This window comes from Vigna radiata, chromosome 5, assembly GCF_000741045.1.
Source record: "Vigna radiata var. radiata cultivar VC1973A chromosome 5, Vradiata_ver6, whole genome shotgun sequence".
Classification (NCBI taxonomy): domain Eukaryota; kingdom Viridiplantae; phylum Streptophyta; class Magnoliopsida; order Fabales; family Fabaceae; genus Vigna; species Vigna radiata.
The window spans coordinates 26,782,507-26,896,173 of record NC_028355.1 but is presented as its reverse complement, the minus strand read 5'-3'; the positions used below and the strand labels follow the sequence as shown (position 1 = coordinate 26,896,173).

Here is a 113,667-nt window from a genome sequence, read left to right as displayed (position 1 = left end):
AACAAAATATATAATAAAATTAGTGGTTCCAATAATAACTATTATGATAAAATTTAATTTAATCCTAAAACTTGATAATGAAATTTGTTTGATTATAAAATGTAAATAAATAATTAAACATTAAAATTTTATCGAAAAGAATATATAATAACTTACAGAGTATAAAGCATTTGAATAATANAGTATAAACCATTAGAATAATATAGATAAATAATATATAATAACCCACGAGATATAGTATAAATTCTCAACTTAGCAGTTGGCGCAATATGCATAACAATGTTCTGCATGTTTGCCACGTTACTTGGTGGAACTTGCTGGCTCTTTTTACTGTGGCCAACAAGTTATATATAATTTATTGGTGATGCAACGAGCTCCTCCATAAAAGAGAGGGAAAAACGAAGATATATATACATGAATCCGTGAGAAAAAGAAGAAGTATATTATATCATAATGGCTATAGTGATGGAGAGGGATTCATTGATGACTGAAGCTGAAAATGCACCGGTTACTACACAAAGAAGGGTCAGAAATTATTTAGAAAATTCTCTGCCAAAGCCATTTAAGTATTAGTCCAAAACTGAAGTAAAGTTGTGGGATCATACGCCTGTAACCGAATACGGTGTATTGTAACCGAATACGTGTGTTGGAACCGAATACGGTTCACTTCGTCTTCTCCAACATCTTCTCCACCTTCGCAGCTCCTGTTCTTCATCAACCACTTCGTTCTTCTGCTCTTCAACCTCATCTTCTTTATCTACCACGAACCTGCAACCTAAAAAAACGAAGATTTTGTAATAAAATCGAATATATTAAGCTATGGTTGCAGTGTAATTTAATATTTATCCAGCGGCACACGACACTTTTTGGTTGGGATCCCTCCAAATCTCCTCTCTTCAGCTAGTGATTAAAAAAGTGCCAATCCCGCAATTCATCACAAATCCTTCCGTGCAAATCACTGCAACTGAACGCGTGATTCGTGATTCGTTTCAATTCATCGCGCTTCTGAATATGCGTGAATATTAGTTCACCCTGAAGTGAACATGGAAGCAGCGTGTAATATATGGAAAATAAATAAATAAACGTGACAGCATTTGCAAAGAAAAAAAAAAGCAAAAACAAGCTTTTTCATTTAACCATAGTCCAAGAAAATCCACATGTTTTCAACAGGAAAACGCTGCAGCCTCAAAAAAATAAAATTCCAAAGTGTGTGTCCCTGCTAGCCAAATTGCCGAGAGGAATATATCCCCTCTGAAAATCCTATTTCAGCCAAGCATCCTCTAAGTGAGTGACGGCTAATTCCTTCCTCTTCCCTTCCCAGGATCAAGTGCCTCCAAAATTAGGGTGGGTCCACCTAACCCTAGGATGCCATGTGTCTATTTTTACTATTGGGCTCAACCACAAATACCAAAAATTGGCCCACAATGTCAAAGTTTGTTTAAAAATTCTAAATTACTAAATTAAAATACAACTAATTCTAAAACGCTTATGGAAGAGTCTTGATTTATTTTGTCTTCATCCTAATGCTCCAAAATATGTCTCCAATATTTTCCCTGCAATTAATAATGCAAATAATTAGCTCAGAAAATTCAAATTAATTAAAATTAGAATTTTCGGTCAAATTAAGCATATTTAGAAAAAACGAAAAAATACCGGAAAATTAAGAACAATTCCCTGATTAATTCTAGCACAATAAACTAAGTAAAGTCAAGAAAATATTGACTCATCAAGACACCTTAATCAACCTATCTTACATTCTTACATAGGCAATCAAGCATGACAATCATAACAACTTCTCCGTCAACGCAAGCTAATCAAAAGTAATAACAACCATGCAGCTGCCTTACCTTGGGCTCGGACAACCACAAAAGAAATGAAAAAAAAAAACTAGCGTATACCATTAACAAGTTAGATTTCAATAAGTAGAAGGCAGCCAACTCGAGCAATTAACAAAATATATTATTGCAGCAATGCTACTAACAAACCATATAAAAAACAATACCTAAAGTCCTCACAACAAATTGAACCGGGTGCAATAATTTTGCTGCCATAACACACCAAACAACACCTAATACTCTCATAACAGGTTGGAATTCAATAACACAAGGACAGGTAATTTGAAGCACTTAAAAAAGTATCCTATTGTATCCACCATTGCTACCAAACACACTAAGCAGCGCATACAATTTTATCATCAGTTTAGATTCAGTCTATTTAAGACAACGAACATTCACAAAGTCAGAAAACCATCAGCCATCGGAGACACATACTAAAACGGACCTAAACTGAACATTTTGGACCCCAAGTTATCTCCTTAATCTGGATAGAATATATATTACAGTAGAGGCCTAAAACATTAACATATTGAATCATTTTCTTTTGAGTAAAACTGGACATTTAACAATGCAAAAACAACAAGGAAGAACTACAAGATTTTCGACTCCATTTTCATTCCTTAGCTTGAGTCTCGATTAAACAATTTACAAGTTCACCGACAAGTAACTTGTAAACCAATTTGCTCGCTTCAGGCCCACCAAAACCTTTAAACGACAAAAAGTAAGCACATGAACAAGTATTACATTTCGCATGATTGACCTCATCCAGAAGTTATTTAAAAGTACAAAACCACAGTACATTGCTCATTTAAGTCAAGAAAAATATATCACAAAGGCAAACCAAATTGATACCTAGAATATTCACAGAGATCTGATATAAGGGTAGATGATTACAAACTTAAAGCTCTTACATGATCATCCTAGTTGCAGGTGTGCACTCTTACAAGCATTGCCTCAAATTAAAAGAACCAGCAGATGCATTCAATTTTCAGTTTAAGCATGACAGGTGAATGATTTGCGGTTCCCTTCAGTAACTACTCGAGTCTGGGCCACAGTTGCTGAAGCTGGTAAGAGTAAGTTTCCTGCCACCAAAATGCTTCCACTTCATGTCCGCCCCAATAAAATTTGAGTTTCCAGATTCCTTCTATCTATGAAGAATTTGAGCTTTCCCCCCTTTTAAATGATTCTACGTTTCCTGAAATTTCCATTTCCAACAAATATGTATGAGTTCTAAACTTTCATAAAATAAACAACCATAAAACATTGGATTAGAAGAAACTCATTAGGTAAACTAAGAAACAATCAGAACATAAAAACTAAGCAATAGTGGAGAAATTCTTCGGGTAAGCTAGTTGGCAAAAAGTACACGACAAGTGCATTTTATACATACCGTTCTAATTGATCCAAATACCAAACAAATTAGCAAGACAGATTCTTCATAGACTTACACAGTCAAGCAGCCGCCACAAAAAGCAATTAACAAAAAGAAAAAACAAAAACTGAAGTCAAACAAACCGTAAAGAACCCTTGACTTCGCAACTTCAAGAGAAAACTAAACAAGAAAATTGGCCGAGGGTTCCAAAAACGAGGCGGAGGAGGTTTCTAAAAGGGTCGCGGGACTTGTCGGAGGCGGTGGAAGAGGAGGAAGAGTCGTTGTCGGAGATGACGCGGTCGACGCGGACGATGACGTTTTCGACCTGAGGTACGAGGGAGTGGAAGCGGCGAGAAATGACGCAGCAGCGGCCTAGGGCTTTGACGTCGCCGATCTTGTTGAAGACGAGGTGGAGGAGGGAGTTCGAGAGACTATCGAAGTGGTCGATTTGGGATGGGAGGAAGGGTTGGCGTTCTCTCTTTTGCAGCTTCGGTTCTCTTTCCTTCCATCAGATTCAAATTCTGAAAAATGCGAATTAACCTCCAAAAATTGAAACCCTTTTCAATTTTTTTTCCACATCATTTTTATTTTTTAAAATTATTTTCCATGTGGACCACTCACATTTAGACACGTGTTCCGTGTCTAAATGTTGTCTGAATTTGTTGTTCATATATCATTGGTTAAATATGTCTTTTGGTCCTCATATTTGTACTCAATTCTCAAATAGGTCCTCATGTTTTTTTTTGTCCCAATTCAGTCCAAATATTTGTTAAATTGAAACAATTAGACCCTCCCCGTTAATTTTGAACTAACACCGTTTGCAAATGATTACGTGGATATAAACATTAATAAATTATTTATATTCATTCAATTACGTGGCAATTAAACCTTCTTCTTCCTTTCCTTCGTTAATCCGTTAAGGCCTTGAGTACAATAAAACCATGAACACTCTTTCTGCTTTTAATCCACTCCAAAAACCTTTCCCTCTTTCCCTCTGCTTTCAAGCTGCTCACCAGAGAAACATAACAGAAAAAGGAAAACACCAGAACCACCCCATTACAACCTCCACCCCAACTCACGCATCACACCATCATCATCTTCAACTTGCTCTGNACAAAGCCACAGAAACAAAATCCAATCACAAAGAAGAAANACCAATTTCCAGCACCCAACACACACTTATCATTCCCAATCTCAATCCACAAAACATCAAACAATAGAAGAAACTAGTCAATAAGTCAATAAGTGGCATTCAAAAATGAGAAGAGGGGAAAACGGGTTTAGTTTCCCGACACAACATAGTCATCGTTTTCCAATTCCAGAGCTGCATTTAAAAAAAAATGAGGAGAAGAGGACCCAATGCAAGTCGTGATCGAGGAAGAAGATAACCCCTCTGGTGGCCGACTTTGTTAACGGTGGAGGACATCGATGCGATGTCCAGCGACGAACCTCGTCGCGACCCGTGGCGCTGGTGGTGCCCTGGTTCGAGGCAGCCAAGTGAAAGGGAGCACGCGTTCCAGTGAGTTCGTCTTCCTCTCGCGCGAACAGAGAGAGAGGGCGAGGACACCACAGCCGGCGGTGGTTCCGGTGGAATGCGGTGTCGTCGGCGACACTGAGGCTGAAGAAGGTGTGGCGCGACGGTTGGATGCGAGGGAGTGGCGACGGCGAGCAGTTCCGTCGTGGTGGCTTCAGGGGATGACCAGCGATCTGAGAGTGACGCCGGTGACGCTAGGGCTGGTCGGACGGTCATGGTGGCTGGCTGGATCGGAGTGGCGGCGTGCGTGCAGTGGAGGTCAGCCCTCCTCTAGGTTTTGTCGAGGGAGAGTCTCTCTTGGGGCTGAGAGAAATGGTAGAAGGAAAAGGATGGGGGGACTAGGCAGAACCCCTGATTTCTGAAATTGGGTGGGATGCTTGGGCTGCCAGACCTGAGCTAGGGATTTAGGTAGTATACGTGTCACTTAAATCATTTTTTTTAAAATAAAAATTCCACATAAAGAAATCACTTAAAATAAATAATTAATATTCATTACACATCAGCATAATCCTAACGGCGTTACTGTTAAATTAACGGAAATGACTTTTTTACTTCAAATTAACAAATATTAGGATGTAATTGAGACAAAAAAAAAACATGAGGACCTATTTGAGAATTGAGTACAAATATGAGGATCAAAAGACATATTTAACTTATATAATTTTCCTATTTAAAACGTCCCGCATGGCATCTGAAATTTTGCCATGCGTATATATAATGTTATTTATTTATTTTTATACTCTAACGGCTGTCTCTCTAATATTTTCCTTTGTTGAGAAGGCATATTGCTGCATCATGCAGCAGCATCGGGAAATGGAGAGAAATAATCATGCACTACAATGGAGATACAATGGAGATGAAACCCTATAATCCTTTGGAACTGAGTACTGATATGTTCACACGTCTAGATGACATACACATTCAAATGACACAGTATTTTTCAATTTTTTCTTTCTAAAATTAACCTTTTTAATATATATATATATATATATATATATATATATATATATTTAATTTTATTTATTCAACAATAATCATTAATTAATTAAGTATATATTTTTTTAAAATTCAAGTTATTAAAATAAAATTATTAGTAAAAGAAACATTAATTATGAAAAAATTTGTTTAAAATTTGATTTTAAATATTTTTACTTAGACTTATGAATATGAAATTCTTTTATAAGGATTAACTTTTTAAAATTAATATTTTGATCCGATTCATTTAAATTTGTTTTTTAAGAAAATCAAATTTACTTACATTATAATATTTTATTGAATAATTTAATTTGAATTACACTTACAAATTTTATCTAAATTTATATTTTGAAGATTTATTTTTAATTATTTTTATTTAAAATTTAAAAAATAAAGTATAAAAGTCTTATAAATATCCAATACATATAAAAAATATGTAATCGAAACACAACTACTTCTTCTTCTTTTTTTAACAAAACACATAATAAGTATAAACTATAAAAATCCTAACTCAAATCAATGTTATCCAACTTTAATACTACAAAGTTTTTATCCATAGTGTATTCTTGTAATTTTACCATGTGTATATAATTATTATAATATGTTAAATATATTAAATACACGTTTAACAACTCATCTCACTACTAATGCATCCACTCATGTGGTGACATATGTCGCCATTTCTCTTTTTCTCTCCCACCAAGGGAGTCTTTCTTTTCCCATATTTTAACAACTTTTTTTAACAACTTTTTGACAATAGGACACGTATCATCATTTTATTAGTTGATTTGAATTTATTCTAAAAAAATATTTAAAATGAACCAATCACAAACTGCCACGTATGTGTTGTCAAAAAATTGTCAATAAAAAATTGTTAAAGAAACCTTTTTTCCTCTACTAAATAATAGCAGAACCCATAATTTGTTTTTACATCAAAATGACATAGATTCAAAACTTCACAAAGATTTCTTTCTCGACACAACGGGGCCATTTTGATCTGGATGGATAGAACAATTATTAGGGTAAACTTAAATGTGGAAATATTTATCAAAGATTTTATTAATAGTGATATGGTTTATAAGTGGTAAAATGGGTAAACTTAAATGTGAGAATATTTAATATTTTTTTTATTAATAGCAATAAACTCATATCAATAAAGATTATTATTGTTTGCTTATACATTTATGAAATTATTTTTATTGGGAACGATGTTGCCATGTTTAATAAGTTCAAAGACTCTAAGATGATTGAATTTGATATAATTGATCTTATCATGCTTCATTATATTTCGGGAGAAAGGTTGATAGCATTATCTACAAGCAAATGGTGGAAAGTTTGATTTATTTGACTACCACAAGACCAAATATTATGCATTGTTAGTTATGGTATGCTATAAAGAGGGTGGAAAAACAAATTTATTTGACTTTATCGACAATGATTGTGCTGGTGATCCAGATGATAGAAAGAATACTTCAAAATATGCATTTGTGTTGGGCTCAAGGTTGTTTCATGGTCATAAAAAAACAACCAATTGAAACAAAGTTTATCTTTGCAACAACATGTGCTTATAAGTTGTTTGGTTGTAGAAAATAACTGAATAATAACTACACATGTTACAACAAGGGCCAACAACAATTTAGTATGACAATAATTCAACTATGAAATTTCCAAAAATTATGTGCTACACGAACAAAGCAAACATATAAATGTAAAATATCATTATTTGAGAGACGTCACAAATCATGAAGTTATTGATTTGATTTACTATAAAAGTGAAGACCAAATTGCTCATATTTTTAATAAATATCTAAAGATAATGTTTTTTCAAAAATTAAGAAGGTTGTTTGGTGTGCCTACATCTTTTGGAAGATCCATTTATTTAAAACTATCATCTTTTAAACAGAATATTTACAAATATTTTGGTTTAAGGGAGAATTTGTTAAGGCTTTGCATATGTGTGTAAAGAGTTACGGAAGTTAAAAGTCCAATTTCTAACAAATATTTTGTTATTACTCTTATAATTTTATTTTCTGTTGGTAGTAGCACTAGTGTAAAAACGTTGTTTAACGTCACCTCTTAGACGTTGGTTAAGGATAAGCGCGACATATATTAATGACCAATGACATTTCCATAAATAAGTTGGCAATATAGGCGTCTGTTAGGTCGATGCTCGACGTCTATAGAATTTTAGACGTCGCCCACTCCAAGCCGACATTTATATTTCTGACTGTTAGATGAAAAGTCATTTCCTTCAGCCTTTAAGACGTCGGTTAGTTTGGGGCCCCTACGTCTATATGGTAGAATTAATGTTGTTCACCTACCTAACAAACATATAGACGTCTGGCTTCTGCTAACTGATGCCTATATGTCTGTCAAGCATAAAAATAGTCACTCTTTTCAGCCTTATAGACGTCGGATCCCGCCATATTAACGGGGCCCGACGTCTATATGGCGAAAATTAATGCTATTCACCAACCTGTAAGACATATAGACGTCGAGCTCAATCCAACTGACGCCTATATGTTTGCCAGGTAGGTGAATAGTCACTCAATTAAGCCCTATAGACGTCGGATCCCGCCACGTCGATGTCTATATACAATTCTAGACATCGGTTGCCTCAGGTGTCGACGTCTATAATCCTACCAGGTGTGTGAAAAGTCATTCGTTTCCGCCCATGAGACGTCTCTTCCCGCCAAGACGACGTCTATATACAACATAAATATTAATTTTTAAATCGAATGGACGTCACATTAGTCAGGCGTCTGACGTATTTGCTATTTTAGACGTCGGTTCTGTGCACAACAGACGTCTAACTTCTTGTTAAATAACACTACGAACCAGCGATTTTCGAACCAACACTTTGATCGTCTTTGCCTTTTCTCTCTGGTGCTCTGCATATCCAAGTAAGTTTTCCTCTCCTTTTAACTATTTAAAGTTGTTTTTACTCTGATTAAAATAATCTTTGATGTATTATCTCTCATTTGAACCGATTAAAATGAGTTTTCGTTGTGTTTTGGTGTGGTTTTTTTGTTGTGTCTTTGTGTAGCGTAGTGCACCTTCTCCCTTTGCCGGTTTCCTCGTAAGGAAAACTTGCGTTTTTTGGATTTCTCACGGCATTTCAATCCAAGGACGAACTTGGATTGTTGCCTATGTCCATTTCGACCGCCAACGAGAAAGTATACGGTGATAATGGTGTATTCTCACCGTATTATTTTCCATTCAACGACCCAAGTTCGTCTTAGGGTTGAAATGTCATGAGAAGTCCAAAAGACGCAACTTTTTCTTACGAAGAAACTAGCAAAGGAAGGAGGTGTTACTACGCTACCCCAAGACACGACAAAAACCGCACCAAAACACAACGATCACTTCATAGACATCGGTTAGCTCAATGACTGATGTTTATGTAGACATCGTTCTTTGAACGGAACTAACGTCTATATAGATGTCGCACCTGCGAAAACCGACGTCCTATTAACGTCACCCGTATAGACGTCAGTTTTGGTGGTGATGTTAAAAACACAAAATAACCGACGTTAAACAGCATTTTTCCACTAGTATAGATTCCTAATTTCTAACATTTAATATAATTTGTATTTATTTATTTATTTAGAGGACTTCATTAAGTAAGTGAATAATATCGATGTAGCTATTCAATATACCTCTAAGTTATTTCCTTATTTCTAACATTTATTATTGTTTGTAACAATTCTTCCATTTATTTGTATGTACAGTTTTATATGCTTTCTTGTTATTCTCCATGTCTTTCTATAAAATGAGTGGTAAAAAAAGTAGGAACGTACAAATAATCTACTAATGGTATATATTATTATTATTATTAATGAAAAACGAAAGGTGGTATATTTATATTGTAAGAAATGAACAGAAATCAATGAGAAAGCAAAAGGTTGGCAGATTTTTCTAAAGACTCTTTCTTTTTTTTCTACATTATTTCAAATAAGTTTGCCTCTTCACGTGAAGATAAATCAAAAGTTTTGTCTTTTCAAAAGATAAATGATGATGTCTATAGGTCTGTCACATAATCATTAATGCTATGTAAGAATACCAAGCGACAAAAAATAAAGTTTCTAATTTAAGTTTTATAACACTCTTTTCTGTTTTAGCATGGACAGTTGAGAAGATGAATAACATGGTTATTTAAGAAAGTATATTGATGTGGAATGCACATCTGATATAAGGCATAAACTATATTGGATTCAGTTATCTCTTACAAGATGGTAATTTTTAGTTTAATTCAACCCTTTAAAGTCTGTTTATTAGTAAGATTTGAATCTACTCGTAACTATAAGTTTATTTCATTTGGAATTTAGTAAACACGATGTGTATAGGATATTGCGGAAAAGGTACGAGTTCTTTTCTGTTACGTGAAGAATCTTATAAAAGAAAGAATTATTAAAAATTAGACTTTAAACATACTAAAATTATTAGCTTTATTTTTATTGATGGCTTTCCAATACACCTGCAGATAATTTCTTTTGAATAAAATAGGCGTATGAAACATCAAGTTTTAGGCAGATTGGTGCATGCTCTCCTTGGCAAATTCACGTAGTCAATAAGTACTTAGAATTGATCAGTATTCAATGAATTGCAGGCAATGTGAATTTTTTGCAGATTTGGATGTTTAGTGTTCGTCCTTTTGATCTTAGCTATACAATGAAATCCAGCACTCTGCAATTAGAGGTATATTATTCAAGACCTGAAATTTTACTAGAGGCAATTCTAACTAAGTTTATAAATAGGTTAGAGGAATTTATTCATTATATTATAAATTTAATCTGTCTAAACTCTATTGTTTGTAAACTATATTTAACAGCTTTTTGTTCAAAAGTGAATCCAAAAAGGTCAGAAGTTCGAATAAGCAACTGATATTTCTGAATAAGTGATGTTGCTCCAGTACCTGAAACAAAGAGAAGCTACAGAACAAGCAATAGAAAATAAAAAAACAGTAGATGAAACGTAGAAGCATGCAGAGGTGAAAGATGAAGCGAAAACCCCAGAAAAACTCTGGTACATGACACTAGCCATGGCGCACGGTGACATTGTACTCCATCACAAAATGCTCAGGGGAAGAAATGTCATACATACTGTTGGCTATAGCATAGCCAGTGGCGAACCTGAACACGCCGGTGCCACCGACGATGGGCATCTCTCTGTTCTGCTCCGCTACGGGGTTCCGGCCGACCATGCTCAGGGAGCTTCCGGCGTAGTCCCCTTCCGTGAAAGCGAAATTGATGAGCATGTACATGCCCAGGTCGTTGAGAGAGGCGAGGCCAAAAAGGCCTTGGGCCCTCCCAACGGGCTTGGAGCTGAGATCCGGGCCTTCCGTCATGGGATCGTCCATGACGAAAGTGGAGCCGAAGCGGTTGGGGACGTTCTTGGGGGTGTCCACGATCTTCACGATGGTGGAGGGGTTGTTGGCGATTCGAAGATCATGGTAGAAGAAGTGAAGGTGGGTCTGTTTCTGCGAAGAACGGTGAGTTTCTGATGGAAGATCGATGTGGGATTGCTGAGAAAACGATGCCTGAAGATGGGTTGGGAGTGTAGAGAACAGAGTGAGAAAGAGAAGGAATAAGAATCTAAGAGGAACACCCATTGTCGATAGCTCTTCCACTGCATTCCACTGCATGGTTGTGCTTATATAAGGGGTAACGATACATTCTCATCACAAATTCTTTTACACGTGAAGAGAGAGAGAAGGAACAAGAATCTAAGAGGAACACCCATTGTCGTTAGCTCTTCCACTCCATGGTTGTGCTTATATAATGGGTAACATACATTCTCACCACAAATTTTTTTACACAGAGTGAGAGAGAGAAGGAACAAGAATCTAAAAGGAACACCCATTGTCGGTAGCTCTTCCACTGCATGGTTGTCACAAATGTTTTTACACCACCCCGTGTTAAATTCTGAGTGGTCCACTCGTTTAATAAAAAAAAAAAAGTTGAATGACGTGGATTATGAACTGGGAGGGATACGAAGAGTGCTTTTCATTTTCCGAAAACCTTAAAGAGAGAAGCTCCCCACCCTCGTCATGAACCGTCGTTTTCACCGTCAGTTGCTCCAAAAGTGCATCGTTTAATGGTTATCAGAGGACATTATGTCATTGTGCCACCAATTGGAACTCGAGTGAAGTAATCCCTAGAGCTCGCGTGTCTTCATAGCGTTTAGCAGAAGCACGCTGTCGTTTGTCGATCAACGGACCACGTACCGACGTAGGTCCACCGTTTGAAACTGTCCAGGCACCATTTGGAAAACTGCTATTCCATCGTTTTTTTATTTTTATTTTGTTGACAAATTCACATTTTAGTATTGCAAACTTTTCTTCCTTAATGCCTCTTAGATTGTGGTTTTGACTAAATTTTGTCTTTGCTAATATGTTTACAAATAGTATTTTGATGTGAAAAGCTAAACAATTTTCATTTTCTGGGGGAGATATAGATGTGGGCATGTTGTTTTTTCATCACTGTCATAAAATTGCAGATTTATTTTATAAAGGGTAATGATACTTTGACATCTAAATTTGACAAATTTGTGACACCAGACACGTGTCATATGCTAATTGGTTTATGTGTTTTATGTTTTAAAAAATTAAAAATGAGGTGGATAATGAACGTTGCAGTGGTTTTGAAAGGTGGGATTTATTTGGACTCATTTCAAAAAAGAGAACCTTATTTGTGCCAAAGCCTTCTTGAGAACACGTTCTCTTTCCCATCCACTGATAAGCTTCCATCTCCCCACAAGGGTCACCAGTGTTGACGGTTTTTTAAGGTTGTCGAAGTGTCGTTGTTAACCGAAACTGCATATACACGTCTCCGTTCCGCCGTTTGAAGCCAACTTATCCTGAAACCGTCATTGGAGGTGTTTTTTAAAGCTTTTTTCCGTTTGTTTCGGTAAAGCATTGTTTTCGTTCGGTGGGTTTTAGTTTTTTTAAAACAATTTGGGCATTTAGGGTTTGTTTAATTCTTTGGTTGTTTCTCGTGGTATGGTTAATTGTGTTTTGAATTTTTGTTGAACATTTTCATACTTATGTTGTTTTTGGGTGCAAAGTTTGAATTTTTTTTTTTTTGTTAATGATTATAGTTGGGTTATTTTGACTTAGGTTTTCTATTATGTTTCATTTGACATAGGAAAAAATACACATTTATTTTCACCAAGGATGCTTTACCATGCACAAAACATACATCCTTAGTCAAAGAATGAACTTCAAAAACAAGAAATGCAGGTTCAGTACAACACTGATATCATAGTTCAAATAAGTGGGGAGTTTAGTTATGACTTCTGCACATAAAGGTAGACTTTGTTCTGAATACATGTTTCCTATAAAAAAAAATGGGTTAAATATGTTTTTGGTCCTTAAACTTTCAATGAAAATTAGAATTAGTACCTCTTCAAAACTTTGGCCTAATTTAGTCCTCCAACTTTATAAATGTATGAATTTAGTCCTTTTAACTAAATTTTGTTAGGTTTATTTGATGTTTCAAGCATGTTTCATGATAACATTTGGGTTGTTCACACTGTATGACACATTTTTGCTTCAATGTTAACTGGAAAACGCATTTGAAACACCAAATATAGTTAACAAATTTTGGTTAAAAGGACTAAATTCATACATTTCTAAAGTTCGGGAACTAAATTAGGCCAAAGTTTTGAAGAGTGACTAATTCCGATTTTCATTGAAAGTTAAGGGACCAAAAACATATTTAACCCATTTTGCTAAAGCTGATCTGCGAGAACGGCGCTGATATGCGAGTTTTTCTTCCTGCAACTTTGCTAAAGTTGCAGCCTCATTAAATGAAATGAGTTGCAATGCTTGCACCTCTCAACGGATGTCGGGTGTCAGGCTAGAAATAAAGCAGCTTAAGAGGAAGGACGAAGCCAAACTGACAATACGATTGGCTAAACGCTCAAACTCAGTCAGATAGTCATTGACCGTACTGGACTGTGTGAGTTTGAAAAGGACGCCTCAAGGGTCATCGTAGTACGTTGGGGCAAAGCGCGTTTCCAACGCTTATAACAGATCTGACCAGGATGTAACCATTCCGTTGAGGTGCATCCACTAGTACCAACAAAGGGCGGGACCGTCCATATAAAAGGATGCAATCTGGGTGCGGTCGGCATCTAGAGTATCGTAGTAGTCAAAGAACTGAGAGATTTTGAAAATTCACCCTAAAATGTCCGTACCATCGAAACATGGAACATCGAGCTTTACGGGAGGGCTATGTGTGTGATAAGGTCGAGGGGAGGTGCGATTTGGGGAAGTACAGGAAGAAGATTCTAGGGTTGACATTTGAGATATTAGGTGGTCAAGTTGGGTTTTGAGGGCATCATGGTTGGCCATAAGAACTGACTGGTTTATGGTAAGTTTAAGAATGGCTTCCTCCATTTTATCAGAGGAGGTCTTAGAACGAGTGCTCATTTCAGACATTGAAAGGATCAATGAAAGCACCAAATTGATAAGGAAAACAACTACCTTTATTCAAGGACAAGACAACCTATTATAGAGATAAGGGGAGAGAAATAATTTTTTCCAACTACTTTTCTCATTCATTTAACTGAAATAAATACAAATAAATACGAAATAGAAACTAACAAAGGAATATTTCTCTAACAGAACCTATAATCAAGTGACACCTCATAAAAATATCTTTATAATATGATTTTGTCAAATGCATTTCTTAAAGGTAATAATCCAAAAAATATTGTGATTTTTTACTCTCCTTTTAGTCCGAATGGTGCCACTTATATGAATATCGACCATATTGCTAAGTTGCAAGGCTGGATTGCTTTTGCTAACATGACACCACTTGTTTTTTAATATTTTTCATTTCTTTATTACCCATGTATCTTGCGAGGCAACACAAAAGCTAAAAGGAGACAATTTGTTTTCTTTTAAAATATTAATAATCAAATTATATTTTTCATTGATATCTTATTAAAAATATAATGGTATTTATTATCATAATGGAAATTTAATATGAGAGACACTTTTCATGACTAAAACGTTTGAGATGACACGTGACTTAAACTTGTATTTTAATCTTGAAAACTGTGTATATAAATTACAGTATTGTCGTTGATTTAACTTTGATATATGTTATCATATATTAATTAATTTGTATGGAAGGAATAAATTATATTTTAAAGTATAAAGAGATACATAGATTTATTTTGAAAAATATAAAACTATTTATTAGCGTATAGAGAATTGATTGCTTTTTCTTATATTTTAAACGTGCACCGCGCTCTGCCTCCGCCCCGCCAGCGTGGCGTCTGTAATTTTGCAGTACTCGTTTGCCATGCGTATATATAATATAATATAATATATATATATATATATATATATATATATATATATATATATATATATATATATTTATTTATTTATTTATTTTTACACTCTCACGACTATCTCCTCCCAGGTTATAAACGCACTGCATTAAAATTCAAAGTGAATTAAATCTGTGTTAAAATATAATACAATTAAATATATGAGTAGTATAAACATTTATAAGAAATCATATCAAACATTTATGGACATTTTTCAAAAATTAATATTAAATTCGGATATAATAAATTTTACTAAAATTAATAACTTTTTTCTTACCTTCTTTCTAGATGGAAAACAAAATAAATATGAAGAATTTGTGAAAATAAATATAAATTTATAGGTTAAGTATATTTTTGTCATTAAATTATCATGTAATTTTATTTTTCATTTCAATTTCGAAACTTTGGTTCATTTTTATTCTTCTTAATTTTTAAAAAGTCTTAGATATAATAATACCTTGCGATCAATGATATTAGTCTTTTTTTAACGTGGTTAATACTGTGTCATATAACTTCAGAAAAATAATAACACGTGGCTGTCACATATTTTAATTTTAATTTTTGAATTAAAATTAACTTATGAGGTGAGGAGAAGAATGGTCACGTTTGTAACATTCTATTTTAGAATGTCACGAGTAAATTTTATTTTTTTTAACATATGACTTAAAAGATTCATATAAATTTTAGACTAAGGAATGAAATAATAGTCCATTAAAATTTAAATAAGACTTTTATTACAAGTGGTAATTTCTAATTCAACTTTCAAAAACAAATAATCCGAGTTAACTGAAAATGTTCAAAAATAAAATAAAAAATCTCTTTTCCAGTTTCTCTCCAATTTCTTGCCGCTTTAATCATCAACTGGAATATTTGTATTAACGTCTGCTCTCGTATAACAATAAGGGTAAACTATCATATTCAATGTCAAATAAAACACCAACTCATCAATTGTTAGTCACAAAGTAATATTGTTAACATGCACATTCAATCAAGTATACCACAACCGAATAAATCCAAGAAGACACATGTTGTCCCTTTGTATTCTACCATATGAAACCTGCTCACCAAAATAGGACACTTGTTTACCAAAACAGGATAGTTCGAGTCATCTTCCATCGCAACTTTAGATCTATCTCTCCTGCTCCTCAAGACTTATGAGTAAGAAAGTATGCTACTTTCGCAACGGCACTATACTCAGCTCGACTAGAAACCTACGGCGAGACATCTCATCCTTTCTACCCCTTGAAAGAGGAAAGAGTGATACTTGAACCTTGTCTCTTCTACCGTCTCTTATAGAGAAAGAGACCTACCTTTCTACCCTCTCGCAAGAGGAAAGGTACTACATCGTTTTCTTTTTTTTTTTTTACACCGATACGATGAATGTACATATTTCAAATATATCAATACTTGTGATACTGCTCAAATATTAATATCACACATTTTTAATCACCCTAAACATGCATTTGTGCCAAACCCATAGTATTTTATCATAGCCAAAAACATATAAAAAAATAAACAATATTTGCTGTACTGAACTAAAAACCCATACCATGCAACTCGGTCATGTGAAAAATTCATGCAAGTATACATACATCAGCCCGCAAATTTATCGATTTAGCCAACCCACACTTTATTTGACCATTAGTATTAAAGAATTAAAATAATGAGTAAAGAAGAGACTACTACGTTAATGTGCCCTCCACCACTTCACAAAATACCATTTATATATCCTTATAATATAATATCTAATATTATGAGCTAATATAATATTATTCATATAACCCATATAACATGTAAATTATAAAACTAACCTACTAATGTGTGATGTTATAAATTAACCTAATATTATATAATGTCAATCACACAACGTCAAATCATAAACTAATATAATGAGCCATCATTCAATAAATTAACTTAATAAAACATTATCTATAAATCCATCCAATATAACATCATTTCAAAGACTCACTTTCACATGCATTAATTCACTGGTGGCTCTCAAATAACTCACCCAGAAAAAAATGCTACTACACCTAAAATCTATCATGCATTGTCTTTCAAGAATTTCGTTATAGCCTCACCTTATACACTCAAAAATGATAAATATTGGCTTTCAAGATTTACTTGCAAACCTACCTTGATTGTATGTTATTTCATGTTAGTCAGTTAAAAACACGTTCTCTAATTTAATCACTAAGAGAAGAATACATTGTTTCACGAAATCATTCTTCATAGTATACATTGCATCTTGATAAAAAAAAGCAAGTAACATTGACATAATTCATACAAAGAGTCACACTAAGAATATCAATAACCAAACACAAAATAATGTTAAGTTTCCCTTACCTTTTAAACCATTGAATCTTACCTTTTAAACCATTGGATAGTTTGAGTTTTCGTGCTTATACAAAGCAATCCAAGTTTTTTCCTCTTCTTTCTCACTAATGTAGGTTCTTTTTCCGGTGCCAAAACGGAACTCCCTGGTTACCTTTTTCCGGTGCCACAATGAGGTTTTACCAATTGGGTTTCACAACAACTTGTAAAAACAAGCTTTCTAATAAAAAGAATATTTAACAAGATCAACATCATTCTCTTATTACATTTGAATTTCTCGGATCTTACAACGTTGTTGTTTTTCTTGTTTACTTAGGATTAGGGTTTTTATGTTTGCAAAGGAGAGTGATTAGGAATGGTTTAACGTCGACAACGGTGACTGATAATATTTAATAAGTTCAATTAGTCTATGATAATTTTGAATTTGACATGAGTGATCTTGACATACTTTGTTATTTTGCAATCTATTATTGGAATTTTTATTTCTCATAAGAAATATGTGCAAGATATTTTAGACAAGTTTCAAATGAAGAATTACAACTCTGTTTGTACACCTATTGAAGTAGGAATGAAACTTATTAAAGGAAGAAAGGTTGATAGCATTATCTACAAGCAAATGGTGGGAAGTTTGATGTATTTGACTGCAAAAGACCTAATATTATGCATGTATTAAGTTAAGGAAATTCATTTTTTTAGCTGCAAAAAGAATACTTCGGTATTTGAAAGGTAATTGCTATAAAAAAGGGTGGAAAAACAAATTTATTTGATTTTACTGACAATGATTATGTTGGTGATCCAGATGATAGAAGGAATACTTTAGGATATGCATTTATGTTGGTCATAAAAAAACAAACAGTTGTCACTTTATCTACAATTGAAAGAGAGTTTATGTTTGCAACATGTGCCTCTCAAGCTGTTTGGTTGAAGAAAATAGTTGAAAAACTACACATATTATAGTAAGGAGCAACAACAATTTACTCTGACAATAATTCAGTTATTGATTTGATTTACTATAGAAGTGAAGATCAAGTTGCTCATATTTTCGCTATGTAGCTAAAGATACTTGTTTTTCAAAAGTTAAGAAGGTTGTTTGGTATCAATTCATCAATTTAAGACTATATATAGGAACACTAAATACATTTCTGAAGTGATAATATATGTATTCGCATTTTTGGAAAGAGATTCTCTTTGTTCTTAAATTAGAATTTTGATTGACATCCCTATATCTGTCTGATCTATTCTTTTTTGGATATCATCTTGATTTTTACATTTTCTTTTACTTCACCCTTAAATCCATTAAGTTATCATCTTTCTCTATTGTATTATTCGTCTTTCATCACAGAGAAACGAATTATAATATATAAAATGTCATACATTATATATTAAAATATATCAAGGAGTATTTAACAAAGAAAATGCAATTTACTCTTATGAAATGCATGGGAAAATTTACATATTAATTTTTATAAAATTCCATTACTCCTAGAGCAGTAAAGGCACGAGAAACAACTCTGAAAGAAGAAAATGCAGAAATTTGGCATAAATTCATAAACTCTTTCTCTGTTCTTTCACTTCCTCCATCAAGAAACATCAGGTTATCAAAGCTAGCAACCATCTTATCTGCTTCAGAAGAACCAATTGCTTCAGGCATTATGAAATCTACAACAACCACTTTTCCATTTTCTGGCAAAGCTTTGTAGCAATTATTTAGAACTTTCAAACAATTTTCATCCGACCAATTGTGCAATATGCCCTAAAATCATAACCAACCACACAATAATGATTATTAAGATAATTTGATTAACTTAATCACAGGTTTATGCTAATATCTAGACTAACCTTCAATAGTATGGCATCACCTTTTGGAACACTTTCAAACATGTCTCCTTCAACATGTTCAATTCCTTCATGAAAATGAAAATTTTCACTCGTTATAATTTCTTAAATATGAGTAGTTAATTAGGGTGAGAGATGAAAATCAAGATCAAAATACCTGGATAAGGTGGAGCTTGTTTTATTACTTGTGGAAGATCAAAATTGACACCCTTTATGGAAGGATACTTAGAGATTATGATATTCAAACTTTGCCCTACTCCTCCTCCCACATCAATAAGCAGTGATATTCCTTCAAATCCACTGTATATTTCAAGTATCTTTGTCATCTCTATTCTGCATATATTGGCCATTGCTTCATTGAAGATATGATTCCATGTTGGATCAGATTGTATGCCTTCAAAAATAGGCATTCCATGAACTTTCATGTATAGGCCCTTATCACAGTCAAGAACTATCTCCTTGAAATTAAGGCTAATTCACATCAAATACACCAACTTAGAATCTGATTCCAATTATCTGTCAAAAACTGAATTAACTGCATGTAGGAACATTACTTACAATGCCTGAACAAGCTTTGGATGATTCATAAACGTTGTGAACAAGGCCAAAGAAGCAGTGGCTTCTGCATTGGTGAAGTACTTTCCGGAAGGTGAAAGCTGAAAGAGTCTTTGGACCTTACCATCTTGATTTGTGAGTGTAGAGCAGGTGAGAAGAGAGTGACTTGCAAGAACAGACAGCATGCGATCAAGCCTTTGGGGCAGTTTTTTGTGCTGAATTGGAAGCTGAGAAGCAATCTCAGAAGCTGAAACGCCAAGTGGGGTTGTTGTTTTTGTTGCTTTAGCAATGATCTCGAACAAGTTGAGCTCAATGGAAGCATTCAACACAGCAGTGTAAACCATTGGGCTGAAGCTTAGAAGCAAAGCAGATAGGCATGGATCATTTTCTTCACCATCAATCTCTTCACAGTTAGAACCCATCTGGTGTATGGTTTTTTCTCAATGAGAAAGAAGGTGCAGATTAAGATGAAAAGATGTAAAGAAGAATGTTGAAAAATTTACAACAATATCAGCTTTAGGTGATCATTGCATAAAGATGAAATTTTTGTCTCACATGTTTAGCTGCGTATGTCTTTTGAGGTTGTGGCATGGACTGATAAATATTGATTAATAATTTTGTATGCATATATTAGTGTTTATAATTAGAAAAACACTGTATTCTGCAGGCGTAATGCTGCTACCTGGTATAAAATTATTCATATAGAAAGTCTATGCATGCTTCTGTATTTGGCCTGGTGTGTCTTATTTGGGGGTTTATATACGAGGATCATATCAATATTATTCCATAAACAAAGTCACATTGTTCGAGGCCTGCCATTTGTTCCAACTGTGTCACTCTCGTCTCTTTTAACACTAATATTTATTTAGACAATTTTTTCACAATAAAACATGTGTAATTATTTTATTAGTCTATTTAAATTTATATTAAAAAAAAATTAAAAAAAATTAATCATAAATTATCACGTATATCATTATTAAAATGTTGTAAAAAAATTATTAAAAAAACTTTTTGCATAGGTCTGCTCATTGATTGTTTTTAGTGGAAAAACCTTTTTCTCATAATCATGCCACAATTAGACCTTGTTAGGATGTTTCATGAAGTCAAAACATTTTATTCATTCCATCTTAGGAAGACTATGACGTTGTAAAATACTATAAGCAAGTTAATTTTTTTATTTTATTTTATTTTCTTTGGATACAATTTTAGTTGTTTTATTGGAAAGTTTAAATCATGGGACAGTTCGGATTAAGAGCTATTTATCTTGATTATCATTGAAATATGACAGTACATAAGCACAATAAAACTAAAGTTTAATTAATATATTTTATTTAAGTATGATGGTTTTAAGAAAATATCTTTTGTGTCATATTTAGTAGAGTATTATTCCTTCTATTTCAAACATATTTTGTGGTCCAAAGTTTTGTTTGATAAGTGTACACATTATTTATCTAGGCTAGCCAAAGATGTCTTATCACTCTATCTTATGATGCGTTTGAATGGTTCTGCCATGTGGTTTATGTTGAAGATTAATTTTTATTTTTATTCTTTTTTACCAAGGCTAGTTCATTCATGATCCAAATAAAATTAGTATTCTTCTTAAAATTTTAAATCTATGATAATTGGTTTATAAAATATAGGAAAGATGTTTGCTAATGATTTAACTTGACTGAGGTGTGCATTCTCATAATGTGAGTAATTATGCCTTCATTTGAAATAAAGCTACATATCATACAAATAGAAATGTTAGCTCATTCCTGTTTATTTGTGTTTTGTATGTCTGTATGTGTTTGTGTGATGACTGTATCATGTATTTTATACAGAAGTTCAGATAAAAATATATATAATTATTGGAGCAGCATATGGAAGAGAGAAGGGAGAAGTGAAGAGAAATTTTATTTTAATGTTCTAAAAATTATTGGAGAAATGTATAAATTGTAATAAACATTTATTTATTTAATTGAGATTTGGTCAATTATGTTCGAAGATATATTAAAGTAAATTTCGTTAAAATTCTCAAATTTCGTCGTTGGTAGGTGACCAATCCATCTTTGAAAATTCTTTTGTATTTGATACGTTTCATTTAAAATGTAATAAGATTTCTTTTGATAAAATTTTCAATTTATTCTCGATTCTTTTTAGTACAAATTTTGTCACACTTTTAAGATATCAAAATTACGGGTGTTACACTTATATACTCTTTTGGTCCCTATTTTTGTTAATTTTGTTCAATGTGTGACTCATTTTTTTTAGATGTTTAATGTGATCTCAATTTTGGTAATTTATGTTCAATTTGGTCTCTTTTCATGGCGTTGTCTAAATTGTTAACGACATATTATACACATTCGTAATGTTTTTGATTTTTTTCTTACGTGGTCGTCCTACACACAATAAGAGTTGGATTTTAACAAAACTCGTTGGGTAAAACCCTTGAACGAAATAGTTATTTCCAATTGGATGTGAATTCACTTCTCCTAAAGACCAATTGTCATATCACTTTTGTTTTTGGAATGAGAATATAGTTTGATCTCACCACCATAAAATATAATCACATTCATAGAATTTATTACCAAAAAAGGAAGAATGAAAGTCAAAAAACACCCAAATGCGGATTGTGTTTATCAGAAGATGAAAGTTATTAAAAAAAATGTTGATAGGAGTAAAATTACACATTTATTAAAAACCGAAATAACAAAGTGATAAGTGTTTGATATTAGTAAATTTCAATGCTTAATTAGCACTTATCTTTTTTCATTATGTATAAAAACTGTGATAATTATCCTAATTTTACTTGTTTCGCAAAAACACATGAATTCAAGGAGTTAAATATGCATTTTGATGGAAAAAAGAAGATTTGCATCTATTTTGTAAGAATCTGCCTTGTCACAACTTGAGCAACACATAAGGGCTTGAGCTACAGAAGAAACCCACCAAGGAAGGTTTCCTTAAGCCATAACTAAGGCTTGAATAATGGGAGAGTGCTTCATTATTAAGCAACCTCACGTAGCTCGAGCCTATATCTTCGTAGCTTGAGCCACAGAGGAAATCCACCATGTGAGGAAACCTCATTGTTGGAGTCATGAGCCACTGCTTGAGTCGTGCAGCGAAAAGTCTATAAATAGAAGCACCTTGGACAGATTTTGGGAAGGGGAGAGAGAAAAGCTGAAGAGATCTAGAAGGGAACTAGACTTTGGTCTTAGCCCTTTTAGGGTGATTTTAGAGAGAGACTTTAGTTAGTCTCTCAGATAATCCTTGTACTTCAAATATACATCCTTAAAGGATTAGGAGATACTTTCCTCCATGCTAGTAATTCTTTCTATCTTCATAAGGAGCGAAATCTCCATGTGTTGGAGCATGATGTAGCATATTCAAACTCTTTTGTATTTGGTGACACTTTCATTTATACAATTTTCATTTGATTTAAAGTAGTTAATTAATTTTTGCTTGATTTTGGAATGAACTGATCACTTCTTGTTAAAATGGCTTGAGGTAGAAAGGCATCTAGTCTTCAGTCGTGGTTCAATTTTCCTATGTGGTTGTGGATGAAATAGGCCAGAAATGTGCAGTTGGAATAGAGTCTTATTCGTAATGCGGGTGAGTCGTACGCAGTCACTTCCAGGTTGTATACTAGACAGTAGGCAAGATACTAGTCTCCGGGTACCAGGATGGGCTTGGAGTACCATAAAGAGCACTCTCAGGACTTGATCACGTGAAGCTGCAAACTTGAAGGAAGATCCAATGCAAGAGAGGATGGATCTATTAAATTAAACTCCAACACGGTTTTAATACTATAATCACAACTTTGATAGCTTAGATTGCTTTTTAGATTAACGTGACAACACTCCCACTATCCACTCTCACTCCTTTTACATAAAAATTGTCTTATATCAGATCAAACTGATCATAACATTGTTATTTCCACTAATCCTTGTGGATACGACACTTGTTTACTACATCAATCGAGTATACTTACTAGTAGATTCTTGGGCTTGCTCAAACAACGGATGGAACACAAAGTTACCACAATGAATTTCCTGACCAGAACTACTTCCTCTAGCAACCACTAGAAACATGATGAACGAGTTAATACTATATAATTTTATCTCACAGAACAACATAAAAATTTAAATAATAGTTTTATCGATCAGTTTCAGGAAACTTATTATTCAATTTGTGAAGTCGTCTAAACAATCACATGATTCAATAAAAGCTCAACCAGTAAGAAACAACTATAAGAAGACAACAAATGAAAGAAAAGTGTTTAATTAATATGTCCAAAGGTGTACAAAAAATAAGGTCGATAAATCAGGCTGACAAACTAAATCAAAAGCGAACCTTGGCAAAAAGCAATCCATGGAGGTTGAGATTCAAGCCACGATTGTCGATTCAAATTGCAATTCATGCAATTCGAAGACGATACAAGAGAAAAACGATTCTTCATGCAATTAGTATTGTCGCTAGTTAGAATCATATTTGTTTCAGGTTTGAGGGTTGAGGTCAACTGTCTAAGTTGTGTTGTGTCGTCTAAAGTCCAAATGTTGTCTATAAATCCAATTTTTGGGTCAAGCTATTCGTCCAAACCTCTCAAATAGTATCTATAGAAGACACTCTGATGCTAAATTCAACTCACCGTTGGTAGTTAGCAATTAATGCAACAATAAATGCAAGTCACCTACCTCTCTACCTCAAACCTTTATTTATATGTTTTATGATGGACTTTTAATTAACGTTGGCCTTATCATGACCCAATTAGGGATAATCATGTTTTAGCTTTAAGCTGATCAACATTAAGATTAATATGTTGATTCATGACCGACCAATTTGCTTAGTGGTCACTGGAGTGGTGACTCATTAAATGATTCAAACTATTATTGACTATTTTGTGACTAGTGGTACATTTTTATTTAATTTAGAAAAATTAGCTTCCTACCTTCTTTCATAAATATTTTTAAAAAATAACTTATAATATTTTTTATTTTATTTATTTTTATATATTATAATAAATATTGATAAATTTTTTCAAAATTTTAATTTAATTATGATAATTCATTTTATTAATTTTATCTGTTCAAAATTATAAAAATCTATAAATTTATATTTTATATAATTTTTAGTATTATAAAATTACGTTTTAATATTATTTAATAATTTTTTAACTATTTTGCTTATATTAAAGGATGAAAAGGAAAATAGTAAAAGAAGGAGAAAAAAAATAGATAATAAAATTGTTTAGATTAAGAAAAAAATTCCAAATAAGTGAAAAGTGAAATATAGTGAACTATTTTAAATGATTTATTTCTTATCCTACTATTGTTTTATTCAATTTAATCATACCGTTAATGAAAAGTTAAATCAAGTATTTCAATTTTTACAAATTTTTAATATTGCCAATTTTTCAATATTTAGTCATATTATTTATATGAATAAATAACATAATAAAAGTCATATTTAGAGAATCGTGTGATTATTTACAAAAAAAAAAAAAAAAAAAGTCAACAAATTTAATTGATAACTTTGACCATATTAAATTAAATATTTTTTGTTTTATACAATTTGCATATAATAATAATAATAAATTAACAAAATACAGAACACAAGAGGTTCTTTGGAAGCCCTTTCTCTGCCGCGAGGAAGCGATTCAATCCACCGTCGCAGACACGCTTTTTATGTTCCTCGGTTTGTTTCTTTTAGTTTCGTTTCTTCTATCTGCGACTAATACCCTAATTCCTGTTCAATTTCGTATACCATTTTTACTCCTTTCAAATGCATTTGGCCGATACTCTTCTTCGTTTTCACCATCTCTGCTAAACTTCAAGCCTTTTAGGTTTCGTATTTCTCCTTTCTATTAAACTCGTGGATTAGTAGCTTCGCTCCTACTTTTTTCCACCTTTTCAATTTTTTTGCTGGTCTTGCTTTCCTCGAAAACGTACTATGTTTCCTTACTGTTAACTATTATTATGATTATTATTGCTGTGGTTTTAGGTCTCTGAGTATGTGGCATCAATGATCTGTTCGATCTATTTTGGATATATGTTTGAAAGAGCTTGTTTTTGGTTTATTTCATTATGCTTTACGATGTAACTTACAAAAATAAAAGTTTTTATCTCGTTTTTTTTTTCGAATATAAGAAATGAGTGTTTATATTGTTATGGGATTGACAAATGTTATGTTAGTTTTATGTTAGCTTATGTTTTACCTAAGCTATTTATCCAAACAGGCCCTTAAACCAGGGTTTTATATAGTATGTTCTAGTGTAAGTATAGTGCCAATGGCAGCTGTAGCAGACGGATAGTAGCGCTATCTTTTTTATTCTAAAAGAGCCCCTGAATACCACTGTCAGAGCATGTTTTTGGAATTTCAATTTTAAAAAATTATTTTTGCTTATAAAATCAATCGAAAGCTGTCATTTCTCATTGTCTCTCTCAAGCCATCCTTGGTTCATCTCTTGAGCCCGCACAATGGTGACGGGTTTCTCTGCGTTTGGGCACTTTTATCTCTAGCAACTAAGTCTCTTAGAGATCAAATGATGTGGGGATGCTCTTCTAAATTTAAATTACGTTTCATTTATTATGTGTTATAAAACTAATGAAAGAAATTTGACGTGCCTAGCATTTGACTAGAGAATTTGATATGAGAAGCTTGATCAAAGGTTTGTCATTTTAAATACTATTTTTCTCTTGGGTAAACTTTTATGACGACTTTGGTTTACTCGCTTGTTGTTCCCATGAGAGTTCTTGTTTTGCTCCATGGTTATGTTTGAAAAATTCAGGTTGCACATCAATATCAAGCTCTTCAGATGCTTTTTGGTTTTGTAAGTTTGAGATTTTGGCTTCTTGAAGTGGATTTTGGGATCTCTCATGGATGATTATGATTTACCTGTTGGCATTGGTGTTGCTCAGTAATGCCTTAATCTTGTTCTTTAAAATTTGGTTGGTATTGTCTCCTTTTGGCTTCCATCAATGGGATATGGGAAGCTGACATGGTGGGTTGATGTCTCCTTTATAGCAGTGTATTCTGTTTATTTGATGAATTGACCTATAGAACATGAAACCATCTGCTGTTTGTGTCCTGGGAAAGCTAACACGTAGGTTTGTAGGTGAATTCTTTTTGGATTTAAATCTTTTCTTCTGATTGTTTTAATCTCTCTTGGAAACTGGACCCTGACTCTGCATATCATCACTATTAGTAAGCAAGTGATATTTAATCTGTCATGTTAGGGAATGGAGCATATGTAATAATGAGTTTCTTTATTGGAAAGTTAACAAGATTTTATAGCACTTTTTGCGTCCTTTTTCTTCCTCAATTGCAACACAGATATTCTTCAAACAAATGTCATTTTTGTGTGTTTTTTATAATTAATTTAATTCCATATTAGCTCATACTTCTGAAGAGAGTTATATTTATATTATTATGTTTTACATTTTAGAGAAAATATTTGTTTTCGTGCCATATCAAAATGATCAATTAATTTAACTACTGTTGAAAAACTTTGAGCCCTTCTGCTTTGAAGTAACTTGCATTGGTGATGGAATACAAAAGAAACCATTATCTTCATGTGTTTTCTATTGTTTACCCATTTAGTTACCCTAAGTTTGAAATTTGTGTTCTTAGGTTTTATTCACTCGTTGCATGGAATCGTCAGCAGAAGAGTATTCTGCATTTGAACAGAAAGTTAGTAGGACAGTATACTTTGACAACCTGTCACCACAGGTCACTGAATCTGTGATAAGAACTGCTCTTGACCAGTTTGCCACTGTAAAAAATGTCAAGTTTATTCCCAACTACATTGGACCTAGCAATCTTCCGCAATGTGCATTAGTAGAATTAGATTCTGCCAAAAAGGTCAAGGAAATTGTATCAATGGTAGGACAATATTCTTTTATGATGTCTGGGATGCCACGGCCAGTAAGGGCTCAGCCTGCTGTGATGGAAATGTTTGATGATCGGCCAATAAAGCCTAACAGAAAGATTAAGGTACGCTGGTTGAAGCCAGGTGAACCTGATTTTGAGGTGGCGAAGGAACTAAAGAATCTTACACGCAAACATGCTGCAGAAATAGAATTCGTACGCAAAGTAAGTTCATTCCTGGTAATTTTTTTGTAGCTCTTACTACTATTATTATTCCAATTCATGAATTTGCTGAGTATGTCTCCAGGAGTTGATGTGAGGAATCTCTATTTTCAGATGCTTTTTTTATTTGCAATGTTCATGCAAGTTTGTGGTGTCCTGCTAAATGCATGCTTCTGTCAATCTGTCAACATTTTCCTTAACAGAAGTGTAGTTAGCATTAGTGTTAAGCATTTCTATAGTGAGAGTATATAATTACTAGTAACTTTGTGGGAACACAGTGGTGGAATTGGTGCTGTAACAAGTGATCCTTAATTCTTATGCACTGTTAACACAACCTTTGTAAATTGTGAAGATGTAGAGGAATTTATACTGAAATTAAAATAAAAGAAAATATCCAGTACAAAGTTAGACGTTGGAGAAACTTAGGGATGGAAAGATAATCTGTCGTTATTAAACATACCTTAAACTTGTAGAATAAGAGTTTTGTTGTATGTGCTAAACATACCAGAGACTGATTTTTTTTTTCTGATGAGCTGGCATCAGATAAACTGTTTCAAATATTGGTTGATTTGTTGCTAAGTGTGTAGGATTGGCCCTCCTTGTTATGTTTTCCGTCTTAGCTTTAGTTTCAATGTTCCTTCAGTATGTGATTTGAACAATTTATTTGATTTATTTTCAAAGAAAGAAGATATAACCACTCTCTCTAATGTAATGCACACTAATTTTTTTATAACATGTCATTGTTCTCAATTTGGAATTATTACTGAAATGAAAAATCTATGTGTTTAAAATGTGATTGTGGGAGAATGTTGAAAGTTACTGTCTTTGAAGTATGTTTGAATATGCTTGAATTTTAATAAATTAAGATTGAGGGCAAGGATTGTTGCGAGGTAAGATTGCTGTGCACTTCTAGGGTAAGGCTCCAAAGGTCTAACCTTCCAACATTTGGTAGAAGCCTAGGGCAGAAGTCGCTCATATTATAATATTTTCATGTGCTTTAAATCAAAGGGGTTTACCCCCCTTTACTCACGATTTGTAGGCAAGTTCACTTTTTAGAAGAATTATCGTGTCTGAATTTTATGTTGTCTTGAATAAAGAATGCTACGTTAAACAGTAGAGTTATGTGCAAAATTGATATGAAAGCATATCCCTGTTTTATCCTTCTGGTTAAAGAACACACGTTTTACTTATTTATTTACAACGATCGCATACAGGTATGAACCTATGACCTCTTACAAACTATCTAAAAACACAGCACTAGTTCACTCCCTGTAGAATACTCTTTTATTAGTACGGATGGCCATCTTGCTAAATAAACTTCTCTCTCTTCTATCAAAATAGTGCCCGTTATTAATCACAAAAATGTTTGATATGTGTATGTTAAGCGATAGTTACATTATCTTATCCTGAAGTGGGTTCTGGGTGTGTTTGTGTTTGTTCAGCTGCAACTAGACGAAGAAGAGAAGCTTGCAAAGCAGCAGGAAGAAACGCTTAAAGTGCATTACAAAAAGTTCAAGATGATAGATGGTATTATGGCTGATAAAACTGCCCATCGTCTGGCGAGAAAGTATAATCTGCATGTTGCAGATGAATAAAGTCTTCGTTTGGTCTACAATTCTTGTAAATATGTTTTTCTTTTTTCTGGCTAGAATCAAGGCTTGTTGCTTCGTGCTACTAGTACTGGTGAAGCTTCATTTCATACATGGTATATAATCATGCCAAAAGATAATCTTTTGTTTGGTTTTCTTTTGATTCATGGTGGGGTGTTAGTGGCACTTAAAAAAGAAGACCCAAGTTTCGTAAGGATTTTCTAAAAAGAAATTGGTTAAATATATGTTTTAGTCCTTATATTTGTTTTCCATTTTCAATTAGGTCCTCATGTTTTTTTTTGTCCCAATTGCATCCTAATATTTGTAAATTTGAGACAATTAAGCCCTCTCCGTTAACTGGAACTAACGTCGTAGGCCAATTGAGAGGGTTTAATTGTCTTAAATTTATAAATATTAGGATGCAATTGGGACAAAAAAAACGGAGAGGGCTTAATTGTCTCAAATTACAAATATTAGGATGCGATTGAGACAAAAAAAAAACATGAGGACTTAATTGAGAACGAGGAACAAATATGAGGATTAAAACATATATTTAACCAAAGAAGTTTTAATAAGGAACCTTCAAAGTGGTTATCTTTTCAGTTAAAAGAATAGATTATATTAATTTTTTTCAAATATAATAAGGATTAAATTGAGAAAAAAATAAAAGATTACATTGAATTAACATCACAATTATTAGGATTAAAATACTAATTATTATTTTTAAACAAGAATTAATGAATGATGTAAACAATATTATTTTTCTTCGCTTAACGTTTGCAGTATTTTTTTTCTTTCAACATTTCCTATTTGACGATAAACTTAAGAAGAAGAATGATCTTAGAAAAAACCATATACATGTTATATACATGTTAATCTTTATTTTCGTTTAATTTCATTTAAATTGAAATTTTCTTACTTTTACTATATTGATTAGTTTTTTAAAAGTAAAATCATTAAAATAACACGAGTTACCCAATTCGTGATATAGTTATTTAAAGAACAACTTATCACTTATAGATTCCAACAAGCAATAAAATAAGTGTTAATAAAAAATAAAAATGTATGAGTACTAAAATAAAATAAAAAAAACTTTATTGAAGACCAAAACTAATACATAAAAACTTATTAGAGTCTAAAAAATGGAAGAAAAAAAATTACACATGATAGTATGAGGAATGCAGATAGGATTTTTAGTGCGTATTCTTCATTAGAAATAAATTCAGTGTTCATATTTCTTATAGAGAGTATTACAAAAATTTCTGAAATTTGGTAACAGTACTTATTTCAGATACTGATATTCATCTGAGATATTGATATCTTCTAACAAATAGTTCATGAATCAGGACTCAAACCTTTGAGCACATATGCTTAAGAAGATAAAGTTCAAACACGTAAAGATGAAATTAAAAAATTTAGTATTATCATTGACTAGAGTTTTACATTTTGCCCCAAAAATTCATGTGATTAAACAGCTAACTCAAATCTTTATTTCCAATTTGTGACTTGTACAGACAATAATTGGTTCCATGTATCTGTCAACCCTGCCACACACCAATGAGTACAGTCCATGGCTTTGAAGACATTGTAAGAACTAGGATGTGCATCTTTTCTCAACTGTGACAGAGTTGTAATGTTAAGCAGATGAACAGCTTTGGTTATGTTCTTCAATACATCTTCTACTACATACGATGCTTTTGGCAATCCAGCTGAGTAAGTTGATCCATTTATTGGCCTTGTCTCCTTTGAACAGTTTTTCACTCCCGGTTCATTCCACTCTATGCCACTGATTTATACACAAAATACTAATTAAACTTCAAATTTAAATGCATTTATCTGATTCTTTGATCTATCTGAAATGAAAGTTTTGTTGCTTACATGATAAGAAAATGTGGCAAACTTACTTGTAATGTTGAGGAGAAATTCCTTGGAAAAGAACTTTGGTTTTGTTTGTATCAACCTCTGCATCCACCCAGTTAGCCCATGTTGTCAAACCAATTCTGAAAGCTTCCATGCGATCCATGTCTTTCAGTATCTTGTCACCTATCTGAATATAATCCCATCTGCAGAACAAACAAAAGGGTAGAGTTACTGCTTAACTACTATTACAATCACAGCTTCTGCTGCACACAAAAAAAAGTACTTAAGTTCTTCAAAAAGTTGATTTTTAACTTGTATATCAGTTATTTTAAGCTGTTAATGTGTATGCAGAAAGTTGTGATAGCAAAGATGAAAGGATTTTGAAGAGATCTTACGGTTGCTTGGGTCCTGTGCGATACCACCAAAGCCAAGTGTTGAAAACCAGAATGTCCATGTTTTTCCATATGCTTCCACTCTTGATGGAATCGAGCTTCAGAACTCTACCAATTTTTTCCTCTTCAATGTCAACCAAATGTGTTGAATGAAAAACGAACAGTGAAACTTGGTATTCCTGCAGCAGCAATGCAGCTGTGATTGCGTCAAATATTTGGTAGATATTGATAACAAGTGGATTATAAATCTAACTCAATTCTACAAAACGAATAAGTAGACTCTAAGTCTAATTCAATTTCATAAAACGTATCAGTAAGGTAAGATTTACACTCGCTTATATATTTTAAATTGGTCTTATCAAGTTGATACTAGAATTCCACCAAAGTTATCAGAGTTCTCAAAAAGTGGATATGTGACTTACAGGGAATGTGTAGTTATAGAGTTGCTTATCAACCTCAACCTCATCCAATATTTGAGTTTGAGGCACAGAAGAATGAAGCAAGCAAATTAGTGATTGCCATTGGTTGAGACTCACTGAATCTCCTACAAACATGATCTGCTTCCCCTTCAGTTTTGTCAAAAACTCTTTCCCATCAAATCTGCAAAAGGCTATTTTTATCATATTCAGAATTTCGTATCACTTTTCAAATGTTCAAAACGAAAATTACTCAAACTTGTATCAGTGTTTCTAAATTTGGCTCAAAGTTTATGTTTGTCCGGGAGGATTAAATTAAGATGATGTTATTACTAATTCATACAAATATTTTGTGGACACATCACACGAATAAGTTCTTAAAAAGACAAAAACTCCACTCTCACAATATATTGTCCACTTTGGACCAAACCTTCACAGGTTTGTTTTTGGTATCACTCCAAAAGATCTCTTACCAATAAAAGTATCTATGTGAATATAAATCTTGTCTGACTCTTCTTTTATCCGATGTGGGACTTTGTTTGTAGATGACAATTCTCACTGATATCGAGACTATTAGTGATTTAAATTTGAAAAGTGTGTGAAGGTTAAGAGGTTGTTGATTGTGAAGATTGTGTGAACCGAAATCAGATACTTTAAGCTCACGGGTTAACAGATGATACTGCAAAAAGCTATCTACACTCTATTTCTTCATTGACCAAACATGTTGCAACTTTATCACATGTCTCATTTACTAAACCCAGAAACCAAAAACATTTTCTTATCTGTCACATTTAGGTCAACTTCATTCCCAAGAGTTATTGTATTCAATTTTGATTTATATATTTTACGTGTAAACACATTACTTTTAAGACTTCCCTTTTAATTCAATGGAAAAGTCTATCAACACTTACTTAATATTTTATTTAAATATTTCATTTTCTTCAAAAGAAAAATATATTATTTTATTTTTGTAATTTAAATTCTTATTAATTAATATATATATATATATATATATATATATATATATATATTAAGTATTTGATTAAGTTTTATAAATTAAATATGAAATTATTTAATAATAATAAATGCTTATACTGTTAAATTAGACTTCGTAAATTCATTTAGAATTATAAATAAAATAGTAAATGCTTGTATATTAAATTAAGGTTTATCAATGCGTTCAAAATAATTTATGAATAATGAATTCTTATTATTTTAAGTTTCAACAGTGGATTTAAATGTATTTAATACTAATAAATGCATAAAAAGATATAACGTAAATCTCATAAATGCATTACTGAGTTAAAATTAAACGGTTATACATATAAATTAAGTTTCACTAATGAATTTAAAATTAATAATAATTACAACAATAATAAATTCTTATAAATATTAAATTAAATTTCATAAGTAATTCTTTAACAGTCCTAAAAAAACAACCAATATTGAATTAATGAATACAACAGTAATCACAACATTGTGGGAAAAAAAAAATTACTCTTAAAATGAATACACTGAAATATTATTGGTATGAATGATAATATTAGACTTAATTTGAAAGTTTTAAGTTTTCAACGTTGTAAATGGGAAAAACATAATTCAGAATAATATCCTAACAAAAAATGACACTTAAATTCTCCTAAAAATATTAGTCATATGTAAAATAATTCAATACTAATATTAGGAATAACAGTTAAAAAAAAAACACTTAAAAACAAATGATTTTACATTGAAAGAGTGAAAAATAAAAGCAATAATAAGAGAATAAATATATGAGTGATGATACTTTAAGAAGATATTTTTTGACAACATTTTAACATTATTTACGTATCATTTTGTGATTGGTCTATATTTATGATTATTATTAATTTTAGAATAATTTTGGACCAATCATAAGATGACACGTAAATAATATTAAAATATTGTCAAAAAAATATTTTGAAATATCGCTATCCTAAATAAATTGTGTGTGGATGTATATTTGTCCGTGTCCTGCATGAAATGTATATGAGCTGTGTTTTCATTTTTCTCCATGTGAGTTTCAAACATCATTACACCCGTGACTCATCAAAATCAAAAGAGATTCATTCATTCGTTAATCTAATCGCTGTTTAACATAAAACTTCACTGATTATTTAATCATTTTATATTATAATTCTACCCAACATAAATTATACGTAAACTCAATTTTACAAAATTCGTCCATAAAATAATTCTTTTATTTAGTTATGTAGTGGTTTTCGAAAGTTAAACATTAGAATGAGAAATATGACAAAAAGTGAATTTGGTACATAAGAAAAAGTTCACAAACAATTATATAATAATGTAAACTTAATATTACAAAATCAATTTATAAAAATATATAAAAATTAATTTTGATATAAATAAAAATAACTCAATCTCGTAAAACATAATATTTTCGCTTACTTTGAATTGATTTTATCTCTAATTGATATGAAATTTTTAATCGAAAAAAAATTGAAAAGGAGAAGTGAGATTGATGTACCTTGGTAAGTTGCATTTGGAGGGTTGCCATCTGTATTTGAGATAAAAATGATCGGGACGGCCATATTTGGAGCAATCAAACTCAGAACGAAGGTGAGGACAGTTTGCAGAGTCATAAAGAGGATAAGAATCATCCCATACCCACTCTCCTTCGTAAATGTTGCAACTCAACGGATCTTTTTCTCCGTTACTCACCAAACACAGACACAAACACATACACAAACACAGACAAATCCAACATTTGTATAACCTCATTGCAACAATCTTTGATTTTGTTGTCTTTCTGTCTCCTTCAATCTTTCAAAATGCTGTCTCCACCTTTGCTCCTTCTCTCTCTGTCTCTCTTTATATAGAATTTGAGACTCAATTTTATTAAAATATGTTAACTATTTAATATTTCTTTAAGAGATTCTGCATGCCTTTTTCAAATTTTTACATTTTAATGCAGTCAAATATAAATTTAATTAAATTATTGATTTTATATATGCCTAATTTATATTATTGTAGTCTAATTAAATATTAATGAACTTAATTTTTAAAAGATTATTTTGAATAATGTTTCTTATCCTTAAGTCTTATTTTACTTTTAACAATCTCATCATATAATATCATTTTTAACAGATTTTTAACAGTTTCTTGTAAGTTTTGTATTTGTTTATAGTTCTTTTAATTACACTTTGGAATTTTAAATTTAAATAATTAATCTATTACATTTTGCTAAGATTGAAAAAAAAAATCATAAAACAAGGATCCTATTTAAACTTCAAAAGTAAATCTTGAATCAGTTCGATATTGTTTAATTAAATAAACTTCTTCAAGAGTCAATGCGCTGTCATGTTGAAAGTATTAATCATTGTTAACATATGGCAGTGCTCAACTATTTTGAATTTTGTCAGAAAAGTTTGAGAGAACAAAAGTCAAAAACTAATATTGATTTCGTGTATAAATAAGATGTTATTTTTTGGGCTAAATATGTTTTTAGTTCTTATATTTTGGGGTGATTTTGGTTTTAGTTTCTTTCAAATTAAAGTACAATTTAGTTCTTTAACTTTAGAAAACTCTGGTTTTAGTCTTTTTTATCAAATTTTTTTTAACTTTATTTACTTTTTCAAGCATATTTCATTATAACATTTGAATTGTTTACACTGACACATTTTTGTTTCAATGTTAACTGAAAAACGCGTTTGAAACAAGTTTAAAAGAGAGACTAAAAACATATTTAACCCTTATTTTTATTTAAAAGCCTATTTGTAAGATTAAATTAAATGAAAGTGTTTTCTATTTTCTAATTTCACATGTGGTGGTTTATAAAAAAAGAAAATTGACTCAATTTGAGATGCAGCACGAGCAACAGCTCACTCTAACATTATTAACAATTATTGGTACAGGAAAAAGGCTGTTTTATACTGATTAAAAAAATATTTTATACTGTTTATTGAATTAGTATAAAAACAGGAATTATTATTTTATATTTATTCCATAATAAATATGAAAGTCGCTTTTTATATAATTCCAAAATATAGAAGCTTGCTAAATGTTTCTACTGGATTTGCCATGCTCACTTTTTTTCTAGACGAACATTTGTTCTTCTTAGTGATTTGTCTTACTGGTTTGGATGATCCATCGGTTTAAGAGGCTTCATATGCAAAAAATATTCTAATACTCAATTCAGATATATTTTTATGAAGGTTTAAAGTAATTAAATTATGAAAAGTGTCCTATTCTAAAATTAAAGCTCTAGTTGATTTAATATAATCAAACATATTAATTTATCTCTTAATTATTATTAATACTAATATTAATCACTTATCAATAGTAATTATTGTATTGATTACGCTTTAACTCTACTCAACTGCTGAGTTACTCTATTTTTTTCCATACTCCAACTGAACGGTTAGCTTGACTAACCATACAGTAACATTCTATGGTTAACTCCCACCACATAATAACACTAAAAAAAATGTCTAATATAGAATCCAAAATTTTTATTTTAATTGAAAAAAAAAAACAATCAATATAAAAAGCTACACTCCAACAAACTATGTTAATTATGCAAATTTCTTTTTATGTATTGTGGATGGACACAAAGAACAAAGAATAAAGAATAAAGATGGTATGTAAAGAGATTAGGAATTTTGGAGGGAGATGGGAAAGGACATGAGTTCAAACAATTATACTTTTATATTAATATTAACTATTAATTATTTGCATAAGACAAATTAATTCGTTAGGTAAGCATTATACATATAATATATGGATTAACTTTATCTTCATGTGATTATTCTTTACCAAGGAGACTCTTTGACTTTATTATTTTTTTTCTCCAGTTGAAATTCTTATTCTTCTTATCATTTCTTTAAAATAAGATTCCAAATAATATCAAATAGATTTCTTATTCTTATTATTCTTTCCCTAAAAAAATTACAATTATTTTTTACTTAATCATTTTGTATCTTATAAAGGTGTGCGCTTATTATGTTATTATTGGAGAATGAATATACATTTTATAAGAGAATAGATATTTATTTTGGTTAATATTTGTAATTTGTTACCAAAAGTTAATGTTTATTGATCTTGAATCAAAGATCTTTTAAAGGTAGGAAATGAAGTTTGAATAATGAGAAATGGTAAGAAATTTTCAATGGAGAAATTATTCTTGTTTATGCAACTATAGCCTATATTGTGACAATAAAGTTGTTTATGATATTGTACATAGTTTAGTATAATATGATTGAACAAACATATTATATACTACATACAAGTAGGTATCTCACCATTCTATTTGTTTCATTTATGATATATTTTAATAACATTAATTTGGACAAATGCTTTTAAACATTGGTAATTTTAATAATTTTAAAATAAATTGTTTGTTATGATTTTATAAATCATTTTAGAAGTTTCATTACACGCATAGTTATTATAAGTGTTTTGTTGTTGCTCAAATTGTTTGGTTGGAAATTACTTATTGCATTACAGGTATTGGATTGGATCCAAAACAAATAATTTATTAAAAAAATGAGACTTTTTATACGTCAATGAATTCAAGAATTAATTTAGAATGTATTTTTTATACCAAAATTCCATGCTCGTAGTGGAAAGCCATGTGCAACATTGACGACCACCATAGTCATAGTGGCACCATATGAGGATCATTTTGACATCCATACCATTGTAAACATCAACCATTAGTTGGCCAAAAATAAGTATGGTCATGCATACTATCTATTTAGGTAAGAAGATTATCTTACATCAAGTTTCTTTATGTTGTGTTTGGATTAAAAAATTTAGAAGAATAATTTATTTATTTAAAAAATTTAAATTTTTTATATTAAATTAATTTGTTTGGATAAAATAACTTGTAATAAATTTAAATTTAAAGAATTTTGGAAAATATTTCAAATAAATAAAATAGAAGAACTTCAAATACCTTAAAAGTATAAGAAATATGAAATTTCGCTCTATTATCACTCTTTTTCATGAAGGTCAAGTTGAGTCGGTTTAGTCTAAAGGCTCAATTGAGTCAACACAACTTAAATGCTTAGTTGAGTTGGCTCGGGCTGAAGGGTCAATCAAATCGACCTAGGTTTAAAGTTGATTCGATTTGACCTAAGTTGAAATCTGAGGTTAATTGGTTTGAACCGAATTCAGACCGAGTCTGTCCAAGTTAAATGTGGAGTCAGGTAGATGGAAACGTAGGTCAAGCCAAGTTGGTATACGTCGAAAGTTGAGTCGAATTTAGCATAAACCGAAGGTCGAGTCGAGTCGGCTAGACCAAAGATCAAGCTGAGTCGATCAAGCCAAAGGTCAAGTGAAGTTAACCAAGTCAAAGGTTAAGTTAAGTCTATGAGGGATACAGGTCAAGCCAAGACGGTCTAGAGTAAAGATTGAACTGAAACTAAATTGAGGCAGCCTGGAACAAACGTCAAACTAAGTCAGTCCAAACTAGAAGTTAAGTTGAGTTGGTTAAAACTAAAAGTCATGCCGAATTGACATGATTCAATAAGCAAATTGAGTTAGCCTATAATGAAAGTATGTATTAATTACTAGATAAACATGTTTTATAATTTTTATCATTAACAATTTTAATATAGTAGATAATTAAGATATGATTGAAACATTCTAACAAAATTTGAAATTCACTTAAAACAAAACAAAAAATAGAAATCTATTTAAAAAAGTTTAAGTAAAACTTACTAAAGAACTAATTAAGTCTTTTTATTACATCATTTATTTTAAATATTCTATCTATGTTTTTCAATCAATTTATCAATTAGTAAAGAATGTATTTTCTACTTCAATTATAAGTCTTACTAATATTTAACGTCGATTCTAACTTACCACCATTCTATGTTGTTTGAACTACAATTAATGTAAAAGATTATGTTTTTACAAGAAAAATGTCAATTTTTTTAACTTTTCCACTGGAAGAAGAATTATGTTGAGAAACCTAATACAAAACTGTACAAAAATGTTAACGATAATCAAATGTTGAAAACCGTTTAAATCTTAAAAAGAGTACGGAGTTGCCAATAAAAGTGCTACAAATATAAACATGTACAAGATTAAGAGTGAATCATAAGTAATATAGTATGTTGGCTACTTTTAATACACACAAATTTTTTATACTCATTTATATTATTTTTTCTTAAAAGTATAAAAATTTATTTTTTTATAATTATTTTATTTTTGTAATATATGTTAATTGAGTGTAATTGTATATCCGATACTTTTACAATTATTCTAATAATAATCTATGTAATATAAGTACCAACTTACTTACAAAATTACTATTATATTTATTTTTACATAACTTCTCTATAAACTAATGCTATTTTTACGACATAAAATCTTATTTTTACATAATGCTAAAATCTTATTAGGAAAAAAGATTTATATTACAAAAATCTTTAACAAAGTAAAGAGAGAATACATCATTCTTCAATTAAAGTAAATCAACAGTACTAGGAATAGGAATGACGGTCGGGTACGGATAATGTCCATCCGCTATCCGATTCGTCTGATAAAATTGTATCTGTTATCCGATCTATTACCTGCTTAATATCCGTTTAGAAAATATTCGTAGATATTTTAAAATCCTATCTAGAAAAAATAAAAAAAAAAATTGTACATTTTAAAATAAAATTACAAAATATATATATATATATATATATATATATATATATATATATATATAATATATAATATAATATAATATAATATAAATTAAATCAAACATGAATTAAAATTTAATTTAATTAAATTTAAGCTAATAAATATAATTTTATTTTATTTTTAATTAAATTTAATTAAAAAAAATAAATTAATTTTATTAATTATTTTTCGAGTAACATATACTCGCAAATCAACCTATTTAGAAGCAGGTATTAAAATACTCACTACTCATTACCTACGAATAGTAAATATTCACGGCTAGAACTATATACCGCTTATTTTACACGCGGATACCATTCCCGCAAATTATTTTGTCACCCTAAACAACATTTTCCTTTCTATGAAGATATAAAATAATATATTATTATTATAATATTTACATCTAAATACAAACGGCTATGACAGGCCCACTAGCTGCCCAAGTTTGCCGACCAGAACGTTTTGTCTTTGCCGTAATGCCTTATCCCTGCCTCCTAAACCTTAGCTGCCACAAAGATGAAAAGAATAAAACATACAATTTCATAATCAAAAGGATTGCAAAATGATCAGCTACATTACGCAAAAATATTGCGAACTTAGACATTAAAATATTATTTAATTCATAAATATATAAAAAGTAGGAATGACTCTTTCAACTTTAATATTTAATATTAAATTAATCTTTAAAAAAACAATTTAAAATAAAGGTTGAGTCTTAAAATTAGAGTTTGACAACAAAATGCACCCAAATTAAGGGTTCTTATCTTAGAATAAATAAATATTTAATATGGAAGAATTTTAATAAAAATATTAAATTATTCAAGATTACTTGATGTAAGACTACAATATAAGCAAGCATTAATTATACATAGAAAGAAGTCAAATTTTGATTTATAAATGAAGCAAGACTTAAAAAAAGAAGAGTGAAGTATATCATTGTTTAGTGTTTTTCCTTTAAACATTGACATGTAGCATTATCCTGTGTTAAAATAGTCTTAGGTGGCTTATGTGACACTACAAAATTGAGGCATATGGCATAGGAAAAATCAGCTTAATCATCTGAACATGCAAAAGTCCAAAAGAGCTGGCAAGCTAAAACCAAACTCCACCGATTCAGAGTTTCCATGGCTTCTACTTAAACCATTCAAACTCAACAAAACTTTCATCAAAGGATCCTTTTTTGAGTACTACACATTGTTTGGTGTTCATGGCCGAGGAAAAGCAAGAACAAGGGACTAACCCTTCTCAGGAACAACCCAATGTGCCCTTACCAAGTGAGTACTATTCTTCCTCTTTTCAAATATGTTCAAGTCACATTTGGATAAATCTTCATGAATGTGTATGAACAGTATCAAAGTATGTTTGGTGTGCAGGGAATTACAAGCAGGCTTTGGAAACTAACAATCCTACAAAGACAAGTTGGCCTGAACTGGTTGGTGTCACTGCTGAAGAAGCAGAAACAAAGATCAAAGAAGAGATGACTGATGTTCAAATTCAAGTGGTGCCTCATGACTCTTTTGTCACTGCAGATTATAATCCTAAGAGAGTTCGATTGTATGTGGATGAATCTAACAAGGTCACAAGGACTCCAACAATTGGCTAATACATCTGATATCTGCTAATTATGTATCATCATTTCATGGAGATCTTATTTGCTTTTGAATCTGAAGTTTCTTTTTTTGGTTTAGTATGAATAATATGTTTGCTTTCATGATACAATATTTTGAATCCATATAGTACTTTTTGTAATTCGCAATAATGAAAGTGAAAACAGAAAATTACGTAATGATTTGTACAAACTAGCAGTTAAGTTATCAGAATCCAGAGGCATGGATAATCTTCATCAACACAAATATACTAGTGCATCAAATACAAACATATGTANCAAAGTAAACAACACATGATTAAAGTTCATTAAACATTCTGGTAAAGCAAATCCACAAAGCTAAACAGCAACCACAAGTTCCCTTTCTGAAGCTTCACTCTTCGTTTTACTGTCACAAGTCCTTGATGTTTGAAGCTGAGTTTATCCACGTTTCAGAAAGCTGGATATGCCAGCCAAATTTACTTGGCGTAATGGCACATTTCTTCTCAGAGGTTTGGTTATGCTTCCCGTGCAAGAAGATTACACTTTCTCTTGGTTCAACTTTCTTGACAGTAGACTAACCAAAACAGAAAAAGAAGACAGAAACCTTGTATTCAGGGACTGATCTTATGTCCACGCTTGAAAACAACAACTTCATGCATAAAGAAAATCAAATCTATTTATTAATCACATACACGGAAAATCCTGTTTTAATTTTAACTCTTTCAGATATGAAAACAGTTTAGTTATGTTATTATCAAAATAGTTTATATGAATCAAGAAATCAGTAAAAATAGCATAGGTGTCTGCTCATAGTGATATAAAGAATCTTAATGTTCACTAGTTCCAATGTCTTTGATCTTTTGAAAATGCTGAAAGACTGAAATAATTGCAGATGTTAATGAGAAGCTTAGAAAGAATGAAAAAAGGGCTGTGTTCAATTTTTACCTCAGTAACATCCATCAGCTACAAGCTTGAATTCTTCCTGCATGACCAAATGCTGAATTGTTTCTCACACGGTTTTCACATTTGGGTGCTGGCATCACGGTTTCAAAGGCTTCAACTAGCAGTGCCACCTTCTTCTTCCTAGCTGGTGCAAGTTTTGTCACAGCTTGTCTGAGTGCACAATCAAGCATCCATTCCTCTGAATTCTTTCTCTCATCCATCATTTGATGCCTCAGGTCAACCTTTTCTTTTTCTGGCTCAGGAACCAAAGGCAGGAAATTTGGCTCTTTGGGGTTGAACTTTCTCATCTCGTCATCATCTTCAACAACCCTCTTTCTCCTAATTGAACCTTTCCAATTCTTGCTTGTGTTTTCCTCTTCACTATCTATGCAACTTGTTCTTTGGAACCTTCTACCTTTACCTTGGTCTTTTTCCAACAAATCCTGATCTTGATCAGTCATGTTACTTTCCTCAGACACATTCACCAACTCAATTTCCCTCTCCATTTTACTGCTCTCATCATTGTTCTCTAGGCTGCTTGAACATCCATCTTCACCTGTCTCGTCAGTTGTGCTAGTGTCACTCACCATCTCATTCTGAGTGCTGTCATATGTCTGTTCATCAAGTGTCTTTGAGTTGCAACCGGTCTCATCATCCACATGTTTCTCATCTTCTCCACCATTATCTTGTGCATTTGTCATATACTCAAATATTTCCTCTGTAAATGAAGATTGGTCACAACCCGTAGAGGAGTACTCGATTTCTTTGGTTTCAATGCTTCCATTTGTGTCTTCAAGGACGGAACTAATGCCAATAGATTCTTCAAAATGGGTGTTTTCTTCTGAATTGGCCACTTTGTGTGTTTCATCAACCAGAAAGTCCTCATAGTAGCTGCCAAGGATGTCATCTAACCATGTCACTGACACATCATGAGAACTCTCTGATGAGGACTCAACTCTTGAGTCGTTGTCCTCTTCTGTGTAAACGGAAGAATCAGCATCCTCTTCGTGATCGAATCCGCAAAATCTCTCCTCCTTCCACTCCATTTCATAGGTTCTGGAATCAGAATCATCCATGTCAACATCCCCCATGTCTTGTTCCCCATCGCTGCAGTAGCTTCCCATGCTCATTTCTTCATGACACCAGACAGTAGGTTGGTGATCTTCATCTGCATCTTGTGAACTTTGTTCTTGGATAAAGTTGCCGTTGGTATCTACTTCGATTGCAACGTCATCAAAGGGCTTTTTCAAATCCTCCTCAAGATCAAGTTCACGTACAGAGGGAGAAGGAAAACCAATGGTTCTTGCTGCTACGCCATTATCTTCAATTGGTGACTTGTTATCTGCTTGATCCTCAATCTCTTGGAGAAAATCTCTTCTCCCTATTTCTTCTGCTCCGGTTGGTTTTGCATCCTTTTCATTGGCATAGATTTCAATGAAGATATCAATGCCAATTTCATCACAAGCAGGTTTTTCCTCAAAAACGTTCTGCTCAACATCAGAGTCCTTCTTATCTGTCTCAAGGGGAACCTTCAGTCTCCGAGGGCTGAGAGCTTCAAGCTTGGCGCGCTTCTGCGTCTTCAGAAGGCGCCTCCTTGCTGACATGAAGCTCTTCAATGGGGGCAAATCAACATGATGATGACCATTAAGGGAACAATATGTGTAAGGGCAAACCTTCATGGCTGAAGTTCCCTCTGACTCAGTTGCTCCAGGGCTAAGCATGAGGTACGAAGGGAACTTTGAGTCCTTCAAAGTTGAAGAACAAGTGGCTCTCTGTGGTGCAGTCATATCTGCACACATAACAGCCCTGGAGGATTTTCTAGAACAGGCTCTAGAAGCCTTGAAAGTAGTGGTTTTTGTCAATGTTCTCACCAAACTCAAACTAGACGATCTTGCCAAGGCTTTGGCAGGTTTTTTAGCACAGGCAGCTTTGGAATCAGTGGAAAATTTTCTTGGAAGATTCTTAAAATCAGAAGCAGATTGAGCGTTCCTGTGGCTTACCGGGAAAAGTTCCTTTTTTGCATGCGAACTGCTTGTTGGCTTCATGTAATTGGGTGAAACATCTGTTGTTCTGAACAAAGGTTGCTGCTTCTGAGGTGATGCTGATGCTGCAGTGGTTGGAGTATGAAGAGGAGGTGGCTTTCCTGGTTGAGAGAAGCTTCTCTTTGAAGGTGATGATGATGAAGATGATGATTGAAGAGCCTCAAGATCAGAAAGGTTTATTGACCTTGATTTTCTCATTTTCTTCTTCATATCAGCCCCTCTACTTTTGCCATCTTGGTGCTGAGATGAAGATAGCTTCATATTTGCCAACCTCTTGTCTGATTTAACATGTTCAGCTTGGATTCCAAGCTTGCCAGGAACCTTTCTTTGTACCATATTCCAAGGATAAAGCAGAGGTTGAATAAGAAGGAATAAAGAATATATAGTGGTTTGGTATGTTTTCCTTCCTTGATGTGGTTTTGTTTTCCTAATGAGGAAGAAGTTCAGAGAGGAAAGAATGAAAGCTTGAAAGCCAAACAAGCAGAGAGATATTCTCTCCCCTTGGTTTGGTTTGGCATACTTTAGTTTGATGTGGTTTTCTCTTTTTGTTTATTCTCAACTGTGGTTTGGCAGGTGATGTTATTTGAATATGGTTTTGATAAGTATTTGATGTTGACCAGCACTAACAGGTGGTTTTTGGGACCCTTTTATGCTTAGCATTTTCTTACATGAGCCTAAATTTTTTGCTGCTGATTTGATTTCTTAACTCATCATCTTTCACAAAAAATGACCAAATCACCCCTCTTGGTTTTGGATAAGGGAACCCTGTGGTCTAGTTTAGGTGAAGAGATGAGGACAAGCTGCATTAATACAGCAGTTGCTTTTGTTTAAGACACTTTTGAGTAATGTGAATTTGGCTTCATTCAAGAAATTGGTTTGATTCAGGAAACAAGTATCATGGCTTCTGCTGTGATTCTCCTTCAAAACACCAAAAGGAATTGATGGATATTCCTTCTTGTAGCAGTTTCTGGTTGGTGTAGCTGAGAGGAAAGTAGGTGGCAGTTAGTAGATCTGTTAGCTTAATAAAATCAACATTGAGTTGTCAAAAGCTTCAAATGTTCATAAATTGCATCATATATTTTCCTTAACAACCAAGCTTTTTGCTGCAAATTTCAATGAATAGTGTGTCACTCCATTTTCAGTATTTAATGTCATCAACATAACACTAAGACACTATATGTAAAGCACAAGGGTAAAAAAAACATCATATGTACACTTGAATTTTGAGATCACTGTAATTTCAATTAATTACTATTACAAGTATTTTTTACTATTATTGTCATCATTATTGATCTTTTAATTAAATTTCAAAATTTATAAAATAATAATAGTAATAATAAATGAGTTAAATTCATATAAAAAGTTACATCAATTTTTAATAGTCTTTAAAGTAATATGTAATGAATTATTTTCTTATATTACTTAACTTTTTTATATCTGCTATATATAAAATTTATTTTTAAACTTGAATTTTCAATAATTATTCTATTATTATTATTATTATTATCATTATTATTAATCATAGACGTTGCAAAATATCCTTTTAAGTCACCGACAATCTATGCTTAATTTGGTATAGAACAGAGTTTTCAAACACTTTTGAATATCCGCATCGTATTTATACGATTTTTTTTTATTTACATTATTTTTTAAGTAATAAATAAAATACAATATATTTTAAAAAAAAATTTACAAATTAATACAGATTACGATCAATTTCAAGACTTTTTTTACACATTAACATAAAATTAATTACACTTTTAAATAAATAACTTGAAGTGATTAGTCAACATATTTTGATCAAATAAAATCTTAATAGCTAAGACCCTTTTCTTAATCACCGAAAGGAAAAGCTTTACACAAATTACTTATTCTGTAATGTTTCATTTTGAAATTTATTTAAAAAAAAAAAGTTTGCATGAATGTCAAAAGTTAATTTCATACATAAATAAATTATTTCAAATGCTCCTAATTTGGTAACCGATAACGGCTAGGGACGGAATAAGTTTCACAAAAATGTCGAGGATCCAAAATTTCAAAGACTTTAAATAAATATTATTCAAAGTTTTAATCAAAGTTTAAATTTCCGTAAGTTTAAATTAATTTCCGTAAACACATTAATGATCTTCTACGCATTAATTTATATAATTTATATTTAAATTAAAAAACAAAAACTTCTTTAAACGTTTAATCACAATTCTCTCTTTCTCGTGAGCATTAATTAAACACATTCAGTCACTATTTTAACTTCTTAAACATAAGAATCAAACAAGTGAAATATATTTTAACTTCGCCACAAGTTAACATCACTTATACACACCAATCCAAACCAAAGCTACTTATATACAATTAAAAAATAAAATTATTTAAAGAAAATTTTACAGATTAATTTAAATTTGAGTTTCATATCTTTCTCTGCTAAAAAATTCTCATAAAAAATTGTTCGAAACACGTGGAATGTTAAGAGGTTACTCTAACTTCATTCCTTGATTAAATAATGAGTAAAAAAAGGGTAGTAGTGTAAATTAACCAACTAAATATACTGTTTTAAAGTAAAAATATGTTTCTTTTTCTTTTCTTTGTGGATAGTAAGGTTTGGGAGGCAGAAAGAAAAAGCACTGTGGAAAAGACAAAGCCGTGTGGTCGGCAAACTTGGGCTGCTATTGGGCCCTACATGGGCGTGGAGCCCACATTTGCATACGCTCCTCTTCTTCCTCTCATCTAAAGATTCAAACAATTAATAATAAAAGAAATAATAATAATAATAAAGTTAATAGAAAATAGAAAGTGATAAAGTAAAAAAAAGAAAAAATAAAAATAAGTGTCCTAATTAGATATGCCACACGCCACCGCCCCATGCTACCTTAGTGCTCCTAAACCTATTCTTTTTATAATCTTCAAAAAGAATTAGGTCATCAATTCTAGCTCCTTCTTCTTGTTTCAGAACATTTGAAATTCGTTTTGAATTATCAACATGTTTGTAAGCTAAAATGAATTTCAATAAATAATGAAAATTATCAATTCATAGGTAATTGTCAGTGTGACGATACTATGATAATTTTTACATTCATTTAACACAGAGTATAAAAATAAAATAATTATAAAAGTATAAATTTTTATATTTTTAAAGAAAAAAGATATAAATAATATTATATGAATGTAAAAAATTTAAATGTATTAAACTCATATTTTTTATTTCGATAAATAATAAAATTATATTAAAATGTGTTAAACGTTGTATTGTTAGTATTTCTCTTTCATCCAATTGTCAAATCATATTATTAAAATATATATATAATACATTTCAAATCTCTAGTTGAGACTTAGAAAGGAAAAAGAAAAGGAAAGACAATAATACATGTATAATATGTATGTTTTCATACGTAGAAAAAATGTATAATAGTCGAAAAGTAAACAAAATACCGAAAAAGAAAAAGGTAACAAAAGGAAAAAGAAAAAGAAAAAGAAAACCAAAGGAGTGACATAAACGTGATCGATAAAAGTGTCTTTACATAAGTTTTTAAGCTTTTTATCTCTGTATATTACAGTATCACTATGATGAGAATTTGCTAGGAGATGTCAGTTTATTTTTAAGTAAATTTATGCATATTTTATCTTTACTTTTATTCATATAAAATTTATATGGTTGATATATTTTATCATAATATGTATCTATAATATATTACATTATAAAAAATTAAATTTTTAATATTTAATATTAAAGAAAAATTATAGTTGTACAAGTTTTAAAATAAAATAAAAAATAATTACTAAAAACAATAATTATACACAAATAAAGTTTTATAACATTTTCAACAATTATTATTAATATTAAGAAAAAATAATTGAAATATATAAATCAACTTGATAAATATTGATTAAAAAATAATTAAGAGAAAAAAAAATTATATGATAAAAAATATTATTCAAATAAAATAAAGTCTAAGTGAAAAATATATTTTTTTTGTAAATAAAAAGTGTTTTAATAATTTAAAACAAATGTATAAACAAACAAAAACAAGTATATAAACAAAAACGAAATAAATATATAAATATTTATTTTCGTCCCTGGTTTAAAAATTATGTAGTAGTTATGATTGAGTTTATTTGACATTAAGGTTTTTCAGATGCATTACTTGATATGCTTTTATATCTAAATATAAATTTAATACATATTTATATTTAAAATGATTTTTCTTAAAGAAAATACTATTATCTGAATAATGTAAAGTAAATGCTAAGGTTGCATGAGAGAAGGTCCCTCTAATGATGGGTAATAATGCTCTAATTGTCATCTCACTATAAAGTATTGTAGGGTATGCACGTGCATTGTCAGGTGTTATTATTATATATATGGAATATAATATATTCTAGATACAATAAATCTCATTTTATTATACCTAAAGTTGCATTTTATTAGTGCTTCTTAAATATTGCTACCATTAAATTTTTGTTACTTTAATGCTACTTGTTATATTGTAAAAAAGAAAATATTCTTTTCTCCTTTTTATCAAGGACAAGCATAATCCTCTTTTTTTTCTTTTCAATGTTGATATCAAAATTGTTCCCATAAATCCTATTATGACTTTTACGGAAGACAAAGTAATCATTTTAAAAGTTATTGAGTTGAATATGTTTTTAGTTCTTATATTTTGGGGCGATTTTGGTTTTAGTTTCTCTTTTAAATTAAGGTATAATTTAGTCTTTCAATTTTAGAAAACTCTGGTTTTAATCTTTTTTACCAAAATTATTTAATTTTATTTGTTGTTTACACTCTTTGGCATATTTTTGTTTCAATGTTAATTGAGAAACGCGTTTGAAACAACAAATAAAGTTAAAAAAATTTGGTAAAACAAACTAAAACTAGAGTTTTCTAAAATTGAAAAGACTAAATTATATCTTAATTTGAGAGAGAAACTAAAACCAAAATTACTCCAAAATATAGAAACTAAAAACATATCTAACCCAAAATTATTTGATTGCAGTTAGAAATTAAGGGGGTAGAGGAAGAAAACGCTCAGTGACATTCATCTTAACCGAGTCCGGCCCATCCCTTTTTCTTCTTTTTCTTCAGAAAAACTTGCACTCTGTGCATCGCAGAATCTCTTCTCCATGGCGCGCGAACCGAAGAGCGTTGGTGTGAAGATTCTATGGCTTTGGACTTTTGGAACCGCCGCTAGTAACCTCTCTTCCCATCCTTTCTCCTTCAATTCTTTCATCACCATTAATCAGATTCATCTCACTCATTCTGTTTTCTCGCAGTCCTAGTCACCAACGCCATGCGCACCAGAATGAGAGGCATGGAAGCATTCGTCAACGCCGAACAACAACAGCAACACGATTCCGCTACCTCTGATTCGTCTTTGGTGGACACGAATACAGATTGATTTCCACTGTTTCTGACTCGTTCTTGGAGTGTGACTTGCTGATTAAACTCGCCAAGGATAAAATGGCACGCACGTGTTTGTTGAATGTCGTGACTGAACTAAGGCGGAACCGCCAGCGAAATTTGGAACCCAGGCACGATGGTGATTTTTTTTTTTTTTTTTTTATTTACTTTACTATTTGTCATCGATTTTTGTGATTGTGGCATGCGTTTTACACCATATTCCCATAAATTGATCATCTTGTGGGCTTGGCACTCTGACATTGTTGATGTTGTGGGATTCGCGTAAGTTAATATTTTATTTAGATGCTGAAAATGCATGGCATGAAAGTTTGAATATAGTTTTTGAATGTTGATAAAGTAAAAAAGTCATTGAATTTAGCTTTATTTAGTCAGTGAAATGAATATATTCGGTTATTATTAACTTAGTGAGATGAATGATAATGGTATTGAAAACATTAGAGTATAGATGGAAGGTTGTTCAAATGAAATAATAGGAATATAGGAAGAACATCAACACCCTTTAGAAGAAGAAATTGGGATGATAACTAAGAGCTTACAAGTAATTTTATTTCTATCATGATGTTCGTTTATGAATTTATTTTTGTGTTTGGGAATTCAGGAATAAGAACCCTCCTTTTCTTCCATTACCAAATTTGCAAAGCTTAGTTTACAAACCAATAATGCTACTGAAAATCATATTAGAAACTTTTCAATTTTACGTCCCAAACTTGAGTTTTTCAATAAATTATGAAAAAAAGGTTATAGTTGGTCGATCTGTTCTCGATCTCCCTTCACTGTATATTTAAAATTATTTAATGGGATGTTTGTTAAGAGGAAAATTTTCATACCCAGGAACTATGGTGGGTGAGAGTTACATGATTCTTACAGAGGACTAACATGTATTTGATTAATAAAAATTATTATTGGCAAATTTACATAAATTTTCTCGAAATTAAAGAGTAATGTTATTATTTCTATTAAATTTTAATTTAGTGCTACATTAAAGATTTAATAGAGTAATCTGATTTTTTTTTAATAATTGTTTTACACCAAGTAAAAGTTAGATTCTCACCTCTTCTTGATAATGTTTTGTGAAACTTAATTAAAATCTATTTTTGAAACCTGATTCTTTTGACAATATTTCTTAAAGGTAAATTAAACATGAAAAGTAATTCCTTAACATCATATTCCTGGGAATCTAAAAATTTCTCTTCTTTGGAATGCATCGTCGTTTAATAGCGATTGTATAAAAATGTACTATTTTTAAATTTAAATAAAATCTTGTTCTTTAAAAAAAATGTAGTCTTTACTATATTAATATTATAATTAAACATTTTCAATTCAAATTAGTGAGTTTTTTATTTCTCTTTATTAAAAAAAAAATATTTTTCATCTTTATAAAATTTGAAGTCAATTAGTCCTTATAATATGTTTGAGTTATTGTTGTAGTTCATAAAAAATGTTTTTATGCTCCAAAATTTTAAGCACTGTTTTAGTTCTTAATATTATGATGAACCAAAATTAATTAACAAATATTACTTATTGAAGTTATAAAAAGTTGTATAATGAAAATCACATGAAAATAAATATTTTTATTAGTTTTACAGTGTGATAATTATATAATAGAAAAATAAAATTGTAATAAATAACAATAAAAATAGTTATAAAATATTTTTTTGTTAGTTGTTATAATTATATGTTTTAGTTTCAAGGGGGAGAGTTTCAAAATAAAGACACATCACAAAAGGTTAATATGTGAATAAGAATCATTTTATGGATTTTTAAACTTCCTTTAGATAATGCATGCTCATATTATGTCACAATGCTAGCATAAGTTATTTAGAATGGTAATTTTTTTAATACATAAGATATTAAAACCAAAATTCACACTATTTATGAAAATTAAAAACAATTATTTCATATTTTGTAAAAAAAACTAAAATTTACTAATTTTATAAAGCTAAAAATGCTGATTAAAATTCGTTAAATAATAATAATTTGAATTCATATAATTGAATAATTACATGTAGAAGAAATTAAAAAAAGGTGGTTTAAATTTTGCCCTTATTAGCCTCATTATTTCTTATCCATCATTTTATACCCATTTTTTCATTTCCCAGTGGTCCTTTGTGTGGCCTTTATCGTTTCCACCACTTCGCTTCCCATGGCTACAGCTTCAATGGCTATGACTTTCAACCTCGCAACAGCGTTCAAGGGCCTCTCCTTATCTTCTTCTTCTTCCACATCCTTCTTCGCCGGAGCTTCTCTCCGCCCGGGCCCCACCTCTGTGGTCTGCCTCCCACGCCGCCGCCCGCTCATAATTGAGAACGCGCACAAGAAGGGGGCGGGAAGCACCAAGAATGGCCGTGACTCACAGAGCAAGCGCCTCGGCGTCAAGATTTACGGCGACCAGGTCGCCAAGCCCGGTTCCATCATCGTTCGCCAGCGCGGAACCAAGGTGCCTCCCTTACCAATTTCTCTTTCGCTTTACGCTGAATTCCGGTTGCTAAGCTGTTATTCACATTAGTGAAGAGAGTTCTTTTTTTGTTTACTAAGTATGTTTTGAACAACTTCTCCCTAAACACCATGGCTAAAAAAATGGAAAAGAGAGAGAGAGAGAGAGAGCTTGTGTTTAAGTTAATTTGTGTAAACTCTCGTATCGCTTTTCCAAATTTTTATTTTTAGCTTCTGTATAAACTAATGTTATTGAGTGGGGGTAGTGATTTTTTTTTTCACAGTAAAGTCTTTTGGGAGAAACTCGTTCAATGAAATATTCTGAATGAAATAGTTTGTCATATTACGGCTACTGAGATAAGCTCATTTATAGAAGCATAATTGAATTATCCTGTTCAAGTCTTATGCTCGATTGTTAAGTTTGGTGATTTTCTATATGAATTGAGTTGAATAGGGGTGGAAAGAAGGGTTTGGAAGTCAGTTTGAAGAGAAACTAGTTGAAAGGTAAGCTTGCTTGTTCTAAGGTATGTGGTGATAATTTCACTGATTATACGACTATGAATGTCGTTTTTGGACACGACAAAATATATTAAAGCTTGAGTGTTTTTCGTGTTGGAGTTTCACCTTGGTAATGGATGGTAATCTTTAATGCAAGACATTACTGATGGTTTGAAACTTCAGTTCTGATTGGAGAACTTTACCAGAAGCACCAGAGGTATTGTTAAAAGACAAAACTTTGGTGCTGAATCTAATGTGCTTTTTGGTGTATGTCTTGGAAATTTTCGTTGGTAATATGTGCAATAAAGGTGAATGTTAGTTATTAATTAAAATAAGATTATAATTTTGGCTGGAGGATAAGACCATAAGAACACAATGTACTACGCTTAAGATTTGTTTGTGGTTGAAAGAAGTAGGAGTGATGGTCTCAATTGTTGGGTTGCGTACACTCGCGGAGTAACAGTTTGGTGTGGCCTTCTGTTTTAATTTTAAAATGGTTCATGTAGATTGATGGTTTTCGGAAGGTGGTGGATTATTGATAAGCTTTTTTTGCTTTTTGTGATTTGTTGATTCAATGATTTGTTGAAGTTGTTAATAGTTTATTACGGAATTTGGTGCCTGGAATAAAAATTTACATGAATGTGCATTGGCAACCTCAGGATAATCAATGTTTACTGCACTATTCAGTGGCTAGAAAATTAATACAAAAAGAGCAAAGAACTATTCCATAACTGAGTTGCCTTTTGCAATCAACAACAGTAGTTTCTTTTGATGATCTTTTGCTATAGTAGAACTATTCCATAACTTCTATAACATTTTATAGACTGGAAGAACTTCCTAAGTCGGTTTTGTGTTAGTTGTTATAATGGTAGTGGTAGTGATGAAGTAATGGGGATCTCATAGTCACAAATGCAGTCAACAATCAATCTATTTAGTAGCAGAGCTAGAGGACAATTGTATTTTGGAGGAGGTCATGTTAGAGAAGTGAAAAACAATACAAAAACATGTTTTATTAATTCTTAAATCTTTGCAAAAGGTAAGTTAATGCCGCTTTCAACATAACTTGCTACACCCAAAATCTATCATGCCGTTGTTACAAAAGTTTACTGTTCATACTGTCTGATAGAAGCACCATTTTCATTGTTTCAATCATCTAATATTCTCTTCCTTTTTTTTTCTGCAAACCATGAAGTTTCATGCAGGAAAGAATGTGGGGCTTGGCAAAGACTATACCATCTTCTCCTTGATTGATGGAGTGGTTAAATTTGAGAAATATGGACCTGACAGGAAAAAGGTTAAATAATTTTCTTACAACTAGATGATGACATGTGTCCTATAATCCTTGAGAATACAAATTAATGGGCTATGCAACAACATGTATTACTACAGGTGAGTGTTTATCCTCGAGAGGTACAACCTGAGAACCCCAACAGCTATAGAGCAAGGAAGAGAGAGTTCTTCAGGTTGCAGCGAGAACGCAAGAAAGCTAGACAAGAAGGAGCAGTACTTCCACCCCAGCTTGTTCTGGCTTCTGCTGATGATGCATCAATCACTAATCCAATGTGCTGATTCTGATTAGGTTAATTTACTGTGTAAAATACGCATATAAATTTTGTTGCTTTTGTGTATCTCTAAACCTTGTCACATTTTATTGAGTTTTGTTGAAGTATCGATGTATCAAGATGCCTGTCCTTGTTTTCTGGGCAGGAAAATTGAATTCGTGCTCAAAATCCATCATTAGTGTTGTAGATCAATACCCTCTTTTACTTATTCTGTAACTTTTCATTTGATGAATGAGAGGAGTCTTTTGCTTAAAAAGTTAAATTCAAAACATTTAGTCATCTCAATCATAACATTGCTTGATGAATTCTACAGCATGAGAACTTGATTTTGTAGTATTTAGAATACAATTAATATGCCGGTTGCACTCTTTGTTATTATTGTGGCATACCAGTCAGAGTCATGGGTGAATCAGTTCAGTGCATCCTAAAATCCATGCCTCATGTAAGGAACAGTTATATGGAGGCTCTTATTACGTGTTGTATTCTCCCTTCTGAAATGTGAAAATGAATTAGCGTCAGGATAATATACACGTAAGCTTTGATGAGATTCATTGTAATTAACTGGAAAAAGAATCAGTTCCGTCTCAAACAATCACTGAACATGACATGAAACAGTGTTCAGTGCATTATCTACCCTTCTTTCGTGCCAGTTGTACGTTTTGGCAACATAATAGATTAATCTAAGAGAATACCAGAAAGGAATACTAATTATAGCCACTTCAAATAGCATGAAGAGGAGATAATATATGATAAAAGGAACGCAATTGCCCTTTCTTTTCTTTTTCTCAAAGAATATGCTTTTCAAAAAATTTATATTTCTTAATTGAGTGACATTGATATAAATCTTTTTGTGATTAATATAAAATGATATAGTTGTTAATACAGAACCACACTTGAATTTTATTACTTTAACCAAAAATAGTAGTGGAGCATCTTTAGCTATTAGAACGCTTAAAAACAAGAAAGCAAGATGATGGAGCAAGACCAACAATAGTCATGTTATCCCGTTAAAAAAAAAAAAAAAAATTAAATGGCAGGATCTCATTTGAAAGAATTAAAAGTTTAGAATATTACCAAAAAAAAATTAATAGAAACCTAACTAAAAATACTCAAATTTATAAAGAAATTAAAATCTAATTAAGTCAGATCTTTAACACGATTCAAATAATATTTTTGTTATATGAGTGATGTCTTATCCTATCATGTTGTTTTCTTATTTCTGTGTTAAGAGATGTGAGATTTTTGTGATTAATATAAAACAATATTATATTAATTGTAATATTATTTTATATTAACAACAAAATCTAATATTTCTTGATATTTGTAAACTTAATATTTATAGACAAGAATCAAGATGATAACACAAGATAACAATTAATTAAACAGTAGATAATTAATTGAAAATATAAATATTTAAGTATTAATGGATTAAAAAAATTAATAAGAATTTAAATGAAAATATCTAAATTTATAAGAAATTTAAAACGTAATTAAATTAAATTTTTATTTTTATAATGTGAATTTATGGGATGTGAATTTAAAGTCACTAATACTCAACCTAATAATAAGTACCATCTATTCTTTCTCTAATGTTAATGAATTCATCAAGAAAAACGTCATAATACTTATAATCAAATTAAATGGCTTGGATTACAAATAAAAAACTAGTAAAATTAAACCCTACTCTTTAGTAAATGTAAAATCTTCAATCTGAATTATTTATCATTTAGAAAAGTGGATATAAACTATTTTTGTATGATGTCGGAGATAAAGACAAAGAAAAATAATTTTTTTGACGAATCTAAATTATTTATATTTATTTGACATTATTTTTTTATTTTTTATCTTCTTTTTTAAATACAAAAATTTATATTTTTATAACTATTTTATTATTATAATTAATATAAAAATATATTAGAAATAAGATCAATTTATAATATATAAGTGAGGTGTAAACCTCAACTTATAAATCGATTTTGTGAAGTTGAGTTAGGTTTTAAACCCACTTTCTAATATGGTATCAGAGTTAGGTTAGAGTTTATCCTAAAGAGTTTTAAATGGGCATTTTTGTTTCCATCCGCCGTCTATACCTCGACGTGAAGAAAGTATTTTATGAGGTTGAGTTAGACTTTAAAATCCAATTTTTAATAATATCATTACTTAAAAAAACAAATTCGGATATATTTCTCCTATAACATAATCCAAACAAATCCTTTTTCAGATATTTTTCACATTATTTGAGTGTTATTGTGACAGAAATTATGATTGCAATGTCTTAAACTTATTACATTAACATACATACAATGAAACACCAGCAATCATCTAAAAACTTTAAGTGTGTGATTTACACTGGTGAAGCCTCCATCAACCATGAGATTGTCTCCACTTATATATCTGGCATCATCACTTGCAAGGAATAACACAGCATTAGCTACATCATCAGTAGTTAACTCTACACCCTGCAAGTTTGCCACTTTCCCTGTAAAATCACGAAAACCAGCCACAGCATCCTCAGTTCTTTCTTCCTCAGCCAAATGGGCCACAGACAATGCTGTCGCAACACCATAAGGTGACACACAATTCACTCTTATGCCATGTTTTCCTAATTCAGCTGCAACATTCTTTGTCAGCCCCAGAACAGCATGTTTTGAACCTGTTCAGAATACAGTCAAAATCTCATATTAACTAAAACTGATAAAGTTAATCATCATGAAAGTAATTTTTAAGTCTAATTGAAATCCATACTACTAACTTATATAATAAGAATGACATCTGATTTATATATTATAATTTGATTTTATTTCTAGTCGATAGGAGACTTCCATCATTTTACTCTGAAAAATTTGTATGAGAACCTGTGTATGCATGTGGTCCAAGGCCACCAATGACACTTGCTACACTTGCTAATGAAACAATGGAGCCCTTCTTATTTGGGATCATGATTCTGGCAGCATGTTTCATCCCGTGGAACACTCCCTTCACATTCACACTGAATACCTTGTCGAATTCTGATAAGTCTGCCTCCCGTATGTCAGGACTGGGTGATCCAGAAATTCCGGCATTGTTGACTATGATGTCAAGGGTGCCGAATCTATCCACTGTGAAGTCCACTGCATGGGAAACATCTTCTTCCACAGTCACATCACCATGGAAATAAACAACATTTGCTTCATCGTTAAGGGATTCCAACACCTGCTTTCCAAGGTTGTCTTGAACATCAACTATACAGATTTTAGCACCATGCGTGTGGAACAGACGCACAATGCTTTCTCCAATTCCATCTGCCCCTCCTGTAACCAATGCCACTTTGCCTGATAACCTGCTACAAATATATACAATTCTAAAACCCTAACATCCATTAAAAATAAGATATAAAAACATCATATAAATAGATACAAATTTCATTTTAATTGTTACTTGTTAGAGTTAATCAGTAATACAAAGAAATTCTATTACCAATTGTTGTAATTTTTCTAGAGGATAAACGGGGAAAGATCTAACACCGACAGTCATGAATCAACTATATAAGAGATCAGAAAACATCACCTTCAACTTTGATAACCTGTTACTGTATATATTCAGGCTCAAAAATTGAAAAACACACAAGTTATTAATCAGTTGATATGTTATACAAATGAGGAGGCAGAATTTGACTTCTGAGTGTTGTGTATAGTCAATATTATTTTTGAAACTGAGCGTATAAATAGGAAGCTGCCTCACATGCTTGAACCAAATTAGGAAAGAGTAAATAAACATCTGACAGAGAAAATCTAAAAAAATTGGGAAAAATCCAAAATCAATTGGTTGAATAATAAGAGAAAGTAAAGACTAATAAAAAATTCACTGCAGAAAACAAGCCTTTAAAAACATTATCCATTCAACAGATTCATCAGTTTTAAAAACACAAATCTTTTCCTTGTAATGTTATCAAAACAAGAGAGAAAGAAGTAAAACTTGCAGCAGCAGCAACAGGGTATGATACTTCAACTATCTAACTGGTTTGAAAGCTATGTTCCACAAAATCTGACTATAAAAACATTTGACAAGTTGCTTAAACTAGATCCAAAACCAAAAACAGATGTTGCTCGATAGAAATCAGTTCAAAACTGAGAAAGAAAGTTAGCACTAGAAATTGATTGCATATATAAAGGGTGTGTTTGACCTGAGAAATATGTATTACCTTGGAGTTGGAGTTGAAGCCAGAAGAACACTGGTGCTGGACATGGCTGTCTACCTTCTCTGTCCTAAGCTACGAAAACACAGAATAGTAGTTACTAGGATGAGAAAAACGTTGATAAACAGAACATTTCTTTTATATATATATATATATATATATATATATATATATATATATATATATATATATATATATATATATATATATATTTCGAAAATATTATTTTATAACATTTAAACATCATCTATGTGTCATTATGTAATTGGTTCATTGTGGTATTTATGATTATTATTATTAATCGTGTAGTAAATTTAGACCAATCACAAAATGATACGTAAATAATGTTCAAATGTTGTCAAAAAATATTCTAAAAAAATATTGTCTATGTATCATTATCATATATATATATATATTAAAACTGTTGAAAAGAAAGTGACTGAAACTAGTAAAAAAAATTGAAAAAAAAAACACATGGTAGTTGTTTTCTTTAGTTATTTGTATTATCTAACACCTAAGGGAAATCCAATCTTATAATTTTATATTAATAAATTCTCCTTCATCTTTTTAAACCAAACATGTCATGTGAGCGTAACGTGTATTTTATTTTGTTATATGATATGATTTAAATATCATCCATACCTCTATACTTTAAAAATAAGATCAATATATATATATATATATATATATATATATATATATATATATATATATTGTATCTTTTTAATTTTAATAAAATGACACTAATATCTTTTTCTAATTTGTAAGCAAACCAACGTCACTTTGTTTTGTTACGTATTGTGAAAATTTCAAAGGAGAAGTCTTATGTTATTTAATTTTGTTAACTTTTAAAGAGTTTATATATGAAGACTCTCTCCACTTGTATTTAAAGGGTAGGAAAGTAGTGGGCCTTATGTAGATGAAGTTGTGGACCACATTTACATTTAGATTATAATAATCAAATATTCAACTTTTAAAATATAAAACTAAATGATATAGTTTTATATAGAATATTGTATTCATTTTTTCATATAGGATTCTTATATCACAGTCTATAATATTTGAAATGATATTTCTAGACGAGTGAAAATATGTGTAGTATGTGAATCTGTGATGAAATGGACGTGTAAGATTTGACATATGGTATGTTATGTTATAAGCTAAAAAATATTGTCAACGCCGGATAATTTAAGATAAAATTAAAATATAAAATTAAAAAAATTTACCAATAACCGTGGTTTGTGTTTTAATAAATATATATGTATAAAAAAAATTAAAAATATATGTGTATAATAATGTTTTAGCACTCAAATTTCAAAGATATGATCAAAACCAGATTTCGAGTAAAAACTGCATCTAGTCTAGAGGTTAAAAAAATATGTTTGAATATTCAAATGAAAGCCTTGTGAGTCTAATTTTTATGAAAAAAAGTTTCATTATGTTCAGAGTTTTGTGGAAAAAGTTATCAATGAAACATTCAGCAATGGTCGGAGGAAAGGAAAGGCTGAAGCTGTGAGAATGGAAGTGTTGAAGCCAATTTTTTGTGCACCCCCGCACCACAGTTTTCATTGGTTGGACCAAACATTTCGTGCACCTCTGGTTTTTTCTGTTTTCACCTATTATTCTTTGGATTTTATTTTTATTTATTTTTAGTTCATACCCCTACAATTGTTAACCCCACACCCTTATGTTTTAATTTATTTTGTCATGGGTTGATTTTTTTTGTTACATTTTAATTGTTCACATGCACACACATCTTAATTGTTTACATGCATACATATTTTAATTGTTCACATGTACACACATCTTAATTGTTTATAAAGAGAAAAATACTTAAAGTGAGAGTTAAAAGGAGATCACCATGTGTAAGTTTGGTCTCTATGAATGATTTATCATATTATACAGGTTAGATTGAGGTATGACCATGGGATGATGATGAAGGACCTTAGGAAGATAAGGGTAAGCATACCATATGAATGGTATTATAGTCTAATTAATACATTGAGTCCTACGTTCTCTGAAAGTCTTGGTTATAATATGATGACTTTGAAAGAATGTAAAGATGACATGTGAGATTATGTGATAGTTTAAGTTATTACTTTTTAAATAAATTGAAGTATGAATTCAATTATATGATAAATATTTTATTATGGTCATAATATTTAAATCTATTTAAATATATGTATTATCCTTTATTGTCATAATATGTATTTCTATATAAATATATGTGTGAATCATGGTTATCAAACTCGAGATTCAACTCGAAGAATCGTCTAAGTTTAGGTTTCCACAATTATCTACTGAGTTAACTCATTTTTAGAGCTAACTCGTCAAACTCGTCATGAACTTGGCGAACTCACTAATCCAAAAGACAATCGAGTTAGCGAATCCATGTGACTTTTCTTCAAATCCAAAAGACAATAAAGATTATAGTTTCCTCTACAAATTTAGCTAGACGTTCTTCTCCTCAATTACCTCTCGCGGTTAAGGTTCCAAGCTTTCCACACACTGTCACTCTCACGATACATCATAAATTATTGATGTAGTGTAGCTTTGTTGCTTTATATAAAGTGTAGTATATTTAATATAAAATGTTGTAACTAATTAAACTTATTATAAAATAATAATCATATTAGAAAAATATAAAAAATATTTAAAAATATAATATAATAATCTAATATTAATAATAATATTTCATTTAAAAAATTTAAAAGTTATTTATAAAATCATATAACAATAGAATATTATATTATTTATAAATATTTAATTTTTTATATATGGTAAACTTTTATTAGTTTATAATTTGAGTCTATGATCTGAGTTTATCATACTCTTACGAGTTTACATAAATTCTCGAGTTTAACAATCTTATTTTGATTTTTTATTATGGTCGTAATATTGAATTGTTAATAAAATTTTAATATCTTTAACTTACTTTAATTTTTTTGTGTCGGTTATATTCGTTTACGAATGATAGTATGTTAATGAGCAATAAATATAGTATAAATAAGAAACATCAGTCGTGAGCTAGTCATATAAGAGTGTAGATAGGAAAAGCTATTATGTTAGAATCATTTAGTATTATGTTTTTGCAAACTTTCTTATCTAAATTATTGAGGGACAATGATACATGGAACATACCTATCTAGTTTTATTCTTAATACCAATTATGATAATACTTTAATTAGTAAATTAATTCCACTAATCGGGAGTGTTACAGGAAATGTTTGCCGTTTTAAAATATCCAACTTCATAGTTTCTCACTATGAAGATGTCACAAGTTCTTTAACAGCAAGAATATGAAACATGAACAAAAAAATCTGAGTCATGAGATTGAAATTGAAGATTTTGCATATGCAAACAATATCTAACATCATATTGACTCTAATGGATCTTCCGAGAAAATATTTATTAGAAAAATACAATACTAGTAAATTTTGAACATAATCCACGTGACAAACTTACACCAACTCTAATTTAAAACCCTAAAACAATGAGTTTAAAGGGTTTTTTTTCTTATATGTTTTTCAAATTTCTTACTTAACTCACATCTGAATTCCCAACTACCTCAAAAAAGTCCCTAGAAATAACATTGAATAAGCGATGAAAATTAGTAGGGTAAAAAACCCTGAAAAAAATCATCCAATCCAATGCATTGCCTTTTAGAATTTAACAAAGGTGTACTTGATTGGATAAATTTCCAGATCAAGGACTGGACTTTGGGCTTGAGTGTCAAGAATTGAAGAAAAGGATAAACAATATGGTCAATATTTAATTAGATCCTTTTATAACCTCACAGTGCCAGACAAGTCACTGATAAATTTCCTATAGAGCAAGGAGAAGAGTATGGCACTTTGGACCCTTTGTGGGTTGCATGGAGATAAATTTCACATAAATTGAATTTAAGTGTACTGTGATCTTCAAAATACTAAAACTTAAGGATAAACAAGCATACTTTGAACCAGAATAATCATATTATTTGTATGTTTACTGAAAATCCTTGCAGTAAACTTAATGATTGCAATGTCTCAAATGAAACTGCTAACAAACAAACATTGAAAATCATCTATAAAGACGGAGTGAGTGAGTCACACTGGTGAAGCCACCATCAACCATGAGATTGTCTCCACTGATATATCTTGCCTCATCACTTGCAAGGAAGAGAACAGCATTAGCCACATCATGAGCTGTTAACTCCACACCCTGCAAGTTGGCTATTCTCCCAGTAAAATCTCGAAAACCGGCCAAGGCATCCTCATTTCTCTCATCCTCAGGCAAATGGGCCAAAGCCAAACCTGTTGCAACAGCATAAGGTGAAACACAGTTCACTCTTATACCATGATTCCCCAATTCAGCTGCAACACTCTTTGTTAGCCCCACAACAGCATGTTTTGATGCTGTGTATGCATGTATTCCTATTCCACCCAAGGCACTGGCCACACTGCTCAAAGAAACAATTGAGCCTTTCTTTTCTGGGATCATAACTCGAGCAGCATGCTTCATGCCGTGAAACACTCCCTTCAAATTTATGCCAAGCACCTTATCAAATTCTGATAACTCTGTGTCACGGATATCAGGACAAGGTGATCCAGAAATTCCAGCATTGTTGACTATGATGTCAAGGGTGCCAAATTTCTCCACAGTGAAGTCCACTGCACGGGAAACATCATCCTCTATGGTAACATCACAATGGAGAAAGACAACATTTGCTTCACCACCAAGGGATTCACACACTTGCTTTCCAAGGTTGTCTTGAACATCTGCTATGCATACTTTAGCACCTTGGATATGGAATAGGCGCACAATGCTTTCTCCAATTCCAGATGCCCCACCTGTAACCAATGCCACTTTGCCTAATAACCTGATAAAAAGAGACAATGGAAAATTTGGTAGTCACATAAATGAAACTTTAAGAGAACAAGGAGAATGATGTGAACACTCAGATATGACCATTTATGGTATCTGCCTAAGTACAATTCTAATGCATTGTTAGAGTAAACTGGTAGGAGATGAAAAACTCCATTGCCCAAATTAAAAATTGTAAATTGTAGAGCAAGTAATAGAAATATGCATACAACTCATTTATTTCCCATGACATGAACTTGGCATGAAAGAAACGAAGATTGACTAATCTCTTGCATCAAAATTCCAATATCGTCTACCATTCATATACTGCATAGAAAATGCAGAAAATGTTCCAATCACAAGCATGACTGTTTTTATCCCATGGTGAATATAGTGACAATGACATCTACATCCCAAGGAGGACAGGTAACAGTACCATATAAGATTGATATAAAGTATAAACAAAGACACCATCAATTTATTCTACCATTCACTTTTGTAAACCTGTCACAAAGTACTCAGGCTCAGTGGAAGAGTGAGGAAACACATATGTATGCTTCTCTAGAAGGATTTCTGGAAGAAAAAAAGTAGAATTGACTTCTCCATAAGTTAAAATTAGTTTATGCACAAGTTCAAAAAAATAAAAAATTGGAGAATCTTGAAGAAGCTACATTAGAGAGCATCTAAAAATTAGCTCATGCATAACCTAATTTTAACTTATGAAAAAGTCAATTTCATTTTTTTCTTTATATGTTTCTCTTGTAGAATTCCTTATGAATAAGCTGGTCTAAACAGACCCTATATAAGTGAAAGATTATTGAACTGAATCTAGTTCCATATACAAATCATGAGGCTGAAATTGGCTTCTGAGTTGCGTTTTATCAAAATTATGTTGAGAGACTGGCAGTGTGTGAGTGAATATCAAACTGCCTCACTATATACTGAAAACAAGTATGCAACATTAGCCTTGACAATCTGTAATACTGTACAAGGAATGTTTTAGCCTGAGTTGACCAAAAAGGTGTTATCTCCAATTTCAACTTTTTACATAAAAATGGAACTTCATTATATTGATTTTGTTTTTCTGTAAAAAAAAATTAGATTCAACATCATAATTCACAAAATTGAAGGGTTTGTCACAGTTTTCTGAAAAGCAGAGAAAGGAACTATATATGGTTAATCAGTATAAAGATTTTAACCAAAAATATAAAAGCATGTAACAAATAACGATCCAAACTCAATTAGGTGGGCGTTTGAAGATTGACTCATATTAGTGGATCTGGGCTTCAGAGGACCAAAACACTTTTACAAAACAAGGAGAACCAAGAGCTTCATGAAACAAGCCAAAATCCATTTGAACCAAACACATATAGAAATTTGATAGAGATCTCACAGTTAACCAGAAATTGGAACAAATCCCAAACTCAATAAGGTGAATAAAAACAGCAAAACTGCAGAAAATAAGCCCAGTAGGTGAAAACAGGATCAAACAATTTCTCATGGTTTTAAACAATGGTAAAAAACCACAGTTTCAGTGGCAATTGCAGTCGCAATGTAAAAGACTGTGACGAAATTTCGTCTATAACAGCAATATAGAGCCATGCAATTCGTAAACAGACAACTATAAGCATGAATCCAACTACTTGAAAATTTCAAATCCACTGAGCAGGTATCTTATTTGTTTTGTTAATCAAAAGAAGTAAATACAAACTTATGTTAAGCGCTTATTAAACAAGTTTCTCTAGAAAAGTAGAAAATTATTTGCTTTTAAAACAAGCAATTCAGAGAAACAGATAAAAAGACAGAAATCTGATTAAAAATAAACTTAAACAAACTCAGCAAAATCATATGACACAACAAAATAAAATAAAGAGAAATGACAAGCTGCATAGATTAGATCGAAAAGCAAGAACAGAACATGCAGAAGTGAAATGGGTGTTAGAGATGACAGAAAGAATCTATTACCTTGGCGTTAGAGTCGAAGCCAGAACTGTACTGGTAGTGGACATGGTTGTGTCTACCTTCTCTCTGTCCTTTTCGTCCTACACAAAAAGAAAAGATTTTTACAATGCTAAAACACAAAGAAAGAACATTTGCTCACTCTTTTGATTAATATCAGAAAGAAAGAAAGAAAGAAAGAAACAGTACTCTTCGCAGTTTCACAAAACTGAAAGTGATGCTAAAAGTTGATGCAGTGTCACAGAGCAATACAAAGAGTATAAATAAGGACACAAAAACCATAACTGATCAAGCTAAATCATATTCAATCCTTACAAATTAAATGCAATAAATGAATAAAATTAAATAATTATCTGTTAAATGTATTTTTAATTTCTAAATTTAATGTAAAATTGTAATTTGTTTTTATTCCAAAACATTTTAATTTTAAAGTTTGCAAAATAATGAATATAATTTCAGAATTATATTAATTCATTTTGTTAAAAGGTGTTTTGATAAAAAAAAATAATATTTTTGTTAAAAGAATTATGTTTATTTATTTTTAAAATTTGAACAGCGAAATATATAAAAATTTATGCAAATAATAAAAATAAGAAAAATTATTTATGATTTCGATAAAATTATACAAATAATATGAATGTGAAAGTGATTTGGTTACAAAATTTTGATTGCTGTGATTTCATTGAGAAATATTTAAATGTATATATTTGAGTTGTTGAAATTTATTTATTGAAATATTGTTTTAAAATCGAGTTTTGACTTATCAAAACCCATTACTCCATATGCTCTTGTCACTAAAAAACTCAAGTTTTTAATAAATTCATCTATCTTAATTATATTATAAGTGTATGAATTGGACAAAACCTTCAATAAATTCATATTAACACTCAATAACTAATATTTAATATCCACTAATATTGTACTTAATTTTCATTATATGAATAGTTATTTCCTATAGTTGAATACAAAAAAAATATGTGGATTAATTTGGTACTAAATTGTTAATGATTTGCAAATATGATATAAAAGATGAAATACTAACTTAGAAGACTTTATGAAAGGTTGTTCAATACAAATCGTCGTTAAGGAATACATTTTTTACATTCAGTAGATAAAAAAAAAAATCATTATTGAAGAGTCACCACAGTTATAAATAAACTAATAAAACTTTAATCAAATGTAATTGTGACAGGAAGAAGTCATTGATGAATAGGAGAAAAAAACTTTAAAAATTCAAGATTTTCCAATGAAGGCACTTCAAAAAGGAAAAAGAATGACCTTACGGCTTTGAATAGCCTAAGAGGAGACAATAAGTGCAACCACCCATGACGAACCTGAAGAAGGAAAAAGAACGATCTCAACGCTTTAAATCATTGCCTAAGAGGAGACGAAACATGCCTTATGCACGACAAAAAATGGAGCAAATCTACGACTCCAAAAAGCACTAAAAGTGCCTAAGAGCTCCCACGAAGCTGTCGTTGACGGCTTGACGGCACAATGGTCCCCTGATCGAAACAAACAAAATTGTGTGATCGCGGTTGAAACTGGAACTTCGGTAATGACAACGGTAAATGACAACAATAGATGATGGTGTCACTGGCAGCGGCAGTTGGCTCTAAATACTATGTTGAATATAGTTAAAATTATATATATGATTAATCTCCCTTATATTTACATAAGGTCATGTTGAATATAGTTAAAATTATATATATATGATTAATCTCCCTTATATTTACATAAGGTCATTTATTTATAATAGAAGAAATATGAACTAAGTCCAAAATACAAATAAGAAATGATAACAAACTAACGATAAAAACTAAATATAAAATAAAGATAATATATTTAACAATTATTTTAAATTAAAAGATAAAAATTATAAAGAAAACTTAAAAGATTCTTCATTATCATATTACTTTAGGCCTAAAGGGCATATTTTTTTTAGTATTAATATTTCTCTATTAAATTAATTATAAAATTATGTTTAAGAAAAAAAAGGCCTAAACTTTTTTTATACTAATATACTTCTTAAATTAATGTTTAAGATAAAAAGCCTTAAAAAAAACATTTTAAGTACTAATATACCTCTATTAAATTAATTATAACTTTATGCTTAAGAATAAAATTTAGTTAAATTATTATGCGTATTTGTTAATTTTTATTGATATTAAAAATGATATTTAATGGTATAACATTTTTTCAATAAATTATAATTTTATTTAGAAAAAAGAGAATAATTAGTTATCCTTTTTTTTTTTAGTTTTGATAGATTTAATTCCTCAAATCTCATGTTGGCTTTGTATATTAATCTTTTTATCTTTATTTATGGTTAGTTTATTTTTCTTTCTATATGTGTTGTTGTTTTTATTTTAATTGTTGAATTTTATTTTATTTTGGATTATAAATGTGTTTCTTTTGCTCAGTTTTGTTTTTCAGTACTTTTTTATTTATGGGTTTCGAGAGTTTTTATGCACATATTTTGACGAAGGAATTTGAATCTTTACTTGAATTGGTTGAATATCCTTTAATAAATGGATCCATATGTGATTTATGAAGCTATTATATATCTTGGATTTTTTTAATGAAAGTGAATTGGTGTGACTTATTAATTAAAATGAATCTTTTTATCTATATCTTTTTAAAATAAAAATTTATTTTAATAACTTATTCTTGTCTATGTTATTATGTTTAATTTGTGATGATTGTACAATGTATACAAATAAGTATAAATAGGTATAGGTACAAATGCAAGAACATTATTTAAATAAGGATGGAAAATTTTAATTTGACTTGCTTTTTATAAATATTTATATTTATTAATATTTTATGTAAGTCTAGATTGTATTTTGCATTGATATATAAGATTTGTATGAAGGCATACAAGGTAGTAAAAGTTTGAAGGTGTTACAAATAATATTAATTTTTATCTTAAATTTATATGTTTTAAATTAATTTTAATATGATTTTTTTTATTTTTAAAATAAATTTAGTAAGTTTAAATATTTTAATCTCTCTTATTATTAATATATTTATAAATTTAATATGTTTTTAGTCTCTTAATTTTGATGAAAAAATAATTTTTTTATCTGAAATTTTAATCTATTTTGATTCCAAACTTAAAAATATAATTGGATATATTTCTTTTAATCCAATGGTCTTAAATTTTCTTAACGTGTCAAACATTTTTACTAATTGAGATTAAAATGTGTCAAATAAGAAAAACAACTCAAATATTAATAAAAATGTACTAAATAATGTAAAATTTAACCTAATCGGATTAAAAAGATTATATATATTTATTTGTAAATTTTGAACCAAAATATATCAAAAACAAAATTCCAAAAATTTAAAGACTTAAAATATATTTAACCTCATATATTTATTAAGTCTAATTACTCTGTATTTGTTTTTATAAATATAATACGTTTTCTTGATATTTATCTCATCATTAATACATTTAATGTTATTTCCTGTACCAGATTAATGAAATAAATATATGGATAAATTATTTAAACATTAATTAATAAATAATTAATGTGTTCTTAAATTTTGTAATTAATAACTTTCTTTATTTCTTTTTAATTGTTGATTTGTTTTACAAAATTGTGTTTTGTTTTATTTCTTATTTTTAAATTTCAAGATAAAATATTTTAATCATACATTCAATTTAATTAATATGGAGAGAAAAAATAATTATAATAGCCTAGAAATGCAATGACAGATCAATGAACATTAAAATAAGAAAAAGGAAAGAACCTAAGTTTACTTAAAATTACATCAAAAATAGAAAAATTAAAATGTTTTCCTTTTTTATGTGAAAAAAAAATCTTATTCTAAAAGCTTGTATTTGATTAGTTTTGTTTAAACTTTGTTAATAATTAAAATAATTAAATTCTTTTAAAAATTATCACTGTTTTTTATTAAAATGAGAATTTAATATTAATATATAAATAATTTTGAAGTGAGTCTTTTATTCTTTTTTTTTTTCACAAAATTTAAAATCTTTAATTATTTTAATAAAGTACATATTAACTAATTTTTTTAATGAATACACTTAACAATTATTAAATACGAAATATATGCTTAATTACGAAAAAGAATGCATACAAAAATATAAAATTAAATATTTTTAGAAATTATTAAAAAATAGAATATGAATGTTATTTATAATGTGAAAAGTATATTTAACGAATAAATTTAGAATTTACTTTTATTCTTATAAACGTTATTATAGAATTAAATATATCATATAAAGATTTCGACAAACATCTTAACTTTAAGTTTTCAACTTTAGGATATTTTTCTTTCTTAAAAATATTTGTCCTTTTTCAAAATCGAGAGAGGGTTGTGTTGTGTGTTAGGAAAAGACACACTTAAGTCACCTAAGTGCGTTAGAAGGCAATTAATACTGTAATAATAAATGTAATTAATGTACCTCATAAAATACGCTATTTATAGTACTATTCATGGGCCCTTACATGAATGGGTCTGAGCCACGTAACCTAATCGTCGGTTAATCTTAGATTAATTATTTTTTCCTTAGCTTATTTTGGGCTATCTTTACTAATAGTCTAGCTTATATGATCTCGTCCAGGTCGAATAGGTGTGGGTCAAATACATGTTGACTTAGCAGATTAACATGTATTCGACTAGGAGCAGGTCCTATACTATCATGTTTGAGAGGGTACTTTGACGTATACATTACACTAGCCCTTCATGCTTAACATGTCATATGTTAAAGACTTGTAGAAAGCTTTATGATGCTAGGTATATGTAATTGTCCTGGTTGTGAGAATGTCGGTCTTCGACCCTTATTGTTGAGATATGTTTTTGCTCTTCTATTCTATCTTAAGGTTTGTCTATCCTAGTGTTATGGTTTTCTATCAGAGTGTTCTAAATATCGATTTCTTGTCCTAAGAGTTTCCTAGTTAGAGTTAACTTTTCATACATAGAGACTTCTTCGCTTATGTTATTTGGTTAAACGTCAAAACCAAGATCAATGTTTCTTTTAAACGAACTTGTCTTGTAATACCTTGATAGCCTCTCCTGGTTTTCTTCCTGGACGAGCTTGTCTTACCTTGACAAATATGTCTGAAGCTTTTAATAGTGTCATATTAAATGCAAGGGTAAGCCCATTATAACAATGATGGAAGACATTTGTATCTACCTCATGAAGAGATGGGAAAGAAATAGAGACAAGATAACTACATGGGAAGGTTCCCTTTGCCTGAAAATTAAAAAAGAGACTACAAAAGGAATTACGCAACACAAAATATTGGATGCCTATGTATGCTTTTACAACAAGTTTAGTTATTGATGATTGAATATGGGTTGGCCCATTCTCACTTGAATTGTTTATCATTTTGTAGTTGGTTAGGACACAAAACATTTGAGGTGAGACACACATCCACCATTGGTGGCAAGTTTGTGATAGACATAGATAAATTGGAATGTAGTTGCAGAAAATGGACTATAAGGGGAATCTCATGCTTTCATGCACTGACTTCAATGACATTTTTAAACATCAATTGAGAAGACTACATCCCACATTGGTTTACAAGGTTAACCTATGAAGAAATATACATTCTAATGATATACCTTATCAACGCTCCCTATCTATGGAAAATGACTTCAAACCCTGATGTTTCGCCTCCACCTAAAAGGGTTTTGCTTGGTAGACCAAAAAAGAAAAGAAGACTAGAGTCTTAGGAGCTAAAGAAGGACGGGACACAACTAAGACAAGGTGGAACCCATAAGAGATGTGAGATATGTAGACAACTTGGACATAAAAGAACTACTTGCCCACAAGCAGCTCAAACAAAACTCTAGCCAACTAAAACAAACCCAACCTAATCTCTATCAAGTCAGATTACTCAATGTCAACTTCAAGAACCCCAACAAAGTCAGTCAACTACAACACCAATTTAGAAGTCATAAAACGTTATTAATGTCCATATTGGTGCCTATTTTGGAAGCCATATAAATTGGAACTTCAATATGTATTATGCACTTTATTTTGGTTAGGACCTTATTATGTTGACTTGTGTTCTCTATTGAAGAACAATGTTGTCTATTTAATGAATATTGACATGAATATCATATGCATTTAAAGCATAGATTCTAATTTGATTGTATATTGAAATGAAAATGACTTTTATTGGAAGCACACTTTTTTATTTATTCTTAATTTAAATATGATTTAAAGCATAATATCACTTCATCAATATCACTTATATTGTATATTGAAAGTAAAATTTCAGATTTTCACTCATTTAATAACATCACATTACAATATACCCAACTTGGTCATGACAACATGTCACTAATACAACACTTCATGGAATTTTAAACAAAATACAAGGAAGGATGATGTTAATCACCAAATAAATTGATCACAAATGAAAAACTAAAACCACTCAACAAACCTTGTAATTAGGGCAACCCCAAAATTGCTTCCCCTCGTTCTTAATAGTTTTTGCCACTCTCAAGACAACAACTTTCCCACATTGGCATATTTGTGTTCCAACCAATCCACTTGATGAACCACCACGAGAGATCCCCTATGAGGAAGACAAATAATATTGGTTCAATGACATTGCCACTTCCTAAGCCAATGTGCAAGAACACAAGCACACTTTGTAAAGCAACCCCAAACCAAAGAGCACCCAACATTTCTTCAACGAACTCCAAACAAAAGAAGAAAAAGACTTCGTCAACCAACTCACAAAGAGAGACGACTTCGTCAACAAAGGAAGAAGAAGACTTCACTTAGGGTAACCATGTATAAGCTCCCCTTTGTAACCACGGTAGATTTAAACATATATAATCCTTCAAAAAATGGTTTTATCACGTTAGAATACTCTTTTGTCGCATCACTATACAATTAATACTGTTTTTACAAAATTAATAGAATGAACCTGGTTGATGCAAATTATACAAAACGGGAACGAAATTGATACTTTTTTTTTAAAATGGAGAAGAAATTGACACACAACAATAAAACTAGGGTTAAATATGTTTTTAGTCCCTATATTTTGGGGCGATTTTGGTTTTAGTCCCTCTTTCAAACTAAGGTACAATTTAGTTCTTCAACTTTAGAAAACTCTGGTTTTAGTCTTTTTTACCAAATTTTTTTAACTTTATTTGCTATTTCAAACGCGTTTCATTATAGCATCTGGGTTGTTTACACTGTTTGACACATTTTTGCTTCAATGTTAACTGAGAAACGTGCTTGAAACAACAAATAAAGTTAAAAAAATTTGGTAAAAATGACTAAAATAAGAGTTTTCTAAAGTTGAAGGACTAAATTGTACTTTAATTTGAAAGATGGACTAAAACCAAAATCACCCAAATGTATAGGGACTAAAAACATATTTAAATCATAAAACTAGTAACAAAATAAACAATTAAACATGTATTTTATTTTCTAGAAAAAACAATTATTGCTCGTAAATTCACTTTTACAAATTAAATAAACATTCATCTTTTTATTCATCTAAAAGTTGTATCCCTTCCAGATTTCATCAACAATTATCCCCTCACTTTTGCTTAAATAAAATAAAATTGTAATTAGTTTGTCAATCCAGTTTCATTCAAGAGTTAAAAAAAAGTTTATTTTGTTTTTCCAAAGTCATTTCTTTCTTTCTTCTATTCTCTAGAAGACCAAACAGTGTGAAAAGCAAGTTGAACAAGAAAAAGTGAAAATACATTATTTTACCTTGCCACTGTGTCACACGTGTGGTCGTAAAATAAACTGGTGCCGCTAAGGTAGGGTAGGAAGCAGTAAACCCGATTAGTGTAATAGAGTAAGTAAGTATTTCTTTCCCGCTTCAACTCTGGACTTAGAGAAAGAGCTGAAACAAGCTCCCTGCAAAACCCTCTGAACATTACATTGTTATTAGGGTTTTAAGCTATCAATTCTGCACTCTGTTCTTCTTCTTCCTCTTATCAGAATGGCCTCTTGCACTTCCCTTTCTTTTTGTTCTCACACCTTCTGTTACCGCCACTGCCTTACGGTAAGCCTCTTTTTTCCTTTTCCCCGAAACCTTGATTCAATGGATGCGGTTCTTTTCAGTTTTTTCAATTAAGGTTTCACCGTATTGAGTAGGATATTTGGTGTTTCTAATTGAATTCTTGTTCCTCCTCACATCGTTCTATTTTAGCTAGGATTTTTAATCTTTGAAATGAAGCTTTCAAGGCACCACTACCAGATTTGAAAGTGGTTTTGATAACGAATTGGTTTTTTCTTAAATGAGTGACACTGTAGCCATCACTCTGCTGAGTTGACTTAAAACATGTGTTGTGCTGCTTTTAGATAAACTCTTTTATAAATACTTCTTGAAGATGAATATGAGAAAACAGTAAGATAAGTTTTTCTTGTAAGTTTAAATATACGTATAAACTAATTTTTTTTTAATTTATAGGAGTTCGCCTATTACGAAAAATTTATGTAGTTTTTCTTCTTGTTTCTGTCTCTAAAACGGTGCTTATATACTTCTTGTTTTCTTCCTCTAAATAAAATGCTTATATAAATTAGTTTATACAAATAGATATTAAATTATACTTTTGTTTGGTTTCTCTTCCTTCCACTATATAGTGATTATTTGACTTTATGTTCGTTTGTTTTACCTGTAATTTTAATCCTATGCATGGTCATTTATTATTTTCCTGGTTTATACTGCTTGTTTTGTGTAGATACGGATGGACCCAAAGTTCTGCGTAAAAGATCGAGAAGGATAGAAGGTCCAAGAAAAAGCATGGAAGATTCTGTTCAACGCAAGATGGAGGAATTTTATGAAGGACGGGATGGGCCACCCCTTAGAGTTCTTCCCTTTGGTGGGTTGGATGAAATTGGGATGAATTGCATGCTTGATGGCAACTATGATCGCTATATCCTCTTTGATGCTGGTGTCATGTTTCCAGAGCATGTCTTACAACTCCATTCCCATCCTCTTCTCTGCGTAGTTATAGTACACGAAGAGAAGAGGATACTTAGCCCATTAAATTAGTTTGAACTGTTGCATGGCATTTTCGTATGAAAGATTTTAAAATATAAATACTAACTAAAGTTGGCATTGGATCCCACAGTCGAGAACACATAACTTTTCTACACGAACTCATTTGAAATTTCAAAAATCTCTTTAAAGAAATAAACAAAATGCCACTGCATAATTGTTGTTTGCTCTGATGTATTTTTCTTATAGGTGAACTGACCTTGATTTATGCATGGATTGCATATTTCAGCTACGATGAGCTTGGGCTCCAGAAGATTATACCTGATACCATTTTTATAAGAAAATGGAGACACAAAATTGAAGCAGTTATTATAACACATGGTCATGAAGATCATATTAGTGCATTGCCTTGGGTAATGCTTTCTTCTCCTAGGAACCGCCAGTTTGAAAAATACTCTTTTTGTCAGCTAGTTCTCTTTGATAGATTCCAATATATCAGTTTGCATATTTGTAATGAGATATAATGTCCCCTGTTTGATACACTCTACCATAATAAACTGAGGCTGAACTTACAGAAACATCTTTAGTTTAATGAATATCTGATGCCTCTGTGGCCATGCTATGACAATTGAAAGGTAATGCAATGAGCCTCAAGAAGGCATGCCGCCATTCAATAAATTAGTTCTCTAATCAGTGGCTTTGTAGTAGGCTTTAAGGACTGACTAGGGCTTATGGATACATATACTGACTATTTGTAATGTACTCTTTTACAAGCTTTGACATATGTCTAATCACAAATGTACTTTTCGAGTTACTGGGTGCCTATATTCCTTGCTTGTAAGATTGACAGTAATTTAAAGCAGTCATATTTACAAATCTTCTGCGGAGTATGATTGTTTCAGTTCTCCATCCATTTTTTCATTTCTTCTAAATCTAATGAGTTGTTTATTTAATATAAATTATTCTGTTTTTACTTTATGTTTTCTAGTACTCTATTTTTTTCTCTAACATTTAATCTAATTTATTATTCTATTATTTATTTCAAAAGAATCATGACTTACACGTTCTCTTGATTTAACTTTGACTTGGTCCATCAGATCATACCGGCATTAGATTCTCATACGTCAATATTTTGCGTTATCCTTTACAATGAAGGTAAGAATAAGTCTTGTATAGTCTTATTACTCTTTTGGTAACATGCTGCCTTTCATTTGTTTTGTCATATGAATCAACAAAACCTTCCATTATAGGTGATAGGAGGATTTCAGTGTTAACATATTTTGAACTTGAAGTTGACTGACTAATTCTTGAACTCTTAACTTTGAGCCACTGTATTAATATTATTAACAAAAATTGTGACACAGTTTAGTAGTCAAAGTTCTATTCTTTGGATTGCTTATTTTATTCATTATAGTTCAGAGGTGAAACTTTTTTCTTTGTAACAGCTTATAATTGAAGGATCATGGTGTTTTTGTTCCATCCCGACTGGCCATTTGAAATAGAACCTATCACAGTGACTCATTCTATTCCTGATTGCTGTGGCCTAGTGCTCCAATTTTCTGATGGTACCATTTTTCAATGCATTGTCCCTTTCTTCTAACTTGAATCTCCTGTTGCTGAGCTAGTTGATTCAACAGATTGATGAAAAACTGTTAGATGGTAAGGTTTTTGATTGTGAAGCTCTAGAGGAACTCTCTAAAGAAGGAGTCACGTTGGTGAGCCACCTTTATCTTTTAATTATTTTGATGTTTCTCTGTGGCGCATAAATAGTCCTTTCATGGTGAGTATGGCTCTCATGATCTGTATTGTGCTGATAAATGTGTCCAAAAGGGTAACATCTTTCTGCTTTTTTGAAGTTTCCAGTTGTAGTCTTATTAGTAACTTGGATTTTTATTTTTTCAAGGATACTGGTTGAGCCACACCAATGAAAAGTTTAACTTTATTTTTTATTTTTTAATTTAATTCAACTATGTTTGTAAGTGGCTTTTATTTGTTTTTGGGGTTGACCTGATGTTTGAACTGACCTGATAAGGATATCTCATGGAGATATTGTGTTGAAACTGTGGAAGAGGAAGGGTTAGCACTATAATTCTGTGTCTATACTATCAGGTACTTATTGGCATGTCGCTAAGAACATATTAGATGCAGCTTGGAAGGATGGAAAAGCTCCAATTGATCCATCTAGTGTGGTAATAAACATTCAGCTGTTTTATCTGCAAAACAGCTATTTTATCTATCATTCTGCCTAATTCATTCTTTTCATTGTATTTGATAATTGGACATGCTTTCTATACTTAATTTTTCATAAAGCATGTTAAGATATGACTTAAGTGATTAGTAGATGGAAACTGGATGTTGGAGAAATCCACCGGATTAAGTTATTAGTGGAAATCATTGCAATTTGCAGGTAGGCAAATAACCAGCTATAGATTTTTCCTTGTTTTCTCTTGGACCTTGGACCCAGTTGGCCTTCCTTTGTGCTATTGCACCAGCAGTTAGTTCTTATTTTCTCTGCAACCTAATTGTACCTTGCTTACCTAGCTGAACTTCAGGTTAAGTGGTTCTTTGACACATTTTTATCTTAATATATTGATTTAAATTTTGAGATATATTTAGCTGAGTGCCTGTATATCCTGGTTTTTGTAAGAGGTTCTACAAGTGACAAATATGTTGCTTTCTATTACTTATGTCTAATTTTACAAAGCTTTCACACACACAAAAACGTAAACCACACTCAAAATAACACTAGATATACCTCGTTTATTTGATTCAAACCAGCCACACAATTTATGCACTGTCCAGGGATAATGTTTCCCTTCCCACAGGACACCAAAGATCCTGTCCACACTCTCATCAAACCAAAAACGTAACCCCAAACAACAAAAGCCAACCTATATATAGTCTTCCTTTTAGGAAGACTACCCTCCTAACCTCCTAACCAACTAACAAATTTTTAATTTTCATCCTCCTTACATAAATATTCCATTTCCTAACCGGTAGATTATCAATTTATCCAAGAAAAGATTGCATTTGGAGATATCTTCACTAAATCATAGCGGGGTCCTAAAATTAGTTATATTTATAAAAAGTTTGGTTCATATAATTTATATGCACCAACTTGAGGTTATGGGTTGATCCATCTCTTCGTTTTTGAGGCACTTAAATATATATACACGATCCTCTATTGTAAAAGACAGACAAACTATTTTTGTCTTTGCACCATTTATCTCAACAATTATAATGGCCTTTTAAAGCTCTATAATCCACACAAAAACACCAAGACTTGTATTTCCTTTTAATCAAAACAACTGGGGATGAAAAACGACTATTACTAGGTTTGATTATCCCTTCAATTAATAGTGCAATGAGGGAGGTTATAGTCTCTTCATGGGCATATGGGAAATGGTCAATTTAATATTAAGGGCAACTTGGGGTAGGACAGAAATTTGATGGTCATTAGAGCAATTAGGGGAAGGGAAGGCCATGGGGTGCTTTGAAAATAGTAGCAAAAAATTTAAAAATAGTGTTAATGACAATTGGACGAATGGTTTGGGGGTCAAGCAGAGATATGCAAGTATGTGGTGGATACTGGAGAGTCATTATGGAAGAGTTGACAAAATCTGTGAAAGGAGTAAAAAATGGGAGATGGTGAGGCGGAATCCATAAGAGCGACATGGGAGCCATTTTAGCATAAGAGAGTTTAGGTGTGTGAAAAACAAATTGAATACAGCCTAAGGTGTGAAACCATGCGCCTTCAATAGGGATTAAGTAGAAGAAAACAAGAAATGTAGTGGATTGGATAGATAGAGTAACCTTTGGGCAATAGGAGGAGCAAAGTTTTCATTACCCATCGCCAATCGTAACAGAATTTGAGGGTTGGAACAGTACACGAATGGAGGGAGGTGTGTGGCCAAACCTGGTTACAAAATATTGTGAGAACTATAAGTGTCCACAAAGACAGTGACAGGTAAAACTTCTAGAAATCCTCCAAATTTGAAGATGTGATTAGGAAGGGATCCTGTATGATCATTTGGTTCAGTTATAATGGGGCCATTCAGTGGAGGAAGGATGGCAAAAGAAGAAAACTCATCCCCTAACAACAGAAAATGACTGAATGAGCACTTGTGGCCAGAGTAGTATTTTTCATCATAGTTTCAACGCGAATAGATTGCTCACCTTTCTTGTAGTTAAGTTGCAGGTAGGCTCTTGATGGGTATGGGGTTGACTGAGATAACTCTAGAGGTGGATGATGGGTTGGTTTTGGATCTGAGAAGAAAATGATTTGAAGGTTGTGGCAAAAAGGGAGATGGGAAACAGTTTTTTGTTTTTGAATCCTATATTTTGGATTCAACAGTCCAGCCAGCCCTAAAGCCTAAGAAATGGAAGTAGGTAAGAGAACATCTAATTCTCTTCTAATCTCAAGAATGAGTCCTGAAATAAAACGAAGTAAAATCATTTATAGGATGAGGCTCGTGACAGTTACAGAGTTTTGCAAAAGCTTCTTGATAATGTAATGGAGCCAAGATGAAACAGTTCTTCATGATGGTTGGCATAAGTCGAAGAGCAAAAATGCAGTTCCAAGGCACCAGTTATTGTGGCCCACTCAGTGAGTTGTTGAATATGAACAAAATTTATAATAGTTAAAAATGTCAGCACTAATCACAATAAGGATTTTGTTCTCCTTTCCACACCATCGAATGTAGGGCTTCCTCAAACATAAACAACCAACAATTATGGAGGATTATATCTAGGAACTGAATTATCTTCTTTATAAGATTAACATAAAGTCACTCATTTGAAGAAACAAACCTCGTATTTCTGTAACAAAGATGTCCGCAGAGATTTACACTGCCCAGGACTTCTGCTGATCCCATTAGACAACACATTCTGAGATATTTCTTCTCAGGGGGCCATCCTTCCTTTCCAACTTGAAATCGGTCGTTCAGTTCCCCACGCATACCAATCAGCTTCTTAACGTCACCATCTTTCCTCTTTGCTGATTTTAAAGATTTAGGTTCAGAATTTGATGTATTTACAGAATTGCATTCTTCAGTGTCTTCAGAAATACCTTCAAAGGGGATGACTTCTCTCCTTTTGGGGTACATAACCATTGTTAGGTTTAATTGACTTCACAACTGGAGAGAATCCAACAAGTGTTTTAAAAAAATCGTTTGAAACCTTCGCACCAGACAAGTGATCCTCAACTCCACTTGAGATAGCAATGTCTTCAATAGGTAGCATACCACCTACATCAATTCGATCTGCACCAAACAATAGAACTACTGTGTGAAAAAAGATATGATACAAAAAAAAGTGTAGCCGAAAAAAATATCAATTGAAATAAAATTCACTAATAGTTACACAAAATATAGTAAAAAGGAAAAGGGAGACACAGCTAAAAGCCTATTGGAATTTGTAGTAATTAATGTTTGGATTCATAAACACAGATATCAGAGTGGCGCAGCGGAAGCGTGGTGGGCCCATAACCCACAGGTCCCAGGATCGAAACCTGGCTCTGATATAAATTAAAATTTTACAATTTTTTAATTATTACATTTTTTTTCTAAATAAATAACATAAAATTTGAGGGTTGGAACAGTACACGAATGGAGGTGTGTGGCCAAACGTGGTTACAAAATATTGTGAGAACTATAAGTGTCCACAAAGACAGTGACAGGTAAACCTTCAAGAAATCCTCCAAATTTGAAGATGTGATTAGAAAGGGATCCTGTATGATCATTTGGTTCAGTTATAATGGGGCCATTCAGTGGAGGAAGGACGGCAAAAGAAGAAAACTCATCCCCTAACAACATAAAATGACTGAATGAGCACTTGTGGCCAGAGTAGTATTTTTCATCACAGTTTCAATGCAAATAGATTGCTCGCCTTTCTTGTAGTTAAGTTGCAGGTAGGCTCTTGATGGGTATGGGTTTGGCTGAGAGAACTCTAGAGGTGGATGATGGGTTGGTTTTGGATGTGAGAAGAAAATGATTCGAAGGTTGTGGCAAAAAGGGAGATGGGNAACAGTTTTTTGTTTTTGAATCCTATATTTTGGATTCAACAGTCCAGCCAGCCCTAAAGCCTAAGAAATGGAAGTAGGTAAGAGAACATCTAATTCTCTTCTAATCTCAAGAATGAGTCCTGAAATGAAACGATTTAAAATCATTTCTAGGGTGAGGCTCGTCGTGACAGTTACAGAGTTTTGCAAAAGCTTCTTGATATGTTATGGAGCCAAGATGAAACAGTTCTTCTGATGGTTGGCATAAGTCGAAGGGCAAAATTGCAGTTCCAAGGCACCAGTAATTGTGGTCCACTCAGTGAATTGTTAAATATGAACAAAATTTATAAAAGTTAAAAATGTCAGCATCAATCACAATAAGGATTGTGTTCCCCTTTCCACACCATCGAATGTAGAGGCTTCCCTAAACATAAACGACCAACATTTATGGAGGATTATATCTAGGAACTGAATTATTTTCTTTATAAGATTAACATGAAGTCACTTATTTGAAGAAACAGATTCTGAGATATTTCTTCTCAAGGGGGCATCCTTCCTTTCCAACTTGAAATCGGTCATTCAGCTCCCCACGCATACCAATCAGCTTCTTAACTTCATGTTTCCATTTATTTCTCTTTGCTGATTTTGAAGATTTAGGTTCAGAATTTGATGTATTTGCAGAATTGCATTCTTCAGTGTCTTTCGTTTGAAACCTCCACTTGAGATTGCAATGTCTTCAAACAACTAAAAGCTTATTAGCATTTGTATTCATTAATGTTTGAATTCATAAACATGGATATCAGAGTGGCGCAGCGGAAGCGTGGTGGGCCCATAACCCACAGGTCCCAGGATCGAAACCTGGCTCTGATATGAAGCAAATTTTTCCTATTTTTAACTATTACATTTTATTTTTCTAAATCAATAACAATAAAATATAACTTATGGGACCAAGGATCTCCACATTCTTTGTAGTCTGAGAGATCTTTCATATCCATACTTGTCAAATCAAAATCACAAACATTATGAAATCTCTTTAGTCATAAAATTTTCATACCTAAAAATTTCACCTCCTAAAATTCTATACATGGTATATACTAAGCACATCAATTTAGTATATTTTAAACCCAATAATAATTTGTATTAACGGCAACACTAATTTCACATTAACAACAGCCATAAATTCATACCATCGACAAATTATTCAAATAAAATAAAATAACTTTTCCTTGGAAGACAATTTTATTAGCTTAAGAAAAATTACAGAATTAAACATATCATAAAATCAATTTAAAATCAATAAAGATAATTTCTTAATTCAAAATTCAACATAAATATTTTAATATAAAAATTACTTTTACAATGATAACTTAAATACATGATAATAAAATTTATTGGATATTTTACAAGTATTTCCATTCCAGATCAACATATGATTTTTGCATGCTAAAAAGTCATTTCATCTTCTCTTGAATATGTTTTTACCTTTCATTAGTTTGTTGTAGGAAATCTAGTACTTGTAACAGGCTTTCTCTCATCTTGATACCACAAAGAAGTTTTACATTTTCTACCATATAGAACTTGAAGAGGTATCATATTATAGAACTTGAAAAGGTGTCATGTTATGGAAACTATTATTGTAATTATGTTTTGCCAAAGGTAAAATTTCTTTTCAATCTCCAAGATGATGAAGGATGCAAGCTTATTAGAGATAGTGAAGAGATTGTATAATCATCTCCAACCCAACTAACCATATAGATAGTCAAGAGATTGTATAATCCTCTCCAATCCAATTAACCATACAAATAGTAGAGAGATTGTATAATCTTCTCCAATCCAACTAACTTTCCGTTTGCAGATGATAAATAGAACTTAATTTTAAATTGGTTCCCAAATCTTCATGTAGACTTTTCCATAACTTATAAGTGAATCCTGGGTCTCTGCATCAAACATTGTATTTAAAGGAATGCCATGTGTCCTTACTACCTCCTTAATGCCCGTCCATTGATGATTCAATAAGTTTCTTAACATGGTGATGGATGGTAGTTGACCCGATGTATAGAACGAGTTGATATGTTTTTTTTGTTTTTTCATTTTCACTCTTATATCATGCATTATATTTTTTGACCTGTGTTAATTACGATTAAATTTTAAGTGTATAAAATTGGTATTTTCTTATTACTATATGTTCTTCTTATATCATTGTTGTTATTATTTCATTGTTTTTGAAGTTTATCTTCAATGATGTCATCATTATCACATTAGAGTCAAAGAAGTCGAAAGGAAAAATAATCGACTATTGAGAAAGACATTCTTGCTCTAAGGAAGCCATACGTCGAAGTTGTATTATATCAACAACGTTTCTTTAGCGATCATCATTACATGGAGCAACAAGTGATTTTTATGTACTTGTGGTGTCAAAGATTACTATTTTGATTCCTTCGCCACATCCGGTCTTTATTTTCATCATCACTTAGTATTTCAAAGGCTGACAAACTTTGTTTTATTGGATCGTCTATTCTATCCGAATTTGATAAAAGTTTTCTATTCAAATATAAAGATCTTTGTCAATGGATACCTACAGAGTGAGATGAACAAAAACAAAATTATGCTAAGACCATATGATTGGTTTCATATTGTCCATCTAAAATACGAGGGTCAAAAATTTTTCTTCATAGATTTACCAAAGACATCCTCTTTGATCGTGACATGACATTGAAATCTATGGTGAGACTTGATAGGCAAGGTCAACGTCAGAAAACTGTTGGTTGTCTAAACATAAATGACAAACTTCTTCATTATGCTGTCATATATGTTGACTCCAAGAGTTGAAAATTTTGCAAAATTGTTACAATAAGATATTTTTATGATATAGGTACTAAAAAATAACATATCCATGAATTCAACTCATCATATCATGCAACGTATGCTTAAATGCAAAGTCGTTGACACACCTCTTCCATATGCTGTATTGATCACCCAAATCATGCAATATAATGGACTAGATCTTTTTGTTGACAGCAACACTCAAGTTGGATTGAGACAATATTTTTTCACCAATTCTTTGAAGAAGTTCAATATTTTTAACAACAATGGTGTATGATAACACAACACATGGTGGTCATTTTCAACATCTCTCATACCCTACAAATTTTGACATGATGATTCAAATGTAGGAGTTTCAAGACTTGTAAAACAGAACGCAATGTATGGAAGATATGTAAGGATGCGTTCAAAAAATTGAAGATAACTTATCCGACTTAACTCTGATCATCAACTGACAAATGTCAGAAGTGAATTTTAATATCAACTTAATTTTCCATAAATTAAAGAATTAAGAGGTTTATAATTGCATATATCTATCATCATCTCTTTGCTTTATTATATTACATGAACTTATATTATATTTTATTATATAAAAATATTGTTTTAATTATTTATTAATTTTTTTATTCTACTATTTCAAGTAATATTTACCAAAAAATTTGTTACTCATAAATATAATTTTATATTACTATTATTAAGGACAATTTGATAATCTTTATTTTTTATTAATTAAAACATTCTTTTTAATTTATTACACAGTTAAATTTATTTTCAAATTCATTCTGGATCACTTCCAAATATTTAAAATAAAAATATATACAATTATTCTCAAATCTCTTCCAACCTATCAACTTCTCCCTTAAATTCTCTTCCTTCAATAAACACACTTTTAGGATAAGCACCTGATATTCTTATTTTACCTCATGTCTTGTAAAATGTGAGAAAACAATGGGTTTCTCACTCCTGTGCAAAATCGCAAATCCTAAATGTATTTTTTGTGTTTGTATTTTTTTCGGATTGAGTATTCTGAAACTTAAAATAAAAAAATAAAATTGAAAATTTAAATTATATGGAGGTGCACGTAAGAAAATTATGGAGGTGCAGAAATAAACACCCACTTACTTTTATAGTCTAAAACCCGACCCATCGGACCCAACCCGGTCCGTTGTTAAAAGAAGCAGCATAATGTTCTTCTCTCTAAAACCCTAAACCTCGTTGCGCCAAAGCAGCTTCCTTCAAATGCCATTTTATTTTTCTCTTCACCACTTCTAGGGTTTCAGTTTTTGGCATCCAATGGCACTATTCCTTCTATACGAATCCGCTTCGGGCTATGCACTGTTCGAGGCTCATGGCCTTGATGAAATTGGTCAGAATACTGAAGCAGTTCGGAACTCCGTTTCCGACCTCAACAGGTTTGGGAAAGTCGTTCAGCTTCGTTCCTTCAATCCTTTCACTTCCGCTCTTGATGCCCTCAAGCAGTGCAACGCCGTCTCTGAAGGTAATCAACCAGTCTCCCACGCTGTTACTTAGATAAACTTGCATTTTTTCAGAATCCATTTTTGTAGAAAATCAACTTTGACCAAGTTTATTAGTGTAATCGTAATTTTTATTCAGGTTGGTTGATTTTTATTTAGGTCATGGGGTTTGCGTCTTTAATTTTTCTTTATTACGTGATTTTTATTCTGTTTGGTGGTTTTTATTGTCTACTGTGTTGACTATTATCTTTCGGGGTTTTCAGGCATATTAACTGATGAGCTGAGGACTGTTTTGGAGACTAACTTGCCTAAAGTAAAGGAAGGTAAAAAGGCCAAGTTCAGTTTAGGTGTGTCTGATCCTAAGATTGGTTCACAAATATCTGAAGTGACAAAGCTTCCTTGCCAGAGTAATGAGTTTGTGAGCGAACTTCTTCGCGGGGTTCGATTGCATTTTGATACCTTTGTTGGTGATCTCAAGGTTAGTGTTTCCTCAGGCCTATTGTTGTGTTTCTGTGTGTGCAGGATTCCGAGTTTATATTTAATATTTGTCCTGTTTTGGATTTCATAGGCTGGAGATTTGGAAAAGGCCCAACTTGGTCTGGGTCATAGTTACAGCAGAGCGAAGGTGAAATTTAATGTCAATAGAGTGGACAACATGGTTATTCAAGCTATCTTCCTTCTTGATACACTTGATAAGGATATTAATTCGTTCTCCATGAGAGTGAGGTAGTATTGTGTAGCATTAAACAATTCACTTTCTTTGACAGTTTTGTTAACTTGAGGAATTCATTTCTCTATTTGATTCGTAATTATGTGCAGAGAGTGGTATTCATGGCATTTTCCTGAACTGGTGAAAATTGTAAATGATAATTACCTGTATGCCAAAGTTTCAAAATATATTGAGGATAAGGCCAAGTTGACTGAAGACAAGATTCCTGGCTTAACTGAAATAGTTGGAGATGAGGATAAAGCAAAGGAGATTGTGGAAGCTGCCAAGGCCTCCATGGGTAGAATTCTCATCCTTTTAGGGGCTTTGTTTCATGATATAATGTTTCCCTAGGAATCATTATCCAGGAATTTTATCACTGGAATGTGATTCTAAGACATTTGAACTTATGTTTGGTTTAATTTTGATATTCCTAGGAATCCTTTTTAAATTTTAGAAATAGTTATAATAAAAGTGAAGTGAAAGCTTTAGTGGGATTTGAAAATTAAGTTCCACCTTCCCATCAGAATGTAGTTTTCTTACACTTGACAATAAAAACTGTATAGACATGTGAAGAGAAGATATCTGGAAATAATTTTTATATCTTTCTAACAGACATAAGGATGAATATTCCCTCTTTCATATACCGTGAAATGCAAAAAAAAGAAATGTGAAACAAATGTATCTGGTGGTTTTAACTTTTGCCTCATTCTGTATTCAAGTCTTCTTTCTGTTGATTTTTTTCAGGACAGGATCTGTCTCCAGTTGACTTGATCAATGTCCAACAATTTGCGCAGAGGGTAATGGATCTGTCTGAGTACAGGAAGAACCTGTATGACTACCTGGTTGCTAAAATGAATGATATTGCGCCAAATTTGGCCTCTTTAATTGGTGAAGTTGTTGGTGCTCGTTTGATTTCACATGCTGGTAGTCTCACAAATTTAGCCAAGTGCCCCTCATCAACTCTTCAAATTCTTGGTGCAGAGAAGGCTTTGTTCAGGTTTAAACTACGCCTTTTGTTTTGGAGTTTCTTTAGTTTTTAAGTGTGAATTTGTTTATTGGAAGTTTGAACTAAAACAAACATGGCATCATTTGTAAAAGTGAAACTGCAGGAATTTGGTATTTCCATTGTTTAGATGGCTAAAATACAGACATTACTTTTCCTTGTGCCGCCGTCTTCAGGTTTTTATTGTTTTGGTTGCTTTATTCAGGGCATTGAAAACCAGAGGAAACACTCCCAAATATGGTTTGATATTCCACTCTTCTTTTATTGGTCGGGCATCTGCCAAAAATAAGGGCAGAATGGCTCGTTACCTTGCAAACAAGTGCTCAATTGCATCACGGATTGACTGCTTTTCTGGTTTGTTTCTTACATATTCAATTTAGAAATCTCATGGCTGTACGTGTCACCTTTGTCATGATTTTATTGTACCTCAATGCAGAAAGGGGTACTACTGTGTTTGGGGAGAAACTCCGTGAGCAAGTTGAGGAACGACTCGACTTTTATGACAAGGGAGTTGCCCCTCGCAAGAACATAGATGTCATGCAGTCTGCAATTGAAAGTGCTGAAAATAAAGGTTATACAGACACCTGATTTTCGGTTTTGTGATTTTCACCAAATTAATTTTGGTTTTAATTGTACCTAAACTCGAATTGGACACGTTTTGTTCGTAATATAGTGGATAGTTATGAAACATAAAAGTTGCAGGTCATAGTAAGTTTCATGTCCTGGGGTGGATGCTGATGTGTACTAATTCTGCAGATACGGAGATGGAAACAGAAGCGCCTGCTGAAGTTTCAGGCAAGAAATCCAAAAAGAAGAAACAAAAAGCTGCTGCTGATGAAGGTGGTGACATGATTCTAGATAAGCCTACAAAAGTTACAAATGGTGATGCTGTGGAGGATCATAAATCAGAGAAGAAAAAGAAAAAGAAAGAAAAGAGGAAGTTGGAACAGGAGACGGAACAAGATGATCAGGCTGAGGACGATGGTGCCAATGGGGTCGTAAGTGAGCAGGATGGAACAGCTAAAAAGAAGAAGAATAAGAAGGTCAATAATGTAGTGGAGACTGGTGAAGAGTCTAAGAAGAAGAAAAAGAAATCAAAAAAGGAAACTGAGTAAACAATTATGTAATTGCAGCTTAGCTTTCAAAATCGAATTTGTCATGTTGTAGTTTTGGAGAATGCTTAGTTTTATTTGTTTGAATTTTACCATTTTGCTGAACTTGACTAGAACTATTGTGTTAAATTGTCGTTTGGTATACAAATTTTGTCCTAGCAAGTTTTTGCATGATTTCATTGTTAGAGAAGTAGTTCATGCACACTATTTTTTTTCTGTATTTTAAACTCTATTAGAAAGGAGTTTTTTTTTTTTTTTTTTTTTTTTTTTTTTTTTTTTTTTTTTTTTTTTTTNACTATTTTTTTTCTGTATTTTAAACTCTATTAGACTCAAAATTTTTTTTTTTTTTTTTTTTTTTTTTTTTTTTATCATTAGTCATTGCTTCAGTATTTTTGATATTGTACTTTCTAATAATTTTTTAAAGTATTTTTTTGTTTATTTTATTATAAATAACACTAGAAATTATTAGCAGAATTTATCAATTTTATATTTTAAAATTTTGAATTAAGCAATGGTTTGACTATATGTTGTATATTCAATTCACACGCTACAATCATATTCATATATTTAAGACTGAACATTGGTTAAGCGTTATTGAAAGTTGTTTTTAATGTGTGCCCTAAAAGTGGTCCACATGCATCTTCATCCACAACCTTTGTTTTTGACATGCTTGAGAGCGCTTAACCCTATTAAATGTTCCCTTTTTGTCTTCCATGTTCTCTAATAATCTTATTACACCATCTTTATCTTTGTAAAAATTTATAACTCTTTACTTATTAAATTATTTAAGTTAAGTATATTTTTACTACTTGAATTTTCATCCAAATTTAAAATTTGTCATTCTCTCACTTTTTTTATAAAATTTATTTTTATATTTTTGAAATAAGTGGAATAAATCATTCATTTTGAACGACATTAATTTTTTTAAGTGTATAATAACGATGATGATATGAACATGTTGTATGCGAGACTAGAGAAACTATATTTTTAATTTAAATACTATATATCTAGATGATGTTGGATTTGTATTATAATACTATATTCTGTGAGTAGTTGATTTCTCTTTGGTGATATTAATGATGTAGTAATTTATGTTTTCTTTTCATTCATGTAATTTATCTTAGCTTTTTTTTTTTTTACTTTTCGTTGATTTGGTTTATGCTTAATGCTTGTTTCGAAACATGTCTTAGAGTATGATCTAATTGTTGGAAGTTGTCAAAAATGGAGTTTTAACAACTGAATTAACTAAATAAAACCATATGATAAGGATGAAACTGTATTTAACTCCCACTGTTATGACTTTTAATGCAAGTATTGAGTAAAACTTATGCCAAGAAAATTGGTAGGTTGTTCAAGACTTAGATGAACACTACATGATGAATATGTGTATTCTTAGCCTAAGAGAACATTGAAAGTAATATCCATCACCAAGATTATCCTCATATGTGGGTATATATTTGGTTAAGTTAAACAAAGGTCTGCACCCATGAAGTAAGTCTCTAAAATTGAACATTTATAAGTTTGCTAAGTAATCTTGTTACAAGAGCAATCTGTATAAGGTTATTTAGAACTATATATTTGAAAAAATAATTTTGCATATATGAATTGGAAGTATTTGAATGTTGTTGTATTCATTAAATCTATCACTGTTGCATCTAGAATATTATCCATATTTTATGAAAAACTCCAAAAACCAACTACCAATATACTTATTCCTTCTATGTGAATACGATAACCCCATTTGGCTATACTACAAATGACTTTATGTATTTGTCAATGTGTCACAACCAAATACTTTCTCATTTTAAAAATTGATCCATTCAACATTTCAATGTGTGAAGGTGGAGTTTGATCAATAATGAATAACTAAGAAAATACTTTTGATTTACTCCACTGGTCAATTAATACCCACAACTTCAAAATAGGTCTACACATATGGACCAACATTACTATGAAATGTTTTTTCCTATCCCTTTAACTCAACTTTGGAGACCTCACAAATTTTCCCCATACAGTGAAACGTGTACGAGAAACCCCTAAATTATTTTAACAAAAACTCCTAATGCATGCATCGAAGAAAAATTCCTAAATCATTCAAATGCGAATTAAAGATAGCAACAATGTTCATATTAACTCGAATAACACTAAGTGTTGTGTCGCAAGAGATTCTCTGCTTGCATGCTTCGTTCTTGCTATCTATGCAGGTAATCTTTATACTAAAGCTTTATTCAGAAGTGCTACACAAGGGACATAAAAACGTTGAAAGATAATAAGACATTCTTAGAATCTTTCCTCAAGCTTTGCACTAAAAGATCACACAAGTTATATTTGAATGAAAACAATGTCATACTACAACGTAGACCTAAGTTTGACTAGTTGCCTAAAAGGGTTATGAATTCTATTCAAAAGTCAACTCAGTGTCCAACGGTCATTTCTCAAGAGGGTGATATATAAAGAAGATCCACTGAAGAGAAGATGTTGTTGAAGTTGAAGAAGGTGAAAACAGAAGAGAGAAAAAAAAAGTAGGGAAGAGAACATGCTAAAGAAAGATCTTTAAAAACTATCTCTACTATACCTCAAAGTATACATCGTTTCATGCTTTTCGACCTAAGAGAAAGAATCTCATATGTTCACAGGTTATATTGTATTGAATTGATACTCTCTCAAAAAGTTATTCAGATCTCTATTTGTAATCAAACATGGAATGTGTTTGTATTAAAACACTTGCATGGATCTATTTGTACTAGTCAGGATTGACTAAGGAACCCAGAGTGGTTGATAATATTCAGTGTATACCAAGAGTGGTTAGAATAGTTGAGAATCAGGAGTAGATAAACTCAGACTAGTCAAGATTCACTAGGATTGATACCAAGAGTGGTTAGAATACTTAGACTAATCAAGATTGACTGAGGGTTAAACGTTATTGTAATCTTGAGTAAGATTAGTAGAATCTTTCAAGAGTTTTTAAGGGAAATTGGATGTAGTTCATGTTAAGTGAACCCGTATAAAAACACCTATGTTATTAGCTTTTTATTTGAAACGTTTTCTTAAAAAACTTTATTGAAAATACAATAATCTAATAGCTATAACAAATCGTCTATCTCCTACAACAAATCGTCTAACCCCTACTATAATTAACAAATATTATTTTGTGAAAATTTTTTGAAAACACTATTCAAATCCCCTTTTTCTAGTATTTTTCGTATATTTCAAAAATCAACATCATTTCATTCATAAACTAAAAACATACTTAACCAAAATCATTTCCTTATCTATTTTATTATTAAAATATATTTTGAAAGGACAAATCGAATTTCAAATATAATATAAAAACTAAAAATAAATTATTTTCTTATTTTTTTTATTATTAAAAACTCCTTATTTTTCTTTCATTTATTATCTGATTATTATTTGTCTTATCTAAACAATTTAGGGGACAAATACATAATAATATTTATGAATTATCCGTCTCATTAAAAAAAGTTATTAATTATTTTCGTATAAGAGGAGCAACATTTCGGTAGTCACAATAATTATCCATTATCCGTCACATTTAAAGTTACATTACTCATTGCGTACCCACAAAAATATTGATAGATTTCCTTTTATATTTGAGTTTACACATGGGTACAATTCAATATTTAAAAGAAATATGTAATAATTATAAAACAAGAACAAAATTGATCTTCAAATATAATTCAAACAATGATGTATGAGCTTGACAAAATAAATCTTGATAATTTTACTAGATTAGATAGGATTGTCATGATTTTGTTAAAAGCCTTTTGTGATTAAGATTTTGTAGTTAAAATTTTAGTGAATTTATACTATGAAAATTTAAAAAAATTGAAATATATATATATATATATATATATATATATATTAATTATGCATTTAGGATTTGAACCAGCATATCAAGTTTCTAGTAATAAAGAAATACAATAGTCAATAAAATAATAGTAAAAAGATATAAGAGCAAAACCAAAATACGTGTATATGTTTATGTTTGAATAGTTAATCTATGTATTAGCATTCTCACCCCGTTCTTGGGTTTTGAATAATTGATTTAAATTATGTAGTCTTCGTTGTAAGATAATATTTGCATTGCAGTCATGATTAGCTCAATTGAAAATTTATCACAATCAACATTCTTTCAATCAACTGGAGCTGTGATGAGTAACCCATGTTAATATAGAACATGTAGTTCTTGATTCTGCTACGTGCTTGTCTTTTAGTTTATACATTACTATTGTAATCTAGCATCTAAGAATTATATAAATATTCACACGATCGAATGGTTTGGATGTTAACAGATAACTCGGCATAAAGCAATCTTCAGTATTTTTGGTTCTTGAGACTTCAATAAAATTTCAATCGTAACAATCAAAACATCCAAACCATTCGACCGAAGAAGGTTGAGTGAGGACAAACCCAGTTTCACCACTAATTTCATGTAAGCTGTGTGTCTGCTGCATAAATCTCTTCCTCAAAAAAATACACACAGATGATTCTTATTCACTGGCATTACAACATAACCTCACAAACTTCAGAATTGGCTGTTGCATGAGGTAACAAAAAAGTGTAAACTAACAAAATTGATTTTTACCTCGAACAATGAACATACAATACACAAACTCAGGTGCAGTCAGATAGTAACACTTTCCAGTTAGATGATGGGGCCCACAATTACGAGTGTTTTAACCATTTAAAGTATAAACAACACCTGAAAAACTTTCAATTTTAAAAGGGCAAAAATGAAAGCAAAAAGCTTAAGAAACATCCAAAATATATAAAAGACGACACAGTAAAAAAATTCTAAGACTTAGTCTCCTCGGCAACTGCCTCAAAAGTCTCTCCTGGGACAAGATCCGGGACAGCCTCATCATCATCATCATCCTGTGCTGTGGTTGCAGCAGCTCCTGCTTCAGGTGCCTGCTTCTGAAATTGTTCAGCTAGTTTCTTTAGGTTTTCCAGGTTATCTGGCCCTGCAATTTTTTTAGAATAAACAGCTACAAATTAGCAAGACAGAAAAAGAAAAAAATTAATATAAAGATTAAGCTTTAAGAAGATACATATCACACACCTAATTGGTGGATGATGTTAGGGAGAATATCCTGCAATTCTGCAAACAGAAAATTGTGTTAAGTAAAATGTAATATAGAAGGAGATCGAGATCAGTTAAAAATAAAATGGATTACTGTAGTCAAATCTGATGCTAGAAATAGAGAAAAATTATGTTATGTATGCTCCAATTTAAAATAACAAATCTGGACATTTCATGTGATAAACATTCAATTAAGATGTCCATGCCCATAAGGCAATTAACACCTGCAATTCTTGTAGATTGACTTAGCCGGCCTGAACACACATTTGCATAAGATACTGGGGAATGATCTCTAAAGATGTTAAGACTTAGCAACACACAAACGCAGACAGCATAAACCAAGTCAGATGTTACAACAGCAAACAGAAATGAAGAAAGAGATGTATATATAAACTTACTCTTTGTTTGAGGAGAACCACTAACAACCCAAGTATTGGCAGCAATAGATGCTTGCACTGCAATAGATTCCATGTTTAACAATTAGCCACCTTACAATGTCGAAACAAATGTACACTAAAAATATCACACATCAATATTTACCTTTAGGGTTTAAAAACTGGATAACTACATCATCCTTAAAGATGTTGACTTCCTCAATTGCAGGGATAGCATTCACCCCTATTCTCTTCAGGGTGCTTTGTAGCCTCTTGTCATCTGTAGTAGTAGTCTTGTGGACAGCCTTCTTCTTCCTACAAGAGAGGGAAAATAAATAGTTTAAAATGATAATGTCAACATTTCTAATAGAAGTGCAATAAGAAAATATCAATGCATGGCTAGTAAAAATCTATGAAGATTTTAGTTGTTGCATCAAATTATTTTGGGAAACATATAGGAGTTTATAACGATATTAGAAAACATAAATTGCTATGGAATAAAGTCAGATTTTGACATACAAATATACCTTCTCATGGTACCCTTTCCACCAGTTCGAACAGAACTAGCCATCTTCTTCAACCTTTCTACATCCATCTGTATACAAGCAAAGAAACAAAAATAAGTTTCACAGAAAGAAAATAAATCACTACAGCTTGACAAAGGGGGATAAATTGCCAGTAAGGGGAATTGGTTAAATATACAAAAGGCATACAATTATAAATAATTTAAAACGTAATTCTCAACTGGTTAAAACATAGCCAGAAATCACCTAAAATATAAAAGAAATTAAATAATTTATAGCATATAAAAAAGAAAAAATAATATCACATTTACATAAGATAAGCTTATAATCAAAGAATAAGCCGAATGATAGGTGAAGCAGGAGAAAATAAAAATATGAAAATTTGGTGTTGATAATTCTCATTATCATATTACAAGTTATAATTGCACAACTAGATATAAACCGTGTATAGCAACCCATCTAAAAAGAACAAAGTAATCTTGAGTGATTTCTATGTATGCATTGTATTAAGAACCTATTTCTGAAAGCTTGTACTAGTTGCAAATTCATATCAACTATATCATGGTTCCCATTTTAGCATGTAACATCAAGCATGCAATCCTAATAGCATTCCATAAAAGATTGAGTGAAGTCACAATACATCAAGACAGTCTATGTAAATGCACTCATCATCAAAATGCATTGAAAGACACACACCTAAGTTTAGTTCCCCCATACATACAGCAAATAAAACAGGAGGTGAACACAGTAACCACAGTTCAGATCCCCAATATTACTCCCCATTGAACAACCCAAAAGAACCAAACCTTCATCATTCAACTCATCCCCAGATGCAATTCAACCATCCTCAAAATACAAATTCCAAATGCCACACACAAACGTCCCATCAAGTAACTCCGAAAACCATTGCATCCCTAAATTTGTCTTTTTTTCTTGCACATTCTTGCACAAGCCATTAAAAAAAGAAACAAAAGAAATCAGCACTAGTCTATCTCCAGTCATTCTCATTATGTAATATAAATAATTGATATTAATAAGAGTACCCGAATCTAGGAACCCTACTACTACTACTAATAATAATAATTAATAGTAACAATTAATACTTATAAAACAAAAAATCAAAAAAGTTTCCACAAACTTTAGAATCAAAGGATACACCAAATCTACTGCAGGAATTGGATTCTCAAATACAAACTGAAATCATTACATCAACGGCAAGCAAAGATCGAAAACGTATCGAAAATACCAGAACCGATTAAAGTGACGAAGACCTTGTAAGGTGAAAAAGACTATACCTTCTTGAAGCTTAGGTGGTTTGGAACAGATTGTGAAGTGTAAGAGCTAACCGATACTACTAGATAAGGACTTCCTTTTATATGTAAGAGACTCTGCAAAAACCCTAAGTCACTTCTTTCAAATTTTTCTTTTTAATCCAATCAACAATCCCTCCTCCCCCAACCCACACGTTTTGGGCCGGTGAGCTTGGTATTTAAGACCCAAACTATTAATTCCTGCACCCTCACATTTTTTTTCTTCACCTATTTATTTAAATATCTCTTTCATCTTTTGTGATCTATATCTCTTTGAAGCTTCAAAAACCCTCTTTTTGTGTTGCCTTTCACTCACGCACACTTCAACCCCTGCTTTGAATGTTGTTTTTGGCTAAAAAAAATTACTCATGGAGGTCAGGGTTTAGTAGAGGTTAAAGTTAGATAGTTCATTTGAGAAATATTTGGTGTTTTTAACCTATCGTGAATTTTAAATTATTTTTAGATTATGCAGTTTGAAAATTTTCTAGATTGAATGATCTTTTATAGAAAATTATTTTACATATTGTTAATTTATAAGGTTATCATGAAATACATAATACATAAATTAATTATTATGGACACTAAAGATTACTTATAATTGGTCAATTCATATCTTGAAATTATATTTCATAAAGTGTAATCCAAAATGTAAATTTTAAATTCTATAAAGATATTATTAATGTGTCAAAAATGATTATATGATGATAAAAGTGATTAGGTGAATGAAAATTGTAATAGTAATCATCTTTGATGGAAAGAATGATCAATTTTGTAGTAAAATATCAAATGAGTTTTCATGTTGAATTATATAAATGAATTTTTTGATATCATGAAATGTAAGTGAACAATGACTTAACTAAAAAGGAGATTATAGTGAAATTTTTACAATGGATGAAGCAAGTAAAATATGTTATTATTTGTGTTGAAAATGTATAAGTGACATATATTAGTATTGCAATATTTGGTACGTGAGATAACATATTTGAATGAATTTGAAGGTAGCATTTTAAGTTTAGATTTTCTATTGTTAATTGATCTACAACAAAAAGAAATATGTATTTGTTGTTAGGTTTGAAAGAAATGAAAAATATAAAAGTTTACAAAAGAATATTTAGTGTTCATTGTAATTGGAATAAGGAATTAGAATCAATTAAAAAGTTGTAATTGAAAACAAAATATAGAAACATTGATAAAGGAAGACACCATGAAACAATGTTTGATAAGCCAGAGGGAGATCACTACAAATATTAGTGAATATTTTATATGACCACAAGATGCAAAGAAAAATCCTAGCATAGAGATATTCTAATTGTTTTGCAAAAATTGTTCATATCCATCTTTTGGATTGCAAATAAATTTAATATGAATTTAGCTTTAGAGTTTTTCCTAATTTATAACTAAATAAAAGAAAAAGGAAACCTCTGTACCATATGTAAAACTAATTTGACCTAGTGGTTGAGTGAATCCATCCTAACTTTATGGTTTTAGGTTCAAATTCTAGCTAGAAGCAATATATTAATAGTTAATGTGATGTCCACATGTATTGATATGTGAGTAAGAAAAACACTTTAGTTTTTCATTTTGAAAGACTTAAATGATTCTTTTGAATTTCGTAGAGGCTTGGAAGATTGTTATGAATGTATGTGGAGTTATGATGGATTGTCCAAGTTGTCATGAATTCTAAAGAACACAATGAACAATATCATAACCTTACAATATAATGAAATAAAAGAAACATTTCATAAGAGTCCTCATGTTGTGAAACTTACGTCTACTCGTTATCTACCATGGGCATGTAAACTTGATAATATACCACTTAATGCAATGTTTGTTATGTGGAACAAACTTAGTTTATATGATATGCCATAATTAGAATAAACACCTATGTTGTTTATATAATGAGAAGTCGATATTATTTTGAATTATTTTTAGGAGGTTGACATTGTTGGTAACGTTATAATTAAAATTAATCTCCATAAATTATTTATTGACATCATTGTATGCATTGATGAAGAATGTTAAAGCAAAAAGGGATCACAAAAATTGACAATAAAAATTAAATAAGTTTCCATGTTAGATTAGTTTCATGTTGATTTTCATCCTTACATAGTTGATGTTATCAATTGTGAAGGTTGATGATCATTGTGTTTGTCGTTTAATTGTTGCAAATTGGACATAGGTGAAAACTCATGACCACTCGTGAGAATGTGTTGAGACATAATCAGAATGTCTAGCAACTTAGGTTTTGAAGCTTATTAAATAACACTCAACGAAATATTGCTTATAGAGAAAAACATCTAAGGAAAGAAATTGTTTTTCAAATAAATCATCTAATAAATTATATGTGTAAGAAACTACTTTTAAAAGGTCTACACCTTAATAAAAACATCTTAAAAGTGAAGCGTTTCTCTAAAGCTAAAATTATGTTTTACTCAAACAAAGATTAAACAAGCAAATATCTTACAATTGTATCGTCTAACAAAAGCCGCTAAGTGATATCAAAAAACATATATAAGCATCTAATCAATAAAGTGAACTCAAACCAGTGCTAAACGATAGAAAACTCCTAACAAGAGTATCCAAACATCTTTGTGTCTAATCTAAAACGACTTATGCATGATCAAAAGATAAAATGACTGAAAGCTAACTTTACATGGTATTACATAAAAAGCTTTATAAGACAAGCATTTAATAAATATGTCTTTTACATCATCTATATCAAAATTATCGTTAAATGGTGCATTAATTAAATGATGTCGACATATGCAAGAATGCTCTGAACATATAATGTACTTTATAATCATCAGCGGACAAAATATTTAATGTTATACGAAAAGGAAGAGTGATATAAAAAATGACATCTTTGTGTCTGATCTAAAATGACATATGCATGATCAAAAGATAAAGTGTCTTAAAGCTAACTTTACATGGTATTACGTGAAAAGCCTTGTAAGACAAGCATCTAATAAATATGTCATCTACACTATTTATATCAAAATTATCATTAAACGATGCATTAATTAAATGATGTTGACATATGCAAGAATACTCTGAACATATAATGTACTTTACAATCATCAGTGGGCAAAATATTTAATGTTATACGAGAAAGTGTTTTTGTGCTTGCATGCTTTGTTTTCTTTATCTGTGTAGGAAATGACAGCACCAAGCTTTATTCGAAAGCTATAAGCAAAGAGATGTTGAGAAACAAAGAACCTTTATTCAAATTCACTACCATAGAAGGATCATACAAGCTACCTTTATGAAAGCACTATTGCCCTACAACGTAGATCTGAGTTTAATCAAGCTACCAAAAAAGGCTACAAAGCCTATTTTGAATAAATTATATGTCCAACGGTCATCTCTCAAGAAAGTCTATATAAAGAAGATCAACTAAAGAGAAAAAGTTGTTGAAGCAAAAAGAGAGAAGAGGTGAAAAATAGAAGAAAGAAAATGAGAGAGAGTATGCTCAAGAAAGATCATCAATTATTAGCTCTACTTTATCTCAATGCTTATATCATCTAATGCTCTTTAATCTGAGAGAAATCATGAAGCCAAGTTTAAGCAAGAGAAAAGGTGAAGAGAAAGTTATCATTACATCTAGCCTTCTACTCTATCTCCAAGCCTACAACGTCAGATGCTTTTAGAATGGAAGAAAAGAGAAGAGGAGAAAAATAATAAGAAAAAAGAATAAGAAAAGAGAAGAAGAATAAGAAAAAAGAATAAGAAAAGAGAAAATGAAAATAGAAGAAGAAAATAGAAGAAGAGAAGAAGAAAGAAAAAGAGAAGATGAAAGAGAAGAACAAAGAGTTGTTTTTAAATATCTACTTTAAAAATTGTCACCAAGCCTACAATGCCTAATGCTCACTCAATAGATGAGAAGACAAGAAAAGAAAGAAAGGACTTCATAAGCTTATATCGTTTAATGCTCTTCAACTTAAGAGAGGGAACCCCGTGAGTTTATAAATTGTTTTATATTGTATTAATCCTCTCCGTGAGAATTTATTCAATATGTAATTGTAATCAAACATTAATTGTGTTTGTATTGAATCAATCATATTAAACAATATGTACTATAGACTACGGTACCAAGAATGGTTGACAATACTTGGATACCAAGAATAGTCATAATACTCAACAACCAGAAGTGACCATTATAACTTGATCTTGTATAACATAACTAGAATGAGAAAAGTGAATATTATAATCATGATCAACTAATTGACCACCAGTTATAAGGTATGTGGAAGGACCGTGAGACATAAAAACATTAGGCAAACAAGGAGAAATATCACTAATAACACTAATAGTTAGGTGTCACAAAATATTTGAATTTGATAATTATCATCATAAGTTTTCACATTGGATAGATACACAACGAAATTTGTCATTTGAATAAAGGCTCCAAAAGATACCAAATAATCCCACATGTCCTTAGGAGTGTTGTAAGGCCTAAGATCAAGAATAAATTGAGGCTCAACCGAGCTAAGAATCCAAGTCACGATTTGTGCGTCATTGGTTTCCCATTTTGCCAAATCCACTACACTGATAGGTGTTGGAACTCAGTCATCAATATGACCCCATAATTTTTTTCCTTCGACAAAGAGCATAAATTGAAATTCCAAAGCAACATAAATTTTGCCATTAAAACGAACAGGATAGGATTCACATTTATCATAAGATATGATGAAAGAAGATAGAAAAACTGCGTGCTGCAGGGGTTGAAGCTCGGGCAACTGGATAGACAACACCAACCTTAGGAACCTATGTGTGCTATATATGGAGAAGGAGGGTGGGGTTCCAGAACCTACATTTGTAATGCAGCAAACTAAGGAAACTTTTAGGATCAAGACAAAATGAAGATAACAATAGAAGATCCTGATCATCCACAAGAGGTGTTTATTCCAACCCCAAAATACCCATTAGAAACAACACTAAAATATGGATGAATTTGCCTTGTGTTTCAACTGCTGCTAAGATATAATCACAGAAGGTATGTGGTGAATTTTACGCCAATGCTCACCATCCCTTTGATAACGCTTCTTCAGTAAAGGGCAATCATGAATGTAGAGAACAGAAAGAGAGTTGGATAAAGCTGCTTCAGGCAAAGATTGAAGAAGAGGGCAACCTAGAATATAGAAGGAGTTGAGAGATTTCAGATGGAGAAAACCCTTATAGTTTGTGTCTGTTAGCTTCGAACACCCAATTAAGTAGAGCACACTGAGAGTGGGTGGTAGCAACCCATCCTCTGGGAAAGACTCCACATTTTCAAACTCATCACTAACTCTTAACTCTGAGAGAATGGAGTTTGAACAATCCCCACTTCTCCCTAGATGCAACCAGCTTGGGACAATCCTCAATTTCGAGTTTGCGTAGGCTTGAAGGCAAACCCCCCTCGGGAAATGACTCAAGATATGGACAATCATGAAAAAGTACAGAATGAAGCTTGGAAAACAAGTGTAGTGCAAAGGGCAAAGAGGAAGAGTACCAGCTTGTTATAGAGAGAGTGACTAGAGAATCTTGTCTGTGCAAATCCAAAGAGGACCATTTTTTATTTGGACCATGAAAGTTGCGGATTTTCAACTCTTCAAGGAAGGGATTGTTGACAAGAATTTGGTGGAGGCAGGCCTCAATAATGCAAGTTCCATGAATTGTGGCCTTTTTCAAGCTGGATGGCAAATCTTTCAGGAAAAGTTTTTCACACAAACGGAACTTCACCTCATGAATACTTACAGCCTTGGGAACTGAATCCTCCAAGTTTTGGCATTCACAAATTTCCAATTTCTGCAGAGAAGGAAGGTGTTGAGGAAGGGCCCTTCTCAACCATGGACAACGCCTCACAGAAAGCTCTTTAAGACAAGACAAACCTTGGCCTTCTTCAATGTGACCTTCAAAACTGCACCATTCTTTCCATGCACTCATTTCCTCAAATTTCAATATTTCAAGAGATCTGAAAGGAATATTTGAGGAATCATTACCACAGAACTCAGGACCAATGATCTCTATTCCATAAAAGCATGATATGGAAAGCTCCTTCAGAGAGGGAAGCTGCCCAAATGGTGGCAAGACAAAGCAGAATTTGCTTTCAGTCAGTGCAATGGACACTAAATTGGGCAAATGAGATCCCCCAAACCATCTTGGAAAGCTGGTTCCATCATAACGTAAAACAGAAAGCTTTTTCAAGTTCCCATTTGGTTGAAGAGCCTCCAACACCTGTCTTTCCATTATTGAGTCCTCATTTTCATTGCACCTTCCAAATTTGTTACCCCAATTCAACACTAATCCATCTAAATGCTTTTTACCTTTCAGATTAGCTTCCATGGCATCCTTAGGATCGGTGACATTTTCCAACTGGAAAATTGAAAGTGTTCCTTGAAGATTGCTGAGATTTCCCAATTCCTTAACATCATGCTTCCTGATAAAAAAACTAGTCAGTGTGCGAAGATGTTTCAGCCTTCCTATGTGGTTTGGCATCTTGTTTATCCCGCTCATACGCAAATCAAGATGACGCAAGTTGACAAGTTTGTGCAAATCTATGGGAAGCTCATCCAAATGATAGCACCATAATAGTAGCAGCGTCTGCAAATTATGCAGCCTACAAATGGAGTCAGGCAATCTTTTAATCTTAGTGTACGAAAGGTCTAAATAACGCAAAAGCTTTAAATTGCCTATATCATCAACTAATTCAGTGAGAAGACAATCATGGAAGGATAGCACACGTAAATATTTCAATGTAGACAACAGAACACGTTGTTTATCAGTGTTGATCAAGCCTCCTCTGCCAAATTCCCATTTGAATGCCACAAAACAACGTAATCTGTTACACTTACTAATATGCTCCAAGAATTTATCATCAATGTTAATTTTGCTAGACCATGAAATGTGGCGTGCTCTCTTGGTTATAATTTTCTCCAAACTGCCACTTATTTGTGAACAAAATTCTCCTGAGACAGATTTTGCTAAATCATTAAGAAGATCATGCATAGTGAAGCACGAAGCACGGCGTCTTGATTGTTGGAAAAATGACCTTGCTACTAGATCATTGAAGAACTCAGTGCCTAACTCTTCTTCACTCTTGTTTATTTGGAAGCAATTCAACAAACCTTCTGCCATCCACAGTTGGATTAGCTGATCTCTGTCAAACTCATAACCCTTTGGAAATATGGAGCAATGAGCAAAACAACGCTTCAAATAGGAGGGGAGATTATGGTAACTCAATCTAAGAGCAGGGTTAATGTTGGCATCGTTGTCAGATAGGTGCCACATATCACTCTCCAATATCTTAACCCATTCGTGCTGGGAAAATTTCAGTCGCAAGATGTTTCCCAATGCTTTCAAAGCTAAAGGCAATCCTCCACACTTGTCAACAATTTTACTGCCAACCGATACAAGATATGGATATCTGGTGGCATCCTTGTCATGAAAAGCAACATCAGAAAATAGCTTCCAACATTCTTCTTTGTCCAATGGCTTCAAATGATATAGATGGGAGGAGTTCATGACCAATGCTACCTTCTCATTACGAGTGGTAATAAGAATCCTACTTCCTGAAGGTCCATAAATGAAGGGGATCTGCAGTACCCCCCAACTTGAATAGTCTTCGTTCCAAACATCATCTAGAACAAGGAAATATCTCTTTCCCATCAGTCTCTGCTTCAATTCAAGTTGAAGTAGGTTTAGGTCTTTTTCTTCTGCTCCTTTGGACCCAAGTGCCTTAAGAATTGCTCTTGTGACAGCAACAACATCAAAATCTTGTGAAACATAGACCCAAGCTTTAAGGTCAAATTGTTCTAGTACCCTTTGGTCATTATACACAAGCTGACTAAGGGTGGTCTTACCCATCCCTCCCATTCCAACTATACTAATTATGGGCACCTGATTGCATGTGACATTGTCTGAAAGTAAAATTTTTATGATTTCCTCTTTATCTTCCTCTCTACCACAAATGCTAGATTCATCCACCAAGGATGTAGTTGGCAACTGCTTGGATTGTTTCCAACTGACTCCAACTTCATTGCCAGAAAAAATCCCCTTTCTTAATCCTAGCATATCCTTTTGGCTTGCAAGAAATTGTATGTTCTCTAGTAGTTCTTCAACCCTAGAAGCAATTTCCATGTCAAATGGATTAACAAAAGCCTTGAAGAAGCCTCGGACCTTGCTAGTTGCAGGCTGAAATTCAGCTTCCAGCTTCTGTCTGGATGCCTCATTGGCAACCTCATCTAACAGCAATTCTGCTTCATATATAGCCTCTTTCAGCTGATCAAGCCAGTTCATCACGTTTGAGCTTTTGTACTGCCTTTCCTCTGCATCCTCCAGCACTTGGTTGATGGAGTTCAGCACAATATCTAGCTTTTTGAGCATCTTATCCTTGAGTTTACTTCCATGGAAGTAGTCTTGGATGTCCCTTGAAGCCAACTTGTCTAAAGTCACTTGAAAGGCAGCTGCGAGAAATGCCCCACTTATACACTCTACTGCCATGAATCCTTTGATTGAGTCACTTCAATATCACCTACTTCACCCCCATCAACACCTTCTGTACGAACTAAACACAACCCTTAATAACATAAGCACAAACTCACAATCAAAATCATACAATTCAAACAAGAAAAAAGTTACACAAGGAAACCTTACCTTAACTAGAGAGAAATGAAGCATCCACTGCTGAATTTTCAACGTCTATGTTCTTTGAACCTTTCAACAAAGTGTTTGAAGTCACCCAGTCCTAAGGATCTGTTTGTATCATGTGAAGTACTATTTTGACAATAATGCATTCTCACTTATACGTGTCAAGAAGGTAACGGAGTCCATTGAAATGATATCTCTTTTCTAAGAGGATATTTCTAGCCACTACAACACAAATGCACGACTTTGACTTTGCAGGTTAATCATTTCGGAGAGATATCAATCTTAGGAAAAAATTCATCACATACTTTTACACACGATTAACAAATGTAAAGTTGTATAGTTTTGAAATGAAAAGGAAGTAAGAGCTTATGTGTCTGAGGAGAGAAATGATGGAAACCATAGTTCGTAGTTTTGAAGCTTCTCCTTTTGTAATATCTGTTGAGAAGTATTTCTGTTTTAAATCTTTGGATTCCTAAAATTATATATATAGTTATAATTTTATTTTAATAGTATTATTCTAGGGACGTCTCATCCAAAATGTCAATATTTTATTAAACTCATTATTATTATTATTTAAAATAATAATAATAATAATAAAATTATACAGATTACATATATTTTTAAATTTTTATTGAAGTACGTATATAACATTTTTAAACAATTGACGAGGTTTATTTGATGTTTAAAAATGTTTGTGTTAATTTATATTCAAATTACTAAGTTTGAGGAGAAATAGAAAATGACGAGTATGGTGTACAATATAAAAAATCTCAATAATGTCAGTGTAATTTCCTTTAGAAGATGAGTACGTATCTCATTTAGCTTATTATTTTTAAGAAAAAAATAACATTAATTAGTAAGAGACAATGTTTCACAATTAATTAATAGCATCATGTTACTTATTATACTATTTAAAATGGTGCAGAAAATAAATCTTCTGAATATCATATTATTAATTGATGCTAAAATGTTTTATAAATATTATTAGTATTTTTGAACAATCAAATATATTTTTGTTATTATAGGAATCATACTTTTCTTTGTAGGGATCATGTTAAAGACCACTTGGTATGAAAAGAAATTTCTTATGAATATTGAGAACCATGATATATTGTAAAATGACAAAAGTTTTGTTCCAATGATTAAAATTATTACTAAAAATGTTTGAGTTTTCTAGAAATAAAATAGTAACTTGTTACTTTTATTAAAAGATTTAATTTGTTATTATCATTTAAAAAATCAAGATCAAGTTTGTTAGTAAAATATTTATTTTAATTTAGAAAAATTAGATTTTTCAATCATGAATTTCATTTTGAGTAAAAAAGAAGAAGTAACGTATTACTTTTGTTAAAAATTTAATTTGTTACTATATAAAATTATTTAATACGAGTAAGATGGTAACTTTTTAGTACAATTTTTATTTTAGTTTAGAAAAGAGATTTTCACCAATGACAATACTTTTTTTTTTTGAAAAATTTGTCTCGTAAATGAATGTTTTGTATAAAAGATAAACTGCATAATTAAACACAATTTTTAAACTTCAGATTCAAGGAAAACAAAGAAATGTTTTAGCTAAAATGTTACACCTTAGAAAAAATTAATGATAAAATAGAGACAAACTCAATTTTCACATCCAAATTTAGATATTGTAAACATATTTTACTGTTTAATTTAAATTGAATTGACTTAAGATACTTATACTTAAAAATTAAACGTTGGATAAGAATATTTCTTTAAGAGGAATCACATATTGGATAATGAAGTCTTATAAAACCTCAGAATATGTTAACGTGATGTAAAAAATAAATCCAAAAACTCTTGGCCATGGTAATAAATATATACATTTTTTTTTTTTGCATTAGATAAAACACAATCTTGTTATTCAATTTTTGTAGATTATATATATATATATATATATATATATATATATATATATATATATATATAGGATTAAATATGTTTTTAGTTCTTATACTTTGGGATGATTTTGGTTTTAGTCCATTTTCAAATTATGGTACAATTTAGTTCTTTATAAAATTCTGGTTTTAGTCTTTTTTACTAATTTTTTTTTTTTAATTTTATAAAAATCTAAAATATTGACTTGTGTAATGGAGATAAATTAGGATATTTGATGAGAGGTGGGTGAGAAGTTAAAAATAAAATTAAAAATATTAGAAAGCATAAATATAATATCAAAATAATAATTTTATTTCGAAGGATCCAACGCAAGAAGATAAAAATTGAAAGTATAATTGGAAGAAGATGAAAGATATTTAACAAGGGATAATGATATGTTTTAATTATTTTTTTAGTAATTTTTTTTATAATAGATTGTTAATAATTTTTTTAATAATTTTTTGATAATAAATTTATTAGTTAATATATTTGAAAACGATTAATCAGAAATTATCACATAAAAATTGTAAAAAAAAATTCCTTTAACAAGGGTGACGACAGACACATTCTTCTTTGTAATTACATACACCACTTGCTAAGGATCCATATTTCTTCCGACAAACAGTGAAACACTTGTCATTGTCTTCACATTTGTTGTATAGTATTTCTATGCAAATGTCTATGTCGTGCAACGTTTTCTCAACCCTTGTTCCTTCCACCATTTTCAATGCTCCTTCATTTTCTGCACATTCAATATTTAAATCACCTTTTTCAAACAATTCATAAATCATAAAAATAATAAAAGTAATGTAAGATAATACACATTAAAATGGTAAAATAATTATAAAAATTAATTCGTTATACTCTAAAAAAATAATAAATATAAAAAAAATTATGTATATCAAAATAACAATACATACCCATACTGGTTGAAAGAAGGAGCATCAATATGAGAATTGAAGCGATGGCCTTCATCTTAGTTCCTTTTCAAAGCAATGTACTATTTCATCGTTTGCTCCGGCATATATGTATATATATAGTATTGGATGCTTGTATTGTAACTTTTTTTATTTTTATTTATTAATTTATGATATAGTTAGTCACCATTTGATTTCATTATTTTCTCTTCAATAACGCTTTCATTTATTATTTGTCATTATTTTTATTTGTCTCTTTTTCATTAAGTCGTTCATAAATTTCAAAACTTTTATGGTCTATTAAATACTCAATGAATTTATATTTTTCAATTGTTATTTTTTTTTCTAATTATTTAATGTGACTGATGTCATCAAGACAAAACTAGCCTATAACGTCCATCAATGTTCAGGATAATTAATGATATTTTGATAATATTCTTTTTATAATATTTTAACATCATTATTATTTTAAAATTTTATAATTTATAATTCTCGAATGAGCATCCTAATTACATGCACTCCATTACATTCACTCAGAATTCCAACTCCACCTATGTTCTATAATATCTCGATTATGATATGAAATAGTTACTCCTTTAGGGTTATGTCATATATGTTAGAAAGTTTTTGGGATTAATTGCTCCGGAAATGTGAAATTTGGTTTATGGTGTTATTTCTTTTGTCGAATGAAATATAAAATTATGATATATTTTCAATTTTAGATTAAGATCATAATTTTATAATTATTAAGATAAGATTGTCTAGATATTAGATCATTTAAGTAAATCTGGTTTTGAAGTTTAACAAAAACATTAAACGAAATATCATCATGTATGAAAAGTTATTTTTAAAGAAATAGTGTCTAAGAAAAATATTTTGTAATTTCTTTTATAGACAAAACCAAATTTACAATAACGTTTTCTAGACTAAATTATGTGATGAACGAAGTTTATGAACAATGTCTAAAAAAGAAAAGCGTTTCTCAAATAAATCATGTAATAGACGATATGAATAAACAAACTAGCATTTTATGAACAAAAAATGTCTATCTCATGATAACACTGATGCTAAAAGAAATTTTTATTCAATACATGTTATATGTTTTACCAAACAATGTATTTTTTAATGAAATGACAAGTGATAAAATGTTTGAACACACAATATGACCTAACATTTACCAACGTTTAAAATATTTAAGGGTTAAATATGTTTTTCGTCCCCCAACTATTGGCCGTTTTTGTGTTTAGTCCCTCTTTCAAACTATAGTACAATTTAGTCCTTCAACTTTAGAAAACTATGGTTTTAGTCTTTTTTACCAAATTTTTTAAACTTTATTTGCTGTTTCAAGCACGCTACATTATAGCATTTGGATTGTTTACACTGTTTGACACATTTTTGCTTCAATGTTAACTGAGAAATGCGTTTGAAATAGCAAATAAAGATAAAAAAATTTGGTAAAAAAGACTAAAACCAGAGTTTTCTAAAGTTGAAGGACTAAATTGTACTATAGTTTGAAAGAGGGACTAAACACAAAAACGGCCAATAATTAGGGGACGAAAAACATATTTAACCCAATATTTAATGCATGTATGAAAAAGTATCTCGATGCTTGTATACCTTATTCTTGATATTTGTGCAGATCACTAAAGTAGAAAGATATGATCAGAATCACTACACCTAAGAAAAAGACGTTGTGAGAGATGAAAAACATTTTGGGAATGTTTCCCTTGAAACCTTCTGCTTTGTCACATCGTACAAGCTCCGTTTTAATAAAGACTATAATAAAGCTTTGTACCTCTACAAAGTAGACTCGAGTCTGACTTCTCACCTAAGAATTACCTGCTCTCCTTAAGTAAACTTCTATATCTAAGGATTGTCTTTCAAGATAAAGCTATAAACAAACAAAAGCTTAAAGAGAAAATAAATTAAAGAAGGATAAAACAATGAACTTGTGAACTCTCAAACAAGCTTATTATGCTCATATATCGTCTTAAGTTTAATATTTTCTTAAAAAAAAAAACCTTAACAAATCTCATATTTTCTTGTAATGTTTCTATCCTCCTTTTGAGGATTTGTACCTTTGCTCAAAACATTGTTTGTGTTGTAAATTCTAAAAAGAATTAAAACATTTGGTGTTTAGCTCAGTTGAGTTAAACAATCTAAAAGATTGAGACTAGAAGTGATTATAATACTTATAAACCATAAATTTATACTCATGGTTTAAACATACTAAAAGTGTTTGAATTTCTAAAAATAAAATAGTAACGTCTTACTTTTATAAGAAAAGTTAATTCGTTATTATCATTTAAAAAATCAAGAAGAAGTTTGTTGGTAAAATATTTATTTTACTAACGTATTACTTTTGTTAATTTTAGATAATCAGATAAGTTTATATTAATATTTATCGCCATAATTTTCTTAATCATTTATAAGTATTTAATATTTTTACTTTTTCTTATAATTATTTTAAATTCATTCATTTTTATTTAATATTTATATTTATATAAATATAATTTAATTTTAATATTTAAAAAAAATGTAATAATTTTCTACTTTAAGGAAGATCGTACCTACCCTATTGCCATTCCTTTGTATCGGAGTAAAAATTAAAAAAAAATTAAAAACAACAAGACCCAATAAGAAGTAAAAATTAAATTAAAATCTAAAATACAGACTTCTATAAAGGAGATAAATTAGGATATTTGATGAGCAGTGGGTAAAAAGTTAAAAATAAAATTAAAAAATTAGAAAGCATAAATATAATATAAAAATAGTAATTTTATTTTGAAGGATCCAACGCTAATTGGAAGAAGATGAAAACTAAAAGTGTAAATTGGAAGAAGATGAAAGACTTAACAAGGATGCCGACACACACATTCTTCTTCGTAATTACATACACCACTTGCTAAGTACCCATATTTCTTCCGACAAACAGTGAAACACTTGTCATTGTCTTCACATTTGTTGTATAGTATTTCTATGCAAATCTCGTACAATGTTTTCTCAACCCTTCTTCCCTCCACCATTTTCAATGCTCCTTCATTTTCTACATAACATAAACCACATTCAATATTTAAACCATTTTTTCATATAAACAAAACTAGATATTAATGGATGATTCGATAACACAAACATACCCATACTGGTTGAAAGAAGGAGCATCACCATGAAAATTGAAGCAATGGCCTTCATCTTAGTTTGTTTTCAGAGCAATGTACAATTTGATCATTTACTTCAGCATATATGTATATATAGTATTGGATGCTTGTAACTTTTTTATTTTATTTTTGTTAATTTATGATATAGTTAGTGACGATTTGACTCTTCCCTACGTTAATTTCATTGCATTATTTTCTCTTCAATAGCACTTTCATTTAATATTTGTCAATAATTGTTATTTGTCCCTTTTAATGCCTATATTTATATTTAAAGAAGATTTCCCTTTTAGTATTTATATTTATTTTTCAATTTTATCCTTCAAAATTTTTAGTTAAATTATTATTTTATTCAATTTTTAATTAAAAATTATCTATAAAATAAATAAGAACTACTGACAATAAAATTATAAAAAATTATTTATATTTAATTTTGTAATTATAAAATAATAATAATTTTTTTTATTTTTCATTATTATTAAAAAACATATGAACACATGTTGTAGCACATTTAGTTTCCTTATTACACTATAAAAACAATACATTTTAAAGGTCATTTTTTTCCTTAAAAAGTTTAAATCAATTAAAAAATAAAATTATGATAAAAAATATATGATAGCTAATTAGCAATCAACTTTTAATTGGTAACTAAAAATTTGTCACATCTAAACATATTTGGCGATCAAAATGGTAATTATGACCATTAACCATTATTATCATTAGAAAAATAATCAATTATTATTTCAATTGCATATTAATAACAAATGTCATGTTATGATTTCGGTCACAAATTACTTCGGTTTTTAATTTCAATAACATTTCTTATAGTGATAAATATATTTGTTTCAATAAATTTAGTATTCGTATAAATTATTTTATTTTATTTCTATTTAAATTTACAAAAATGGGGTGAAGATAGGAGGATGCTCAAATCAATTTTACACAAATTTGTCCTTAATTTTGTATTTGACACAAATCAATTTCATTTTTAATTCTTTTTCATTGACTTTGCCTTGAAAAAGAAATATTTAAATGGATTTTTTTCTCAAAAATAACAAAGAAAACTTTCTTAAATAGACTGGAACATTTTTTTTTTTTCAAATGGACAAAAAGCGTTTTCTGTTTCTTTTTACTTTTTTTTTTTTCTAAAATGAGGAGGACAAATAAAAAAAGAGACTAAAAATTAAAGTAGTTTAAAATAATCAATTAAAAGTATCAGGTAGTATTTTGGAAAAAATGTAAATATTTAAAATATTAGTTGTAGTTTCTTCAAATGAATTAATAAAATAAAATTACATAAGAGGAATAAAAAAATGAATTTAAGCCAACAAAATTATGTAAATATTATGAGGAGTATTGTTGGACAATATTTAACTTTTTGTAGGAATCATACATTTCTTTGTTTGGATGATTAAAATTACTACTAAAAAAGTTAGGAGTTTTCTAAAAATATAACAGTAACGCGTTACTTTTTATTAAAAGTTTAAGATAATATAATAAATTTTTATTAACTTTTCAATGGTCTTAAGTTTTGTATTTTAATTATAAGACACATATATATTTATATAATTATAATTTTTTATTTTTTATTTTAGAGAAAAATATGTATTTTTTATATTAAATATTCAATAACAATTTTTTTATTGTGTTTTTTAATTTTTATAAAAAAATTATTTAATTGATATTTGAAACGGTATCTTAATAAAGAAGTAAATGAGACGAAAAATTAATATATTCATTAACTATGAAAACTGTGATAAGGATGAATTTTTATTTTAAAAATTTAAAAACAAAGATAAAATTATCAAATTTGTACCAATCCATTATCATTATTTTGAATTGGTGTAAGAATTTCTGAGAAAGATTTTCAAAACATGTAAAATTAAATTAAATTAAATCAAAGCTTAAATATACTATTAAAGAGTAATTTTATTTGAAGGATTATTCAATACTGATTTATAAGAAATAAGATTGAAATTGTAATTGGAAGAAGATGAAAGAGTTAACATGGGTGAGTACACACACATTCTTTTTTGTTATTACATTCACCACTTCCTAAGAAGCCATATTTCTTACGACAAAGATTCAAACACTGGTTCTTGTCTCCACAGTTGTCGTATAGTTTGTCTGTGCAAGCTTGGAACAACGCTTTCTCAACCCTTCTTCCCTTTACCATTTTCAAAGCTCCTTCATTTTCTGCACAACACAAACCACATTCGATATTCAACCAAGAATTTTGTCAAAGAAACGGTAAGAGGTTCAACATATATAGATTTCTACACTGATAAGATATTATCTGTTTTAAATTAAATTCTTACGAATTTAATTTTGATATCACTTCAAAAAATCTCTTACCAAAAAAATATTTTATGTGTATATAAATTTATATTCATCTCTTGATTTTATGTAAGATTTTGTTTGTATTCAGAAACCATAAATCCTAAGTTACTTACTAGAAACCAAAACATACCAATGCTGGTTGAAAGAAGTAGCATCACCATGAAAATTGAAGCCATGGTCTTCATCTTAATTTTATTTCAGAGCAATGTACCCTTTTGCTCCGTCTCTACCATATATATAGAATTGGATGTTAAGTGTTTTTTTTTTATTATTTATTATTATTTAATTTGTTATAGTTAGTGATATTTTATACTCTTCCGTACATTAAATTCGATTTCATCACCTACAATAACTCTTTATTTAAGATTTATCTCTATCATTATTGTTTCTTTTAATGTGTTGTTTGAGAGTAAATTTACTATTTGACTATTATTACTTTGATTTGTGCGAAATAGAATTGAAGAAAGATGTTCGATGAGATTTTGTTTATGCACGTTTTTTATTGCATTATATAACCTAAAAATTCATTATTTTTATTTTTTCTTTAAGTATAAATTAAGAGTTGATGCATCTATTTAATGAACATCAAATAATTTTTTAATGCTCATGTTTTCACCCACTACATGCATATTTAAATTAAAAGTGAGACACTTTACAAATTTACCCTTGATTTTATAACTGAAATATCAATTTTATTTGTAACGGCTTTTGATTGACTTTGCCTTAAATATAGGCAATAATCGTGTATAAGTGTAGTCCATCTAATAAGGGAGACATTGGACCAATTACAACCCAAATACAAGCTCCATTTGCAAGTTGTACTAGTCACACTTTTTGTGGTGTCTATACAACATAAGTCCCTTTATTTCTACCGAGGTTTCACCAATTTTTGGAGCGGTTGTCCCTATAATTTGTTTTGCCATTTGTATTCTGCAAGGTTAGACCGACCGTCCGAGGAAATAATCATGAGCGTTAGTGTCATATCGATCGACCATTCAGTATGAGTAGTTAGATCAAGTAATCATTAATGGTTACTTAATATATTTAATGACTGTATTAAAGACAAATATATGGTATTTATTGGTGATTAACATATTATATTGCATAAAGAGATATTGTATTAATGAATAATTAAGGGACTGGACAATGATGAGACCTATAAATACAAGGTTAAATGTTCAGATAAAGACATCTTATGCCCAATTACTATCAAAATATACAAGAACAATATTGCTAACTTGAACGTTGGAGTACCTTTTGCAGACACCCTCTCCCCTTGACTCGTATAACTCAGAAAACAAAAATAATATCAAAAGAATGGTATGTTTCTTGATCCTACCCAATTATTGCAGAAACTATTCTTATTGACCCAGTAAACGTAGATCAGCTACATAAAAAAGATATGAGAAGCATAATAAAGAGATATTGGTCTCAGTATCATGCAAGATGGATAGCCACGTGGAATGATTGAGACAATAGTTTGATTGAAGATATTCATTTTGTAATATCCAATTTTAGGATATCACGTATAAGTAAAAGTAAAAGAACATTCTTTGAAAAATGCAACCATGATATTATTACAATATAGTGAAAATTCCAATACTTTATTTCTTTTTATCGTGAAATAAGTAAAAGCATGCGAAAATAATAAATAATTCAAGTATAACTCGAAATAACGTATTAAAACTACTTAACATAATTTATTTAATTGACTATCAATGTTTTGAAATTCTACTAATAATTCTTCACTCGTCAATAGCTTTATATAACATCAACATCATTAGCAATATCCTTTATAAGATCATGTATTCCCATATAAATATAATCATCGTAAATAAAAATTATAACCACAAATACAAGGGTGAGCTACCGAATTCAACATCAACATCAACACATAATAATGAAATTATCAATTAAAGTCTAAGTTCATAACATCTCTACTCAAATCGAATAAACAATACAATAAAAAAACATTACCAATCTATACTTCATTCGAGACACCATGCTACCACCACCAATTAATATCACCATATGTTTTCTTCGGTACTCCAGTACACTCGACTTGCTCACCAAAACAAGACTTACCAAAGATTTTTTGTTCACCAAAAGCGGGTTTGCCTCAT

The 113,667-nt window shown here is 30.9% G+C and overlaps 13 protein-coding genes, 1 long non-coding RNA gene and 2 other non-coding genes across 27 annotated transcripts; 7 read left to right on the top strand and 9 right to left on the bottom strand.

Annotated features, from left to right (window-relative positions):
- Positions 1 to 10,574: 10,574 nt before the first annotated feature.
- On the bottom strand, positions 10,575 to 11,479 carry LOC106761223 (dirigent protein 2-like). The gene has a single exon (XM_014644751.2). It carries the CDS (start codon positions 11,358 to 11,360, stop codon positions 10,752 to 10,754), a length of 609 nt encoding a protein of 202 aa, XP_014500237.1. The 5' UTR covers positions 11,361 to 11,479; the 3' UTR covers positions 10,575 to 10,751.
- Positions 11,480 to 18,851: 7,372 nt separating this feature from the next.
- LOC106760548 (isoliquiritigenin 2'-O-methyltransferase-like) lies at positions 18,852 to 20,208 on the bottom strand. The gene is made up of 4 exons (XM_014643970.1): positions 19,790 to 20,208; positions 19,389 to 19,702; positions 19,235 to 19,299; positions 18,852 to 19,148 (listed from the first exon to the last, which is right to left on the bottom strand). The coding sequence occupies exons 1-4, from the start codon at positions 20,206 to 20,208 to the stop codon at positions 18,852 to 18,854; spliced, it is 1,095 nt and encodes a 364-aa protein (XP_014499456.1).
- Positions 20,209 to 25,366: 5,158 nt separating this feature from the next.
- Positions 25,367 to 29,612, top strand: LOC106759836. 4 transcript variants are annotated; one of them, XM_022781258.1, is made up of 3 exons: positions 25,367 to 25,462; positions 27,398 to 27,874; positions 29,299 to 29,612. In XM_022781258.1, the coding sequence occupies exons 2-3, from the start codon at positions 27,416 to 27,418 to the stop codon at positions 29,449 to 29,451; spliced, it is 612 nt and encodes a 203-aa protein (XP_022636979.1). In that variant the 5' UTR covers positions 25,367 to 25,462; positions 27,398 to 27,415; the 3' UTR covers positions 29,452 to 29,612. The 4 variants fall into 4 exon arrangements, with proteins under 4 accessions (XP_022636979.1, XP_022636980.1, XP_022636978.1 ...); XM_022781259.1 differs by lacking the exon at positions 25,367 to 25,462 and adding an exon at positions 25,469 to 25,610; XM_022781257.1 differs by lacking the exon at positions 25,367 to 25,462 and adding an exon at positions 25,631 to 26,768.
- Positions 29,613 to 30,704: 1,092 nt separating this feature from the next.
- Positions 30,705 to 34,926, bottom strand: LOC106761663 (protein trichome birefringence-like 38). Of its 2 annotated transcripts, none has more exons than XM_014645232.2 (5): positions 34,620 to 34,926; positions 32,120 to 32,297; positions 31,701 to 31,876; positions 31,350 to 31,508; positions 30,705 to 31,231 (listed from the first exon to the last, which is right to left on the bottom strand). In XM_014645232.2, exons 1-5 carry the CDS (start codon positions 34,871 to 34,873, stop codon positions 30,934 to 30,936), a joined length of 1,065 nt encoding a protein of 354 aa, XP_014500718.1. In that variant the 5' UTR covers positions 34,874 to 34,926; the 3' UTR covers positions 30,705 to 30,933. The 2 variants fall into 2 exon arrangements, with proteins under 2 accessions (XP_014500718.1, XP_022636053.1); XM_022780332.1 differs by having other exon boundaries at positions 32,120 to 32,307; positions 34,620 to 34,718.
- A 5,917-nt stretch (positions 34,927 to 40,843) lies between these two features.
- On the top strand, positions 40,844 to 41,491 carry LOC106762202 (subtilisin inhibitor 1). Its single transcript, XM_014645971.2, has 2 exons — positions 40,844 to 41,046; positions 41,146 to 41,491. Exons 1-2 carry the CDS (start codon positions 40,980 to 40,982, stop codon positions 41,373 to 41,375), a joined length of 297 nt encoding a protein of 98 aa, XP_014501457.1. The 5' UTR covers positions 40,844 to 40,979; the 3' UTR covers positions 41,376 to 41,491.
- Positions 41,492 to 41,583: 92 nt separating this feature from the next.
- Positions 41,584 to 44,960, bottom strand: LOC106762201. 2 transcript variants are annotated; one of them, XM_022781256.1, is made up of 2 exons: positions 42,306 to 44,960; positions 41,584 to 42,009 (listed from the first exon to the last, which is right to left on the bottom strand). In XM_022781256.1, the coding sequence occupies exon 1, from the start codon at positions 44,678 to 44,680 to the stop codon at positions 42,320 to 42,322; it is 2,361 nt and encodes a 786-aa protein (XP_022636977.1). In that variant the 5' UTR covers positions 44,681 to 44,960; the 3' UTR covers positions 41,584 to 42,009; positions 42,306 to 42,319. The 2 variants fall into 2 exon arrangements, with proteins under 2 accessions (XP_022636977.1, XP_014501456.1); XM_014645970.2 differs by having other exon boundaries at positions 41,584 to 41,934; positions 42,306 to 44,957.
- Positions 44,961 to 49,388: 4,428 nt separating this feature from the next.
- On the top strand, positions 49,389 to 50,046 carry LOC111241693. Its single transcript, XR_002667964.1, has 2 exons — positions 49,389 to 49,523; positions 49,607 to 50,046. It is a non-coding gene; the product is annotated as an uncharacterized LOC111241693 (long non-coding RNA).
- A 1,807-nt stretch (positions 50,047 to 51,853) lies between these two features.
- Positions 51,854 to 54,503, top strand: LOC106759824 (50S ribosomal protein L27, chloroplastic). Its single transcript, XM_014643171.2, has 3 exons — positions 51,854 to 52,191; positions 53,878 to 53,979; positions 54,075 to 54,503. Exons 1-3 carry the CDS (start codon positions 51,898 to 51,900, stop codon positions 54,252 to 54,254), a joined length of 576 nt encoding a protein of 191 aa, XP_014498657.1. The 5' UTR covers positions 51,854 to 51,897; the 3' UTR covers positions 54,255 to 54,503.
- Positions 54,504 to 56,444: 1,941 nt separating this feature from the next.
- LOC106760860 (xanthoxin dehydrogenase) lies at positions 56,445 to 58,537 on the bottom strand. Of its 3 annotated transcripts, none has more exons than XM_014644294.2 (3): positions 58,428 to 58,537; positions 57,103 to 57,587; positions 56,445 to 56,900 (listed from the first exon to the last, which is right to left on the bottom strand). In XM_014644294.2, exons 1-3 carry the CDS (start codon positions 58,469 to 58,471, stop codon positions 56,566 to 56,568), a joined length of 864 nt encoding a protein of 287 aa, XP_014499780.1. In that variant the 5' UTR covers positions 58,472 to 58,537; the 3' UTR covers positions 56,445 to 56,565. The 3 variants fall into 3 exon arrangements, with proteins under 3 accessions (XP_014499780.1, XP_014499781.1, XP_014499782.1); XM_014644295.2 differs by having other exon boundaries at positions 57,103 to 57,569; XM_014644296.2 differs by having other exon boundaries at positions 57,103 to 57,566.
- Positions 58,538 to 62,376: 3,839 nt separating this feature from the next.
- LOC106761417 (xanthoxin dehydrogenase) lies at positions 62,377 to 65,468 on the bottom strand. The gene is made up of 3 exons (XM_014644969.2): positions 65,415 to 65,468; positions 65,232 to 65,308; positions 62,377 to 63,282 (listed from the first exon to the last, which is right to left on the bottom strand). The coding sequence occupies exons 2-3, from the start codon at positions 65,273 to 65,275 to the stop codon at positions 62,484 to 62,486; spliced, it is 843 nt and encodes a 280-aa protein (XP_014500455.1). The 5' UTR covers positions 65,276 to 65,308; positions 65,415 to 65,468; the 3' UTR covers positions 62,377 to 62,483.
- A 6,058-nt stretch (positions 65,469 to 71,526) lies between these two features.
- Positions 71,527 to 80,762, bottom strand: LOC111241692. Of its 3 annotated transcripts, none has more exons than XM_022781253.1 (3): positions 79,782 to 80,762; positions 78,989 to 79,440; positions 73,936 to 74,500 (listed from the first exon to the last, which is right to left on the bottom strand). In XM_022781253.1, exons 2-3 carry the CDS (start codon positions 79,288 to 79,290, stop codon positions 74,332 to 74,334), a joined length of 471 nt encoding a protein of 156 aa, XP_022636974.1. In that variant the 5' UTR covers positions 79,291 to 79,440; positions 79,782 to 80,762; the 3' UTR covers positions 73,936 to 74,331. The 3 variants fall into 3 exon arrangements, with proteins under 3 accessions (XP_022636976.1, XP_022636974.1, XP_022636975.1); XM_022781254.1 differs by lacking the exon at positions 79,782 to 80,762 and having other exon boundaries at positions 78,989 to 79,175; positions 79,248 to 79,534; XM_022781255.1 differs by lacking the exons at positions 73,936 to 74,500; positions 79,782 to 80,762 and adding an exon at positions 71,527 to 71,785 and having other exon boundaries at positions 78,989 to 79,534.
- On the top strand, positions 79,629 to 79,700 carry TRNAM-CAU. The gene has a single exon. It is a non-coding gene; the product is annotated as a tRNA-Met (tRNA).
- A 213-nt stretch (positions 80,763 to 80,975) lies between the features above and the next one.
- Positions 80,976 to 81,047, top strand: TRNAM-CAU. The gene has a single exon. It is a non-coding gene; the product is annotated as a tRNA-Met (tRNA).
- A 3,149-nt stretch (positions 81,048 to 84,196) lies between these two features.
- LOC106762769 (nucleolar protein 56) lies at positions 84,197 to 87,473 on the top strand. Its single transcript, XM_014646828.2, has 8 exons — positions 84,197 to 84,498; positions 84,739 to 84,953; positions 85,044 to 85,201; positions 85,295 to 85,482; positions 85,929 to 86,181; positions 86,393 to 86,541; positions 86,624 to 86,758; positions 86,944 to 87,473. Exons 1-8 carry the CDS (start codon positions 84,294 to 84,296, stop codon positions 87,300 to 87,302), a joined length of 1,662 nt encoding a protein of 553 aa, XP_014502314.1. The 5' UTR covers positions 84,197 to 84,293; the 3' UTR covers positions 87,303 to 87,473.
- Positions 87,474 to 91,781: 4,308 nt separating this feature from the next.
- Positions 91,782 to 94,727, bottom strand: LOC106760842 (nascent polypeptide-associated complex subunit beta). Its single transcript, XM_014644274.2, has 6 exons — positions 94,597 to 94,727; positions 93,305 to 93,372; positions 92,944 to 93,092; positions 92,802 to 92,858; positions 92,383 to 92,421; positions 91,782 to 92,284 (listed from the first exon to the last, which is right to left on the bottom strand). Exons 2-6 carry the CDS (start codon positions 93,370 to 93,372, stop codon positions 92,115 to 92,117), a joined length of 483 nt encoding a protein of 160 aa, XP_014499760.1. The 5' UTR covers positions 94,597 to 94,727; the 3' UTR covers positions 91,782 to 92,114.
- A 4,138-nt stretch (positions 94,728 to 98,865) lies between these two features.
- Positions 98,866 to 103,677, bottom strand: LOC106759943 (putative disease resistance RPP13-like protein 1). 3 transcript variants are annotated; one of them, XM_014643341.2, is made up of 2 exons: positions 103,243 to 103,677; positions 98,866 to 103,165 (listed from the first exon to the last, which is right to left on the bottom strand). In XM_014643341.2, exon 2 carries the CDS (start codon positions 103,087 to 103,089, stop codon positions 99,892 to 99,894), a length of 3,198 nt encoding a protein of 1,065 aa, XP_014498827.1. In that variant the 5' UTR covers positions 103,090 to 103,165; positions 103,243 to 103,677; the 3' UTR covers positions 98,866 to 99,891. The 3 variants fall into 3 exon arrangements, with proteins under 3 accessions (XP_014498827.1, XP_014498828.1, XP_014498829.1); XM_014643342.2 differs by having other exon boundaries at positions 98,866 to 103,153; XM_014643343.2 differs by having other exon boundaries at positions 98,866 to 103,144.
- Positions 103,678 to 113,667: the final 9,990 nt, after the last annotated feature.

Bases quoted from the DNA above. Each gene is read 5' to 3' on its own strand.
- LOC106760860 (XM_014644294.2), bottom strand. From the start codon at position 58,471: ATGTCCAGCACCAGTGTTCTTCTGGCTTCAACTCCAACTCCAAG. The intron at 57,588-58,427 runs GTAATACATATT...TTAGGGTTTTAG, and splicing joins GCTTCAACTCCAACTCCAAG to AATTGTATATATTTGTAGCA. The intron at 56,901-57,102 runs GTTCTCATACAA...TATTCTGAACAG, and splicing joins TGGACCACATGCATACACAG to GTTCAAAACATGCTGTTCTG.
- LOC106761223 (XM_014644751.2), bottom strand. From the start codon at position 11,360: ATGCAGTGGAATGCAGTGGAAGAGCTATCGACAATGGGTGTTCCTCTT.
- LOC106759943 (XM_014643341.2), bottom strand. From the start codon at position 103,089: ATGGCAGTAGAGTGTATAAGTGGGGCATTTCTCGCAGCTGCCTTTCAA.
- LOC106759836 (XM_022781257.1), top strand. The intron at 27,875-29,298 runs GTAATTTTTTTG...GTGTTTGTTCAG, and splicing joins GCAAAGTAAGTTCATTCCTG to CTGCAACTAGACGAAGAAGA.
- LOC111241692 (XM_022781253.1), bottom strand. From the start codon at position 79,290: ATGGTTATGTACCCCAAAAGGAGAGAAGTCATCCCCTTTGAAGGTATT. The intron at 74,501-78,988 runs GTTTGTTTCTTC...AAATGGTATCAG, and splicing joins CTTTGTTACAGAAATACGAG to GTATAATCTTCTGGAGCCCA.
- LOC106760548 (XM_014643970.1), bottom strand. From the start codon at position 20,208: ATGGGTTCTAACTGTGAAGAGATTGATGGTGAAGAAAATGATCCATGC. The intron at 19,703-19,789 runs GTAAGTAATGTT...GATGTGAATTAG, and splicing joins CCAAAGCTTGTTCAGGCATT to CCTTAATTTCAAGGAGATAG. The intron at 19,149-19,234 runs GTTAGTCTAGAT...TTATGATTTTAG, and splicing joins GTGATGCCATACTATTGAAG to GGCATATTGCACAATTGGTC.
- LOC106761417 (XM_014644969.2), bottom strand. From the start codon at position 65,275: ATGTCCACTACCAGTACAGTTCTGGCTTCGACTCTAACGCCAAG. The intron at 63,283-65,231 runs GTAATAGATTCT...TCTTTTTATCAG, and splicing joins GCTTCGACTCTAACGCCAAG to GTTATTAGGCAAAGTGGCAT.
- LOC106762201 (XM_022781256.1), bottom strand. From the start codon at position 44,680: ATGGTACAAAGAAAGGTTCCTGGCAAGCTTGGAATCCAAGCTGAACAT.
- LOC106761663 (XM_014645232.2), bottom strand. From the start codon at position 34,873: ATGAGGTTATACAAATGTTGGATTTGTCTGTGTTTGTGTATGTGTTTG. The intron at 31,877-32,119 runs GTAAGTCACATA...TTGCTGCTGCAG, and splicing joins TCTATAACTACACATTCCCT to GAATACCAAGTTTCACTGTT. The intron at 31,232-31,349 runs GTAAGTTTGCCA...TGTATAAATCAG, and splicing joins ATTTCTCCTCAACATTACAA to TGGCATAGAGTGGAATGAAC.
- LOC106759824 (XM_014643171.2), top strand. From the start codon at position 51,898: ATGGCTACAGCTTCAATGGCTATGACTTTCAACCTCGCAACAGCGTTC. The intron at 52,192-53,877 runs GTGCCTCCCTTA...CAAACCATGAAG, and splicing joins TTCGCCAGCGCGGAACCAAG to TTTCATGCAGGAAAGAATGT. The intron at 53,980-54,074 runs GTTAAATAATTT...GTATTACTACAG, and splicing joins ATGGACCTGACAGGAAAAAG to GTGAGTGTTTATCCTCGAGA.
- LOC106760842 (XM_014644274.2), bottom strand. From the start codon at position 93,372: ATGGATGTAGAAAGGTTGAAGAAGATGGCTAGTTCTGTTCGAACTGGT. The intron at 93,093-93,304 runs GTATATTTGTAT...CCTCTCTTGTAG, and splicing joins GGAAAGGGTACCATGAGAAG to GAAGAAGAAGGCTGTCCACA. The intron at 92,285-92,382 runs GTGTGTGATATG...AAAAAATTGCAG, and splicing joins TAACATCATCCACCAATTAG to GGCCAGATAACCTGGAAAAC.
- LOC106762202 (XM_014645971.2), top strand. From the start codon at position 40,980: ATGGCCGAGGAAAAGCAAGAACAAGGGACTAACCCTTCTCAGGAACAA. The intron at 41,047-41,145 runs GTGAGTACTATT...TTTGGTGTGCAG, and splicing joins ACCCAATGTGCCCTTACCAA to GGAATTACAAGCAGGCTTTG.
- LOC106762769 (XM_014646828.2), top strand. From the start codon at position 84,294: ATGGCACTATTCCTTCTATACGAATCCGCTTCGGGCTATGCACTGTTC. The intron at 84,499-84,738 runs GTAATCAACCAG...CGGGGTTTTCAG, and splicing joins GTGCAACGCCGTCTCTGAAG to GCATATTAACTGATGAGCTG. The intron at 84,954-85,043 runs GTTAGTGTTTCC...TGGATTTCATAG, and splicing joins CCTTTGTTGGTGATCTCAAG to GCTGGAGATTTGGAAAAGGC.